General features: G+C 40.7%; 1 protein-coding gene across 4 annotated transcripts; it reads right to left on the bottom strand.

Moving 5' to 3' along the window:
- Positions 1–575: 575 nt before the first annotated feature.
- On the bottom strand, positions 576–70,408 carry DUSP22 (dual specificity phosphatase 22). 4 transcript variants are annotated; one of them, XM_033114284.1, is made up of 8 exons: positions 70,079–70,396; positions 46,507–46,540; positions 38,612–38,694; positions 15,787–15,836; positions 5,956–6,030; positions 3,390–3,561; positions 2,860–2,932; positions 576–1,087 (listed from the first exon to the last, which is right to left on the bottom strand). In XM_033114284.1, exons 1-8 carry the CDS (start codon positions 70,097–70,099, stop codon positions 1,041–1,043), a joined length of 555 nt encoding a protein of 184 aa, XP_032970175.1. In that variant the 5' UTR covers positions 70,100–70,396; the 3' UTR covers positions 576–1,040. The 4 variants fall into 4 exon arrangements, with proteins under 4 accessions (XP_032970175.1, XP_032970174.1, XP_032970177.1 ...); XM_033114283.1 differs by having other exon boundaries at positions 576–2,932; positions 70,079–70,402; XM_033114286.1 differs by lacking the exon at positions 46,507–46,540 and having other exon boundaries at positions 576–2,932; positions 70,079–70,397.
- Positions 70,409–144,179: the final 73,771 nt, after the last annotated feature.

The raw sequence follows: 144,179 nt of genomic DNA on the forward strand, positions 1-144,179 counted from the left end.
CTGGCCAGGGGCTTCCAGACATTAGAAACAGAAACTTGGAAAATATGGCAAGCCTGCCATCTGCAGTCGAAGGGCCCATGTATACCTGCCTTCATTTCAAGCCAAACCCACCCTTGAAGTAAAAAGTTAAATTTCCATCCCCTCTAGCCCCTGGATCTAGACAAGGAAAATTTAGGAAATTGGCTTAAATTGCGCTTTGAGCCAGTCTGTGTTTTTTTCAGATTAAAAGCTGAATATGGAATCAGAGCAATTGCGTTCAACAACGGGCAGCCAATGTTTACCAAGCGCCCGGCTGCATTCCCTGTGAAACGCAGCAATCCCAGGGGTGCCCTGCTGCGGAGGAAACTCCAAAACCCAGTTTCTTCCTGCGCACACTGAGGATCGATTTTCCTCCCATGGACAAATTAACGCACTTTTCCTAGTGTCTACTGCACTACCTTCATGGAAGGAAACAATAGCCTCTAAAATAAAACCAGCATTACTGTTGGAGGAGCAGGCAGCGAATTCACTTCATGACTCTCGTAGACAGCAAGGTGTGACGTCCACCCCTCAGCTAAGGAAGAATGCATCGCACATGAAGTTAAATGGGGCCTTTTATTAACAAAAACATGGAGCTTTGGGAAATTGCTACCATGGAGAACACAAACCATGGATAAAACACACACCAAGAGTTATGTTCCAAGCTGGGGAATTTAAGAACACACGATGCAGCACAATCGTCATGAGAAGCAATCATGATTCCTAACCAGAAACCAAAACAGTGCAGCAGGGCTCTTGAGATTGCTTTAAAGGCATTAAAGATAAGGTGAAAGAAACAACCATAGTAGTGAAATTAAGGTAAAAATATATTCTCTTGCTAAAGAGTATCCTTAGTTCTCAGCATGTAATAACAGGATTATATATGTATGTATTCAGTTTAAAATGAAAACCAAACAAGTTTACAAATCACTTCTGGATACTTAAACTCTAGGTTGCTTTTCTTTTTGGCAGCACCCGACTAAACTCTGTGGCTTTGCAATATTTCAGAAACTTCAGGTACATTACAGTCTTCTGAGAAAGGCCCAATACTTCAGAATTCCCGGTGTGGCTGTGGAGAAAGAACATTACTGGCAACAAATATTAAAACAACATTTCAAGATCTACAGGAATATATTCAGATGTTCATAAATGTATACACATATCAGCATTCAAGCTGATATCCTAAATACTTTTCCAGTTAACATACTTACACTTCTTTTTGGTTTAAGGAAAAAAATGTACTTTATAGGCAAAGTCTTTCAGCTGTACATGGATAATTCTATGACCATGTTTCCTTTTCTTTTAGTATTTGGGGCCTGTACGAGTGTTTAGACTTCGTTCTTCCTGGTCCCCAAAGAGTTCACCTGTGACATACCCTCTAAACGCATGGGAAACGGCTCTTTTTATTCAGGGTCTCTCTTTGTGGTAGAATCAGAGGGATGGACTGCAACATGTCTTTAGGGTGAGGCCAAGTGCACTTTTTGATTCTGTGGCTCTGCGTGCTTAACTCTGAGTTGATAAAAAGGGCTGCACCACAGATAGCTCACAGCACGCCAGGATGTCCACTGGCCCAAGCTGCAAACTGCAGGCACTCCCTGACCTGCGGGCCTAGGCCCGAACATGGAATTTTACCCACCAGAAAGCATTACTGGAGCCCAAGTCAGAAACTTTAAATAGCTCAATGATATTGATGCTTTCCCTTTGGCTTCAAAAACAATCATAACCGAACATTTTCAACTATGAGGCAGAATTCATTGGAATAACGAAAAACACCTTTTCAAAAAACATTTAATGAGGTAGCTGAGATCAAATATCAAATCCACAGCATACACAAAGGTGCTTAATAAGTGCTCAGGCATTTTTAAATGAGTTTTTAAATGCAAACTGCTACAGTGCCTAATGAATGCTCTTTCTTCCCAGTCCCGGAAGGTGCATGCAGACCTGGAGAAGAGGCCCATGCCGAGTAAGGACACCAAAAGGTTGGGAGGAAGTGAGGCTGACAGAAAGAGAAAGGAAGGGTGCTCTGGGTGAAGGGTAATGCTACCCATGGAACTAAAATGCAGTCAGTGCCACAGAGCACAAACACCAAGTAGAACTCCCCCAGGTACCTGACAGGCTGGAATGGGGGCCTTGCCTTGAGGCAGCAGGGAGCCAAGGTGTGGGGCACTCTTGTTGAGAGGGAGGCAGCGCTCAGAGCACCAACTCCCCCCCATACACACACCTTTCAAGGCCCCTGGAACTACCCTCAGGAGGCAGCCGGCCCCCTGCCGCCGCGCCACGCCACCCTGGGTTCTGGGGGCGGCTGCTGCTTTCAGCTGCTGGCCCTGAGTCCTCCTCACTGTCCCCACAGGCATAGGCTGCTTCTGGCTGAGCAGCATCTCAGAGGTCAGCTTTAAAGCCTTCCTCTGGAGTCTTGGAAGAGGGAAAGGTGGAGTACCAAGGCAGGCAGTGTGGATCCTGTGACTGTTCCAGCTCCAGCACTGTTCACACACTAACACGCCCACAGGCATTCACACATGTGTGCACACACACGCACGGGCTGCACAGCAGGGCACCCTCCAGGCCGGGTGGCAAGCTTTGGCTGGGCAGCGGTGGGCTGAGTGCAGGGGCCTGAGGCAGGGCTGGGTGGGGTCCTGGGAAGGAGCCTGGATCACCTTCTTCGCCACCCGCCCTCTGCTGTCCTCTGAGGCAGCAGCCGTCACACCAGGGTGCCCGGCAGCGGCAGCGTGGCTCAGGTCTCTGTGGTGCAGTTGCTGTAGGCCCGAGGAGGCAGGACCTGGCAGCTGCTCCCCCTCCAGGTGCCAGGCTGGGGCTCTGTGTGCCCTTGCTCTTTATATTTACCCAGAATCTTCTTGGCTTCTTCTGTATCCCGCAAAGGGCTCTCTCCATACTCTTCCTTCAGCCACTGCCGGTACTAGAGATGTTAGAAAAAAATAAACCAAAATGTCACACACACACCTGCATCTATGTAGGCTTTTACCTATTACTTAATGATACAAATTGCCTCACATAAACTGGGAAATAAATAGCTCTGTGGTTGGCCAGCCAGTATCAAACCTTGCCTCTTCAATATTTTGGCCCAAGGACATGAAAGCAAGTGAAACGGCCCTTGACCCAAAGGGAAAGAAACAGAAGCCAACACGAGGCTCAAGGAGATGGTAAAGGGTAATGTCCCGTGGCTGTGGCTGGTCAACAAGGGACACGTGATGACCTCAATGGTCATGTGGCAAGGGAGGGGCGGGAGGGGCGTGCTTGGACCAGATGTCCACCATGTCCTTTCCCTCTCCAACCTCCATGCTGCTGGAGTGTACCGAAGGCCTGAGGCATCAGCCCAGGCACTGCGTCCAGGCTCAGGGCCCCAGCATAGTTACCTGGTGGACCTCGTGCTTGTCAAAGTCCTGGAGCTGCCGCTGGAAGCCCAGGTTGGGGTTGGCGCATGGTCGCCCAGCACGCACGGTGTGCAGGGCATCCTCCCAGCCAAAGTCAGTGACAGTCATGACGTACGCAGTCACCAGCGTCACACTCCTGGAGACACCGGCCAGGCTGTGGGGCCAAGAGCACCCAATAGGCAAAGCACGTGCAGGCCCACACCTGCATGTCCTGACCCACCTGCAGCAGGGGGTCCTGCGGACCTCGTTTTAGAAAGTCTCCCTGCGCTGGATTGCGAGTGGACAGCAAGCCAGCATGTTACTTGGAAATTACTCAGAAACACACTAGCTTCTATTACACTAGAATCTGTGGCATTCTTTATCTGTTTTAGCCTCCTTTTTTATGGATTTTCTGCTGGCTAAGGCTCTGGACACTTCACTGTTATGATTCTCTACCATGCCTGATCTCCTCTTCAGAAGTTCCCCATTTCCCTGGACAGATAAAATAACCAAAGCACATCAAAGGAACTTGAGGGGCCTGGGATCTATGCAAGAAATCCACTTACAACCTGCAGCAGTTTAGAAGGCTTTACTTTTTTAAGAAAATCTGGCTTTCTTAGATATGTAAGGGCTAAATCTGTAACTGAAAAAAAAACACCCATTAAGTACAGAAACTCTTACCAAACATTTTGTTCTTTTTCACATAACTAAGCAAAGCACCCCAGTGGGCATGCTCCACGAGTGCTCTGAGAGTCAGGCTCAAGGCAGGCGCTCTGCAGGCAATAACAGTCCATCACCTGCACCAGCCTGAGTGAGGACACATTCTAAATGCTAATGCAAATTACGGCGGTCACAGGCTGTGCCGTGTCAGTTAGTGTTCTAGCAACGGTTCAAGATGGGGAAGTGTAGCAAATTTCTCATTTCTAGAAATGCCTACCTTCAGATTTATACAACTGTATGAAATACTAATTCCTACAATATCAGACCTACACATAGTTAAATAATAATAATAATATAATAATAATAATGACAGTAATAATAATAAACTACTCTCAAGTAGTGACTCTTCCCTAGGGTTTTATGTCAGAAATAATGAGGACATATCTTTAAAAAGAGCTGCAAACTTGGAGATTCTAACTGTCCAGGAGTCCTAGGAGCCCAGGCAGAGGACTTCAAAACTCCCCTTTAAATGGCTCCAGCTGCACCGCATATATAACATGTTCTAAAACAAATGTAAAGGATGTTACAAACCTACAACTTGTATTTATAACATGTCCTACTCTTTTCAAAAGTAAAATTTTAAAAATCACACTATTTCAAGAACTGCATAAAACTGCAAAATGCCATTTTTGAAGAAATCAGAGTATCTAGTGTCCCTGCTCCCGTACTGCACTTCAGGATAGTGGCCCTTAGAACAAATGCCAGTTTTCATGACTGGCTGCTCTGGATACCAGGCAACGGACCCCTCCTCAGTCAGGGAAGGGCAGCCACTGACCTCAGCAGCAACATGCCCCAGGAGACTGGCTTTGCGTTTCCAAAGGGCTTTCACTGCAATAGCAACTTCTCTGGGAGAACTCAAAAAATTGTAAATTAATATCAAGCCTCATTCAAGATCAAGAGGGCCCACGTTCAGCCTGCACTTTAACAGACAGCAGCCTCCAGAATACTGGCTACTGGTTCCCCAGACAAATTAATTATGTTATTAGGAAGAATACTGGAGATAATAAAAATGAGAGCCGAGGGGTGGCCGGTTAGCTCAGTTGGTTAGAGAGTGGTGCTAATAACACCAAGGTTGCCGGTTTGATCTCCATGTGGGCCACTGTGAGCTGTGCCCTTCTTTAAAAAAAAACATGAGCGCCCATACTCACTGAGAAGTTCCTGCGTGCCATCAGTGCTCAGCGCTTTCTGTGTGCTGTCCTTGGGTTATGTGTCATAACAGCTTTCTTTGCACAGTATGTATGTGTGTGTGTGTGTGTATGTGTGTGTGTGTGTGTGTATCTACACATACAAAATATAGCTGCATGCAGGTGGATAGCTGTATATATATTGTTTAATTCTATGTGTCTATTCAGATCTTTCCAAAGCGAAGTAGTAAGCCAAACACTCATAAAAGCCCCAACCTATAAATGGAGAAGAGATGGTCATTTTTCTAAACACCCACATATGTAATCAAAACTGTCCAGAAAGAAACAGTGCTTTGAAAGGCCACTGAAGTTTCCAGAATGAGCTACAAACTATGCACCCTCTCTAGAAGACTGTTCTGACGAACGTTAGAGGTAGCTGGAAAAGGAGTTTCTGCTGTCCAGTAACCGGGACATCCTTACAGAAATCCTAACTGTGAAAAATGAAAATCCTAAGTGAAATGACAACAAAAATGTAGGGTTCTCTTTCAGCAAAAGCAAACAATCACTAACAAACAGGAGGGTTCAGGTGGGATGTGTGTTTGAGGTTTAGGGGGTAGAGAAAACTATTAGGATATGAAGTAATTATTCACACACAGAAAAACACCTGATGAGAAACCAGGCTGAGCAGAACATGCTAAGCTGTTATTAGGAAAAGGCATACATACCAGTGTACAAGACAGCCCTCTCCCCTGAGTCGGCACTCATGAATGAATTTAATACTTTCTTTGAAATGTCTTGTCCTGGGGGGAGAAAAAAGAGAGAAGTGGCATTTCTCTACCCAACACATGATGAAGAGAAAAATCCGCCTGAGGTTTCTCAAAAAGGTCTCAGAGCCCCACAGCTTCCCACAGGTCATACTGTCCTGTGGGACACTGCAGTTGCTTCGTCTATAGAATCCATCACACACACTGAAGCCTGGGGAGGGCTACCCACCTTCTGGGCTTTTCAGAATTTCTCTGCAAGGAATCCCTGAAACACGCAGTTGCCACTGACTGGTGGTGGCGGTGGGGCGGAGGCTCAGTCGGGGACCCTCAGCGGCCCCACACTGAGGACCTGAACAGCAGTGGTGGAAACCTGCAGCCATTCGGGTGAGGAAGGTGCCCGCATCACATAGGCTCTCCAAGCCTGAAAGCTAGTTCACTTGTGACAATCTGAAAACCTAACAGTGCTCGTCCACACTGGCCTCCCTCAACTTTGTAGGTACTGCCTGCGTGTCATGGAAGAGCTTTGGGGAAATGACAACTGTAGCTCCAATACCTGCTCGGTAGCTTAGTGGTTGCATGGCTTTGGGAAAGTCACTTGGCCTCACTTATAAGTGGGAATGATGTTTTACATGGCACTATGTATGCCTTACAAACTCTGAAGTCCTCTCTGACGATGAAAGCAGGATCCTCCCTGCTGACCCTTAGCTTTGTCACCAACCCTTTCTCCAGACACTTATTTGTTCATTCAGCATGTGTGCACCAGCACCACTCAGGTTCTGGGTAGGCCGGTGGGTTAAGTAGAGATACTTCAAGGGGACTTACAGACTAAACGCATTTCAATGTCCTGTCTAGCTTATAAAGCAGCACAATATCTAAAGTTGCCCACGGACTAAATTCATTGCTGTAAGTGCTGACTGAGTACTGCCTGTTTACTAGGGACTCCACTAAGCTGCAACAGATTCAGAGGCAAAGAAGATGTAGTTCCAACCACACCAGCTAGGTCTACTGTCTCAGGCAGGATGACAGGGCAAATGGACTTACTAAGAATGGGAAATTCAGATGTAGCATAACAAACACAGCCAGGTATTGCCTGCAGAAGAAACTCAGCGACCTAAGTGTAGGTGCCCAGAGGGATGAGGGCAGGCAGGCAGCAGAGGAAGTGTAAGTGTGCATGCATACATACTCGGCCTACAGCTAAACACAAGGCCTGCGGCTGCCACATGTGCAAAATCCCAGGGGTCCGACCCAGGGACTCCAGACTCACATGAAATTTATAACTAACAAAGCATTACAAGACACACTTCTGTTAAATTTCCCAGGGACTAGATATAAACTAGTATAAACTATAAATGCTCCTAGATATAAACTTACAAAGTGACTCAGGGCATTGCAACTGTACTTCCAAAGACTGGCTTGGGGGAAAAAAAAAAAAGAAAAAAATGATTCCTGCTGTAATCCTGGAATCTGAAGTGTTCATATGAAAGAGTCCTCAGAGCAGGGCTGTGGAGCAGAAACACACGACAGCCAACAAAGCCACGTGGTGGGGTGTGGGCCCTCGGCTGGTGTGGTAGCAGAAGCGGTGCTACAGACAGGGTGTGGGATCCGCACTCAGCTTCCAGTCCCAGAGCTAAGCCCTCCCTACGGAGCCTGCGGCCACTCCTCTGGTGCTGCAGGACACCCCTGTATTACTGGGGCAGCACATTGCCTGGTCCCTCCACACGCCCCATCGCCCCTCCAGCTCTGGCTTTGGGGAAGGAAAGGGAAAGTTGCATGGTGGGGACTTCTGGAAAAGTTTTCCCTTCCTGATGAAAGGAAAGCTAGCTATCTCTGCCCAGGCGTCCTGCCAGGGAACTGGGAGTGAGCACCATGCGCAGGGCTGTGTCAGGCGACAGGCCCCCGGAGTGCAAGGGCGGAGTGCAGGGTGCAACAGGGACACAGGGAGCTGCTGCCCAGGCCTGGGAGCACCCACCTTCTGGCTTCTCGGTCAGGGTGCTGAGTAAATAAACATCCTTGTAACTTACAATACTGCCAGTCAGATATCCTGTTACTGATAGCCAAGTACCATCTACCTGATATCAGCACCTAATTCAACAGTTTTAAACAGTGAGCTTCTCGCATAGGAGTGGCTACAGGCTGCCTCTCAACCCGCTTCATGGTTTATGCGGTGAGACTGATCCTTCTCTGCAGGCCACTGCCTACGGCCGGGATGGGGGTGTGTGTGGGGGGCTTGACTAGAGACCCCAGAACCCAGGACACAGCCCTGACTGGAGGCCAGCAGCTGAGGGGTACCGCGGGTGGTACACGTCTTGGTCCACTAGCCAGCTACACTAGGACATCCAGGGGGTCTGGAGAGGCCTCTCCATGCCTGCAGCCCATGCTCGTGCCTGTCCCTTGTGGGTCTTTCTGGTCGAGGAGAGCTGCATCTGAGACAAGACAGGCAGGGAAGATCACAGCAACCAGAAAAGGAAAGCAAACATAGAAATCAATGACGGTTGCCGAAGTTAACTGAGTAAACCACAGAAGGCTGCGAAGACCACTCGGTGACATAAAGTCACCAGTGCTCCACCAGGCAGGCAGACCGTGGTGTCGGGGGGACATGGGTGGTGCTGTGGACGTCACCAAGATCTAGCAAACATGACAAATGAACCGCTTTACTGAAACTTCTGAATGGGAACAACTTATATCCAACGTTTATACCCACATGTCCCAAACCATACGCGTGATGAAACCTGGGTCTTAAATCTTATGCGGTGTACCTGGGTTCAAGAGTCAGCCTTGCCCCATCTCAGAATAAGAGAGTGGGGGTGTGGATATGGTCAGCAGGGTAACATCCAAACTTGCCAGAGCCCAGAGAAAGTGGGAAGGGGCTGAGGAGCCAAGGAAGTCGTGGCGAGGCACCCTCCCTAGTCCCCCACCACCAGCACTTGACTCTTTCTCTGCATCAGGCAGCAAGTCCAGGGAAAGCCCACGGGCAACTGCTGTCCACCCCTGTGTTGGGGCTCAGAGCCAGGCAGACATCTGTAAGAGGGCCACTCACAGCCCTCAGGAGCACAGAGATACCAACAAAGGGACCACTCACAGTCCTGCCATGAAACTTGACTCACGAACATATTAGGCATGAGGCCAAGCCAGGCAGACATTCCTAGAAATGCCTTTTCCAAGAAAAGCCAGGAGGCAGGCGTGCTCACGACTGCTTTGGTGTGTTGCAGGGAGTGGGGGTGATTTCCAGGGAAGCTAATGACATAAGCCCTAGGCCTGGTCATTAAACCCCCTCCCCCACAGTGGGAAATACCCGCGCCTCTGGGCCTGGTGTTGCGCAATCCTGCAGTGTGAAGCAGAAGCACAATCTGAAGCAGCATCCCACAAGCTGTTTCAATGAACACAGCTTCCCTATTCTGCTCTTCATTTTGTTTCTTCATTTTGTCCCTTTACTTCCATACAGAGACATGTGGGATCAGTGCTGTCCTAGGAAAGCCAGCTGGACTGATCCAGAAGGAAAGCACAACCTACACGTGAGTTACAAACACTCAGTAACGCCTGCTGCTGACACCCCAGAGGGGCACCCAGGGTCAGGCCGAAGGGCACTTCACATGAGAGATGTCCTACGTAGGGGCTCAGCAAATAGCCCGGCAGCTGCCACTGCCCCCTTCCTCTTCTTCCTCCTTAGTTTGTGCTGGGCCAGGGCATCCCTCTCTCTGTCCAGAGGCCAAAACCAGGACCAGCCAGGTCTTGCTGACCTTCAGAAAGGATGGCAGATGGATCTAGCAAAGCCACACCACACAGTGCTCATTTTTTGAGGCTGAATAATTTCTTCTGACTCCAAGACTTTGTGGCTGGGATCCCCTGTGTGAGAAAGGAGGCAGTCCTATCCTGCCGAGGAGGATTCTGCCTGAGTGAGCAAAAGCCCAGAGGTCTGACCAACAGCCCTGCACGGCCACTGGGCTCAGCCCCAGCCAGCTCTACTGACGGCAAAACCACAAGATCCAGGATGCTTCTCCTTTCCCGCAACAGAGTATGAATACGTGTGTGTCCACATACACATGTGCGCATGACAGCAGAGGAGAAGAAACAGGGAAAGGCAAGCATCCTTACATTTCTTTTTTCCTCAGAAAGGAATGCTTGGGGGGAGAAACAGTCAATGAGTACATCTTCCATCTGGCCCCAGGCTCTGGAAGGTGAGCTCAGATCAGAGAGCTGCTTCCTCCTGGGGCAAAATCAGTCCAGGCCCCCCAGGTCCTGTCCAGGCCTCCTCCACCTGGAACACTGACCACGAGGCTCGGACCCCACCCAGGAGTAAGCCAGAAGGAACATTCTTCACCTAGACAGACATTGGTAGGGGTGTTGTACCAGTGACACCACTGAACACATAATATTAACTCACATTTCTCTCAGCGAGTCCCCAACTTTTATAACTTTTATATTTTCTGCACTGTCAACATTATTACAAAATTGGGGGAATGTGTGTACCACACTTTTCTTCTAAAATTATTTCATTTTTACATAAGTTTCAGGCACACAACATGCTTATTTGACATCTGCATGCACTACAAAGTGATTACCCTCAAAAGCCTAGTTACTATCCATCACCATATAATTGACCCCTTTCGTCCATCTCCAACCCCCTGCCCCTCTGGTCACCACCAATCTGTTCTCTGTATCTATGAGTCTGTTTTGGTTTTGTTTGTTTATTTGTTTTGTTTATGTGTTTGCTTTTTAGATTCCAGATAAGAGTGAAATCATATGGCATTTGTCCTTCTCTATCTGACTTACTCCACTCAGCATAACGTCCTCCAGGTCCATCCATGTTTTCGCAAGTGGCGAGACTTCATTCTTTTTTATAGCAGAGTAATATTGCATTGTATCAATGTACCACCTCTGCTTTATCCATTCATCCACTGATGGGCACTTGTGTTATTTCTACATCTTGGCTATTGTAAATAATGCAACAATAAACACAGCATTTTTGAATTACTGTTTTTGAATTAGTGTTTTCATATTTTTTTTGGATAAAAACCCAGAAGTAGAATAACTGGATCATACAGTTGTTCTATTTTTAAGTTTTTGAAGAATCTCTATGTTGTTTTCCACAGAGACTGCACCAATCTGCATTCCTACCAACAGTGCACGAGGATTCCCTTTTCTCCACATCCTCGCCAACGTTTGTTGTGTATTATCATTTTGACAACAGCCATTCTGACAGGTATGAGGTGATATCTCGTTGTGGTTTTAATTTGCATTTCCCTGATGATTAGTGATGTTGAGCATCTTTTCATGTGTCTATTGGCCATCTGTATGTCCTCTTGGAAGAAATGTCTATTCAGACCTTCTGTCCATTTTTCAATCAGGTTGTTTGTACCTTACTTTTCATTCTGACAGATAGGTTATTTAAAAAACAAGCTACAAAAACAAAAAAACCAAAACTTCTCTGCCATCTACTACAACATCATTTCACAAAGAATAGTTCGACACAGAAAACACTAGGAGGACATAGCCCAAGACTAAAAATAGTTCTTTAAGCTAAATAACGTAAGTGTTATGAGAGATGCAATGCATGTTTTCTGCGTATTTCTCATTTCTATAGACTGCAAAGTCCTTAGGAGTCATGTGTGCACATGCGTGTGCATCTGTGTTCTCACGTGTGTGTGCACATGCGTCTCTGTCTGGAAAGGCCACTCAGGGCTATCTAGCTCTGATCTTGCAAAACTGCTTTTTTAAATAATGAAAACAAAGAAAACTATAAATAAGAGAGTACAGAAGACATCACCTAAAAGAAGAAAAATACACAAAAAGATAGGAAGGTAGAAAAAGGCACGGAAATTTTACCAATATTTTAAATATAAGCTCTCTATGTTGTTAATGTCTCTTCTCTTCACAGTAACCTCAAGAAGTTCAGAGATCTGCTGGATTTGCAGAGCACTGGCTGTCACAAAGGGTCTAACCTAACGGTGCAGTGCCATTCACTCCACAGCAGAGACCCAGCTCCCCTGGACTTGACAGAGAAGATAAAACAAGATAAATATTCCCTTAGTGAGCTCTAAATACAAAACACCAATTTAATGAACATGAAAATAAGAATGAATAAAATAAGCTACTATACATCTAACCATTCACTCTCAAAAGACATTAATACTCCTTACTTGAAAAGACAGAAAATGTAATCTTATTTTTGGAAATGCTTAGTGTCCATAAAAAAACACTTTATTTATCTCACCTAAAACTATACCAATTGTGTGAGACAGGTATTTTACAGTGAGAGAAAGAAGGTTAAAATAACTTGTGTAAGAAAGCACAGAGAGAAAGCAAAAGCAAATATTTTCAAAGCCTTCATTCACTAACCCATCCATCGGCCACTTGGAGAACACACAGTGTGTCCATTTGATACAAACTCCAGGATTCCTCCAGTTGTGACAAATCATGCAAAACGCACCCACCTGGGCCTAGGGTTATTATGACTATGAGAACTTGAACTTTCACATTTCCTGACTTTTCAAGGCAACGGGGTTGGGGGAACTGAGCTAAAATTTTAGTGTGTTCATGTTATCTCAAACCAGGTTTCTGCATATTAAGTTCCTGGAAGAACAGATGGGGACTTTGTGAGCATTAAGGCCAAAACAGAAAATTGACCTTTCTGGGCAGTCTGCAGCCACTGAATGCCAAGTGAAAGCAGTCGGTCTCAAAAGGCCGCATACCTCGAACTAAGCGTAATCAGCAGGAAGATTTCCTGTAGGCATAGACATTTGTGGGTAAAGATTTAGAATGTAAAGTCTTAAATTAGATCCAAAGTTGGAAATAATGTTTAAAATCTGTCTGTTTAAAATGATAAGCAACACAGTCTTTAGAATTCATTTTGTTATTAAATGTAGGAACTCCAGACATCAGGAATTACAGCGGCTATACTAATGGACCACTAGTTCTAACTGGTACATTTTCCAAGTGATGGACATGACTCCTTTCACTTTGTAAACCACAGCAGGAGGACTTGTCTCCTGACCAGCATATTAGTTGATGATATAGAAGTGAAGGTTCATTTTAGCCTTCATAGACTCCTAATGTTTGCAGGCTACCAGAATGGAGGTAGGTCATATAAATGGAGTCAAGTGTTCTGCCTGCTAACAGTAAGTTAATAGTGTGGTGATACCATGAAAGCACACTCACTGTCAGAAGGCATATTATGCTTTCCAGTGAAACGTTTGTCAAGCCATTTCACTTAACACACGAAGTACACTCAAACTTCAAACTTCTCTCTATAATCTCCATAGTACTTCAGTAAAGCAAGAAATTTATAGAACCATAGACATTTATGTGCCCAAAGCCTTACTTATACACACATGTTGCTATTACTAAGGGATTAAAAATAAATTTCTCCAAAGAAGTACGAGTGCCCATGTACATAGCTCCCAACAGCAGAGTCCCAGTTTTTTTGCCTTTCGATGAGTTATAGTCTTGACTTCCTTTTCCAACTGAAACAGAGCAGGACTTTACTCGAAATAGCAGCAGTGGTGCCCTGTTTGCATGGTTCTCTCTATCATTAGCCCCGACTATGGATGCTGCAATAACTACCTCCTGGAAACTGGTGTCCCACGCTACACTTTCATGCAGATACAAGGAAAGGGTTAAAAAGGCAATCCACACATTTTAGCAACATCACTACACATATTTGGGACAGAAGAGAACTAAGTCAAATCTTATGGGTTAGTCCTCAGGCCCCAAGGTGACTGGGTTTGGGCTGATTCTGCCAGAAGGTTTGACCTGAACCATGAGACTGGAACACAGACGAGTGGCTGCTGCATCTTCTGTTACCCTGGTCTTTCCACATAAGCACGTCTTCCAAGTAAATGAAGCATGCCTCCTGAGCACCAAAACTTACTTGCAATTACCTATTTGCAACTCTCAAGATACAGTAACATACTTTTATTTTCCATAGAGTAAAACTATACTCTTATTTTCAAAGTGCTTAGAGTTCACATAGAACACTTTCCCTACATGATCTCATCTCCCAAAACTGAAGTCAGGTCTTGTTCAGATGAAAGAATTGAGGTTTACATGGGTTAAAATGACTTTCCCAAGGTAGATGCTGCCGGTTTTAAATCTGAAAACTCTAATTCTATGTCTCTTGCTTACGTGTCTCTAGAGCACAGGACCACTCAGTGCCCAGTCTCCACCGGGTAAGTCAGGGATAGTATCCTGGCTAGCACAACTGGGCTCCTGGCAAAGCTGAGACGTCCTGGGGGCAGCTCAAGTACAGTGTTCACCTGTCCTGACAACAAATGCCCAGACTGTGTTATGGTTTGATTCTTCCAAAGAGTTCAATTGCCAGTCAGGTATTGACAAATTCCACAGTATGTTGGAATCTCAGTTTGAGATAAGAGCAAGGCAACCATTCTGAAAATAGCCACCAAAACATGGGCAGAAGACTGCTGTGGTGTTCAGAGAAAGGCAGTGCTCACTTCCTTCCGTACACACCATGCCCTTCCAACCACTTCTGTTTCTTGACACGACTAGTAACCAAGGAAGTTCTCTAATGCTTCTTCCCCTCCTTCTAGACCTAAGCTACTACTGTTTTCCTAGTGATCTTAGTAAAATCCTTCCTCCACCATCCTCAATCTTAAAGATTGACTTTTCCTGTGAAATGATGGAGACTCAGTGAGGAAACACAAACCCCAGGCAGGACGTATTTGCCACCACTTCCAACCTGCCCCTGTCTTTTCCTGGTCTAACTCTATACTCTAACTCTATAGCGCCTGGGATCTGCTGGATGCACTGAACGGCTAAGCATTGTACTTCTGCCCCAGCCTCGCAGCCTGCAAGGTTAAGAGCCCTGCTTCAGTAAAACTTTAACCTAGTCCACGTCATGGTCTTTCTGGGTCACTTCTGGAAACTGAAGAGTGTGAATATTAAAGCCATAACTGTTGTGGGTCTCCAGAAGCCTGACCCCGATTCTGCCAAAGCCTAATCCTATGGGTCTCCATACAATTGCTGTGATCTGGAAAAGACAACAATTAGGAATTTCTCTTCATAGGGAGAAACAAGAGTTAAAATGGCATCAAAGATGTATTCAGCTGTGAGGAAACAGAGGATTGGACTTGCCTAAATCAGAAAGATCTATTCACTCAACTCAGACAGGCTTTAGAAGTATAAGTACTTGAAAACTAATCTGAACTGAGATATGCTGTAAGTGTAAAAAAAGCCCACCTAATTTTGAACACTTAGTAGGAAAAAGATGTAAAATGTCTCATTTAAAAAAAAAATTAAGCACACACGTGGTTGAAATGATAGTATTTTGCATATACTGGATGTACATATATTTAGTAATAAAACATATTACTAATTTATTATCATCTGTTTCCTTTTTCTTTTTTTTTAATATAGCTCCTAGAAAATTTAAAATTACATGTATGGGTTGCATTTGTGACTCATACTCTATTTCTACTGGACAGTGCTGTGTTCGACAAAACCCAACAGCTTCTTTAAGGGATGGCTTCTAGAGAAAGGATGAACATGCTAATGATTTGGTTTCAGGTATCATTTAAAAAAAATGACTCTTCTTACAGACATGCCATCAGTTAGTGCTGTACAGCAGGACTGGCAACCAAGGAGCGCGGCTCCATCTACAGTCTGCCCAACTCGACACACCACCTCTGCGGGCCTCACGGTCTCCCCTGGAAGACAGCAGCTGTGTCAAGGGTCCCAGCAGTGCGCAGGATGTCACTGTCCTTTACCTGTTTAACTAGAAAGCCCTTTATTCATTTTCAGTATCTCCAAATAATACAGGAAAACAAACAAAAAACTTACAGGTTTTGAGATGGTGAATCCGCTGCTGGAATGCACAGGTATTTAATCCCCTGTAGAATGATAAAAAATAAGATAAAATAAAAAGATGATACCCAGTATAGGAAAATATTTAAAGGAACTATTTACTTAGGTTAAAAAAATAAAAAATAAAAAGGAGAAGTTTTTCACTCATCTTTTGTTGCCAAGGAACTGGGGAGAAACTCTTTAATTAAGGTTCCTGGTTACTTTCCGTGGCCATGCTCTGGTTTGGAAATAGCTTGTGGACAGGGTATATCAAAAAAGTGAAAGAATGGAGTACTTTCCAGTGAATGGCAACAAGTTTCAAAACTATCATCTCAGATGCATCTTCACATATGCCACATCTTTTTATCTATTTCATTTAGGATCCACTGTTAGTGAAAACCTTAACACAGCGACTAAAAATGATAACATTATGTTACAGTTTTCTGTATCGATTTTAGTATGAGAAGAATTACAATTTCACTGATGCCCTTCATAGGAGCTTTTACATATTGGAAACAATTTGATTTATTTTGCTTCCTTTTTTAGAAGATAAAGTTTTGTGTACTAAACTAATAGAGTTTTTTAAAAAGAATGGACAGCTTGAAAAAATCAAACTTCACATAGTTCTCTATAAAAATGTTGATGTAAATTCATGCTGCACAAAAATCATGCCTAATATGAGTTTTATTAAAAACATGATTGTTTCTTCTTCAGAGAGGCTTAAAGTATAGCTTAAAAAGTCTTCACTGTCAAGTAAAAAATATGAAATCTAGAAATCTCAGCAACCTTTGCAAAAGAATATGGCTTCATGGAGACTTAGAGAAACTATTTATTTATTTATTTATTTCAGTTACAGTTGACTTGCAACATTATTTTATATTCGTTTCAGGCGTACAGCATAGGGGTTAGACATTTATATAATTTATGCAGTGAGCCCCCAGGTTAGTGTAGCACACCACACCCTGGCGCTATACTTAGTTGTCACAACATTATTGACTGGATTCTCTATGCTGTACTTTACATTTCAATGACTACTTGTATTGTATGTAACTACCAATTTGTATTAATACTTAATCCCTTCACCTTTTTCACTTAGTTCGCCAAACCCCTCCCCATCTGGCAACCACTTTTAAACCCTTCCTCTCTTGACAGCCTAATCTCACAGACTCTTGCCATCATGTCATGGTTAATAAATGTGTGTTTGTGTGCGTGTGTGTGTGTGTGTGTGTGTGTGTGTGTGTGTTTGTAGGGGGTGGGGTAGGGTTGGGGGAAACACATCAGAAACTAGAAAAATAACCAACCTAAGAGAGTAAATGAAGGACAGATATGTATTAGGTTAGTGCAAAAGCAACTGCGGTTTTTGCAATTATTTTTAACCCTTTAAACTGCAATTACTTTTGCACCAACCTCATAGAATAATGGTATAGACAACCATAGGTCCCTCAGCAGATAAAATCATAACATAACATGTCTTCTAGAATTATTTGTAATTTTTTGCAGTTGGTCATTAAACTTTTACTGTTAATGCCTGTCATTGGGAATTTCTGTGTTGGACTTGCTAATATAGTTCCGTAAAGAACATCTAAATTTGTGTCTACCCCCAACCCTGACAGAGCTCCACATTCTGACGCTTCCCCACACTGTGAATCTTATTTTCCCAATACAGACTCCACACAAACTACATTTCTCAACCTCCTTTGCTATTAGGGTACAGACTCAGACCTGGTTTCATCATCTGACACACCTACATGAGGCAGATTTGGAAACAGGACATGGTAAGAATCAGCTGGGTAAAGAGCACCTGTTTGGCAGGTGCAGCTGGCTGCAGAGGGGGGCAGAAGATCTCACTGGGCCAGCTGTATGATGTGGTCTGGCTGTTGTTCCTGGAACGTCAGCTGAAAACCTGTTTCTCTAGCTCCTCTGTTGAAGAAGATGAGTTTTACCACTGCTTATCCACATGGAAACACTTCTCATGAGACCCAACTGGCTTTCCTATGCCAAGGGTTAAGACTGAAGGATCAATGGCTAGAAGAATAAAGTGAAGCAGCAGATCCTCCCTCTTTCAAATTTCGCTTCATCACCCCCAACTGCCTGCTCTGCCTTTGTCCTCATTTTTCCTGGACTCTGGGTGCTGTGCTCTGCTGGAAATACTGAGGCAGTTGTCTGAGGTTCTAAAGCACCTTCAAACTCTGTGAGGTATGAGAGTAGTGATTTCAAGGGAAATAAAATGGAAAAGGAAATGATACTGTAAAAAAAAGAAAAGAAGAAAGGTCATTTCACTCCTTCCCTCCATCGTGGCCCAACAAGCTTGCTGGCACAGATCCATGCACTAATCATTTCATACACCCACCATTGAAATGACTCATTTACTTTTTTTGTTTTACTCTTAAATGAGAGTTGGCTATGGATCAGGCCCAGAAGCTTGTGAAATTCTTTCTCCCACACACTTCCTCCAACCTGTTTCAAACTAAGACTTCCAGAGCAATGAGAAGGATTTGAGGTTTCTGCCTTCCCTTTCCTTACCATCACCAGTCTGAGCAACAAACTAATTAAGGATGCTGAGGTGGGTCCCCTCTAAGACAGGACGATACTCCTGCCTGTCACACATGCTGACTGTCAGCCACTTAATTCTGACAGAATCTGAAGTCTGCTCAGCCCATATATTGAGAGGAAAGAAAAGAAAAAAATGAAGAAAAGGAAGAGAGTAGCCAGAAGGGGAGACTAAAACACTCTTAGCTTAGTAAGAGCATTCAAGATCAATGCCAAACAGCGGAGTGGTTAGAAAGCACTGTGCTTCCTTTAGGCCTCCCCCAAATGGGGCACAGAAGGGGAGGAGGTCAGCCACACAAGGCAGGAGCAAACTGCAGAAAGACGGCTCAGGGTACCCCTCCCTTCCTGAGCTAAAGGACGAGGAGGCCACTCTGGTCCTTGCTGGACCCTCACCTTCACTAGCTGGAATGGGCGAGTGGCAGCTACATCTTCCCATCTGTGAAGCTTCTAAGGAGAAACAAAGTAACTCCCAGTCACAAATTTTGGGATCCCCTGGTATTGAGGCAGGGCAGAGAAAATATAAAACATAAGACAAGATCATGTTCTCTCAAAGATACAAGACTAAACTTCGTTGGAGTTATGCCTGGCACACAGTAAGTGAGTACTCAAGAAACGCCTGTTGAATGACAAGGACAAGGTGACAAACAGTGAACGTGAAGACCACACTTTAAGAACAGCGCAAGGGAAGGGAAATGTTGTAAAGTGCCCATGCCTTATCTTGCGACCATGGAAACAAGAAAACCGGACTTTCAGCCATACTGTGTGAAGGGCAGACTGTACACACACTCTAGACAGCAGTCTCCCGCCTGTTTACTCCAATGAGATATGCTAAGAAGCATCTCACTGTGATCTACAATAAGAAGGAAACAAACTATGCAAATGGAGTAAAGGAAGGAGTCAAAACTGGCGAAAATGTTCAGCTGCTTGCCGCCCAAGCACATCTATTTATCTTGGCTTAGTCATTAACAAAGAAGAAAAATACCTCTCTTGGAGGCCACAGACTGCAGAACATAAGTTGCCTGAAAAGGGCTTCAGGTGCCTACACATGTGTACAATCCATGGCAGTTAATTACTAATTCAGAAAGCAGCAAGAGTGTTGGCAGCAGGAAGGACTTCAGTGCTGCAAGAAATCCGGATGAACTTAAAATTATCGTAGTAGTAACAGACTGGGTTGTACTAATGTTTTAATGTGATATGAAATAAATTTTTCATTTAATTGGACCTAAACAAAAGACCATTCTCTAGTGCTAAGGTTCATAGAGACAGAGAGATAAGGGACAGGGTGTCTTTAGCTAAATTATGGAAAGTATAGCAAACTTAAAGTTAAAAGGAAAAATTCTAGAACAATCTGAAAAATTCATACGTTATAAAAATAATAGCAGCAGTGTTTCCATTAGTATAGCATCTGCTATGTGGCATTCACTACATCATATTACCTCAAATATTTAAAAATATAAAATTAAAATTGGTTATCTTCTTTTTGAAATAAAATTCTTACTAAATAAATAAAAATTCAGTATTTTGCATGATGTTTCAAAAAAGTGATTAGTGGAAAGCCAATTAACATTAAACTTTTATGGAGCTAATAAACATCAAGTTACAGATTTGCAATTTAGACTGCTGGCCCAAGACTGCAGTGAAATACGAAAAAAGGGAAAAATATGAAAAAAAGGAAAAAAAACCCCAAAACTGAGAGGGGCTTAGGCCACGCTTTAAAACTATCATCATTTCTTGAGGGACAAAGAAAGAGCAGCCAATTTCTTCTGACTACATGGCATTCTGAATGGCCTAACGTCCAGAGAGTGGCACCAACACTGATAAGGTGGGGATCAGAGAGAGGAAGAAAAAGGCAGAGAACTAAGAAAAAGCCTCTTGTATACACTGACCACACACACACTGAATATTTGTAATACAAAGCAACATATCAATTAACATGACATAATGTGGGAAAAAATTAGGAAAGCGCAGGCAAGAAGTAAGAGTTATGTGGGCTGTGCCAAGGAAAGCTTTTTGGATGAAGTTTTTGTATTGGGTTTGAAAGGAACAAGAGACATCACTTGGCTGAGAAGAGAATTTAGAAAGTATCCCAGAGACTCTTCTTGAACAAAAGGTTAAAACTTTCTAAGTGCACATTCTCAAAAGTTCTAATATTGTTCAGTTTTCTGTTTCAACAAGCATAGTAACCACCAAAAGTAAGGTTTTGCCTTTCTTTGGGCCCGAAACCAACGAGAACACCTAAAACAGTACGTAGGCAAGTACTTACAAGTAGGGTGAAGATTCTGATTTCAGGACTAGCAAAGAGATCGAACTCTCGCTTGTTTCAAGTACAATTTCTAAAATTCACTGTTATTTTCTTTCTGAAACATCCTAAGTAAGTGTCTTCTGAAGAACCTAGTTGACATTCTTCTTTTCAAAAGAAAAGGTCCTTCAGGATCTGTTTTCTCTCTCCCAGGAAAGCTAACGAAAACCCATTATAGAATATAATTATACTCGTATTCTCTACAATCACCTATTCTAAGAGAAAATATAAGTAGAAGGGGAAGGAGTTCACTAAGGGACCAGAATAAGGAAATCTCTGCAGTGAAAGAGTTATTTTAGCCGCTAATAAAATCGTCATGATCAGATACCTTGGTTTTTCATGTTATCCCATCCAGTACCAGCAGCAACATGGGTGTAAATAGAAGGTGTCCTCATAAAGAGATGATATTTTGTATTTGACAGTCACATTTACGAGGTATCAGGGTTGCATGCTGAATTGACTTTGCAGTTCCCAAACACAGAACTCTTTATTAACACTGATCATCTAACACCCATTAACGAGTTGAGCGAAATAAACTGGGGACTCTATTAAGAGCTAATTTCACAATACTCCTACAAAATCTAATTCCAAAAGAGAAACACAAAATTAAAACAATTCAAATTTGGCCGATCCCAAACCTGACCAGAAGCTAGACCACAGCTTACAGTAGTCCTTCCTTATCTGAGAATTTGCTTTCCGCAGTTTCACTTATCTGCGGTCAACTACAGTTTGAAAATAATAAATGGAAAATCCCAGAAATAAACAATGCATAAGCTTTGAATTGCACGCTGTTCTGAGTGGCGTGATACAATCTTGCAGCATCTCGCTTGGTGCCACCCAGGACGTTAATTACCCCTTCGCCCAGCACAGCCCAGCTGTAGATGCACCCCTCGCATTCGTCACTTAGTAGCTGTCGGGGTTATCAGATTGCCTTGTTGGTAGCACAGCGCTTGTGTCCAGGCCGCCCTTATTTTACCTACTAATGGCCCCAAAGTGCAAGAGTAGTGATGCTGGCAATTCGGATATGCCAAAGAGACGCTGTAAAATATACGTATGTATAGGAAAACCATAGTGTGTGTACACACACACACACACACACACACACACACATGGTTTGGTACTGTCCACGGTTTCAGGCATTCATTGGGGTTCTTGGAATGTATTATGCTGGGATAAGTGGGGGGGACTACTGTACACTATTACAAAAAAAAAAAACCCACAAAAGTCTCTCCCACTTGACACACCCGCTCTTTGCACTTTTTATTTTCATTGTGGTAAAGTATCCATAACATACATATAAAATACACATATTTTAGCCATTTTTAAGTCCACAATTCAATGGCATTAAGTACATTCACATCTCTATCGTCCAGGCCAAGTTTTCATCTTCACAAATGAAAACTCTGTACCCTTTAAACACTAACTCCATATTCTCTCTACCCCCCAGCTTCACTGACAGTCTACTTTCTAACACACCTTTTACTGTCTGTCTCTGTGAATTTGACTACTGCTGTACTTTAATATAAACCTAGACGTGAATTGACCCTGAAAAAAAAATTAGTCTGGCCACACTCTTGAAGACTCAAGAGTTGGGAATCACTGATTTGAAATTGCTTTCGGATGAACGTGCTAGATCTGACAACCTTAGTCTCCTTTATCAAGCGCCCTCTTTGCAGACTGTCTCACTCCAGAGAAAGCATATGAGGATTTCCACCTAGTTCACGTATGTGGAAGCCAAATCCAGTACCTGGCACATGCATTTTGATTATTTTTTGTCCTCAATTTAAGAGTTTTTACACAGCCAATAACATTTTAAAGGGAAAAAGTAGAATACAAAAGTATATCCATAGTAAGATTACATCTGCAAACACTTAACATCTGTCTATAGACTAAGAACTGGAAATTAGCACAAAAAACCAGAAACATATAAGGTCCGGGGGTAAGATTCTTGGTCATCTCTCTTTTCAACTGTTTGTACCAGAATAAAAATCTCAAAGAAATAACTATAGAGAATGACCATAGAAGATAAATACAGTCCTTTCCTTGTGCTACAATAATACATGTTTTAAGTTCAGGTTCTAAACTGAAGTTGAATTTTCCTAATGTACCTATTTACCCTTGACCCTTCCTGCACCAGCTAAATTTAGGAAGCACTACTATAAATAAGAACTTCCAAGAACTCTGTAGCACTAGATGGGGTGGGGAGGGTGGTAAGGTCGGAGTGGAGAGACAAGATTTAGCCCTTGGTTTGATTGTGTGAGAAGAATGCAAATGAGAAACCTCTAACACCTGTTGACTTCTTTCAGGTTAGTCAAAAAATGACACACATTTGACTTGTCGGATCAACAGATGAGGACCCAAGTGCTTATTTTTGCTCAAGCTATTTCAATGAAAGGCTAAAGTGGGCCTAGTCAGCACGTCAGATTTCCTTGCGCCAACAGGGTGGGTTATGGGAAGAATGCAGGGAGGTTCACACCAGCTCGGCCCACCCCCGAAAGCCCTCTTCTGTGATTTCAGTTCTGTCTGAGGACTTCTCATGGACTCAGCATGACTCATGAAAACAGGGCCAGTTTCAGCAATGTCTCCAAACTAAGTGATTGCACAGTATTAGTTAATGAATGTTAATGCTAAACGTCCATATCAAAAGATTATCATGAATGAAAACCGATGATTAGAAATCATCAGGAGAAGTCAGCAGGACATACTTCAGGAGTATTCTACAAATACCACTTGTAAAAGATACAGAGGTAAGCTTTTATCTGATCGTGTCTTAGCTGCTAAAAAACAATTCAGTGGCTTCCTCCTGTCTGCAAAGTAAGGAGGACACTCTCCGAAGTCCTCTACTACTTGTCCACAACTTACCTCCCGACCTCACCTTCATGCTCTCCCCCTACTCTTCCCCCCGCTCACCACACTCTGTCGGGGTCCTGGCTTGCTTGGGAGTCTCCCCAGATGTCCCACACCTACCTGCCCATCCCTCCCCTGGCTTGCCGTGGTTTCTTCCTCAGGAAGACCTCCCCTGACGCAGCCCACCAGCCTGTGCACAGAGCCTTCCTGAACTCATGCCCTCCCCTCACACTGACTCCAGCTCCCTGTTCTAAGTGCCTCACAACACACAACACTAAGCCAGCAGGAAGCACCAGGGACCCAGCACAGGGGACAGTAATTGCCCGTGAATGGGCAGTCTCTCCCATTAGACCCCCAGTTCGTCAATGCCTAGGGCCTAGTTGAGTCACCTTTCTTTCAGTATCCTAACACCTCTCTTCAAAGACCATCAATAAATGGTTGCTAAGTGAAGAAGGAATACCTGGGAGGGGAGATCCTCTTTTGGAATTTCAAACATATGGCCACCCACCCAATGTGCACTTAGAGCACTTTCCCCAGGCTGGACAGAGGCACCTAGAGCTGGCCCCAGAGTCATGGTCCAGGGCAGGCAGGCCAGGTGCAAGCAGTCTTAACAGGCCAGGCCTCCATCTTTAGTCAGCTGCACACTCTAAATGGTCTCAGTAGGATGCTGTGACTACTCTCACTAACAGTACAGAATTATAACAAGGTGAAGGCAGGCAAAATACTCAGAAGTTTTTAGGGCTCGCATTCAATGTGGACTAACTGGCCCCAAGCTTTAGACCCAACACAGGCTCCTGGAAGATGCTGGCCCCATGACAGATCCATCCCAGTTATATTCCCAGCCGCCTGGCCATGAAGACCCGAGCTGGTACACTGAGGCCGTGTTTACTGGGATGCAGCTACCCCTGCTCGCTGATGCATCGTCCCTTCGCACTCAGGGGACAGGAGAGTATGGCACAGAAACCCTAGGGCCCACAGACCCCAAATAATTACTACCTGGCCCTTGATAGAGAAAGTGTGCCACGGTCTAGACAGTGACATGTCGCAAAGTCATTCTGGTGATGTGGGGTTCATTTTGTGTATCTGTGTCCCATTTCCCCCTACAGTTAAGTATATGATATAACATGCCGCCTTCTTAGAACTGCAACATTCTTAGTCATTAGCTGTGTTCAGTTCTCTTCCTTACTCTGCGAGAAAGAAGGGCAGGGGAATTTCCCTCTAACATAGGACTTTTTAAACAAGGAAATTCGATGTAGTATGTCAAATGCAGTTGGTAGGTGCTCAGTACATGGCAGACGGCGACTTTGCTGTCGGCAGCCTCCACTGTGATGGCAATCCTCCCTAGGTTACCAGCAAATGTGGCATTGCAGGGACCGAGCTGCAGATCGTCACCAGCAGATGGGTCAGGAGGACCAGCGCAGAGAGCCGTGCTCATCTTCAGTGTGTCTCCTGGACCTAAACAAGACACCTGCCTGAGCCATCCTCACCTGCTCGCAAGAAAGTGACTGACATCTTAAATACGGCTTTCTACTTGGGAGCAATACGGCATGTTTGGAATATTTGGAATCTCTTTTCTAGATCATTGAACAAATGCATTCTCAAACCCCTCACTTGTGACACAATGAAAACCCACTGCACAGTGAGTAATGGACTTTGTACAATGTCACTGTCTTCAGACCTGGACACAATCCATAGCACTTAAGAAGCTTTTTCTAAATAACATTCACAATAACTTGGGCCTAATGTCACATCCCCCACATGTGGTCGGACCCTAGAAATGGTTTCGAGAATGAAGCGGATCCTGGCCCGGCGCAGGACACGGCGCCGGGTAGCGGCCAGGCCTCCTTGCACAGCACTACGCCTAATGACGTGCAAAGGCTGAGTGTGCTAAAGGGTGAGGCACACCCATGAGGCCACAGGGCGCAGAGAACAAGGCAGGGAGCAGAGACTCTTCTGTCGCTCCTGCACACAGGGAAGGGCGTCCCTCCACAGTGCAGGTACAGCTGGGTTATTGGAGAGTGCATGAGTTTCTGTTTCACGGTACAGTCAGGTACAGCAGGTGTGAGGTGTTCTATTTCTTAAACACGACAGGGAAGGGATCATTTTCCTTGCTCTGCTCTAAGGATTGGCTGGTCAGTGTTCCAGGTCCTTCCTTTGAAGGGAACAGCACTTCACCAAATCCTCCCTTCCCCACAGCTGCCACTGAAAGCAACTGGATGGGCTATTTTTATTTTGACAGCTGTATCCTCTTGCACTGGGTACAGAAGGAAGTCTCAGGCCACCTTGGTTAGAGCCTGTGTCAGGGGAACGCACAAGGAGGGAGAGAGCACACCGGCCACCACGGAGACCAGAGGTCTCTCACTGAGGTCAGTGGGACCTCGAGATGACTGACTGAAACCATTCAACCACGAAGCCAGTGCAAATGCAGGAACAGCAGCAAGAGAGGCTTTCATCGGAAAAGGCGGGAAGCCATGGTTTAAAAGGACATTAAAAAATTTAAAAAAAGAGAAAAATAGAAAAGAAATACTTGGAAATGTTATTCTTACTTTGTTAGCTATGAGACTTTTTTTCTTCAGGACATAGATTCAGGGCATCTATACGGCAGTTTAAATTAACAAACAATCATTTAAAGTAGATTAGGAACTGCCTTCCGCTTGGGTGCTGTGGGGCTGGTCTCTGTGGCAACATATTTCATTAAATAGGTAAATTCAAGAGGGTCCTGCCTGCTCTAAAGGCCTGTGCATTTGGAAATGGCCTCTAAACTACTCTGTTGAGGAATAGTTTCTAAGACCAGAAGGCTGATGCCGAGGTCGGGCTCAAGACACCTCACCCTGTAATCACACAATGTCAGGGAGCTGTCCCTTTGCAGCCATTAAAATGACAAAGGGATGACCCAATGGCAGCTTTCCCACATTCCTCTCCTTCCACTGGCAGCTGGCTGTGGTTCTCCCAGAAGGAGATTTTTTTCCCTGTAGTTGGGGAGAAATCTGAGACTCAAACAAGCATGTCCACACATGGCGCTCAGTGCAGGAGCTCTAACTCAGGTTCTGGACTCACGCCCGCCTTGCCCGCTCCCTGTGCTGTAAGCAGCTGTGGTGTGGCTAGCTGGAGCTGCCACCCTGCGTTCCCTTCCTTTTTCCATTAGAAAAGAGCAAGAGTGAACTGGAGATGCTTCACTCAATAAGAATGTTGCAACTTAACATCTGTACTAGTTGTGGTTATAACTGAAAGGAAAGAAATAATTTCTCAACTCTAACCCAGGTTCCACACTTACCTCTGCCCCAGCACACACACACACACACACACACAGGTCTCCAAAACATCCCAAGATTCAGACCAGGGAGAGGGGAAAACACTTCCAACATCACTGCACCAGGTGCCGGCACCAGCTTGGTGCCACTGCTTCACGCTCAGGCTTTGGAAACCAGGTTGGACCCTTGCAGGTGTGGCAGGTACAAGGCCCATCTGCAGTTCCTACCAGCCACAAATTATTAGGAGCACCTGAAAACAACAAATTTGCTTAAACTAGTCTTCAGTAAACCAGGCTACATTTAAATCATTATTTTTCTTATGGCCAAAAACAATGATGGCGGCCACAGAGCTGTTAACCTGCTTTGGGTCTTAGCCAACCAACCACCTGTAACTTCTCATTCAAACGTACAACTGCAGATGGGAAGGCCTGCAGCCCGACCAGCCCTCCTGGGCAGACACCCTCCATCGTGTCACCACCACCAAGGTGCTTGGGGTTCCTGCTCACGTGTAGCCACACGCTGTGCTGTCCTGACCTGGAACCTAAACACTGCCATCCGGGGACAGTCTCCTTGATTGTTTCCTCCACACTAAGCTGCTCTTCCCTTTTAAACTCCTTGACAAAAATGCACCCCGTATTAAAGCTTTCCAGTTTTGCTCCTATGTCACTTATTCTCCCCGTCTAGTGTCCACAGTACTTAACACAGCCACACACAAGAGCTTTCTTGTTAAGGGTTAATGGCCAAGGAACTGCAAAATATCTACCCCTTCTCTCCAAACCCTTTGTGCCCTGGGGTACCCCTGCAGGAAACCCCAAGGTCTGTACCTGACGGAGTTGATACTAACTAGAACCCATCAATGGGTATGGCCTTAGGAATAGTAATCAAGATATATCCGCCGCACAACATGACGTGTGTACGTGCTTCGAATGTGATAACACCGCGTAAAAGCCAGGTGCTCCCACCCCCCTGTCCATCTCCTAGCCCCCTTCCTAGTCATGCTGTCGTAGCATTTTCTTACATGGTTGTAGTCAACCCCAGTGGCTTCTATCTGACACTGCTGACATCTTCATCTACAGCCCAGACATCTCTCCTAAGCCCCGTACGTGTACTTCTATCTAATTGGGAATATCACATGAGCATCTTACCCAGAACTAAGCTTGGTCCTGTATCAACTGTATCTCTGCCTCCCAGAGTGCTCACATCCGTTGGTGGCACAGCTGTCCTTTCAGCCCATCAAGCTCTGACCTCAGGCAATCTTAACTTCTCCCCTGCATGGCCCCCCACATCTCATCTGACAAAATTACTGCTATGCTACCTTTCTTTTGGTTCACGTATGCCAGAGAATGTTTTTCCATCCTTTGATTTTCAACCTTACTTTGTGGAAATGACTCTTCACTTCTAGGAAAACAATCTCACTCCCCGGCATCCCAGTTCAAACACTCATCATTTCTGACCAGGATTACTGGAAGAGCTTCCCAACAGTTTTCTTGATATCCATCTCCCTCACTCCATCCCTTTACCTAGTCAACCCTGGAAAATAAATGTGACTACATCACCTGACTGTGTTAAAAAATCTTTGCTGAGTCTCTGCTTCACTCAGCCTGACAAGTAAAACCTTTCCTCATCTGCTCTGAGCCTGCTTTTCCAACCTGGCCACCATAAAACTTGTCCCCCTGAGCCCTTCATGAGTCCCCGCACATGCCTTGCCTCTGTACACCCTGTGCTTTTGCACGCCTGGTGCCTTTGCACGCCCAGTGCCCTTGCATGTGGTTTCTTACCCAGAATCTAACCCTCCCTCCCCCAGCTCCAATGGTTCCTTCTTACCATTACCATCTAGCAAACCTCTGTTATCCTTTAGGATGACACCAAGTTGTCAAGTCCTTGGCAAAGCCTGGCTGACCTGGCAGGGTTAGCTATTTTCCCCTGGGTGCCCCAGGGACACTTACCTCTGTCATGTATCTGCAACTCTGCACTGTTTTTGTTTGTTTGTTTGTTTGTTTCTTTAAATTAAAGTTTATTGGGGTGACAGTTGTTAGTAAAGTTACATAGATTTCAGGTGTACAAATCTGTAACACATTATCTATATCTCACATTGTATGTTCACCACCCAGAGTCAGTTCTCTTTCCATACTCTGCACTATTGTAAGGATTTCTGTTCCTGTCTTCTCTGAATGCGACCCCATCTTACTTCTCTGTATTTTATCCCCCATCCCTCCTATAAGGTAGCTACTCAATAAACATTTGCTGAATCTGAAGGAATAACTCCCAATTTAGCTAACGGGAACTGAAGACGGCACCAACTTCACCCCACCATGCTGACCACCTTCTTCACTCTGGAATCAGCTGACCTCCACACATCTCCATGGCTCTAGGGCTTATTTTCCCCTTCCTGACCAGCCTGAAAGGGCTGCTCCTCCTGAGACACGACTCCCCACTGAACCAAACCATATTAGTCCTACAAGGTTGCCTCAACATCTCTTTACAAAGTCCTTCCCAGGCCCCCCAGCCCATAGGCATGAGGATCTGGTATAAACAGAGCTTCGACCATCCATCCACGTATGCCATGTGCTTCGGCACTCACGGGCAATCTGGTTACTGTTGTGTCGATGCATTCGATTGCTCCAGCTGTAGCACAGAGGAGAGATGACACGCCACATGCTTCCCCTGAGACCTTGGTTTAGAGACCCTGGCAGATCTTACTGGCATATTCTCTGTTGAGGACTGGGAGGAATGCGAACTAGGCAAGCTCATTCCAGGACACAGCACTTGGCACACAATAGGCTCAGTACTTGACCACACAAGGGAGTCAGGAGAGGAGGGGCAAGAAGGGGCTCAAAGAGCAGGAAATGCTCAAGAAACTAGGCCTTGACTTAGAGAAACCATCTAGAAAGAGTGTTTTGTGGAGATGCTGATCACTAAGCATAAGTACGAAAGAGAAGGTCCACAGCTGAAGTACAGGGTGTTCTAGAAAGCCAGCAAAAGCAAGCTGAACATAGATCTCTTTCATTTAGAGACAAAAAAATTTTCCTCTCTAGAATCAATGAAGTACTAGAAGATTTCAAGCCCCTTCTAGTCTGTTCATGCTACAATTTTGGCCTTAGAACTCCATTTGCAAGTGAGTTTGCCCCAAGAAGGTCAGCAGCCAGATGGAGCTGCCTTCGTATGCACTTGACTGCCCGCACACAAGGAACTCAGATGCAGCTTGATTCGAGAAAGAGCAATTACTAGACAGTTTTCGATACCTACCATAATCATTTCTATTTGAGTCATTTCTATTTAAGTCTGGGGTTGGCTTCAAACAAATTTACCTCAACACATGAAAGCTGCTGCAAGCCTTTGGTAGGTACCACTGATACTTGGGCGGCATCAGAGACTTTCCTAGAGAGGTGAAAACAAATGGGGCTTACTGGAAACAATTGTCAATCTGAAAACCATTCCAGGTCAAACAATGATTTCTTTTCAAAGGCCCTGGACTTCATTAGCAATTGGACGGTGTGGTGTTTTTTGCAATGCCAGTGAAGTAACTGAAATCGGCCATACTGGAAACAATGGCCAATCCAAACAGGAAGTCTTGCCAGCGCTTCTTGCCCAAGCTACATAAGTAGGGGATCTATGAACCCTTACAAAGGGCATAAAGTCATTTAACTGAGACAACTGAGTAGAGCAGAGCATAACTGATATTGAAAATTAAATCCATACAACTGAAATCCACGTCTTGGGCTATCTTCTCCCTTTGAAGATTAAGATGACTCAAATGAATGCTTTGTGTCCACTGACCACAGACGACAAGAATGTAACTTGTCAGATGTCACACATTCACACATGAATCCATGGGAAACACTGTTAACAAACACAGAACCCATTCCAGCCAAGCCTGAACATCCAAATGCAATCTACCTGTCACTACGACAACACCAAGAGTATGGCCACTCACCTGCCTACCTTCCTTCCCTACCTTTCTTCATTCAAAGAGATACTATGAAGATACTCCCAGTGTAAAAATAAATAAATAAAACAGAACAAAAAGTAAAACTCATCCTTCCCATCCTCTTCTCTTTTCCCATTCCTTTTTTACCATTCTTAGGAGTTTGGCATGGTGCTTTCAAATCCTTATCTGTGCATTTACACACTTATACGTGTACATACAGAAATACAAAACTGATAACTAATTTTACTTAAATGGGATCATACTTTAGATATTATTCTACAACTTGCTTAACAATTATTTTTTCACATAAACGTTCTTCATCTTTTTGAATTGCTATAGAACATTTCTTAATATGGATATATCATCATTGACCCTTCTGCTGAACATGTAGGTTGGCTCCAATTTTTTTGTTATCACAAAGAGAGCTGCAGTGAACATCCTGGTATGTGAGACACAGGACATGTGGCTTTTAGCAATGATCCTCCCTGTGCCAGGGGAAATGTGGCCACAGCTCCTGTGACTCGAAGGTCACGCAGGATGGGCCTGCGGGTCCTGAGAACTGAGGACTGATGTGGTCACCAGGTGGGAAGGCGGCACTGGGCTAATGGCCTGCAGGCCTGGCTGTGTGGCTACCAGAGGAGCCCACAGGCAAGGTCCTCCCTCATGAGCCCGGCCACAAGCCCCTGGGCCTCGAACGCTCTCTCAGCTTTCCTGAAATCTGAGACAACATCTCAACCAACTCTGCCCCTACCTCGAGCATGGTACCTTGGCTTAGCAAATCTTTTACTTTATGATTCACTGTGTCTTTGATGTACTGTCTTCCTGTAGGACCAAGCTTCTAAGGCAAAGCAAAGGTAGCTGAAGGACCCTTAAGAGATCAATCAGAAAGTCACAGAAGCGTCACTGGGGATTCCTGGTTGTAATAACTTAGCAAGAACTAATCCTGATCTGGAGGCCACAGCAGCCCTATAGAACAGGACATTTAGTCCTGCCAATGCTGCCTAACAAGTGAGGAACTGCACAAACCATACAAATGAAATCGCATTGTGTTAACCAGACCCTCTGCCTTCACAAATTACTCATGATTAACAAATCATCCTTGGTACAGCTCTTCTTTCAAACCCCTCAATGAGCCACAAATGAACAAAGACATGATGTCTCATTTAGGAATGGAGCTGAAAATCGTGGGGCCCTTACGTCACCAGCCAGCACCTGCAGAGGGACGCCTGCATGCCAGAGCCAGGCTGTGTGCTGGAGGAGCCCACAGAGATCCCAGAGTGCGACCTGCTGGCAGTGGCCTGAGACTAGCTCAGGGGCCTGGACATAGCGGCGAAGAGCCACGTAATCAAACAGGTGAAGTAGCCATTTGACACTACCGAGCTGTCACAGAGCATACACAATTCATGACCCAACAGAGAGTACAGACACAAATATTACAGTAAAAAGGGACAGAAGCCCTGAGGCGGGAGGGCACTGGGAGTGGCCCTCTCAGCAGGAGAGCTAGACTGAAATTTGAGGGGTAGGGGTGGACTCAGGTGAGCAAGAGAAAGGTGGGAGAAAGAAGGGCACATAGAAGCCTAGCTTCTTAAATTGCAAATGCCATTTAGCAGCTTAGTTCTCGTTTGCTTTACATTTGGGAAGACAAAAAAATCTGAGGGGGAGAAAAGGGTGAGTCACCAGACAGACATGTAGCAGGGGAACTGTCCAGGAGCCCCCCAATCTCAGCACCACCATCTAGGCAGACTGAACCTCTAATCTGGGTGTGCTTCCCCATAAGTAAGTGGGTAAATGAAAACAGCAGAGCAGACATGTAGGTAATCAGTACCAGATCAGCAGCACATAACCAGTAGGGATCAGGACCAGAAGCGGCCAACTGCACACAAAACTAACACAGTGAAATTTTGAGCCTGGACACCTCAAGGATTGTCTTTAGTGTTAAAGGAAATAGAAAACAGAATCACCAGGAATAAATGCCTGCCTATGAAAATATCTTATGCTTAAAAAATAATTTAAAAGAAAAACAAACAAAAAAAACCCAACCTAAATGATTCAAAATAGGAAAGTCACAACTTAAAATGGAAAGAATATCCAAGCTGAACTCAAGCTTAAAAAAAACCTATCTGGTATAATACAATGCTCTGGTTCAAATATATGTGTATAAACTATTTCACATACAAATCCATGGGAAACATTGTTACCAAACAATATTTTTCTATTTAATCCTAAAATATATATTTTTAAAATTAGACTTCTTTAGGTTATTAGCCCAGCGAAGGAATGAGAATACTTTTTAAAACATTTTTGTTAATAGTGAAAAATGGTTTTGTTTCCTGCAGGTGCTCTGGTTAAATACACAGAATGAAAAATGAAACAAACTCTGAAATTTTTACAGTAGAAATATAGAGTTCTGTTTCTTTTTTCAGGGGAAGCGAGAAACCTTTCATTACTCAATATTACTTCCTCAGCACCTACAAACAATATGAGGTTTCTGATTTGAAAAAGCACTGTCTTTGTGACAAGAGTTTTTACCATCCCTCAAATCTGAAGCAATCAGTACTGAAGACATACCTCACAAATAAAAAACCGCTTTTGACCAAATGTAAGCAACTTCCCAACCACGTCCTAAACGTGGAAACCGATGAAGGGTTACCCTCCTGCCCCGCCACATGTTATAATTATCGGTCTCAGCTTCATTCCTATTGAAATGATGTATGTGACAATGATTTTTTTTCCTTCCCGGCTCTGCCACTTCCTAGTAGGGGATGTGAGGAAGTTGTCAGGCCTGATTTTGCTATAAAGGAACGGGGACAATGCCATCTGCCTCTTTGGGCTCAGAGTTCCGGGAGGACTGAATGAGACTGGTGTGATCTCCTAGAGACAGGACTCCACCAAAAGTCGTGTCTTGTGTCTCTCTACCAGCCTTTCCTGGCTGGAATGCCACCAACCAGATTTCCCAAATTCCAAGTCAATCCCAGAGGCCCAGTCAAACGCCTGGTCACTGCACATGCCCCCAGAGTCACATGGCAGAGGAGAAGACCTTGTTCTCTGAGCTTCAGCAGCCTCTGTTCCTACTTGTTTCCTAGTAGCAAGGGCCTGTCCTGAGCCAGAGCTTTTTCACTGGACTGTAATTACTATTAATATTTATAAAAATAACCATAATACATACCTTGTTTATACACCAAGGGCTTTGCCATGGCAGATATTGAGATTTACTTCCATTATCTTCAGCACCTGTCCTGGGGCCTGGCACATACCAGGAACTCAAGAAATGAGCAAATCATTAACTCCCTGCCTTCAAAGGGAAGAACTGTCTGGACAAGAGACTAAATAGTGTGAGGAAGGCATCTGAGGCAAACAAAACAAGAACTTTGCTAATTAAGAGTTAAGAAGAATAAAACTCTGTGCTGGTGATGGTAAGCGGAAACATGTACCTTCACACACTGCCAATAAGGGCACAAATGGTGAACCCGTTCCAAAGCTAATGTGGCAATATCTACTAATATCGCTACCAAAGTCAGAAGCAACAGTCAAGCATCAGTCATCAAGCAGTGAGGCACCTGGGGAAAATCTCCGGCCTGAGAAAGAAGATCCAGGTTCCCGCAACGCTACCTGGATCAGCTATGGGATAGTGAGCAAGTCCCATCATGTCTCTGAATTCAGCTCCCTCGTGCACACAGTGATGGAGTCAGGCAGGTGACCTCTAGGGCCCTGTTCAGCTGGGATTTGTATTTCAATCAAAGGTCAGTAGGCATAAAAATGGAGCCAGGCCTCTTGAGAATCTCAGATGTTAGTTTAGGGCTGACTCAAATGAGTATGAATGTCCCCAAGTTTCTAAGAGTCTTCATTCTGGAAGATCAGCTCCTCAGATACTCTTCAGAAGAAACAACAATTGAAGCCTCAAGTCTCTTTCCCTCAGCTGACCACCTCACCTCACGGTTCAGAGGATAAAGAAGTCTGACATCGTCCACCAAAGCAGAAGGCCAGCAGCTCTACTTGACGACAGGCCAGGCCCAGCCACGCTCGCGGCCTGGGCACAGGGCTCTGCATTTCCTTCTTCCCACCAGGTTGTAGGAAGAGTGAGAGACCCTGCTACTGTTACGCTGGGAAATGTCTCCGAAAGTTACCCAAGTAATGGAGAATCACATCTAATCTAATAAAATCAACCAAGTTCCTTAAAGTCCTTCCTAAGTAAAATCAATACATGCATATAACTCCATATTTTTCAGCGTACTTATGAGAACTTTCTTTCATGGCGGGCGCATTTTATAGTATTGTCACTGGCCAGGCCCTGCAACACATCACACCCAAGAGGATGTCCCAAGCACAAGAACCGTGCGACCTCCCATCGCACCTGTTCTGCCTATCCCAGGTTGTCACAACAATCCATCCTGCGCAGCCTCAGTGGGTTGCCAGAGCAGGTCTGGCATCACCTCAATCCCCAGTGTCCTCAGCTCACCAGGTGACTGCGTCCCTGTGCACAGGCCCCCACCCAGCAGACTCACCCTCACTCCAAGGGGCAGCAGGTCCCGTTCCAGAGTCCCCCTTAATCTGGATCCCTCTGACCATTTTCAGCAGAATATGGTTCCATGGATGTTATGAGGTGGTGTGTCACATAAGCATGCACACATGCTAACTGGTTCCCTGATCGTAAAGACAGATGAATGTGTGTCTTTAGTACAGAACCTGAGAACCTTTATTCTGTCAATACATCTGTGAATCATCCAGAGGAGCCAATGGTGTGCTGGGTTCTCCAAACTTATTTATTTTTTGCAAAGCATCACATACTCAGGCCTGCTGTTTGACAGTCTATCCTCTGAGAATCCTCACTAAGCCCGTGACCTCTGACCTCTGTTCTGGAAACCACACTGAACAATATGACTGCCCTCTCTCACTATAGCTGTCATCACAATAAGAGCAGACCTAAAGATTCTAAAATCCCTTGATAACTGACACTAAGCATGCAGTGCTCTCGCACCCATGCAGACGTCTACTGGAAATGACCGAGAGCAGAACCGACATTGTACAGCCCAATGCATAGACAGCTACATGGCAGTGGAACTCACACAACTCCTGCGTGCAAGTGACATGAATGAAACCTCTCACTTTAGATAATAACTACCTCCCCACTTCCAGCCCAGCCCCAGACAGGGCTGCCCAGGGTAAGTTGGGGCCATTCGATAAACATACATGGCTTTGAAGACCTTAGAAAATGAAGGCAGTCCCAGCTCTCTCCTCTCTCGTTCCTATCCCTGCACCTTTTATTAGGGCCCCTTCCCAGGCTGTGGCTCAGCTCACTGCAGGTGCTCGGCCCTGCAGACAATCTGCCCTCTCACCGTCATCCCCATCCTTTTTTACTCCAGGCATCAGGGCCAGTGTAATGTGGAGCTGCTGAGGAATAAAATCCACCTGTTCATTCCCTACCTGCTTCAAATGAATAATTTCCCTGACTTATCTCAGGCTCGGTGAGATCATGGCTTCTGGACCGAATGTGACATTTCAGACAGAAGACTGCCTTTACACGTCAGGCATGGCTGAGCAAGATCGGAAGCTGCTGGGACCTGGAGCATCTCCTGTACACTAATCACGTAATGTGAGCATGCCAGTTCAAATAATTTTTGGTGCCTCAATTGTTCCCCCAATTTGTTTGATCAGAGAGGCTACTGTTTTAATTTTTTTGTAAGAATGTATTCATGAATTACTTGTGAAGTTAAAATAAATAAAACTATGATATGCTATGAAATAGTGGTCTAATCCTTCATTAATATGAAATCATAGGAAAGTACATGTTATCAAGCCGAGGTAATACTAGCATTCAGACTACAACAGGACATCACCAAATAAAAGCCATCCCTGTGAAGAAAAGGCAGCGAGTTTCTCCTTCCTTTTCTCAAGGCATAATGTATCCTTACAGAATGAGATGCACAGGGAATAAAAAGGAATATGTAGTGACTACTGATGGGAACAGTCTGTCCACAGCGCCGAGGGTTTCACACAAACAGTGGTATCTATGCTGGGTTACAATCCCATTTTACTTTCTAGCCCTTCATTTCCCCATGTGTAAAATGGGGAGATCGGATAAATTAGGGTCAGAACTCTTTTGTTTCTAACTCTGGAAGATCTTGCATATAGACAGGAGTTACAATGTGAACAGATTTAAGGGACCCCTTCACACATGACAATGTGTTGCATTAAATGGAATATAAAGTCGGGAGGCAGGCCTGGAGGGTGAGGGTGGGAAGGACAAGTATGTAGTTTATGAAAATAAAGGAAACCTCAAGTCTCATCTTGTGATCTAAGAGGAAGTCAATCAATCATGACCAGTTTGTGTTTAACTTATCATCTTGGCCATAGCTTGGCTATGTTTTCAATACTAATCATCATTCACAGATGAAAAATGGAGTAGCCACTTTCAAAGGAACTGTTATGCTCCAAACATGGTATGCTGTTGTTGTTCCTGTTGTTTTCAATAAAATCTTGCTGCAACACAATTACAGCACCTTAGCAAAAACCATGAGCCAAAACTACAGAAGGAAGTACGAGCTCACAGAACTGGAGAAATAAAGTGAGGTTTGTTTACCACCTATGGTTCTCTGGTACTATAATGTTTAATAGAATCATTTGTTGTTCCATGTCCTCATTTGTTTTACACTAACTGAAATCTGGCAGCTCTTATGGCTAAGGAAAATAGATAAATTTAAAATAAAAAATGTATTGTCTACTCTTGTATACTATGAAATTAAGTTAAAACAGCTTGAATTAGGATAATTTCTTTTTTTTTTTTAATCAAAGTTTATTGGGGTAACAATTGTTAGTAAAGTTAGATAGATTTCAGGTGTACAATTCTTTAATACATCATCTATATATCACATTGTGTGTTCACCACCCAGAGTCACTTCTGTTTCCATCACCATATATTAGACCCAGTTTACCCTCTTCTAAAGCTTCCAGAGCCCCCCTCCCTCCTTACCCTCTGGTAACCCCTAAACTATTGTCTGTTTCTATGAGTTCTTGTTTCTTCATTTGTTTGTCTTATTCTTTTGTTGTTTTTAGTTTTATATACCACATATCAGTGAATTCATATGGTTCTGTACTTTTTCTGTCTGACTTAAAAATCTGAAAACATTTATCCATAAAGACATGTGTGTGCCAATATTCATTGCAGCCTTAGACACGGAAACAACCAAAACGCCCTTCGATAGATGAATGGATAAAGAAGTTGTGGTATATATACACAATGGAATACTATTCGGTGGTAAGAAAAGATGATATAGGACCATTTGTGACAACGTGGATGGATGTTGAGGATAATTTCTTTTAGACAAGTCACCCCACCCTAAAATAGAAAGCACGATACACATCATAACAACACATGCCTTATTTTCTCAAGGGAGGTAACTTGGGCTCTGTCAAGGCTGATAAATAGAAATAGATTTTGCTCCTGGCCAACAACTCAACCACATCATTAGGGTAACACTGAAGATGTTTTTGGAATTAGTGTACAGGCAGATACACCCTGTTTATTCGAAAACTGAAACACACAGTTTCTACACTGATAGTCTCTATACCAGAGAAGCCCAGTGACAATTTATCTTCATGGAAAAAAATGGAAATGGAAAATGGAAAAAAAAAAAATCAGGAAATGAGCACCGTGAATTCTTTCGGATTCTAAATCCAGAGATAATTTTGAAAGGAATAAAATGGGTTTTAAATGTCCTTAAAACTCAGAAACAAATGCAGCATCAGCTTATTTTCTGGCACTTGGGCAAAAAGCCAAGCAGGAGTACAACCAGAAAAAGAACACACCCTTCCACCATGCCACGGACAGGCCTGAGCACCAAGTGAACACGGCCAGCAGTCACAGGAGCACAGTGTTGGAAGAGAGACCCCGGTGCCTTCACGAATGGCCCGTCGCACCCATGGACACAGACAGGACACACGTTCTCTTACCTCTAACATAGGCCTGGCACTATCGTGCACGGACAGAATGTGTGTCACCTTGTTCTTGCTCAATTGCTCTGCATCTCTAGCATCTGTCACAGAAGAAAGAGGATAGACATTTTAATATTCTCTGCAAGTGAATTACTCCTACAGTTTAGCCAGGAAAAAACACAAAATGACTTGCCTTTTCTTTCTTGAAACTCCATGATTGACCATACCCAGAATAATCTAGATTTAGGGAATTTAGGACTTTTCACTTTTATTTATTTTGCAGATAACTAAGTTTATTTCTGATTGGCACATCTCTTGATACAAAGTGGTCATCTAAAACTTAAAAGGTATTTAGATTAATAAACACTGTAATCATGATTATTCCTGTTTAAAGGAAGTGAACCTATGGGATCATTTTGTATTTGACAGTTGTTAAACTGTAGACACAATAAAACATTTAACAATGAAGATGTGTAAAATATTTTTAAAAACTACTTCTTAATGATTAGTAATCTAAGTTAAAATTAAATACAAAAGACCACTTACTGTATAAGAAACAGGAACCTGCCAGAGACAACTTTACCCTGACGTCAAAAGCAGGGATGGGACCAGATGCAGACAAGATTGTGGTTTACAACATCTATATTCACTTTAGGGCAAAAGTAAAAATGGAACTTTTTCTAGAAATTCCAACAGAACTGTCTATAAATTATCAGTTGACTATTAAATTATCTGCATATGAAACTAAGGAGACACCCAAATTACATTCCTTTGCAATGCACATACCTGTAAAAGAAAGACTGAATGAATCTCCCCAAGCTGGAACCCTTGTGCTAATCTGCAAAACAGGGGTCCAGCAAGAAACAAGGTGGTCACGTCCCCCTAAACCCCTGTCCTGGCCTGAGATGAGTTTTTTAAAATGATAATGGGTAAAATGGATCAAAAGCCAAATGTTTAATTATCATGTTTCTGGAGAATATTTAATGACAGAAAAATACTCAGGATATAATATTAAGCAGAGGAGAAACCTGGTATGAAACTATTAATACAAGATAAATACTATTTGTAAAAACACATAAAGACAAACACACGGGGGTGGGGGTGGGGTTAAAAGTGTTGTAAGGAATTAGGCCCCAAAGTGGTAATCTTTAAGAGAGGAAATTACAAGTGTTTTCAATTTCTTTTCTTTTTTATATATTTTTGTGTATATTCAACACGAGTGGTTCTAAAAGTTTCACATGCCGATGAACTATCTGGTGGGGGAAGGGGACATGATAAAAAGGCAGATTCCTAGGCTCCAATTTAGTTCAAGGTCTGTGACAGGGCTGAGGAATCTGCTTTTCTAATAAGCCTTGATGATTGAGCAAAAACTGAGAACACTCTTCTAAATATTCTGCAATAAACACACACCACTTTTATATGAAGAAAAAAATCTTTAAAAGTAATATTAAAATGTTGGTTTTAAGACTCTCTTCATTGCTCCAACCATCTCAAATTCAGATGTGCACGCACACAGGGACTCAGTGCCAACTGCCCACCCCTCTCCCCCCACCCCGCTATCACAAATTGCAGCATCAGTGAGCTTCGAATCAGGCAGGGACTGGGATCATTTAGGATCCCACAGGCAGCCAGCTTCCACATTCTCACCAAAATGAGATTTTCCAATCACCACCAGTATTGGGTGAATTCACAAGAAATGAAACAAGATTGAGCTGGCTTTCGGAGCTCACAGAAGAGCCCCAGACAAGGTGAGGCAGAAGGGGCAGACAGGCAGGCAGTGGTGGCGCTCTCTAAAGCAGGCTTGGACCTTCCAGGTCCTGCTTCTGCCCAGGGTTTGCATTTTAAAGATCAGTACTTGTTTAAACATACTTTTTTCTTTATGTAAGCAGCGTTATTGGGATAATTCTCATACCATAAAATTCACCCTTTTAAAGTATACAATTCAAGGGTTTTTAGCATATTCAGAGTTGTTTAACCATCACCACATCTAACTTGAGAACATTTTCATCACCACATAAATATACTTTTATAATACAGATTAAGGTGAACAAGAAGAAACGAGTTTGGGAATACGATTATACACATGTGAATACAGAAGACTACTTGATGCCACACACAACACAACTGCCTGTTGGACTCCAAAGAAAAAGGCAGTTACGCTTGGGCAACGCTCCTTTCCGTCTGCATTCCTCTCTGTTATCACAGTGCCATCCGTACTGATAGCCACTTTGGGAGTGCCCTTTCCCACGAGCACAGGCTCGGTCCACCTATTTGGGAGTGCATGAATGCTAAGCAAAGCTGCCGGATGCCACATTGGTCTTTTTAGTCTTCTAGATTAAAGTTATTGATGGTTCTGGACGGCTACTTACAGCCGCGGGCTGACGGTAGAGAACTATGAATGCAGCTGCAGGACTCGGTCACGGGGTTCTCAGCTCTCTCATGCACACATGCCTAAGCCTGGAAGTTTTACACCAGCTCTCTCTGAGCTCAGAAACATAGGGCAGAACTTCAATTTTTGCTGCCCAGACCGGGGTCTGCCAAGCAGAAGCATGGCACCACCTGGAAACATGTTGGGAATGTAGACTCCCAAGTCCACTACACACCTACACAATCACAGTTTGCAGCTGAGTAAGACCCCAGAAGACTGCCTGCACGGTACACAGGAGCCCTGGGGGCCACCAGGGAATGACCTTTGACCTGGTACCCACGGTTCCCCTCCCCCACTGCAGCATGTTAGTGCCACTTCAAGCCAGAAAACAACTCACATCCACCTCCACCTGCCATCAGAAATGCAACAAGTCGGTATTAATCAAACCAATGGGAAGATTACAGATTAGAATTCAGACAGAAAAAAATCAGGAACAAATGCTGACTGACCATGGTTACCTCGGGATGTGGGGTTGTGAGCAGTTTTCACTCTAACATATTTCTATCATGTTTGGATTTTCAAATTTTAAATTTTATTTTAACTCATAAGTCCCCATTACTTTTATAATAAGCAAAAACAAAAATTTTAAAATACTGTTCACAAAATTAAATACAAATTGAATTAATAAAACGAACAGACAACCCCTCATTGGTAAAAATACCTAACGATGCTCTTATCCTCTCTCTGAACACCACCCCTGCTCCCTGGACTCGTGCAGCCCGCCTCCCTTTACCCTCCTCATCTTTGCCTCTCCCCGCTCCCCAGGCTTTATGGGGCCTTCTGAGAAACAAATGTCACCTTTGCACAACGGGACACTGAAATAGAAACAGATCCTTCTCCTTTACTATTGCACGTTCCTGTCTAGCTCAGAGGAAGAATCCACCCGGGGTCACTGGGTAGACCACACTGAGGGAGTAGATGGGTTCCTACAAGATGCTGTTCTAAAAGGCAAAGTGACAGGACAGCCACATGCTTCCTTAGAAATGGTAATTAGCACTCTAGATCTTATATTGATACAGAAGATGGACAGGGGTAACCAGTCCTAAGGTGTGGGAAAGGGAAGTGCCAGAGTGGCTGTGGTAAATAAGCCAGTCCAGCAAAGTCAAGCAGAATTGCCTCTGAGTACAATTAACAAAAATATACTGATGAAGCATTAGAAATTAACACTATCAACACAAGTGCTCGAGAAAAATGGACATTTGGCAGGAAGAACTGTGGTAATGCTTTTCCAATACGCGGAGAACCCGCTGCACTGATTGCGGACTCCAAAACATGGCCATGCAGGATGGGAGAGGGAGGGAAGGGGAGAGGAGGGTTCCCTCTGCTCTGACACTGCGCCCCAAGCCACATGCTGGGCCGCTTCCCAAACAGCATTCACCTCCCAGGCTGAAGACGTGCCGAGGGATGGGAGGGATTCCCATGGGTCTTACACTTACATCTGCCACTGCCACACCTAATGGTCCCACAGTTACAAATCACTGCACACTGTAACAGCCTCTGGACTTACTCATTAGCTGGCAGTGGTTTCAACCTGCAACCTGTGCTGGGGGCTCAAATGGGGCAGTTCCTTCCTGCTCCCTTCTTTATCAAATCCTGGCTTTGATATTCATTGGTACTGACCTTGGGCAACTTTTTCTGTGCTTCAGTTTCTCATCTAAAAAATGGGAAAATGATAAGAGTACACCCTTAAAGGACTGCCAGAAGTACTGATATGAAATGCTTAGAACATGCCAGCTGGCATGCGGTAAATGTTACCGCTGCCATCACTATTATCATCATGACCACATTAAGTCCCAAGGCCATGCTACAGGCCTTAATCACCATCACATATGAGCATTTCCCAACACATGCTGCCTTCAAAGACACCTGGTTCCCAGCTCGCTCTGGCGGCACCACCTGCCGCTCCTCACTCACCACCCAGCTCTCCTAGGCTAAGCCAACAGCACAGCACCACACATCAGTGTTCCCGTAGTCAGCAGCTCAGCCTCACCTAAACAACTGAGGAACCATGGCTGTCCTCACTGACGACACAGGACAGAAGCTCTGAGCTCAGACGTGTCTCTATGGACACCACATGCACACACGCTGTGCATGAGCTTGTCTCCCATTTCTCTAGACTGGTGTGGGCATCTTCAAACAATGAGGGTTTCCTCCGCCTGCTGACATCTACCTTTTTTGCACCTGCTAAGTTGTGAGGAAGCAGCTCACTGATATTGATCTTGGACTAGGGAGGAGCTGATCTCTGAGCTCCACGCCCTGCCTTCCCTGGCTGTGTGTGGACAGAGCCAGCTGCCAGCTCCAGGTATCTCCACTGAGAGGCTCTCATCAAAGACCGGGTCAAGAAGGTGGGTTTGTGGATTTTTCTCTACATGGAAAAATCACCAGAAAACTGTGATTCATTGCAAAGCTTAAAAAAAAAAAAAAAAAAGGAAGTTGCAGAGTGACGTGTAAAGGATTCCACTGGAAGGAAGGAAGGAAGGAAGGAAGGAAGGAAGGAAGGAAGGAGGGAGAAAGAGGAAGGGAGGGGAAAAGAACGGAGGGGGAGGAGAGAGGAGGGGGCAGGAGAGGGGAGCGGTGGCACAGAAGAGCGTTAAATGACCGCCCTGAAGAGACCATGGCCACAGAACCAAGGCTCTGCTGACCCACACTCTGTAAACAATGAAGATCTCTCAGAAAGTTACAGGAAAAACCATTCCATTAACTTTATATATTTCTATATTGGTTGTTGTGCTACACTAAGCAACTATTATTTGTAATTTAAAAAGAAAAGAACATGACTCAGTGAGACATAAGGCTAGAGCACAGATTCATTTTCCAGGAGAAGCCATGATCCTCTCACCTTGGGTTTCCACACTTGCTGACTGATATTGATCAGTGCCTGTTGCACACCTGGCATGATGTGGGTGCTTTATGATCATCTAGCTCCTTCCCACAACAGTCCGAAGTAGGTATGTGGTTCCCATTTCACAGTCAGGGAAGCTGAGGAGGGCCTGACCCTGGCTGACCTGCCATGTACCGAACACCATCTGGCTCAGCCCTCACCACAGCCACAGGGCTGATGTTCTCCCACTCTCACATCAGGTTAAGGTGTCAGGGGGCAAGCATCTGGCTCACAGGCTGTGGGGTAGCTGGATTCCAGGGCAGCCCCGCCCCTCCCCCAGCTTGTCCCCACTCTGCAGGACCTGCTGTCCTGTTCCGTGCCTTCCCCCACGCTCTGAGCCACTGAGGACCAGCACATGTATCCACACCGACTCCCAGCACAGTGCCCCACACACCAGCACTTGCAACAAATCTGTGGAACGAATGAGTTACTCCACAGGCAACTATATGGACACAATACTTCCTTCCAGCTTCTTTTGGATTGCTACACTGTCATTCCTTTGTTTTAAATAAGCCTTACACTTGATAAGTGTTTAAGAAATGTTTGGTGAATTAATAAGTGAATAAAACACAACCACATACTAACGTCAGAATAATTGAAAGCAACAACAAAACATGAACTGTCTGAACAAAGACAGATGTGGGTTGCTACAAACCAATGGGTGAGGCCTACAAAGTGAGAATCCTAGAACTGTGAACAGTGCCTATGTCACCGACTATTTAGAAAATAGGTATAGATTTGATTATAAAAAGTTTTAAGTATTTCCTTAAAGTTGTGCATAATGTCCTTCTACAGGAAAGTCACCTTCCACGTGTAAGGAAAAAACTGTCATATAAACTGTTTGTTGGTGGAAATACTTAATTTGGTTGGTATTTATTATAATTTAAAATTTGTAAAGACTTTCACCTGGCGATTCCACTTTTAAGAATGTATCATAAACACTGTTCTCAAACACAAGATGTTCCCTTCTCCCATAAACGCAATTAATGATAACATACTAAATAACCTGTAAGATACTTGCTCTTTTATGTATTCTAGCTCCACTGATCTACCTATCACAAAGCACTTGCTGCTTTTTCAGAATTACAAAGCTTAGTGATTTAAGAGCTCCAGTACTTGTTCTAGTAGCAATTAGCAGCTCTCAGCTCCCGGTGCTTAATTCTCTTTGAGGTGAATTGGCCACACTAGGAGCTTTCCAGGGAAGAAGATAAAATAAACATTATCAGAGAAATCATAAAGATTGTTTCTATAATCAATTTGAACCTGAACTCACAAATTTAAGCAACAACCAGAAAGCAGCGAGGAGTGTGTTCTGGCTTGTTCGTGGAGGGAAGGACTTCAGATGCCTATGACAAAGGCTGGCTCTCCCCCACCCGGCAGGGGCAGACTCGTTTCTGCAAGTTTCCTTGGTCCATTCCGTGCTCTTAAGGACACTCTCTCTCCAGTGCTGAAGAGCCGGTGCTTCCCCTCACATACACTCACACAGCATGGGGACCCAGCCCCTCCCTGGAAACCAACAAAAGCCTGACTGCCACCAGGCACTTTGCTCCAGAGGTTTCCACTCACCTCTGTGACTATATAGCATTTGGAAACAGATAAGGTAAAAATAAAAAGTCAATAGCTGACAGCAAATCAATAAATGCACATTGAATAAGCCACAGAGAAATGTGTAAGAAGAAAACTCAACTCAAAACAAGAATAATCTGCCAAAGATAAAATTGCCTCTTATTTTTCCCAGGTGATTAAAAAAAATAAGTTACGGAAAATCTGTTAATAATAACTAGAAAAAAGTGATAAAAGATGATAACTAAGTTACATGTCTGTTAATTGTGCCTTTTAGCCATCTTGTTTTGATAACGATGTTCCAACACATATGCAGAGTTAAAATGAAGATCAGAGGTCAAGCTGGAACGCCCATGCTTCACACCACTCTGTGCGAGTGGCCAAGAGGATAGGGCATCAGGATAAGAGCCCGACAGGGGCCTGGGGACAAGTGGTGGCTGTGTTCAGACCACACTATATAAACCGAGTCTACAGCTTGACTCAATCATGTGTGAAGAGCCTAAAGCTGATTTTTTAAAAAAGTAAACTTAATTTTGGGTGGAAGCAACCCAAATGTCCATCAACAGATGAGTATAAACCAAATGTGGTATATACATTAAATAGAATAGTATTCAGCCTTCAAAAGGAAATACTGACACATGCCACAACATACATGAATCTTGAGGAAATGATGCCATGAACTAAGCCAGCCACAAAAGGACAAACACTGTAGGATTCCAGTTATGTGAGGTCCCCAGAGGAGTCACATTCATAGAGACAGAAAGTGGAATGGTGGGAGCCAGGCGTTGGGGGGGGGGCCCGGGGAGTCAGTGTTTAATGGGGATTACCATTAGGACCCAACGGGTACTGAGAGCACTAACTTTCTGTTGGGAAGATGAAAACGTTCTGGAGCTGGATGGTGGTGATGGTAGCACAGCAGTGTGAACATGCTTAACGCGTCTGAACTGTTCACTTAACCATGGATAAAATGGCATATTTTATATTATGCATATTTTATCACAATAAAACATACAAAAAAAGAGAGCGCGAGAGAGAACTCACCTTTGAAGTTGCCAATATACAGGCCAGGCAGAATCTAGAGGAGAGACACAGACCAGACGTGAGCGTTACAGACCTGCAGCCAATCGTGCCCAGCACAGGGTGGGGCCCTCAGTGTGGCCGGAACACGGCCCAGGCTGGCCCACTTCCCAGCACCTCCCCCGATGGACAGCAAGCACAAACGGGCACCTTTGTCTTAGGGCTCTGGCCTGCCCATGGCCAGAAGGAAGCCTGCTCAAAGGCCTACAGATGGCAGCGTGTTGGTACCCATAAACTCACAAAACTTTAAAGACCAGGCTTTCCCATAGGCCCTCATGGATCCCATGTGTCCTTCCTCACTTCAGGCCCTTTAACTGATCCTGGGTGTCCTGAGTGCAGTGCCCCTCCACCCTTCCTTCCTGCGACTTCCTCCACGACTCCTCCTCCTCCTCCCACTGCACCCGCCACACCCCTCCACACCTGGTCTTCTCTCACAGCTCCAGCAAGCCCACTCTCTGCCGCCTGAGGCCTTTGCACATGCTGTTCCCACTGCCAGGCAGCTCTGACTCGTGCCCAGAGGAGGACTGTCCTGAGTCTGGGATAGGCCTCTGCTTCAGTGCCCCATCTGCTGTGCTCCCCTTGGAGTGCTGCTGTCCCGGGGCATTGCTAGGCGAAGGTCTGTCCCCTCTGCTAGCCTGGAAAACTCTTTGGGCTGCAAACACATCCTCACTGCTGCATACCAGTTTCTGGCCCAGGGTTTGGCCCATGATTATCCTTCAGTAAACAGTTGCTAAATGAATGAATGAACTGTCTAAATGTGCAAGTTATTAAGAACACACATTTGTTCCCAAATGTCTACTTCTCTTAAGGCAATGGTTCTCAAACCAGACTATCCATCAGAATCACCAAAATCTGTTAAAAATTCAACATTTCTGGACAAACCCCCAGCGCCAGCCCCTATATAGAATGATTCTGAGATGAGAACTCGGGACTATATTTTTCACAAGCTCCCCTCCTTTGCAAAACATGAAACAAGAAACTAATTCGTGTTGCTAATACTTTGTATGGAAACGTTGAAGTCCAAATATGAACACTGCTTTGGAAGCTCCCCCATCCAATAGGGTTTCCGAATGCATTCCGCATACCAGCCTTGGTGACACTTCACTGCAGACCCCCAGTGCCCGGCAACACCCTTACGTCAGTACTACCGCCAGCGCACCCGCCCAGAGCCACTGCTTCCCACTCGCTGTGTTTGTCTATTCTCAGTAAGAAACGTGAAGCAGCATGTAATCATGTTCTCCAAGTGCATGGATTTCTTCAAGCATCTTTTGCTACAAACCGACGGCATGTGTGCCAATCACTGCAGGGGAAATCTACTTTGGCACCACCAGCGCAGCCTGCAGGGTTAGCCACTGTGCTGGCGGGAGGCCACGTGAGGTGTCACAGCTTCTATCAACCAAACCAGGGCCCGCGTGAGAGTGAAAAGAGATGCTGTTAATAACTACTCCACATAAAGGAAAATTTCAGTCTTTTCCTTCCTATGTAAGAAAAAAACCAGATCTTCCCCACTGTGGCTTCCTTCCCTCTGAGTCTCCCTTACTGCCACACAGAACACTTCACTTCTGGTCACCAACTGTGTGGGGGTTTCCCTCACATTAAGCGATTCTCTGATACCAACTGGGTGCCCTACAGTTTAACTCGATTCTGACACTATACCGCGAGATAGTGTCAGGTTCCCCTAGACTGCCCCTCCACTCACACACTTCAAATGGCAGTTGCAAGCTCACCTGTGCTTCTGACCAACCAGCTATAGATGGGAGGTTCCAAGGACCTCCCTTGGTGGGTTCGGTTAATTTGCTAGAAAATCTCGCAGAACTCAGGGAAAGGCTTACTTACATTTACCAGTTTGTTAAAGGATATGACAAAGGATACAGATGAACAGTCAGATGAAGAGATAGATAGGTCTGGGAGGGTCCCGAGTGCAGGAGCTTCTGTCCCTGTGGAGTCGGGGTGTGTCACCCTCCCAGTGTGGATGTGGTCACTGACTTGCAAGCTCTCTGAGCCCCCTATGATGGGGATTTCATGGAGGCTTCCTCATAGAGGTGTGATCAACTCCATTTCCAGCCACCTCCTCTCTCTGGAGCATGGGGAGGTGTGGTTGAAAATGCCAAGGTTCTAATCGTGGCTTGTCTTTCTGCTGACCAGGTCCCATCCAGGAGCCCATTCAGTCACCCATTAGGAGAAACGATGCTACTCGTGTTCTTACCACTTAGGAATTTACAAAGGTTTAGGAGCCCTGTGTCAGGAAGTAGGGACAGGTAATACACATGGGCGGTAAGGGGGTGCCAAAAAAATGTATGCAGTAGACTCTTTGGTCAATGTCACTCAAGCAGTAGTTCACTGTAATGAGACATGTCTGGATGCTGATGGTAACCACTTTGAGCACCTCTTGTAATTGCAGAAGTCAGACGTGACTTGTATTCATCTTTTGTTATCAGTATATAATGAGTATTACAATTAATAGTTTTTCCTTTCTTAAAATGTGTATACAGTTTTTGGTACCCTCTGTGTAAGTGCGTGCATGTGCACGTGCACTCAAGCCTGACAATTAAGTTTGTGAACTCATCCTAGAAAAAGTACTACATACCTCATTGCTGAATATCACTATGGTCACATTTGAAGTACTCTTCTTGGGAAGCTATGCACCAATGTCAGCACCTAGTCCATTCTTCAAAGCAATTTTGGAACTCTTTTTCTGAAATGGCCATCAGAGCTGTCCTTGTATTACCCTTGATGTCCTGAATGTCATCAAAATGTCTTCCTTTCAATATTTCCTTTATCTTCGGGTAAAGAAAGAAGTCATTGGGGGCCTGATCAGGTGAGTAGGGAGGGTGTTCCAATACAGTTATTTGTTTACTGGCTTAAAAACTCCCTCACAGACAGTGCCCTGTGAGCTGGTACATTGCCGTGATGTAAGAGCCATGAATTGTTGGCAAAAAATTCAGTTCATCTTTGTCTAACTTTTTCATAAAGCCTTTTCAGCACTTCCAAATAGTAAACTTGGTTGACTGTTTGTCCAGGTGGTACAATTTCATAATGAATAATCCCTCTGATATCAAAAAAGGTTAGCATCATAGTTTGACTCTTGATTTGGACAAAACATTTTTGGTTGTGGAGAATTGGCTGACTTCCATTGTGCACTTTGATGCTTTGTTTCAGGGTCGTATTGGTACACCCATGTTTCATCACCAGTGATAACATGGCCCAAAACATCGTCTTGCTTCTCCAAAAGGTCTTGGCAAACTTTGATTCTATTTTGCTTTTGTTCATCAGTGAGCTCCTTTGGGACCATTTTTGCACACAACTTTCTCATGCCAAGATTTTCAGTTAAGATTTTCCTAACTGTTTCTCTATCAATGTTTACTTGGTCTGCTATGCTTCTCACAGTCAGTTGATGATTTTGATGCACAATTCAACAAATTTTTGCAATGTTTTTATGAGTTCTGCTCATTATTGGCTGCCCTGACCTCTCTTCATCAGTGACAAATTTTCTCCCCTCAGAAAAACGTTTAATCCATTTGTACACTGCCATTTTCTTCATGGTATTATCCCCATAAACTTGGATTAACATGTCCCTGATTTCACTTCCACTCTTGCCAAGTTTAACAAGAAATTTAATGTTTGTTCGTTGCTCTAATTCAAGCTCAGACATTCTCAGGACAGCACACAAAACCACACAACAATAATGAATGCTACTCAGCAAGACACCGCCACATGTCGACACAAACACAGCTGTGAGACACTGATATACCGAGGTTATGAAACCTTACCGAGCAGTTTGTACAGTGCTGTCAATGTAAGCGCATGGGGGTAAGTTCTCAAACTTAATTGGCAGATCTTGTATATTTATTATTATTTTTTCCCATTATCTCACACTTAGGAAAAGGCAGAAGTGACCTGGACATGGGGGTATGCAGTAACCTGGCTGACTCAGTACCTAGAGGGGCAAAGTTAGCTTGGAGAGTGCTAACTTTGGGACTGTGAGGTCAGCTATGTCTGTGACTAGTCACAGCACCGAAGCAGGCCAGGACAGCTTTGTAACTGGAACACGCGAAACAGCATCTCAAAGGAGAACTCCAACATCCACTGCCAAGGAATTAAAACACTTGACAGGTCTTTCTTGAATTATAATCAATCTTTGGCATTCTCCTGGGAGGACAGATAAAGACATCATCATTCCTGTTTTAATATGTAAGAACAAGGCAAGCTCATCTTGGAGATGGATCACACTGATGGCTGCTTCCCTGCACGGAGCTTCTCCACCTGTAATACCCATTCTCCAGGGTGTCTCCTATCTCTGTTAGGATGTGACATTAGACACTAATGGGCATAACTACCACATGGTTCTTTGGTGACAGTGACAAAAGACTTCCTTCTTGACCACATTTTAGTTGGGCTTCTTGGAGTCCTCTTCTTGACTACGCCTTGTCCTTGGACTACCAGATTTAACAAAGAATCCCACTGCTGACATCTAGTCAAGCTCCTCTTCCTCCACTCTTGGTAGCTAATCAAATTCTTCTTATGAACTTTCCATCTACTCCCTCATCCACTGGTTATAAATCCCACTTGCCCGTTATACTGGGAATTGAGTTCATTCTTTCACTTGCAATAGTCTCTGTCATCCTTGCCATTTTTCGTAAGTGTCAGAATAATTTTTCTGTTATAACACTGACTACAGATGACTCCTGACTCATACAGCTGACAATTACAATGGATTACATACAGGTGGGCATGTTTGTCACGTTGCATGTGTTGTAAGTCACAGAAGGTGTTACAGTGGTTGAATGGCTTACTAAACCCATGTTACCCACGGTCACTCGGGACACAGGTGTGACAGGAGACATGGCTCTGCTAACGTCCTACTTCTCGCCTAGGGAAGGAGGAGGTGACTTGACTCCTCTGGGATCCCCGAGGATTTACAGGAGGCAGCGACACTCAAGGGACTTGAATTCTAAAAGGAGTGGGCCAGAAGAGAGAAGGACAGGCTGGGAGCAGGGCAAACAGCTGTGAGAAAGGAGGCAGGTGTGTACTGGGAGAGCATGAGGGTGGAGGGCGGCAGGGAACTGGTTATGTGAGTACACATGGGCGGCTGCAAAGTCCTCAGGGCTCTAGGCTACATGCCACTAATACCTTTAAGGTGTGTGGGGCTATAGAAAGAAGCAGATATTGTATATATTTTTATTTACTATGTCTTAGAACCGTCATGACAAAATGAAGGAAAGGTGAAGTCGTGTGTGCAGTCCAACATTTTCACGAAAACGTTCACCGCTGTGAAGGGGACACTGGGGCTGGGGAGGGCTGGGGAGGCCCACTATTGTATTTCTGTGTGCACTTTTCTATGTTGTCTGAATGTTCTATTTGTATGCATGCCTTACTTCAGTTAGCTTTTTGTTTCAAGTCAAGTGGAGGGTTATCTGGGGAAAAGATTATGGCACATTATTTTTTGTATTTCTATTACCTTCTCTATTAAACATAAACTAATACATTCCATGTTGTTTTTTAAATAAAATAAAACCAGGGTATGAGGTTAGATCACCTCTGTGCTCTACTGCTCTAGAACTATGACTTTATGGTTCCTAAATCTATCCTTTGGAACCCAGCTCCAGTCTGGCCTCCACTTCCTGCACTCCACTGTCTAAAACAGTCATTATCTTCCCCCTCCCAATTATCAATTCCTCTTGTACCCCGATGGTATCACCTTCTCTTAGTCACCCAGGATGAAAACACTGCATCCCACTCCCACCAGGGACCTCCCTCTCCCTCCCTTGGTGCCGTTCCTCTGCACAGTGAGCTATGAAGTCCCATCACAGCACCAGCTCCTTGGCCCATGGTCACCACCCCAGTCCAGGACCTCAGGTCACATGTGGGCTAGAGAAGCAGCCATTGAACTTATTGTTTTGTCCCATTGAATTAATTTTCTGAAGTCATACTCTCACTGGGTCATTTGCTACATCAAAATATTCAGTGAACTTCAGTGCAGTTCACTGAAGTTACCCAAGAAAATGAAGGCCAAAATGAAGGCTAGAAATTCAACTCAAACTTTCAACATGGCTTCCTACCTCTGAAGGATTTCCCCACTTCAAACTCCAGCCAAGTCAGGTAACTCCCCTCATTGGTCCTACCTTGAAATATTACCTTTCTTTGGTCCTGGTATTCTTTTTCAACAGAAAAGAGGGTCTCACTGTTTGGGGGTCCCTCATCCCTTGTGTATGCTCAAAAATTATAAACTCATTAATGAACAATTATTTTATTGGTTCCCTCGTCTCTGAAGCCCTTTCCTGTGTTTGAAGAATCCCTGCCCCACTTTGGAGTCTTGGTGGGAAGCAGAGCTCAACTCTTAAAATAGAAACTGCGGATGTCAAATATCCTGTCACTTTTCCCTGTGATTCCAGGGCATGGACATGTGCCTGAAGTGTAGCCTGTCCCCACAGCTGCTCCAGGCTAGAATCCAGAGGTAGCCCAGAGCAGCATTGCTCACAGCAGGGCAGTGGGGCTGCTAGCACACCTGGCCCGCTGGTGGCAGGAGCAGCCTCTGGGGGCAGCCCCAGAAATGTTCTCACCAGGCCAGTTCTAGAATCTGCTCCTGGCCATCTGAACAGTTCTACCTAAAGCAGCCACATTTGGGTTCTGTTGCTTACAACCATAGACCTCAGTGCAGGACTTTCAACCCAGAAAAAAAAAGCACAAATGCAAATGAGCTGCACAGACCATCAAGCAAATCACAGACTAGCAAAGCCCTAGTCACTGTGAAAGCAGCAGCCCCACTGGTACTCCAAGAACCAGAGGTCCGTCCAGCAAGAACCTGCTGCCTCCTCTGGACTCCTCTCATGCCTCAGTTAGCACTGCCTTCTTCTCCACAGGAACTCCCCAATTCATTTGCTTTTTTTTGACCTTTAGTGCAGTTCCTGGACTCAGCTTCTTAGGCCCTCCCCTCTGATTCACTGCAACAGCCTCCTAAAGATCTCCCTCCCTCTGGACTTGTCCCTCCAAAGGACTCCTCAACCTGCCTCCAAGGTGCAAAGTTGATCATGTGATATTTCAAGTTGAAGTTTTCTTAGGACTCCAAGTAGCTCTCAGCATGACACCCAAATTCAACATCTAGCATGAGAGACCTTCAAGGAATGAGGTGGCTGTATCTTTAGCCTCTGCCCCTTGCCTACCGCCTTCCCCAATCTTCCCCACATCCAAGGAGGTGAAGACACAGAGATGCAGGCAGGTCCTCCAGTTTCAGCATCCAGCTTTTATGGGAAATAGCCCAATTTTCAAATTCTGTCAACTACATTAAAACAACAACAACAACAACAACCACATTAAGTATTGTGATAGATAAATAAAACACATCTGCAGGCTGACTATCACCACAGACATCTAATATATGACCTCTACTGTTTGCATCATATTTGTGAATATGTTTTCTCCAAACTCCAATGGTTTTCCCTTGTTTGGTAGGTACTCAAGTAAATGATTTTTTTCAATGAATGAATGAATAAATAAACGATGTGAATAGAGAGAGAGTAGGTGAAGCAAGGAAAGGATGTGAAAAACAATGGTGAGTGAAGCCTGCGAGATCAAATTTTGTCCCTTTCTGCCCTAGCCGGGTTTCTGTACGTAGCCAGTGACACCAGGCCAATGGCACTGGGGCTGGTGTTGGAGACCAGCACCCTGAAGGGGATACCGGGGCAGAGTGCTGGCTTGGTGGAGGTATGAACTTACTAAAATCAAGAAGCCCACTTACTAAAAATCATTTAAGATGCACATTTTGTGTGCATTTAAAATATTTTTGAGTAAATAAAGAGAGGACAGAATTGTGTCAGTAAACTTTGAACTCCATTTTCCAGACCAGAAGAGTAAGCTAGAGTTTCAAGAGCTAGAAAGCAAATTGCTCAATCTCAGTTTCTGTAGTTTCTTCCATATGAAATTACAAAACAAGATGAAGGAAGGCTGGAGGATTGGCCACTGGCAGAGAGAGAAACTACATTTTGGTTTTCAAGGAGTATAAAAAGCTCATGAATGTTTAAATCTGTACACCAATCAGCTTCCTAATTCAAACTTAAACTCAAAAAATTTGACCCGACTTTCCCAATATTATTGTTGCTAATAATCCCTAAATACAAAGAAAAATGAAATGAAACAAAATAATTTTCTAGCAGAAAACCGGCTTCTAGAGGAGAGCAGGGAAGAGCTAGGCTTCATCAGGAACAACATGGATGACTGAGCGGTGATTCACAGAGGCCTAACTCAAGCCAGAAGCAAGAACACAGCAGGAGTGAAATCACCACCTGGTAGAAACGAGGGATAGATCAAGGAAAGACGTTTGTAAATACCACATGGGTACGGGCTACGACTCTCAAAGAACAAATTCAGAATTAATCCCGATCATGTCTGGGCCTCAGAAACAACTGTTCTCTCCCTCTGCACAGGACGTCCCCCCCATCGTTCGCCGAGGTGGCTCCCTGTCACTTAGGTCTTCCAGGAGGTGACAGCTCCTGACCACTGAACTCCTTAACGCGTGCTATCACATCACCCTGTTTTATTTTCTTAACACATTATCAGTACCTAAAATAATTTCATTTATTTGCACATTTTTTGACTGAACTTCAAGCAGGGGGTGTGTCTGCGTTATTCCCTGCTGTGTCTCAAAAATCTGCCACTGCGTTATTCCCTGCTGTGTCTCAAAAATCTGCACATGAAGAGACAATCACTGAACAAACAGCGAAGAAACACAGCACAAACCACAAAGGGAGATGCTCTCTGATGCTCCACTGGTCATAAAAGATGCTTACTTTCTGTTAAAAGGCTGTCTGGGGATAGATAATGAGAGGTAGACTCTTGCAGACATACTCTGAGACCACGCTCAGATTCGCCATGGTGGCTGGCTCTTCCTTCACACCCACACTTTACCAACACTGGCCACACAGAAATGCATCAGATCAAATCCTCAGCCACACAAAAAAGCCCTTAAGCACAAAAAGGATACTGCTTCTAAGGCAGAAAATATTTTGAGTTTACTTTTTAAATATTTCTGTTAGTATTTCAGTATGCCATGGAATCTAAGAACCCACAACCCAAACAAATGTTGAGAGAAAATTCCTGATCAAGCAGCAGTAACAAGGTAACAGAGGTCGGGGCTCATAATTCTCCCTAGGTCAGGAACTTTTACAGCCGGGGTGACAGGGAGAACTTTGGTGGGTTCCCTGAAGGGTTAAATGTCACAGACCTTCTTAATGCCAGTTGGCTACAGACTTAGCAGTTTCCATTTATAAAAGGAAGAATCTGAGAATACTCTTGTGTGCACTTAAATACCTTAAGCATCTATTCTTTCAATATGAAATAAAACTGCAATGTTGAGAAAAGAAAATATCCAGAGGGTGGTGTAGAGAAGACAGAGAGACCACCCTCATGGAGACATCTGTCCATCAGCCCCATGGGCACAGCTGTACAGCCGTGCCACTCCCAGCGCTCACCTCCCACGGAGGGATCCCTCTGTAACCTGCCTGGGACCAGTCTGGGTGCCAGGGTCTTCTTGTCTTTCACATTTTATTTCCCATTACAAGATCTAGCCTATGCCTTGACAATAGCAGGTGTTCAACAACGTAATTTGATGAATGGGTGAATGGACAAATGAATGAATTATGAAGGCAGCCAAGCCAGGTGCTGCCACGTGGAAACAACAGCATCTAAGAGCACACGGATGTCGGACCTTCAGGCTCCTCACGGCACTGAAATACTCCTCCATCTGTTTGAAATGATTTTCAAACATCTGTTTTAGGCCCTCTTCCACTGTTTGAAATGATTCAGTTCTAGATCACACAGGCCTCAGGAGATTGAGTAAAGGACCCTAGGCTAGTGCTTCTCAAGGGAGGATGAGTCTGCCCTCCAGGGGACATCTGGCAATACCTGGACACATTTTTGGCAGTCACAGTGCGGCGGGGGTTTCTAGTATTTAGTGGGAGGGGCCTGAGATCCTGCTACCCCTCCCACAATGCACAGGTCAGCCCCCACAACCAAGAATGATGCAGCCCAAACTGTCAGTACTGCAGAGGCCAAGAAAACCTGGTCTATGCTTAGAGGGAATAGTCCCCTTGCTCCTTCCCCGTTGAACTATACTCCTTTCTCAACAATACTCCCTTATCTTCCTAACGAGAAGAGAGCTATTCTAAAACAGGTGTCAACCATGTCCATGCCATAATGATGGCAGATGCCATCATTACAACTACTGATAAGACAAATCAAAGAACACTGTTAGCAGTGCAGATTTGCACTTTACAGTTTGCAAAAGTGTCTTCTAATAAATTTTCATTTGCTTCTCTCAAGAATCTGAGTAGAAACTAGGGGAGGAAATCTCAGTAAAAGAAACAACAACAAAAAATAATGCCTTTTGCAATTGCAACAAAAACAATAAAATACCTAGGAATAAACTTAACCAAGGATGTGAAAGACCTATACACTAAAAACAATAAGATATTTCTAAAAGAAATTGAAGAAGACACAAAGAAATGGAAAGACATTCCGTGTTCATGAAGAATCAACGTAATTAAAATGGCCATATTACCCAAAGGAATATACACATTTTTTTTCCCATAAACATAGTAAGGGTCTTTTTATTTGAACTTAGAACTATTTTGTAAATATTTAATTATATAAAATGTTTGTATAAACATTGCTATCATCTCTCCATTACATGAATTTAACTTTATTTCTGGCCAAATCATATCTTTTATTAGAGGATATTTGGGGTACCTCTTTCTTTTTTTCCACTTTTTTTTATTAGTTTCAGGTGTACAAAACAATGTACAAGTTAGACATTTTACATTTATATCCCTCACACAGTGATAACCTCCCTCCCCCAATCAACTACCCCTCTGATATTGCATACAGCCGTTACATTTCCAGTCTCTATTCCTAATACTGTACTCCACTTCTTGTAACTATATACACATATATATAAAATTATAGTTCACATTCATTATTGTTCAGCTTCAGTTTCATGTGTACAGTACAGTGATCAGGCATCTACATCATCCCTGAGGTGGTCTCCCTAACGAGACAAGTGTCCATCAGATACCCTACAAAATCTTTACAACATTATTGATTACATTCCCCAAATTGACTTTCGTATCTCTCTGGCAATCTTGTGGTTTCCGATTGTACTTTCTAATCCCGTCACCCTGCCCTTTATCCCCACCACCTCTCCCATCTAGCAACCCTCAGTTTTTCCTCTATGTCTCTGAGACTGTTTCTGATTAGTTCGTTCATTTATTCTTTTATTTAGATTCCACATGTAAGTGAGATCATATGGTATTTGTCTTTCTCTGTCTGACTTATTTTACTTAGCATAATGTTCTCTAGGTCCATCCAAGTTGTTGCAAATGGTAAGATTTCAATCTTCTTTATGGCTGTGTAATACTCCATTGTATAAATGTACCAGTTTCTTAATCCAGTCGTCTACTGATGGACATTTCAGTTGTTTCCATGTCTTAGCTATTGTGTATAGTGCTGCAATAAACATAGGGGTGCATAAATTTTTTTGAATTACAGTTTTGGATTTCTCCAGAGAGATACCTATGACTGGAATTGCTGGGTCATAAGGTAGTTCTGTTTTCAGTTTTTTGAGATATCTCCATACTGTTTTCCCTAGGGGCTGAACCAATCTGGAATCCCACCAACAGTGCACCAGGGTTCCCTTTTCTCCACAAATTCTCCAGCACTTGTTGTTTGTTGATTTATTGATGATAGCCATTATCTCATTGTGGTTTTTATTTGCATTTCTCTAATGATTAGTGAGGTTGAGCATTTTTTCATATGTCTGTTTGCCATCTGTATGTCCTCTTTAGAAAACTGTCTCTTTATGTCCTCTGCCCATTTTTTAATTGGGTTGCTTTTTGGAGTTGAGTGAGTTTTTAAATAAATTTTGGATATTAATCCCTTATTGGATATATCATCGGCAAATATCTTCTCCCATTCAGTAGGATCCCTTTTTGTTTTATTGATGGTTTCCTTCGCTGTGAAAAAATTTTTTAGTTTGATGTAATCCCATATGCTTACTTCTACTCTTACGTCCCTTGCCCGAAGGGATATATCAGTAAAAGTCTTACTCTGGGTAATGTCTGTAAACATTCTTCCTATATTTTCTTCTAGGAGTTTTATGGCTTCAGATCTTACATTTAAGTCTTTAATCCATTTTGAATTCATTCTTGTACATAGTGTAAGGAGGTGTTCCAGCTTCATTTTTTTGCATGTGTCACTCCAGGTTTCCCAGCACCATTTATTGAATAGACTGTCTTTACCCACCATAAATTCTAGCCTCCGTTGTCGTAGATTAAATGACCATATAAGCATGGATTTATTTCTGGGCTTTTATTCTGTTCCATTGATCTATGTGTTTGTTTTTATTCCACTACCATACTGTTTTGATTATTGTAGCCTTGTAGTATAATTTGATGTCAGGTATCGTGATACCTCCCACTTTGTTCTTATTTCTTAAAATTGCCGAGGCTATCTGGGGTCTTCTAAGGTTCCATATAAATTTTAGGATTATATGTTCTATTTCTGTGAAAAACGTCCTTGGAAGTTTGATAGAAATTGCGTTGAATTAGGCAGTATGGGCATTTTAATGGTATCAATTCTTCCTATCCATGAGCATGGTATGTGTTTTTATCTATTTGTATCTTCTTTAATTTCTCTCTTCAGTGTCTTATAATTTTCTGAGTACAGGTCTTTTACTTCTTTGGTTAAATTTATTCCTAGGTGTTTTATAGTCTTTGAAGCAATTGTAAATGGGATTTTCTTAGTTTCTCCTTCTGTTATTTTATTATTGGTATATACAAATGCAACTGATATCTGAATATTAATTTTGTATCCTGCTAATTTATTAAATTCATTTATCAGTTCTAATAGTTTTTTGGTGGAATCTTTAGGATTCTCTATATACAGTATCATGTCATCTGCATATAATGACAATTTTACTTCCTCCTTACCAATGGTTTTAGCTTTTCCCCATTGAGTATGATGTTAGCTGTGGGTTTATCATATATGGCCTTTATTATGTTGAGAGATGGTCCTTCTATTCCCATTTTCTTAAGAGTTTTTATCATAAATGGTTGCTGGATTTTGTCAAATGCTTTTTCTGCATCATTGACATGATCATATGATTTTTATTTTCCATTCTGTTAATGTGTATTGCATTAACTGATTTGCAGATGTTGAACCACCCTTGCATACCAGGAATGAATCCCACATGATCATGGTGTATGAACTTTTTAATGTATTGCTGAATTTTGTTCGTTAATATTTTGTTGAGGATTTTTGCATCTATGTTTATTAAGGATATTGGCCTGTAGTTTTCTTTTTTTTGTAATGTCTTTGTCTGATTTTGGGATCAGGGTGATAGTGGCCTCATAAAAAGTGTTTGGGAGCCTTCCCTCCTTCTGGATTTTTTTGGAATAGTTTGAAAACAGGTCATAATTCTTTTTTCAATGTTCTGTAAAATTCACCTGTAAAGCCATTTGGTCCAGGGCTTTTGCTTGTTGGGAGCTTGTTGATTACTGATTCAATTTCCCTGGTGGTAATCAGTCTATTCAGGTTTTCTGTTTCTTCTTCAGTTAGTCTTGGAAGGTTGTATGCTTCTAGAAAATTGTCCATTTTCTCCAGATTGTCTAATTTGTTGGCATATTGCTGTTCATAGTAATTTCTTAATTTTTTTTGTATTCTGTGGTGTCCGTTGTCACTTACCCTCTTTCATTTCTGATTTTATTAATTTGGGTCCGCTCTCTTTTTCTTGATGAGTCTGGCTAAAGGTTTGTCGATTTTGTTTATCTTCTCTAAACACTAGCTCTTGGATTCAGTGATCTTTTGTATTGTTTCTTTTTTTGGTCTCTATTTCATTTATTTCCGTTCTGATCTTTATTCTCTCCTTCCTTGTACTCCCTTTGGGTTTATTTTGCTGTTTTTTTTTCAGATCCCTTAAGTGTAAAGATAAACTGTTGATTAGTGATTTTTCTTGTTTCTTTAAGTAAGCCTGCATTGCTATGAATTTCCCTGTTAGGACTGCTTTCATTGCATCCCATAGATTTGGGTTGTCGTGTTTTCATTTTCGTTTGTCTTGAGATATCTTTTGATTTCTTCCTTGATCTCATTGTTGACCCATTCATTATTTAGTAACTTGTTATACAGCCTCCATGTATTTGTGTGTCTTCCAGTTTTTTTCCTGTAATTGACTTTTAATTTCATAGCACTGTTGTCTGAGTGGACAATGGGTATGATTTCAATTTTCTTAAATTTATCAAGACTTGTTTAATGGCCTATCATGTGGTCTTCTTGGAAAACATTCCATGTGCGCTTGAGAAGAACATGTATTCTGCAGTTTTGGGGTGAAATGCTCTGAAAATATCGATTAAACCCAACTGGTCCAATGTGTCATTTAAGGCCGTTGTTTCCATATTGATTTTCTGTCTGGAAGACCTGTCCCTTGTTGTCAAAGCTGTGTTGCAGTCCCCTACTATGATAGTGTTACTGTTGATCTCTATCTTTATGTCAGTCAATATCTGTTTTTATATATTTAGGTGCTTCTATGTTGGGTGCATAGAAGTTTACTAGGGTTATGTCCTCTTGTCGGATTGATCCCTTTATTATTATGTAGTGCCCATCTCTGTCTTTTAATATATTCTTCATTTTAAAATCTATTTTGTCAGATATAAGTATTGCAACTCCAGTTTTTTTTATCATTTCCATTTACATGAAATATCTTACTCCAACCCTTCACTTTCAGCCTGTGTGTGTCTTTTGATCTGAGGCGAGTCTCTTGTATATAGCAAGGGTCTTGCTTTCTTATCCACTCAGCCACCCTATGTCTTTTGATTGGAGCATTTAATCCATATACATTTAAAGTGATTATTGATAGGTACATAGTTATTGCCATTTTAAAATTTGTAGTTAGATTGTTTTCATCTTTCTTCTGCTTACAGAAGCCCTTTTAATATTTCCTGCAATGCTGGCTTGGTGGTAATAAATTCCTTTAGCTTATTATTTTCTGGGAAGCTCTTTATCTCTCCTTCAATTTTAAATGATAGCCTTGCTGGATAAAGCAATCTAGGTTGTAGGCCTTTGTTTTTCATCATTTTGAGTACCTCCTGCCACTCCCTCCTGGCCTGTAAAGTTTCTGTTAGAAAAGTCATTTGATAGTCTTATAGGAGTTCCCTTGTATGTAACCCGCTGTCTTTCTCTTGCTGCTTTTAGGATTCTCTCTTTGTCTTTCAGCTTTGCCATTTTAACTATAATGTATCTTGGTGTGGACCTGTTTGGGTTTATCCTGGTTGGAGCTCTCTGCACTTCCTGGGCTTGTATGTCGGTTTCCTTCACCAGGTTAGGGAAGTTTTCAGTCATTATTACTTCACATATGTTCTTGATCCCTTGCTCCCTCTCTTCTCCTTCTGGTATTCCTATGATGCGCATGTTGTTGCGCTTGATGTTATCCCAGAGGTCTCTTAAACCATTTTCATTGTTTTTAATTCTTTTTTTCTTTGTTGTTCCCTTTGGGTGATCTCTGCTAACTTGTCTTCTAAGCTGATTCAATCCTCTGCCTCATCTAACCTGCTGGTAATTCCTTCAAGTGTGTTCTTTATTTCAGTTATTGTATTCTTTAATTCTAACTGGTTGTTCGTTATGATTTCTCTATCCTTCTTTATGTCATCACTAAGCTCCTTAAACATTCTTATGATCTGTGTTCTGAATTCTGTCTCTGATAGGTTGGTTACCTCTGTTTCATTTGGTTCCAGTTCTGGAGGTTTCTTCTGTTGTTTTATTTGGGACATGTTTCTTTGTTTCCCCATTCTGGCTGACTCTCTGTGTTTGCTTCGATGTATTAGGTAGATCCCCTGGGTTCTTGGTTTTTGCTGGGTTATCTTATGTAGTGTGTGTCCTGTATATTTGACTTGCACCACTTCCCTATTCTCCTGTCCGTGTGCTCCAAAGGTGACTCTTGTGTTGTATATATTGTCCTGTAAAAGTTGAGCTTTAATTGCTTTTGGCTTGTCAGTAGGTGGGATTGACTCCTAAGCTGACTAGTTGTGAGACTTGGCTCTGCCCACGGTGGATGATGTGCTGCATGAGGGCTCAAATAAGGCTTGGTCTCTATGGGCTCGTGTACCTGTAGAGAATTCTGGGTGTGTCACTTATAGGTCAAATCCAGTAATAATATTCTGCAGTTGGCCTCTGGGTATGCTGAATCTTGTGCCTCTTGGGCTGGTCCCTCGTGTAGGGCAATTTCAGAACAAAGCAAAGCACCAAGCACAACAAGAACAACAACAACAACAAAGAAAAAATCAAATACACTGACATGTAAAAACAATCGATAACCCACACTCAATACAGGCAAAAATATCAAAACTACAAAAACAAAACAAAAAAAGCAGCGCCAGTCTTGGTTTAAGCCCACCAAGTAATCTCCAGGTTTTCTTCTGCTGTACCAAAAAGTCCTCTGCGTCTTGTGCAGGCAGAGTCAGCCACCTGGTGCCCAGAGTGACCCTGGGACTGCAGTTCTAGATGAGTGGGGCTCTGGGGTCTGGATGGTAGTTTTTACAAAGTAAGTGCAGTTTCTGCTCTTGCCTACACATATGCGCACTAAGGGTAACACAGCCAGCCCTGTGCACAGGTCTCCTGAATCTTAGGGCACTTCTTCCGTGCGTGTGTGTGTGTGTGTGTGTGTGTGTGTGTGTGGAGGGCGCAAGATTTCTGAGCTGCTAAAAGCCCCGAGCTGCCTCTGCCACCTGCTGCTGACCCCTGCGAGTGTCTCCGCAGTTGTAATTGCCCTGCCCTAGACAGGCCAGAAAAGGTAGGGGCTGGGGATGGAGGAGTCTTCTCTCTCCGAGTCCAGCAGTGTCACACTCTTCCCAGCCTCTTCCCTGGGTCACAGCAGCTGCAAGCCGTCTTCCCAGATCCTGAGCCCTATTGCTCCTTGTAATCTGACACTACTCCTCAGTTGGGGAGGGGGCCAGTTTGAGTCTCTGGAAGGGTTGGGGTAGGATTGGGAGATTGGGGGGAGGGGACCAGGTATGGTGTTTACTTCCTTTGTCCTACCCAGGTCCCAGGTGGAGGTCTCATCTGAGGTTACTCCCTCAAAGCCTGGATATCCTGCTCTCTAGGCAGGAGAGATCAGCTGTGGGATGCAGGGAAAGAGCCCACCTCTTAGCTCTTGTGGTCTCTGTTCTGTCCTGGGACTCCCTGTGTCTCCACAGCCACAGATGCGGGCCACGTCTCCACTCCGCTCCCTTCCCTTTACCCCCACTTGCCTAGTTTGCCCACCTTAAAGTAATCCTCCTATGAGTCTCTTAGCTGTTCTGTGTGATAAGCAGAGAGTCCTTTGATGGGTTATAGATGTTCAATTTGTAACAATATATACATTTAATGCAATCCCCATCAAAATCCCAATGGTATTTTTTAAAGAAGCAGAACAAAAAAATCATCAGATTTGTATGGAACCACAAAGACCCCAAATAGCCAAATAAATCCTAAGAAAAAAGAACAATGCTGGAGGTATCACACTGCCTGACTTCAGCTTGTACTGCAGAGGAACAATAATCAAAACAGCATGGTATTTGTCAGAAAGACACACAGATCAATGGAATAGAACTGAAAATCCAGATATAAACCCACATAAATATGGACAGATAATTTTCGACAAAGGAGCCAAAAGCATACAATGAAAAAAGACAGCCTCTTCAATAAATGGTGCCGGGAGAATCGGAAAGCCACATAGAAAAGAATGATACTAGAGTGCTATCTGTCACAGTGTACCAAAATTAACTGAAAATGGATCAAAGACCTAAACATAAGGCCTGAAACAATAAACTGCATAGACGAAAACATAGGTACTAAACTTAATGGACCTTGGGTTCAAAGAGGGCTTTATGAGTTTGACCTCAAAGGCAAGGGAAGTAAAAACTAAAATAAATGAACGGGACTATACCAAACTAAAACGCGTCTACACAGCAAAAGAAAACACTGACAAAATAAAGAGGCAACCAACCGAATGGGAGAAGATTTTTGCAAACAATGCCTCTGATAAGAGGCGAATATCCAAAATACATAAGGAACTCATACAAGTCAACAACAACAAAAAATCCAATTAAAAAATGGGTAGAGGACCTGAAGAGACATTTCTCCAAAGAGGACATACAAATGGCCAATAGACATATGAAAAGATGCTCAACATCACTAATCATCAGAGAAATTCAAAAAAAAACCACAATGAGATACCTCCTCATACCAGTTAGAATGGGTATCATAAACAAAACAAATAGTAACAAGTGATGGAGACACTGTGGAGAAAAAGGAACCCTCATACACTGTTGGTGGAATGCAGATTGTGCAGCTGCTATGAAAAGCAGTGTAGAGGTTCCTTAAAAAATTAAGAATAGAATTACCATATGACCCAGCAATCCCTCTCCTGGGTATCTACCCCAAAAATCTGACAACATTTATCTGTAAAGATATATGTGCTCCGATGTTCACTGCAGCTTTATTTACGGTGGCCAGGACATGGAAACAACCAAAGTGTCCTTCGATAGATGAATGGATAAAGAAGATGTGGTATATATACACAATGGAATACTATTCTGCCGTAAGAAAAGATGAAATGGTACCATTTGTGACAACATGGATGGATCTTGAGATTATTATGCTAAGCAAAATAAGCCAGACAGAAAATGTGGAGAACCATATGATTTCACTGATATGTGGACTATAAAACTGAAAGCAACAAAGGAACAAGACAAACAAATAAAGAAACAAAAACTTGTAGACATAGACAATAGTTTAGTGGTTACCAGAGGGAAAGGGGGAGGAGTGCGATAGATGAAGGTAAAGGGGACCAAATATATGGTGATGGAAAGAGAACTGACTCTGGGTGGTGAACACACAATGTGATATATAGATGAAGTATTACAGAATTGTACACCTGAAATCTATGTAACTTTACTAACCATTGTTACCCCAATAAACTTTAATTAAAAAAAGAAAAACAAGAGAAAGAAACTGAAGGGGAGGAGTATCATTATACTCATTTTAGAGCACATAAGGAGACTAGATAAGATAGCCACCATCTCTATGAATCAAGAGAGGTAAAGAAATTGAAGCTCAGAAACATTAAGTGACTTGTTCAAGATCACACCATTAAGTAGCTGAGTGATATAGACACCCCAAATCAGGCTTCCTGGCAGTCCCACCCCACTTTCTTTCACAATAGTTGGCTTCTCATGAAAAAGTGGTGCACCGATTAATGTGTTTGCCTCTCATGACCATGAGAAAGTTTCCATGAAATACTGGGACAGCATCCATTCCCACCAGGAAGGTTGATTTCAGAGAACACAGAGCAGCAAGGAAGGAAGAGGCCACCAGAGTGCTGGGTGAACTGGACTCACCTGGAATCAGTGGGGAAAAGACATCAGTGCCAGAGGGCCTCACATCCCTCTCTAGAATGTTAACACTTTAGCCCACTTTTAGGTCATTAGTTCAGGTTGATCAAGACAAAAACATGCACATGAAGAAGTATTTGACAATGATTTCTCTGACAAAATCCTTGGCTAGAGAAACTGGATTTTTGTTTTTAGTGAGACCAATAAGATGACGATGAGGATAGTTTTCTTTATAGGCCCTCCCCCGAAAGATTTGGGAGTTTAGACACTTGAGAGAACTTTGAGTCAATTAGGAGTTTTCAAAGGCTCCCCCAAAACACGACCCTTGCAGGCAGTAGCCTGTGAATTTAACCCTAATCCTGCTAGAGATGTTGACTACACTGACCTTTGTAGCAGCGTAATGAGGCACTCTACTAATGGTTGTGAACCAGGTCATCTGGATTGGAGGCCAGGCTCTGCTATGCCACTCACCAGATGGGTGACTTTGGGCAAGTCATTTAATCTCTGTGCATCTCACCTATAAAAACAACAGTACCTACTTCACAGGGTTGGGGTGAGGGTCAGATGAGCTCCGTGTGGGGAAGGTTCAGAAGGTGCACTGGCACATTGTAAACTCATTAGTGATGATAACTTGGGCCAGTTCAGAGGCTCTGTTTGGGAACTGCATAAAGTCCAATGAAGTGATAATTTTAGTTGCATGCCTTTCCCTCCTACTATTTATCAATGTCAAACATGAAGGAGGCGAGGAAGTGGCTTTCTTATTTTGCAGTTAACCTGAAACTCGGGAGATTTTTCAGGTTATTTTTCAGCATCTTTAAAACTCACTTGGGATGAACTGGCATCCTAGCTCAAAGGAAAGACTTCTACCATCTTTAAAATCAGTGGGAACTGGGTTCCAAACCCAGTTCTGCAAATTCCTAGCATTAGGACCTTAGTCATGCTACTTAATCTCTCCAAGTCTCCATTTCCTGGGACTACAGTGAGGCTTAGATTTTATAAACTGTAGGTACATGACATGAGGCTCAAAAAATAATAGATCACAACTGCTGTGTTCTTTCTCTGTTTCTTCATCATCTTCAACTGGCCAGAATCCAGAAGCCTCTTTCCCTTATATTCTCTGTGTGACACACTGTGTACACCTAACTGAGGTGAGTATGACGTTTGTCCACAGGAGACTGGACATTGATAAGATCCTTCATAAGGGCATGAAATATAAATAAAAACCGCGACTCTCAAAACAGTCAGAACGGAATCTGCATTGTTTAGTTCCTAAGTTTTCTTTTGCCAAGGATGACCAACTTGAGTGAGATTGAAACGAAATCTTGTCCCAGTAACCTCAGGACACACATATTGTAAATTATGTTTTTAGTTCTAAGGGTATTATACGTTCTTATAAATGTTCTTACAAAAGACTTCCGTGCTTAAGCACCTTATAATAATTCCACTGACTCTGCTAATCAACCATTCCTTTTGTTTGACAGATGGGGAAAATATGAAGCCTAGTTCCAAGTCACACAGTAATACATGAACAAATTCTAGTTGAGGCTTTTAATTTTATCTTCTAGCAATCTACTCTGCCACCAACTAACCTTGTAACTTTGAGCAATTCATTCTGATCTTAGCTTAATCATCTTGTCCTGGGTTGAATTACACTCATTTACCCTACTCTCCTGAAATTGCTGATTTTATCCTCTGGAGTCTCCACTCCTCCCTACCCTGTGCTTGTGTTCTCTCCTCTCTCTCTCTCTCTCTCTCTCTCTCTCTCTCTCTCACACACACACACACACACACACCCATGTAATACAATAGTCATAGCCACATGCCGAGTACTGAAAATGTGGCTAATCCCAAATGAGATGTGATTTATGTATAAAATACACACCAGACTTTGAAGACTTAGTACAAAAAACTGTAAACCATTCTACGAATAATTTTGTATATTGATTATATGTTGAAATAACAATCTTCTGAACATATTTCAGTTAAATAAATACATTACTAGAATTAATTTGACCTGTTTCTTTTTACTTTTTAATGTGGTTACTGGAAAATTTTTAATTAAGTATATGGCTCATATTTTTCTATTTGGCAATTGCTGGTCTACACTGAAGGTGCTGTGAAGGATGTCTGTCTCCATCATTTACCAATGTACACTTACTCCACCCCCCCAGTGGGCATAGCACCTAATGAAGTAGTAAGTAAACAATAAATATTTGTTTTATTAGTGACACCTCTAAATCTGTCTATACGTATGTTTCTCCATTTCTACATTGGAGATAGTGGTTCTCTTTACAATATAAGATGATTAGGATAATAACATCATCAAGAAATTTATTACTTTCTTTGAAAAGTAAAATTATGATATGACTATGACTCCTTTTGCTGAAAAGCCTGAAATTAATTTTGAACCCTTAGGCAATCACTTGTACTTTGAAATATGTTCTTTGAATTTTAACATAAATATAATAAATTAAATGTTGAAAGAGTTGGAGAATGAACAACATTAGTGGAAATAAACTGTAGAAAGAACCAAAGGAAAGCTGAGGTATGACCACAATTAATGGGAAGGCAGACAGAGCCCACAAACTTGTGAAAGCAGCTTTATTGTTCTGTTTTCATTTAAAAAGCAGAAGGCTCACTGTGCTGATGGATTCCAGTACTAATGGGGACATAATGCAAGTATTTATCCAAAAGACAATTAGTCTGTTTCCAAACTTGAACACAGCCCCACAGCCCTTTCCCCCAACAAAAACACCCCACATACAATGAATACAATTCTGGTTACCAAAAAAAACCCTCAGATACGCAGGCCTAAAACACACAATAGTTCTTTCATAAACTGGGTCTGCAGGACACAAGAAAGACACTGTGGGCAGGTGAAAAGAGTTAAGTTGGTCCACAGGACTAGTCCTACTGCACTTTTCCTTCCCCACCCTGACTCCTGACACCCAACCCCATGTCTAACACTCCAGCTGAAAGAACCAAATCACTGCAGACCCCAGGGCTGAGACAAATCAATAGAGAAGGAAAGCCACATTGTTACACCCACCAAATCCGAAAGTTGAATGTATGTGGAGGTGTGGGTGAGTGGCATTCAATGAAGAGAAGCAGAAGACCAGAAGCTAACCTCTGATCCAGGACCATTTCAAAGACCTATGAACTTGCTTTTGCTGAGGGCTTTTTAAGAGTTTGTTAAGTCTTTTCTTTAAACCAGTATTACCAGATCACAAAATCCTTAACCTTCTGGTTGACCTGAATACACACATCCCAGACAACTCTCAACTGCAAGAGTTGGAATCTGGTACCTTCCAGTGACAGGAAAGACACAAGACTATTCCTCAGCCTCGTAGGGGGAGGGGAGGGTGGTTCTGGAGAAAAGACAGCAGAGGGTGGGGGCCAGAACAGAGACAAAGAAGAGAACGACAGGGATTTTCTAGAAGTTATAATCAGCAAAAGCAGCCAGCCAACAGGTTGCCCTTATTGCAGAAGCCACATAAACCAGTTTGCATCAGCTCTGAATCTGTTCTCTCACCAGCCACTGAACCCCAGGTACTTGAAAACACCTCAGGATTTAGGCCTCTGTCAAGTTCTCTGTCCACAAGAAAAACTTATCTGTGCGCGCGCGCGCGCACACACACACACACACACACACACACACAATTTGGGGAGAAAGAGGAAACTACAGAATAGACACCTATCTAGCAGTTTACTGATGATGTGGGTGGTGACCCTTTAAGAGCCCAGATTGGAAGTGAAGGGGAGGGGAGAAAAAGAAACCACAGCGCTCAGAGCTCTGCCGACGTTTCCGCAGAACAACTGTCAACGCTTTTAAAGGGCACGGCTGGTTCTCAGCCGCAAAACACCGAGGGTGGCAGGGCCGCCAGGGGACCTGGAGCGGGGCGCCCCAAAATACAGACTTCACGACCGCCGCTCCAGATACGGCGCCCCTCCCCCCCTACTCCCCCCTCCCCACGTCCAAGTCTCGGAGGAATGGGACACCAGTGAGGCAGGTGGGGGAGCGACGGCGGCGCGAGCGCCGGGGGCTTTCCTAGCCCAGCAAACACCAGCCGGAGGGAAGGCTGGAAAGTGGAGGCAAAACCAGCACAAAAGAAAAAAAGACATGTTACCTTGTTCATCCCATTCCCCATGGTGGCTGAATGCGAACTCTAGAACCCCTGGCAATGAGGTCGCAGGCTCCCTAATGGCGTGTTACAACCGGAGGAGGAGCAGCGGGTGGGGCCGCAGGGGAGGAGGCGCAGGGAATTTCGTGCTCGAAGTACAAACAACAACAACAACGGTAATCAGGGACGTCCGGGCGACTCGGCGTGTTCCAGCGACCCGGCGCCGACGGGCTTTTCCGCCCGTCCGCCCGGACTGGCCGGCTCGAGCCCGCACAGGCGGCGACGTCCTGGCCAGGAAAGGCTCTCGCTTCGCGCCGCGCGGCCCGCGTGAGTCCCGCGCGCCCCTCCCCGGCCGGCTCCCTGGGACTTGTAGTCGGGCTCCCGGGGCCGCGCCCGCGCCCGCGCCGCACGAACCCCGCTGCTCGCCGGGAGGCGGGTGCAGAGGGGACTCGGACCGAGGGTCCCCAGCAGTCGGGCGGGGGGCTAGGTGGAGGACCAGGGCTCCGAGGTGGCCGCGCCCGGGGGAGGGGCAGGGGCCGCCGCTCCCCCGCTGCCGGGCCAGTGGCGGAGAGCGCACGCGCCGCGCTAGCCGCCCGCGCGTTCCCGGAGCCGGGCGGGGCCCGGGGTCGCGCAGGCGTCGCCCCTGCTCCACGGCGGCGCGTCACTGGCCCGCTCCCGGGAGCTCAGAGTCACCAAAACTCCCGCAGGCGTTTTCCCTTGGGGCGACTCGGGCGGTGGGGGGGCGGAGGCTGTTACGAGCAGTCGCCGCCCTGCCCCGACTGCCTCGGTGAATCAGGTGCTAATCACCAAGGCTCCCCTGCCCGGGTTTTCTGAAGGGGACGGTTTTAGGCCGGGGTGGGGGATTCCTATGGCCCTCCCCCACCCACGAAGAGCGAGAAGGCTCGCCCGGTGAGGAAAGGTGGGCACGGTTACTCATCTCTGGAATGACCCTACCTCTCTACCCTGGGGGAGCAGATGGCCAGATCTCAGACCTTATTCCGTGGCTTTGGACGGCTACTGTGTCCCGTACTTTAGATTATAAACTGACTCTCGTGGTGCATGGACGTGATGTGTTGATACAGTTGCTCCTGGAAACCTCTATCCTTGCTAAACAACATAGTACTGTCTGCATTGCGATTCTGTCTGGAATGGAACACTTTCTAACCTGTAGCAGAGGTGTTTTGAGTATTCTGTCACCCTGACAAAACTCTTAACTTCTTCCCTGGAGACAGAATCCTTGAGATAGAGTGTCTCAATTTCATTTTTATATCTTCAACTATGCCCTGCGCATAGTAGGTTCTTAATAAATATTTGCCAAATGAACATGTGTATCAGTTTGACATGGCTGAGCTCAGCCCCACGATGACCTCTCTTCATCTCCCCATCCTTACTCACCAAGTTACAGCCACGTTGGCTTTTTGGGTGTTCCTTGAACCTACCAGGCTTGGTCATGCATTTGGGCCTTTGTGTGGGCTGTGCTCTTTACGTAGACATCTCAACCCCTAGCCCTTTGCATGTCACCAGATGTCATCTCCTCAAAGAGACTTTTCCTGGCCACACAATCTAAAGTAGATTCTCCAGTCACTGTCATATTTATCCTGTATTATTTTCTTCATAGCACTTTACATAATCAGACATATTTGCTTCCGTCCTTTTAATCTGTCTCACTAGAAAGCAAATTCCAGAGGTAACCAGACCTTGCCTGTCATATCTGGCTTGGGACAGTACCTGGCACAAGATAGGGGTTCAGTAAATATATGTAGAATAAATTAATGCATTTCAAGGGGCTGAGAAAACACCAAGGAAGTTCTGAGGAATGCTAACAGTTTGAAAAGAACTTGCATACTCCATCTTGGTCATTTCTTTCCTTGTATACTGTATCTTCTGGGCAACAACATGTACCAAATCCCTGCATGTAGGAAGCCCCCCTCAGAGTGCACCCAAATTTACTACTGTAGGTAGGATGGGTCCCAGACGAGGCATCACCCTTCCTGCCCCTTACTTCTGAAATATTACTTCCCTACCACCTTCACTTCCTCTTCTCCCTCCCGCCTCCCAGTCACCTGGGCAGCCCACCTCTTACCCCATTGCTCATCAGCACTTTTTTTACTGCCTTCCTGTGTGTAGATTAGTGGACTGCCTGGGGAATCCCAAGACCGACCTTTATTTCCAAATCTTAGAGTGATCTCGGGCAAGATGATCAACTTTTCTGAACCATTTTATTCCTCCTTAAAATAAGCATTGGACTATGAATTTTTGAAAATCCTATCCAGCAGCCAATGAACTAGTTCTATTTTCTTCCATTCTACTTGTGCTATTGTTACTTCCAGTAGTGAGGTAAACTTTCGAAAACACAACCAGTTTATAAGTTGGCACTTGCCCGTAAATGAGAAATCCATACCAAATTTTTCTTCTGTCATTTGTTTGGAACATGTTCTTTCTCTTATTTATTTCTTGTAAACTTATTTCTCTAGCTCAGATCATCCACTTAACAATCTCTCCTGGGCTCCAGACCTGCCATGGCTGTCCCCTAACAGTCAAAACTGGCACTCGACTAGCTTTCAGTATGGCCCTGCAAGACCCACGAGCCCAGATTCTCAATTTCAGATTCTCACTTTTTTTGTTTGTTTTTGGTTAAGTGAGAAAAGGGGACACTGTTAACATAACAAATCAGAAGAGTCAGATTTTTAAAATTTATCCATGTGTGTATGGGGGGGAGGGGTGGTTGGGGACTTTTCCGTGAAAGACTCTATCTCCCTTCACTCTCCTTTATCTTATCCTTGAACCTGACCCCACCTCTCTTCATCATAACGGTAATTATCAGTTTGTCATGTCTTGCGTTTCTATGACTAAAAAGGAAAAGGGGAAGTCTGATCCACTTTGGCAGCATGTCCTGGTTTTCTCTCTTTTCACAGCACTGCCTCAGAGCTGGAGCCCTTATGGTGAACAGATAGGCTGCCCATTTCCAAACTCCTTCCTTTCTTCCTTCTTTTATTCTCTATAACTCCTGACTATGGAAAGAAGGAAAGGAAGGAAACTCCAGAGAAAGATGGCATGCTTCACATCTAAAGTAGAATCTATTATTTTCATTCTCTCACTCATAACATTTTTAAGGCATCATAAGCCTAGTGGAATTTCACTCCATGTAAGATTTTTACTTCCACTTTTATACGTGCCATTTTTCTGTCTCTCAGCACACCCAACACCACAGATTTTGGCAACAACTCCCAAACAATTAAGCCTTCATGTATGCTCAATGAGGAAGGGCCTATTGGTCATGTGGACCAGCTGGTCCATACCCGTGTGATTAAGGATAACTGGTTAGTGGTGTATTTAGTCAGCAGTTCTTTGAACTTTAAGGTGAAAGTATATAAAAGCCCATAAGCAGAAGCTTAACCATTAGAGTCAGCCAAATCATCAGGGATGTTATTGATAATTTCAGAGAGTGGAGATAAACTTCTGCTCAAGTGAAAAGTAGTTACGTAATCTTCCTTGGTCATTTGAACATATTGTAATCCAGAGATTCTCAGCCTTGGCACTGCTGACATTTGGGGATGGATCATTTTGTTGTTGTCGTGGGGCTGTCTTGTGCATTGTAAGATATTTAGCAATATTCCTGGCCTCTACTATATGCCAGGAGCACCCCCTCTGAATCATGACAACCAGAAATGTCCCCAGCCCTTGGAGAGCCACATGCACATGCTGCCACTCTTATATGTACAGTGGGGCCATAGGGATGAGGTCTTTTAGGGATGAAATGTCTCTTTAGCTTTGTCATCGTTTCCTTCTCTCTTTTTCTCGCTTGATAACCACTCAAATCTATATACTAATAGATAGTGTTAGTCCTCTGCAGAATTCTTAGGCCACTGTTCAATAAGAACAAATTAAGAACAAGAAGGTAAAAGGAAGAGTTGATCTAGCCAAAGCATGACTGAAAGTAAAAGAAAGCTAAAATCTAATGAGTTGTGGAAAAAAGAAAAAGTGGAATCTAGAACTTCCAAAGCAAAAGCACAAAACATCTTCTATTTCTCCAGAAGTGTCCAGAAAGAGGATACCAGCTGACTGCTTCAGGCCGTGCAGAGCAGCCTGACCTTGCAGATGGGTCCCTCAATGACCTCAACCTTTAAAAGGCCACCTGTTTCCAGCCCTCCAGGCAGTCTTCTGATTATGAATTGGTTTCCTCCTTCCACTTACGAGGTTTGGGGAGCTGAAATCTCAAAGCAGAGACATCTGGAGAGTGTGGGGTTACAGAAGAACAGCAAGAAGAATAGATATCTAGGTAGGTGAGCAGAGCAGAGAGATGGGGTTGGAGAATCTGGAAGGAGGGAAATGGAGAGATGGTAGCAGGCATGTGGTTGGCGGTCAGTAAAGCCTGTCAGCGTGCAGGCTTCTGGGAGGGCTGGCAGACACAAGACCAGTGTACGAGGAATGGAGTTATTAGGCAGGTTACAGAGCAGACTGTTGGGCAAAGGGGAGGTAAGGCAGCCCTGGTTCCTAAACATTGGGTGGGAGGTGACGCTATTGTCAGCCTACAGGTCATAACACATGCCTGTGTATTGTCACCATACCTAGTTTCCAAAGTTGTAAGCTTCATTAGGGCAGGGCCAGTTGTCATCAGTCTGAGAATCCAGCACCTCAAATAGTTCATACTATATGAGGAAACATTCAGATGTTTGTTGATTAAGGAGAGAAAACACAATGGGAGATTGTTGCACTTGTCCAGGTGTAAGGTTCACAAATAGTTCATTTTATTTGCCATGTACTTGATCAGCACTGCATCTAGCTGTCTTCACTTTTCTAAAGCAATGCAGTTTCCATGTGGGATGGCTCAGTTATCTAGGAGTGACCAAAGTGTCCTTTGTTTTCTAAACTGGTGCTGTGCACCCTGGTGAGAGAGAGAGAGAGAGAGAGAGAGAGAGAGAGAGAGAGAGACGGTACTTTCCCATATTGCTGACTCTGCCCCTTGATTTGCAGCCAGGGCTATGGTTGGCAGAGCCCTATACCCTGTAGCTCTGCCCTTGACATCATGTTGTTCTTTGAACTGTGGTTAAGAAACCATTCCTGATTTATAAACAGCCATCTTGCAGGTGGGCTATGCTTATTTTTTTTGTCTGGAATGGTTTGACTTGACCAATGGTCTTTCCTATCTCTGTCAAGGAAAGTCTACCTGAGATAACAAACAGGTCCTTCAAAACTTTTCATGGTTTAAAAAAACACAAAACTTCCTGTGGTTGATGATCCCAGCTCAAAACAGCTGACAAAATCTGAACCACTAACATCTTTTTAGACTCAATAGAATATTATTTATTTTATCTGGGTCTGACAGGACTGGTATAAGATACAATTTGTGCCTTGCTTTCTTACCCTAATTCACCTAGGAACAGAGACATACCCAGGAGCCTTTACCAGTTGCCTTCTCTATATCATGTTCATGGTCTCCAAATCTTTATAATGACCGCATGGCCTATAATCTCGTGAACAGTGGATAGCCCCTAAGTATCCCTGATTGGAGGATCCCATCTGTCTGCATTTACCACACCTGCATGGCCAGCTGCTCTTTTAAGGCGCACTTCTGCTTCTTCAAATGCCTGCAAGGGCCAAGGGGCAGCCCAGAAGTGAAGACATAAGGGGAAAAGGCAAGGGAAGCCCCAGCTCTGAGAAATGATTGGACAAGGGCAGCCCTCAGAGAGCCTAACACCCATCTGCTAAATGTTCCCTTAGAGTTCTTCCCTGTGAAGAACTTTGTATTGGTTAGTTCTGTTTGTTTTTCACCCTTTCATGTAAAACAGAAATTAAACTAGGTCTGAAGACATTTAAAAATGTTTGAGTAGGGGTCTGCAGGGAGAAGGGGGTTTCCTCAGAGCATGGAATGTCCCAAGAGAAATTTCACTTGTGAGAGGGGAAGTCCATTTCATATGACATAATGGTGTCATTATTTAACACTCTGTTGGGTTTTACATTTAATATTTATCATTATTTTGATTAATCATTCATCATTAAAACCCTGTGAATTATGAGAGAACCATCATAAATAAGTGCTTCTCAGGCTAGACAACAGGCCAGGATCATTTTCTTTCTTAAGTTTATAAAAAAGTAATTGTGGTTTTTGCGATTATTGTTAATCATTTAAACCACAATTACTTTTGCACCAATCATCTTCTTCCTCGTTTTCAATCCACTCGCTATCGACTGTCCCTCAGCCCAGTTACTGCTCTGCAATAACATGGTCTTGGACATCCTTGCACATTCCCCATCTCCAATCCCGGAGGTGGCATTTTTATTCATTCAACCAACATGTATTGAAAGCCTGTTATGTTCTAGGCATTGTGCCAGAAGCTGAGGATACGGAAATAAAAACAAAACTACCCCCATACTTAACTCACATTTATTAATATTTGTAAGTCAGTGAGAAAGAGGGACTTCCATAAATAATTTCCATATAATGTGGCTTACTCTGAGTTTGTCAAACTTGCTTTTAGCAGGTTAGAGGAGGGCACTCTTAGAACTGCCTCAGCTGGCTCTTCTTTTCTGTAAAACAGGCATCCTTATGTTTCCGTATTTCTGGTATAAAAGCTCTTCTCAAACATACACAGTCGTGTATCTCAAGTACATTTTTGGTTATTTAGAGTCAGGAATATAAGATTGGCCTGTCTTTGTGCCACATCCTGGAACTCTTGGTTTATAAAGTATCATTTCCAAAAGTGTTGTAGGGAGTGATGCATGTACCTTAAGCCCAGATGTGATAAGGGCAGCACCAGAATGTGCTCTTGCTTATAAGCCAAAACTGACTTCAGTGGCTTCTTACCTCTCACCGTCCCTCCGCCACACCCACCCCTTGCCCTTTACGGGACTCTCACAGGTACCATTTTCAAGGGAACCTTTGAACTTTAGAGAAGCTGCAAATAAATAAAAGCTGTGTCTGTGTGTGTGTGTGTGTGTGTGTGTGTGTGTGTGTGTGTGTGTCTGTATGCATACATATGCATACATGCAGGTTTGGGAAATAGTCAGCTTTGGGAAACCTTTTCTCCTGCATTTCTTGAAGAAAACCTGGCCTCAGGAGATAGATTGTTGGTAATGAGATAATTCAGCAAATCAAATTTGGCATATATTGAAGAAAATTGAATTGTACAACTTGAAGCGCCTTTGATTCTTAGATTCATAAGATTTTAGTCTAAGCCACATGGCAACTAAGGCACCAAAACATTAAATGATTTTCTTGGGGCCACACAGATGAACAGTATCAGAAATTATTTGCTGTCTTAGTCCCCCCTCATTACCCAGGCACCTCCCCTGGGATGGCCCTACCTTCCCACCACTTGGCAGCTCAGAGGTTAATCCTCAGCACAGCTCAAAGCCTTCAGGCCTGTAAATTCTGCTCCTACCCCAAGCTGCTTTTGTTTGGTCAGTAACAGTGATATGGTAATACTGTGAACATCCACCCTGAGAAGGATGGATGAGATTCTAACCGAAGGCAAGGGGGGCAACAACTGCATCAGCTGAAGGGAGGTGTGTGAGCAGTGGCACAAAGGCTGGCAGTAGACGTATGTTCCAGGCTGGAAAGTGCCTGGTGATGACGGGCATTGTGGGACAATGAGAAATCGAAGGGAGCTTAAGGCTGAGTGTGGATGCCTTGAGTGCCTCATCTCTCTGATTAATCTTCTATTAGGAAGATTAATCTGTCATTAGTACTGAAGGTGGAAGAGATAGGGAACAGTGAGATCCACTAGGAAGCTATTTCTAGAGGTGATATACTAGATATCTAAAGTAAGACTGGAAAGAGGGTGATGGGGGAACTTGGGTAAGAGGAACATTAGTCAATGATTATATTGTACCACAAACATTGAATACCTATTGCACACCAGATACCAGGTCAAGCCTTAAAGATACAAAAAATAAAAAGGCATGGTTTTTACCCCCAAGGAATGTGAAGCTCCATAGGGAACATGGGCATGGAGTCAGATGGTTGCCATACTGTATGCTAACTGTTGGGGAGAGGAGAGGGAAGTAGCTAAAGGAACTCACAGAGAAGGCACTATATCAGTGTCTCAGTAGGAAACGAAATTCAATCAGATAGTTCAGGTAACTGCAATGAGGAATTTCCTCATGAAAGGTGTGGCAGGACTCAGACAACCCAAAGAAGCTGCTGAGGCAGCAGGAGACTATGAGAGTGGGTAGCTGTTGCCATCCCTAAGCCTGACGTGGGTAGAAGAAGAACAGATTGGAGCCCAGAAGAAGCTGAAGCCATGGCAGTGGGCCGCCTGACTGGCACTATAGTTGGGGAGTGGTATGTGCTGAAGTGTCCCTCCAAATTTATATGTTGCAGTCCTAATCCCTAGTACCTCAGAATGTGACTGTATTTGGAGATAGGGTCTTGGCAGAGATAATTAAGGTAAAATGAGATCATCAGCATGGAAGACACCCATCTACAAGTCAAGGAGAGAGGCCTCAGAAAGAACCAACCTTGCCGGCACCTTGGTCTTGGTCTTGGAATCTCAGCCTCCAAAACTGTAAGACAGTAATTTTCTGTTGTTTAAAGAAATAACAGATGTCGTTGGCCCAGTCTGTGGTACTTTGTTATGGCAGCAGTCCTAGCAAACTAATACAGAGAAAAAAGCCCCCACTGCCAGAAATGTGACTTGATCAGGGAGGAAATGGAGAAGAGATGCTCTGGCCTTTCTCTCCAACTGCTCTCTGATCTCACTCAAAAGCCAAACCACCAGGAAGCCAGTAAAGGAGCCCAAGTGATGTGTTCCATATGCGTAGTCTCCCAGGGAACTGGGAGGACAGAGAAGGATAAGAATGGATCCGGGGATAAGGGGAGAAAAAATAGAAAATAATCAGCAAAGACATTTCATGAAGTCTTGAGAAATAAGAAGGCTACATGGAGAAGGTGACTCTTGAACTGAGTCTGGAGTAACAAGTGAGTTAATATGAATAAAGCACTCAGAATCCTACTTAGGCCATAAATATAGTGTTGTTGTTATTGTCTTTACCACCAGACCCTTTTTATTTATTATTTCTATGTCCTCCTGGCAATCTTAGAAGGTTGGTATTATTTGCCCCTTTTTACAGATAAGAAAATTAGGCTCAAAGAGATTGAGCAAATGGCCGAGTCGGCTTTCACACTCAGGCCTGTCTGGCTCAAAAGCCACCCCTCCAGTTTACATCCCGGAGGGTACAGCCATCAGCTAGATGATGAAGTTTGGATAAAGGGCAGTTTCAAAGGAGGATATTATAGACACAAAAGTATTTTTGCCAGAGAGACTGTCATTCCTTTGAGGACATGAAGTGGTTTACCAAGGTGGGAGTATACAGTGCAAAGTTGGGAGAGCCAAGATTTGAGCAGAAAGGAGGAAGGGGCAGATGAAAAACATCCTCGCATGCTATGCCAGGAAGTTTGGACTCCTCAGAGAACTTGGGGAGCTTTTGAAGGATTTTGATTTTAGAATGAGCATCTTGAGAGCCTTGTGGGTGATGTCATATTCTAGTAGGTGAGACTGAAGACAGGGAAATCAGTTAAAAGGCCTTGCGGAAAGCCAGGTGAAAAATAACAAGGGCCTTAAATGTGGATTGGCAGTGAGGATGGAGAGAAGAGGGCTGTTTGGGGAAGAAGGGGAATTCATAGAACTTGAGCACAACTTGGATGTAGGAAGTGGAAAGGAGAGAAGAGCGAAGGATTACTCCCAGGTTCCTAGCTTGGGAAACTGCATGGATGATAGTGTCATTCACAGAGGCTGGGAACACAGGATGAGGAACAGGATTGGTGGGAAAATGATTACTATCTGGACACGCTGAGTTTCAGATGCCTCTGGGTTATCCAAATAGAAAATATGGAGCCAAGTTACATAAGAAAATATAGGAAACCCATGATGACTTAAATTAAGTATGTTACTGCATAAATCACAATATGTTGATTTCTCTAAAATGAATGTTTTTCCTACATTTGTTATGAGAAAGCAAATACCACAACAATTAGGTCATAGTTATAAGCATGTTACTTTAATAATTCTTTAAACAACCAGTTATTTTTCATAAAGTGCTGAAATAAGTGTTGGAAAATGGGAAGGTAACAGCAAAAGATGAATAAACAGAGTCTTCCAGGCAGAGCTGATGGAGTACCAAAAATTAAAAAAAAATAAAAATAAAAATGGAGTGACCCAAAGAGAATGGACTAAATGTGGAATAAATGTGGTCATTAGTATATCTCAAGATTCCCAACTGGTATGATGATGTGTGAGCTACTTACAAATCCCATTCCAGTCATGTTGTCAGCAGTAGAAAGTAATACTAGGCAGAAAGGCTATGTAAAGACAGCAACTCTTAAGTCCAAGTGGTAGAGCAAATTATACACATTATGCAGCAAGTCTCTTTCTTGAGTATCATTTCAGATTAGCTCAAATAGGCAGCAAATAATTAGGAAGTGGACTGTGCAATGCTAAAATTTATAAAAATAATTTTAAAATGCCTATGTATGCTAAACAGGTGACTGCAAAGGTGGTTAATTTGAAATAATTCATTTTCTCATACACCTCAACTTTAGTGGTTTGGTAGTTCTGACAACCCTAATTAGGATCAGCAGATAGCCCTTAGGAATCCAGTAGTATAAAAAAGAGACAACCTCATTGAAAGATGGCTCTCAATCCTCCTAAAAATCCCTTGCAAAAACATCTGTGTGATTATACTGTTGGTTAAATAATGTCCCTAATATATATTTGGATAATAAAGGTAAGGCACTATGCATTTTCTTTATTACAATAAAAAAATATCTATGCACTTTGTACAGCCAAGTAAAGAAGATTCCAATGCACATATTTAAAGTTCTATTTTATTATGTCTTAATTGAAATCTCAATAATAAAATAGAAAGAAAGATAAGGAGTTCTAAATACACACAAAAAAAGGAATATCGCTCTCTAACAAGTCAAATCTAGAAATACTATACTTTTCTTGAATCCATCAGAGACCTAAGGTCATAGGTTAAATAAATAGCTCCAAATCCAAGGAAAGGCAGGCCCTTTCAAGGATAAACAGGATATGAGCACTTGCCCACCAGTGGTAGAACATGGCAGGAAAAGAAGGTAGGTACAACACAAGTAGATAAGAGCTAAAAATGAACACATTGCTAGTGTGAGAGGTGTCCAACTGACATGAGGAGAATTTGTACACACCTACAGGCTCTTCCCTACAGACTGTCGCCAGATTCCCATTGGTATGACTGAGAGGTGGGTAGCTCAGGAGATTGGAGAGAGCCTCTTGTGGTGGTGAATGGAGGAGGGGAGTGCTGCCATTTCAGGAAAATTATGAATCCCGCTCAGACCCTTTTCTCCTGTGGAACTAATGCTTTAACTCACTGGGACAGGGGCAAGAAATACTGTCAGTCCTAGGGCACAGGTGAACGTGCATTGTGGGGAGGTAGGATTAAAAGTGAAAGTGCTCTATCTTTGCGGGAGGGACAGAAAACAGTCCTGGCCCAAGGTCCTATACCAATACCTTAGAAGTCTCATACCATTGGGAGAGGGCAGGAAAGTCCAACATGTAGGGTTGCCAGATTTAGCAGTTAAATTTGAATTTCACACAAACAATAAGTAATTTTACTTATTCAATATTTGGGACATACTAATGCTAAAATAATATTTGTTGTTTATGTGAAATTAAAATTGGGTTTTATCTGACAACCCTTCCTACACAAGACCTGCCAAAGATACACAGAAGAATTTTATTCTATGGGAAGAAAGGGAAAGCCCAGCCCTGAAGTCCCAGGCACATAGGGTCTGTGTGAGACTAAGCTAGATCAGGACAACAAGGAATTATCTTATTTTCCACCACAAAAATAGCAAGCACTAAGTAACAAACAACAATAGTCTATCACTGGGAGGTGGCAAGAACATGGAGAAAAAAATCTGTCTGTAATGGGAGAGTACAGGGAACGTCCAAAGCTAAGGATGGAGCAGAAACATTGAGGAAAACTTTCCAGGACCTGAGCTCCCACCCTAAGCACAATGTCAAAAGGTAGAAACAATCCAAATGTCATCAACAGATAAATGCATAAACGAAATGTGATATATGTATACAATAGAATATTATTCAGTCTTTAAAAGGAAGGAAACTGACACATGGATGAACCTTAAAAATATTATGCTAAGTGAAACAAGCAAGAACAAAAGGATAAATATTGTGTGATTCCACTTATATGAGGTACCTAGAATAGGCAAATTCATAGGGACAGAAAGTAGAATAAAGATTACCAGGGACTAGAAGAAGTAAGGAATTAGGAGTTATTGGGGATGACAAAAAGTTATGGAAATAGTGCTGATTATTGCACAATATTGTGAATGTACTTAATTTTTTATTATATATATTATATATTGCATATACAATTTTATTAATTAAATTGTACATTTAAATGTAGTTAAAATGGTAAATTCTATGTATATTTTACCACAGAAATAAAACATTAAAAAAAAATCTTCAAACAACCTCTCAGACACAGATGGCTTCACAGTCATATATCCCAAACATTTAACAAAGAAGTAGTACCAAGTTCACACAGTCTTCCAGAAAATAGAGAGAGAACACTTCTCAGCACATTCTGTGAAGTCAGAATTGCCTTGATACCAAAACCAGACAAAAAATATACAAGAAAAGAAAACTACAAGCCAGTTTTGTCATGAATGTAAATGTGAAAATCCTGAACAAAATATTAACAAATCAAATCCACTGATATTTGAAAAGTATAAATCATTACCTAGTGAGATTTATATAGTTAATGCAATATTGGTTCAATATTAGAAAATCAAACAGTATAATTCACCACATCGATAGACTAAAGAAAAAAAATGACCACCTAGAGAGAGCCAGATTTTTATTTTATTTTATTTGTTTACAAAATCCAACAATCATTCTTGATAAACCTCTCAGAAAACTAGGAATACAAGGGAACTTCCACAACCTGAAAAAGGGAATCTATTAAAAACCTGCTACTAACATCATACTTTTTTTAAATTAAAATTTATTGGAATGACAATGGTCAACAAAACTACGTAGGTTTCAAGTGTACAATTCTATAATACATCATCTATATATCACATTGTGTGTTCATCACCCAGAGTCAGTTCTCCTTCCATCACCATATATCTGACCCCCTTTCCCCTCTTCTACCATCCCCTCCCCCCTACACTCTGGTATCACTAAATTGTTGTATATGTCTGTGAGTTTTTGTTTCTTTATTTGTCTTGTTCCTTTTTGCTATGGCTTCACTAGTGAATTCTACCAAACACTCAAAGAGGATCTAACACCTGTCCTCAAACTCTTCCAAAAATTGAAGAAGAGGCAATACTTCCTAACTCGTTTTATGAGGCCAACATTGATACAGAAACCTGGTAAGGATAACACAAAAAAAGAAAACTACAGACCAATATCTCTGATGAATACAGATGCAAAAATCCTAAACAAAATTCCAGCAAATCAAATACAACAATGCATTAAAAAGATTATATATCATGATCAAGTGGGGTTCATCCCAGGGCCACAAGGATGGTTCAACACACTTGAATCGATCAATGTGATACACCATATAAACAAAATAAAGGATAAAAATCATATGATTATATCAATAGATGCAGAAAGAGCATTTGACAAGACACAACATCCATTTATGATTAAAACATTTATAAACTGGATATAGAAGGAAAATAATGTAATAAAGGCCATATATGACAAACCCTCAGCTAATATAGTAATTAATGGTGAAACACTGAAGCTTGTCACTCTTGTTCAGGAAGAAGACAGGGTTTTCCCCATCACAACTTTATTCAACATAGTACTGTAAGTCCTAGCCAGAGCAATCAGGCAAGAGAAAGAAATAAAAGGCATCCAAATTGGGAATGAGGAAGTAAAACTCACTTTTTGCAGATGACATAATTCTTTATATAGAAAACCCTAAAGACTCCACCAAAAAAATATTAGAAATAAACAAATACAGTGAAGTTGCTGGCTACAAAATCAACGTACAAAAATCCACTGCATTCCTATATACTAATAATGCAATTTCAGAAATAAAAATGAAACAAGAAATCCTTTTGCAATTGCAGCAAAAAGAATGAAATACCTAGGAATAAAGTTAACCAAGGATGTGAGAGACCTGTATGCTAAAAACTATAAGACATTTTTAAAAGAAATTGAAGAAGACACAAAGAAATGGAAAGACATTCCATGATTAAGGATTGGAAGAATCAAATAGTTAAAATGGCCATATTACCCAAAGCAATATACAGATTTCATGCAATCCCCATCAAAATCCCAATGGCATATTTTTAAAGAAATAAAACAAAAAATCATCAGATTTGTGTGGAACCACAAAAGACCCCGAATAGCCAAAGCAATCCTAAGAAAAAAGAACAATGCTGGAGGTATCACACTCCCTGACTTCAGCTTGTACTACAGGGCAACAATAATCAAAACAGCATGCTATTGGCGGAAAAACACACACAGACCAATGGAATAGAATTAAAAATCTAGAAATAAACCCACCAAAATATATACAGATAATTTTCAACAAAGGAGTCAAAAGCATACAATGGAGAAAAGACAGCCTCTTCAATAAATGGTGCTGGGAGGATTGGAAAGCCACGTGCAAAAGAATGAAACTAGACTGCTATCTCTCACCATGTACCAAAATTAACTCAAAGTGGACCAATGACCTAAAACAATAAGCTGCATAGAAGAAAACATAGGCACTAAACTTATGGACCTTGTGTTCAAAGAGGGCTTTATGAGTTTGACCTCAAAAGCAAGGGAAGTAAAAGCTAAAATAAATGAACGGGACTATATCAAACTAAAAAGCTTCAGCACAGCAAAAGAAACCATTCACAAAACAAAGAGGCAACCAACCGAATGAGTGAAGATATTTGCAAACAACGCCTCCAGTAAGGGGCTAATATCCAAAATATATAAGGAATTCATACAACTTAACAACAAAAAGACAAATAATCCAATTAAAAAATGGGGACATGAACAGAAACTTCTCCCAAGAAGACATACAAACGCCCCCAGATACATGAAAAAAGGCTCAACTTCGCTAGCTATTAGAGAAACTCAAATTAAAACCACAATGAGATACCACCTCACCCCAGTTAGAATGGCTATCATCAACAAGACAAATAGTAACAAGTGTTAGAGAGGCTGTGGAGAAAAAGGAACCCTCATACACTGTTGGTGGGAATGCAGACTGGTGCAGACGCTATGGAAGTCAGTGTGGAGGTTCCTTAAAAAATTATGAACAGAATTACCATATGACCCAGCAATCCCTCTCCTGGGTATCTACCCCAAAATTCTGAAAACACTTATCCATAAAGACAAGTGTGTTCCAATGTTCCTTGCAGTTTTATTTACAGTGGCCAAGACATGGAAACAACCAAAGTGTCCCTAAATAGATGAATGGATAAAGAAGTTGTGGTATATATGCACAATGGAATACTATTCGGCGGTAAGAAAAGATGAAATAGGACCATTTGTGACAACATGGATGGATCTTGAGATTATTATGCTGAGAGAAATAAGTCAGACAGAAAAAGTTGAGAACCATATGATTTCACTGATATGTGGTATATAAAACTGAGAACAACAAAGGAACAAGACAAACAAATGAAATAACCAAAACTCATAGACACAGACAATAGTTCATTGGTTACCATAGAGTAATGGGGGAGGGGGCATGGTAGATGAGGGTAAAGGGGATCCAGTATATGGTGATGGAAGGAGAACTGACTCTGGGTGGTGAACACACAATGGGATTTATAGATGATTTAATACAGAATTGTACACCTGAAATCTATGTAACTTTACTAACAATTTCACTCCAATAAACTTTAATTAAAAAAAAAAGAATCACAGAAAAAGAGCCCACATGGAATTATAACAACTATTTTTAAATAATAAAATTTTTCTAATTTTTAATAATATTAACATTGTTTCCATATGTTGAACTGATTAATAGAATCACAGATTAGAACTTTTTGTCATGTACTTACATTTCTAGACATCTACTGTGGGAATTCTGCTAAAAGAAGAACATCTGCTAAATATCTGTCTTCACTTGGACGAGTTCATTGAAGTTGGTGGAGGAAGCAATAAAAGGGAACCACAACTCCAGATCTAATTCTGAAGAACAACAAATAGCAATATAGAAATGTCCTTGTTTTCTTAGAGTATGGACTTACAAAGGAAAGATAATACTGGATACAGCCAGTCACATGTTTAAAAATTGGGGGAAAGTATATATTTTTTTAATCTAGAGAATATACAGGTGAATTTTATGAATCTAAATACTTGAATTACTGAAGATTCATTTAGTTCCAGAGGGAAAAAATTGAATTTACTGAAATGATATTATGTGTATGTGTTATATTTGTATTGCTGCTTTAACAAATTACCTTAAATTCGGTGGCTTAAAACAACACAAATTTATTAGCTTACAATTCTGTAGGTTAGAAGTCTAACATGGGTTTCACTGGTTTAAAACTAAGGTGTTGGAGAGCTGCATTTATTTCTGGACATTGAAGGGAAGAATTAGTTCCTCCTCATTGGTTTGTTGGCAGAATTTAGTTTCTGCAGTTGTAAGACTTTTGTTCATATTTTCTTTCTGGCTGAAAGCTAAGGGTCATTTCCAGCTTCTAGATGTTGCCGGATTCCTTCCTCCATCTTCAAAGTTTGAGTCTTTTGTACATTGCATCTCTCAGACCCATTCTTCTTTCATTGTCTTCCACTTTAAAGGATTCAGTTGTTTAGACTGCACCAGAATAATCTCTCTATTCAAAGATCCTTAACCATAATCACATCTGCACAGTCTTTTTTGCCATGTAAGGCAACATATTCACAGGTACTAGGGTTTATGTGGGCATCTTCGAGGGACTATTATTCTGCATGCCATAGACCATTAGTTAAGAATGTTTGCAGCTGCAAATAGGAAACCTGACTAATAACAAAAAAGAAATAGGGATTTATTTTTCTGTGATAAAATAAAAAATGGAGGCAGTGAAATCAGATTTCGGTGGTCCATCAAGGATCTTCCTTCTTTCTACCTCAGTATCATTAATGAGTTGTCTTGCTGCTGCTTCAGTTCCAGGCACCGTGTCCGTATTCAAGACCAGTAAAAATAGGGAGAACTATTCTAAAATTCCTTCTCCAAATTTCTCTTATGTATCTTTGGTGAGAACTGGGTCATATGGCCACTCTTGTTGCAACAAAAGATGAAAAATAGAGTAACTGGCAAAGATAAACTATATTGTCTAGAAAGTCTTAGAGCAATTATAGGTCATCTAATGAGACCACCATGGAAAATACCTAGGTTTTTAAAGCAAAGGACAGGTAGGGTTCTTGAGTAGATCATACAGAACCAAAGGAAAAATACAGTGATCAAGAATCATAGTAGAAATACCCAGGATGTTTCCAAGGATCTGAACAGCAGGAGTTTGTGAAGACTCTCCCTAGATACTGCAAAAACCTGACTCTCCAACAACTCCTCATCTCTGGGTTTTTCCTTCCAGATTTTAAGTCCCTGGGAGAAACAATTTGATTGACTGAGGTTAGATCAGATGTTCACTCCTTGATCAACTATGGCTCAGGGACATTTTGTGCATACGAGGTCTACCCCTGGAGGTCTAACCTTGTGTATTGGGAACTATTCTCATAGAAATGGTAATTATGAGGTGGACCTTTAACCAAGAGATGTCTGTTACGTTAAAGAAGTAAATATGGATGAAGGATGCTTAAAAATTAAAACTGTGATTATATGGCTGTGTCATGATTTTTTTATGTGATAATAGTGGTCAACACAATGTCGTGGCAGAGGTTTTTGAAATGACATTGAAATATATTCATTAAATTCAATTAATGTTCCCATCTTATATAACTCATTTGATGAAGACTAAAGTTAATATGCCAATGCAAGGAATGTCTGGTGATGACTCTACCAAAAAATATGAAGTGTATAAACAAGGTTTTATACTAGTACTTGAGAAGTGATAAACTTTATTGTTGCCAGTTTATCACTCTGTAAAGTACTTATTTGCGTAGGGGATTCTGAATAGTGGGTCTGTATCAGAGACTCAGTTGGTAGGTTCACTGTGGGGCATCAACACAGTGCATTTATTGACATGTGAACTTTAACATCAAATCACAGCCTACTTTCATTGGAATATTTTGTCAAAGGAAAATTGAATTAATTTTGAGATTTTAGTGCGTTCATATTTTATGTTAATTTTATGAAACCAAAAATATATACAAAATACATGGTAAAGTTTTTTTAATTAGGCATATACATTTTTTATATCTATAAGTGCTCTGGATGATGAGCTCTTCTAAAATTCAGTACAGGGAAGATGGTGGAGCAGGAAGCTCCAGGAATCCATCTTAACAACAATTTTACTGGCAGATCCTGTCTGATTAAATCATGTTATTTCCACTCAGCTGCCATGTATCCCTGGGTAAATTGCTAAAGTGAGTCAGTCTTCACAGGTGTACCATGGGGAAAACTACCACCTAGCACAGTGATTAGAATAAAGCAATATGTATGAAAGTGGCTAGTGAGGTAGCTATGAGACCAAACCCCACCAGTGACCAGCCTTTGATTCAGCAGGTCTGAGTTTAGATCTGGGTATCTGTGTTTCAAAAACCTCCTTAAGGTGATTATACTGCATAGGTAGAGTAAAGAAACATATAAAAAAAACTCAGTGTCTGGCACATGGTAGGTACATGAGTGTTGTTTTTATGGAGAGCATATAGGACTTCTATCATTCAGGCTGTCATGACTTTTTTCATTGAACACTATGGCAAGATCTGTCCCAAATGAATAGCTCAGGTTTCTTTGCTATGAGAGAGAGAAAGAGGAAGAGAGAGGTAGGTAGGTAAGTAGGGGAAGAGAGAGAGAGAGAGAGAGAGAGAGAGAGAGAGAGAGAGAGAGAGAGAACTAAAATGAACAAATAATGCTATATACGGTATAAAGTAGTACTAAAGCATTCAAAGATTCAACATGAGAGACCCCAAATGTCTTTGACATGTGGTCATGTATAATACTGCATAGGCAAATTTGAATTGTTTTTGCTTCATGATGTGTAGGACCAGTCACTTAGTTGATCTGTGTGCTTACTCATTGATCAGTGTACAAATTTTATTTAGGTTTTGTAGTACTGTATTTGTCACCAGAAATAGATAAAAGCTTTGTTCTTTGTGACACATCCTCAACTACTGTAATACTTTTATTATATTTGCAAATTTGGGGAAATGGAAAAGTTCTCAGAAAACATTCTAGCAAATCTAGTCAAAGATCTATCATACCATTACATTTTTTAACATAAGAGAAAGGTCTTATTTCATAGTTTCCAATAATAAAATGGTCAGAATACATGGCACATAATGCAGCCAGTATTTCAAAATTTGTCTCTTTATTTTTCTTCCTAGAAAAAAAGAAAATAGCAAATGCTGGGGAAAGGAGAGAATCTGATTTCCAGAGTTACCACACTATAAGACTTAAATGTCCAATTTTTAACAACAACCAAAAAAATCATAAGGCATACAAAGAAACAGGAAATTATGACCCATTCAGAGGAACAAAATGAATTGACAGAAACAATTCAGAGGAAAAATAAATGACAGACTTGCTAGACAAAGACTTTAAAACAAGTTTCTTAAAGTTGCTCAAAGAGCTAAAAGAAGACATAGACAGTCAGGAAAATGATATATGGACAAAATAGAAATATCAATAAGGACACAGAAAACATAACAGGAACAAAAGAAATCCTGGAGTTGAAAAGTACAATTGAAATGAAAAAAATCACTGAAGGGATTCAAGAGGAGATCTGTGCAAACAAAAGAAGAATCAGTGGACTTAAGAAAAGACAATTGAAATTATTAAGTGAGGACCAAAGAGAAAAAAAAGGTTGAAGAAAACTAAAAATAGGGGACATGTGGGACATCAACAAGAAGATCAACATACATGCTTTGGGAGTCCCAGAAGGAGAAGAGAGATAGAAAAGGGCTGAGAAATATTTGAAGAAATAATGAAACTTCCCAAATTTGAAGCAATATATGTATCTACAAATCCAAGAAGTTTAACAAACTCCAAGCAGGATAAATTCAGAGACCCACATTGACACAAGTTATAACCAAACTGTTGAAAGCTAAAGTTAAAGGGAGTAGTAAGAAGTTATTTATACATACAAAGGACCCTTAATAAAATAACATATTTCACCAGAAACCTTGGAGTTGAGAAGGCAGTGGGTTGAGAGATTTGAAGAGCCGAAAGAAGAAAACTGTCAACTAAGAATTCTATATTAGAGATCAAAATGAGGTGAGGTGAGCCTCTGTAAAGCTCCCCTGGAATTTACAACTAATCGAACAACAATAACTCCACAGAGGACTCCCTGCACAGCAGACAGGCAAGACGAAGAGGCCCACTACTGAATTCACCGAAACGTGGGCTAATTGCGCGAGTGGGGGAGGGTGGAAGGGAGAAGTGCGGTGACTGAGCTGCGCGGGCGCAGGATGCAGGACGCAGACCTAGCTCAGTGCTCCGAGCTCGTTGCATCCTGGAACTACGGCAGCTGCGGAAGAGGGAAGAACTCGGACTGCTAGGGCTCCACTTATGGCCCACAGGGCTGAGGGGGCAGCATATAACACGGCTGAACCCAACGCTCACAGCAGAGAACTCGGAGAAAAGACTGAGGGAAGAAAGCTGAAAACGGTGGTTTGGGCCCTCACTGCTGAGCAGAGAATGGAAGCCTTAGGCACTGAGACTAGCCGCCCCCTCCCTACCCTCCCAGAACTCGCCCCACCCCCACCTGCCCAGTGCTAGAAGCGGAACAGTAGCAGTGTCAGATCAAAAGAACAGAATATTTGCTGTTCTGAGAACTGTGGACCGCAGACACAGATTCTCAGCCCAACTAGTTCCAGCAAAGGGGAGGGAGCTGTGGAAGCAGGACCGGCTGTGGTGGTGGTTGCCGCCATTGCTCTGGGCCACCTCTCACAACTCACCCGGCCCCTGGCCCCACCTATCTGGGCGGATCCCTGTAGGAGTAAACAGAACTGCTGAAACATACAGGCTCTGAATTTGCAGGAAGAGCTTTGGAACTTCAAAAGCTCTCTGCATACCCACACAGACACCGCGCCCTGTGACCCAGGCAAAATATTAATAGAGAAGAAGCCCATCTCCCAGGGAATGCCCCCATTGTGTGAGAAGCTGGAATAGTGCAGAGAAAACATAGCACTACCGTGTGAGAGAGAAAAAAAGGCTGCAGTCGGAGAGAAAATACAACACTCTACCAACAGGTACTGGAAAACAAAAGAATGACCTCTTCCAATCAACCTGTTACAGAAGCCACTCCTATAGATGTCTAGGAAGAGAAATAACAAATCAGTAATTGCCATGAATAACCAAGGCAACAAGACAGCTCAGAAAGAAAGTGAAAAGTCTCCAGAAGAGGAACTTAAAGATATGGAAATATGTGATTTACATGACAGAGAATTCAAGATTGCAGTTCAGAAAATACTCACGAGATGCAAGAAAACACAGAAAGGCAATTTAATGAACTCAGAAACACAATCAAAGAACAACATGAGCATTTTACAAAAGAGATTGAAATTTTAAAAAAGAACCAAATAGAATTTCTGGAGATTAAGAACTCAATAGAAGAAATTAAGAATGAAATAACCAGCTTAGGTAGTAGAATTGATGAGATGGAGGAAAGATTCAGTGACATTGAAGATAGAAACCTGGAAACTACACAGATGGAAGAAGAAAGAGACTTGAGACTTAAAAGAAATGAAAGAACTCTACAAGAACTTTCTGACTCCATCAGAAAGAGCATTATAAGAATAATGGGCAACCAGAAGGAGAAGAAACAGAGAAGGGAACAGAGAATATATTCAAACAAATTGTCGATGAGAACTTCCCAAACTTGTGGACAGAACTGGATCCTCAAATCCAAGAAGCAAATAGAACACCTAATTACCTCAATCCCAACAGGCCTTCTCCAAGGCACATTGTATTGAAGCTGTCTAAAATCAACGACAAAGAAAGAATCCTCAAGGCAGCCAGGGAAAAGAAGACGGTAACCTACCAAGTAAAGCCCATTAGATTATCCTCAGATTTTTCAGCAGAAACTCTACAAGCCAGGAGGGAGTGGAACCAAATATTCAAACTATTGAAAGAGAGAAATTATGAGCCAAGAATAATATATCCAGCAAAGATATCCCTTAGATATGAAGGAGGAATAAAGACCTTTCCAGACATACAGAAGCCGAGGAAATTTTCTAATACACGACCTGCACTACAAGAAATACTAAAGGAGGCTATTCGACCACCAACAACAGGGACAATTTGTGGCAACCATAACATAAAAAGGGGGAGAATAAAGGCCTGAACCGGAATATGGTTCCGGAATGGAGAAAGTAAGCGTGCTGAAGAAAATGGAATACTCTAAATATCAAACTTTCTTTTACATAAACTTAAAAATCATAAAAAAATAAAAAAATCCAGAACTGAAATATATACTGTAATAAAAGAAGAAACAGAGGGAAACATCATAGAATACCACCACACAGAAATAATAGACAACAACATAAAGGCAAAGAAACAATGGAGACACAGCCTTAACCGAAAACTAAAGATAGAATGACAGGAAATCTTCACATATCAATAATCACCCTAAATGTAAAAGGACTGAACTCACTAATAAAAAGAAAGAATAGCAGATTGGATAAAAAAACTAAACCCAACCATATGCTGCCTCCAAGAGACACATCTCAGCTACAAGGACAAGCATAGACTCAAAGTGAGGGGGTGGAAATTGACACTCCAAGCAAATGGTACCCAGAGAAAATCAGGTGTAGCCATAATGATATCAGATGAAACAGACTTCAGGGTGAAAAAGGTAACAAGAGACAAAGATGGACATTTCATAATGGTAAAGGGGACTATACAACAAGAAGACATAACAGTCATCAATATTTATGCCCCCAATCAGGGAGCACTGAAATATGCCAAGCAACTACTAACAGAACTAAAGGGAGAAATTGACCAAATCACAACTATACTAGGGGACTTAAATACATCATTGAAAGCTATGGATAGATCATCCAAACAGAAAATAAACAACGAAATAGCAGTCCTAAATGACACATTAGATGAAATGGACATAATTGACATATATAGAGCACTTCCTCCTAAAACATCAGACTATACATTCTTTTCTAGTGTACATGGAACATTCTCAAGGATAGACCATATATTGGGACCTAAAATCAGCCTCTGCAAATTTAAGAAGATTGAAATCATACCAAGCATATTCTCTGATCACAAGGCTTTGAAATTGGATATCAACTGCAAAAAGAAAGCAGGAAAAAACACAAATACATGGAGATTAAACAACATACTTTTAAAGAACGACTGGATTAAAGAAGAAATTAGAGGAGAGATCAAAAGATACATAGAAACAAAGGACAATGAAAATACATCCTACCAAAATTTTTGGGATGCAGCGAAAGCAGTTTTAAGAGGGAAGTTTATATAATTACAGGCCTATCTCAAGAAACAAGAAAAATCCCAAATAAATAACCTCATGTTACACCTTAAAGAACTAGAAAAAGAAGAACAAGTGAAACCCAAGGTCAGCAGAAGAAAGGAAATAACAAAAATCAGAGCAGAACTAAATGAGATAGAGAACAAAAAGACAACAGAAAAAATTAATGTGACAAAGAGCTGGTTCTTTGAAAAGATTAACAAAATTGACAAACCCTTGGCTAGACTCACTGAGATAAAAAGAGAGAAGACACTAATTAACAAAATCAGAAATGAAAAAGGGGAAGTTATCATGGACGCCACAGAAATACAAAGGATTGTCCCAAGAATACTCTGAAGGACTATATGCCACCAAATTCAATAACCTAGAAGAAATGGAAAAGTTCTTAGAAACACATAGCCTTCCAAGGCTGAACCATGAAGAACTGAAAAATCTAAACAGACCGATCACCAGTAATGAAGTTGAATCAGTCATCCAAAACCTTCCCAAAAGCAAAAGTCCGGGACCAGATGTCTTCACTAGTGAATTCTACCAAACCTTCAAAGAGGATCTAATACCAATCCTGCTCAAAATCTTCCAAAAAACTGAAGAAGAGACAGTACTCCCTAACTCATTTTATGAGGCCAACATTACCCTGGTACCAAAACCTGGCAAGGACAACACAAAAAAAGAGAACTACCGACCAATATCTCTGATGAATACAGATGCAAAAATCCTAAACAAAATTCTAGCAAATAGAATACAACAATGCATTAAAAAGATTATTTATAGCGACCAAGTGGGGTTCATCCCCAGGGCACAAGGATGGTTCAACATCCGCAAATCCATCAATGTGATTCATCACATAAATAAAATAAAGGACAAAAATCATATGATTATATCAATTGATGCAGAAAAAGCATTTGACAAGATACAACATTCATTTATGGTTAAAACACTTAATAAAATAGGTGTAGAAGGAAAATACCTTAACATAATAAAAGCCATATATGTCAAGCCCTCAGCTAATCTCATAATTAATGGTGACAAACTGAAGCCCTTTGCTCTATGTTCAGGAACACGACAGGGCTGTCCCCTATCACCTCTGCTTTTCAACGTCGTGTTGGAAGTCCTTGCCAGAGCAATCAGGCAAGAGAAAGAAATAAAAGGCATCTAAATTGGGAATGAAGAAGTTAAATTATCACTCTTTGCAGATGACATATAGAAACCCTAAAGACTCCACCAAAAAGGTATTAGAAACAATCAACGAATACAGTAAAATTGCTGGCTACAAAATCAATGTACAAAAGTCCGTTGCATTCCTATATACTAACAATGAAATCTCAGAAAAAGAAATACAAAAAACAATTCCTTTTGCAATTGCAGCAAAAAGAATAAAATACCTAGGAATAAACTTAACCAAGTATGTGAAGGACGTATATGCTGAAAAGTATAAGACATTTTTGAAAGAAATTGAACAAGATACAAAGAAATGGAAAGACATTACGTGCTCATGGATTGGAAGAATCAACATAGTTAAAATGGCCATATTACCCAAGCAATATACAGATTTAATGCAATCCCCATCAAAATCCCAATGGCATTTTTTAAAGAAATAGAACAAAAAATCATCAGATTTGTTTGGAACCACAAAAGACCCCGAATAGCAAAAGCAATCTTAAGAAAAAAGAACAATACTGGAGGTATCATACTCCCTGACTTTAGCTTGTACTACAGGGCTACAATAATCAAAACAGCATGGTATTGGCAGAAAAATAGACACATAGACCAATGGAATAGAATTGAGAACCCAGAAATAAAACAACATAAATATGGACAGACAATTTTTGACAAAGAAGCTAAAAACATACAATGGAGGAAAGACAGCCTCTTCAATAAATGGTGCTGGGAGAATTGCCACGTGCAAAAGAATGAAACTGGACTGCTATCTGTCACCATGTACCAAAATTAATTCAAAATGGATCAAAGACTTAAGCATAAGACCTGACACAATAAACCGCATAGAAGAAAACATAGGTACTAAACTTATGGACCTTGGGTTCAAAGAGCATTTTATGAATTTGACTCCAGAGGTGATGGAAGTAAAAGCTAAAATAAATGAATGGGACTATATGAAACTTAAAAGCTTCTCCACAGCAAAAGAAACCATCGACAAAATAAAGAAGCAACCAATTGAATGGGAGAAGATTTTTGCAAACTATTCCTCTGATAAGGGGCTAATATCCAAAATATACAAGGATCTCATGAAACTCAACAACAAAAAAACAAAACAACCCAATTGAAAAATGGGCAGAGGACCTGAAGAGACATTTCTCCAAAGAGGACATACAAATGGCAAATAGACATATGAAAAAATGCTCAACATCACTAATCATCAGAGAAATACAAATAAAAACCACAATGAGATATCACCTCACCCCAGTCAGAATGGCTGTCATCAACAAGACAAATAGTAACAAGTGTTGGGGAGGTGGTGGAGAAAAAGGAACCCTCATACACTGTTGGTGGGAATGCAGACTGGTGCTATGGAAGGCAGTGTGGAGGTTCCTCAAAAAATTACGCATAGAATTACCATATGACCCAGCAACCCTCTCCTGGGTATCTCCCCAAAAAATCTGAAAACATTTATAGATAAAGACACGTGTGCTCCAATGTTCATTGCAGCTTTATTTATGGTGGGCAAGACATGGAAACAACCAAAATGTCCTTCAATAGATGAATGGATAAAGAAGTTGTGGTATATATACACAATAGAATACTATTCGACGGTAAGAAAAGATGATATAGGACCATTTGTGACACCATGGATGGATCTTGAGAGTATAATGCTAAGCGAAATAAGTCAGACAGTAAAAGCAGTGAACCATGTGATTTCACTGATATGTGGTATATAAATCAAAAACAACAAAAGAACAAGACAAACAAATGAGAAACAAAAACTCATAGACACAGACAATAGTTTAGTGGTTACCAGAGGGTAAGGGTGTGGGGGGTGGAAGATGAGGGTAAAGGGGATCAAATATATGGTGATGGAAGGAGAACTGACTCTGGGTGGTGAACACACAATGGGATTTATAGATGATGTGATACACAATTGTACACCTGAAATCTATGTAATTTTACTAACAATTGTCACCCCAATAAATTAAAAAAAAAATTCTATATTAGGCAAAACTCTTTTTCAAAAATGAATGAGAGATTAGGACATTCACAGATAAACAAAAGCTGAGGGAGTTTCTTGTCACTAGAATTCCCTGCAAGAAGTGCTGAAGAGAATTCCTTAGGTAGAAATGAAAGGATGCTAGATAGGAACTCAAAACCATGTGAAAAAAGAAAGAAGCTCCAATAAGAGTAAACACAGGAGCAATTATAAAACAAAAACAAAAAAACTCACATTATTGTAATTTTGGTGTGTATCTCCACTTTTTAGTTTCTACAAGTTTTAAAAGACAAATAAATATACATATATTTATATATAAATAAAATACATTTACATTTATATATAAATAAAAAAAATATATATTATATACATTTATATTTATATATACTTATATATATAAATATATTTATATATATTTATTTATAAATAAAATATATTTATATTTACATGTATATAAATATAAATAATTACTAATTGTTTTCGGGCACAAAATGTATAAATGTGTAATTTGTGACATCAATAATTGAAGCAGCGTGAGGATGAAGCTGTGTAGGGGCAGAGATTTTGTATGCTATTGAACTCAAGCTGATGTACATTCAAATTATAGTGTTAATAACTTTAGGATGTTAAATTTAATCCCCAGGGTAATACCAAAGAAAATAGCTATAGTGTATACACAAAAGAAAATGAGATAGGAATGAATATGTTTCAATTAAACACAAAATACTACAGTAATTCAGGAAATATACGACAAAGAAAACTATAAACCCTACAGAAAATAAATAGCAAAATAGCAGGAGCAAGTCCCTCCTGATTAGTAAATAGTTAAATGTAAGTGGATTAAACTTTCAAATGAAAAGAAAGAGATCGACAGAATGGATTTTGAAAAATGCCCCTATTATATGCTGTCTACAAGAGATTCACTTTAGATTCAAAGACAAAAAGTGTTCAAAGTGAAAGCGTGGAAAAAGATATTCTGTGTAAATAGTAAAGAAGAGAGCTGGGATGGGTATACGAATACCATACAAAATAGGCTCAAATCAAAAAAGTCTATTAGAGACAAAAAGGATAATATATATTAATAAAAGTTTCAATACAGCAAGATGATATAACAATTATAAACACACACATAACAATCAACTCTCAAAATATATATGAAGCAAAAACTGTAAGAAATTGAAAGGAGATATAGGCAGTTCTACAATAATAATTGGAGATATCAAAACTGCACTCTCAATAATGAATAGAACAACCAGAGAGAAGATAAGTAAGGAAACAGAGGACTTGAACAATACAATAAACCAACTAAATCTAACAAATATGTATAGGACACTCTACTCAATTACAACAGAATACACATTCTTCTCATGTGAACATGGGACATTCTCCAGAATAGACCATGTTAAGCCACAAAACTAGTCTCTAGAGATTTTAAAAGATTGATATCACACAAAGTATCTCTTATAAACACAACAACTTGAAGTTAGAAATCAATAACAGAAGGAAAATGAAAAAAATTGCAAGTATGTAGGAATCAAATAGTATCTTCTTAAACACCCACAGGATCAATGAGGAAATCACAAAGGAAAATAGAAAATACTTAGAGATAAATTAAAATATTAACATACTAAAATTTATAGGATGCAGTGAAAGCACTGCAAAAAGGAAAATTTATAACTGTAAATGCTTACATTACAAAAGAAGAAGGATTTCAAATCAACAATCTAAATTTACCTTTAAGGAACTAGAAAAAGAAGAACAAACTAGCCCCAAAGCTAGCAAAAGGAAGGAAATAATAAAGATTAAAACAGAGATAAATAAAATAGAGACTAGAAAAATAATAGAGAAAAATCAATAAAGCCATAAGTTGGTTTCTTCAAAGAGAACCAACAAATTTGACAAATCTTTAGCTAGATGGACTAGATAAAAAGAGGAGAATACTCAAATTACTGCAATCAGAAATGAAAGTGGGGACATCACTACCAATTCTACAGAAATAAACTCGTAAGAGGGCAGTATGAACAACTGTATACCAACAATTGTATAACTACGTGAAATGGACAAAATCCTGGAGACACAAAACCTACCAAGACTGAATCATGAAGAAATAGAAAATCTAACTAATGAAGAGATTGATTCAGTAACCAAAAATTTCCTAATAAAGAAAATTCAAGGACTGGATGGCTTTACTGGTACATTCTACCAAACATTGAAAGAAGAAATAACACCAATAGGTCTCAAAATCAAAAATTGAAGAGGAGGGAAGACTTCCTAACCTATTCTAAGAAGCCAGCATTGCCCTGATACCAATGCCAGACAACAACACTACAAGAAAAAAAAAAAAAAAAAACTATGGGTGAATATTCCTGATAATACTGATGCAAAAAATCTTCAAGAAAATACTATCAAACTGAATTCAGCACCACATTAAAAAGACTATACACCACAACTAAGTAAGATTTATGCCTGCAATGCAGAGATGTTCAACATGTGAAAAAGCCATCATGTAATACACCACATTAACAGGTTGTAGGGGTGGAATCACATAATCATCTCAATTGATGCAAAAAAAAAAAAAAAGCATTTGACAAAATTCAATCCTCTTTCATGGCTAAAAACACTCAACAAACTAGGAATGGAAGGAAACAACTCAACAAGAAAGAGCATATGTGAAAATCTCACAGCTATTATCACACTGGGTGGTAAAGACTGAAAGCTTTTCCTCTAAAATCAGTAACCACACCAGAATATTCACTTTTTCCATTTTTATTCCATACAGCATTGAAAGTTCTGGCCTGCCCTAGTCAATTTGGGATGCTAACAGAATACCACAAACTGGGTGACTTAAATAATAGACTTTTATTTCTCACTGTTCTGGAGGATCTGGCACCTTAATCTAAGATCAAGGTGCCACACAATTCAGTTCCTGGTTTGAGCTCTCTTTATGGTTTGCAGATGGCCTCCTCCTTGCTACACCTGAAAGAGAAAGAGAGAGAGAGAGAGAGAGAGAGAATCTCTTGTAACTTTTTCTTTTAAGGGCACTAATCCCATTCGTGAGGGCCTCCACTCTCACAACCAAATTACCTCAGAAAGTCCCCACCTCCAATACCATCACATTGAGGATTAGGGCTTCAACATATGAATCGGGGCAGCGGGGGAGGGGGGGGCATCAGTCCATAACGTAGCCAGAGCAATTAGGCAAGAAAAAGAAAAAAAGGTATTCAAATAGGAAAAGAAGTAGTAAAATTATCTCTATTCACAAATGACTTGATATTATATGTAGAACCCCTAAGGAATTTAGAGAGAGAGAGAGAGAGAGAGAGAGAGAGAGAGAGAGAGAGAAAGAGAGAGATAGAGAGAAGAAAAAGCAGATCTAATATGCAATTTCAGCAGTTTTAGAATACTGTCATGCGGGAGACCCTGCTCGCTGCGCCATTTGTCCAGCGGGACGGCCTGTGGGGGTCTCTGGTCCCACTCCCCACACAAGAACGCAGGATATGGTGAGGCCAAAAAGGAACACCCACGGAGCCATAAGTAGGGGAGTCATAGCTCTATACTCTCGCTGGCGGCTGGGTTGGAGACACAGGAACAGGAGCCACACATTCTCAACCCTCACTGTGCCGCTTGCAGGCTCAGCCACCATCTTCTTGCTAGCTCCCCCTTTTTTCTGCTAGCCTAGCCACGGCAGTTATATTAGTGCCCAATGGCTCACTGGTTACAGCTGACGGCCAACTAGCCACAGCTGATGGCATTTGATCACAGTCGATGGCCATTTACTAACCTGAGCCAGCACCTTTCTATGTGAGGCTGAGAGCCTGGAAACTGCTTTTTGGGGCTCTGACCCCACAAATACAAACTCAGTACACAGAATCACTTGCTTTTTTATACACTTACAATGAACACACCAAAAATGAAATAACAAAAACAATTCCATTAAAGATAACAATGAAAATAACATTTAGAAATTAACCAAGGAGGTAAAAGACGTGTACTGAAAACTATAAAACATTGTGAAAAGAAATGAAAGAAGAGATAAATAAATAGAAACTACATCTCATGTTCATAAATTGTGATATTTTGAATATGTCTATACTGTCCAAAGGGACTATAGAGTCAATGCAATCCCTATCAAAATCTCAACAATGTTTGTTTTTGTTTTGTTTTGTTTTTGCAGCAATAGAATAATCTATTTAAGAATTTATATTGAATCTTAAGGGACTTTGAATAGCAAAACAGCACACAGCCTGAATAAGAAGAACAAATTTGGAGCACTCATACTTCCTTATTTAGAAACTTACTACAAAGCTACAGAAATCACAGCAAGTGCGGTGTTGGCATAAAGACAGATATGTAGACCAATAGATAGGAACATAGGGCCCAGAAATAAACTCACCAAGTGCAAAGTCTGACAAGTAAATTCGCCAAGTTGTTGCAACAATGTTTTTTTGATATCAGAGGGATTATTCATTATGAATTTGTACCAACTGGACAAACAGTTAACCAAGTTTACTATTTGGAAGTGTTGAAAAGCCTTCATAAAAAAGTTAGGCAAAAATGGCCTGAATTTTCACCACAATTCATGGCTCTTGCATCACAACAATGCACCAGCTCACACAGCACTGTCTGTGAGGAGGTTTTAGTCAGTAAACAAATAACTGTATTGGAACACCTTCCCTACTCACCTGATCTGGCCCTCAATTATTTCTTTCTTTACCCAAAGATAAAAGAAATATTGAAAGGAAGACATTTGATGACATTCAGGACATCAAGGGTAATACGACAACAGCTTTGATGGCCATTCCAGAAAAAGACTTTCAAAATTGCTTTGAAGGTGTGGACTAGACACTGGCATCGGTGCGTAGCTTTCTCCAGGGGAGTACTTTGAAGGTGACCATAGTGATATTCAGCAATGAAGTATGTGGCACTTTTTCTAGGATGAGTTCGCGAACTTAATTGTCTCCTGTTAGGTCAAATAATTTTTAAGAAAGATACCCTAGCTATTCAAGGGGGAAAGAATAGTCTTTTCAAAAAATGGTGCTGGGAGATGCATATGATCACATACAAAGAATAAATTTAGACCCTTATCTACAACCATATACAAAATTAACTCATACTGGACACTAAGACATAAAGTAAGAACTAAAGCTATAAAACACTTAGAAGAAACATTGGGGGAAAGTTCATGAGATTGGATTTGATAAAGATTTCTTGGCTATGACACTAAGATCACAGGCAACAAAAAAAAAGTAGACAAATTGGACTGCATCAAAATTAAAAAACCGTTTGCAATCAAAAATACCATCAACACACTAAAATAGTAACCCACAGAATGGGAGAAAATATTTGCAAATCACATATCTGATAAGGGATTAATATCCAGAAAATATAAAGAACTCCTAAAACTCAATAACAACAAAAAAAACAAACAGCACAATTTAAAAATGGACAAAAGTCTTGAATAGACATTTCTCTAAAAAAGATAAAAAAATGGACAATAAATACATGAAGTTTGACATCAGTAATTATTAGGGAAATTCACATCAAAATCACAATGAGATACTGTGTCAGCACTAGGATGACTATTATTAAACAAACAAACAAACAAATGAAACCCAGAAACAGCAAGTGTTGGTGGGAATGTGGAGAAAACTGGAAGTCTTGTGCACTGCTGGTGGGAATGTAAAATGGTGCAGACACTGTGGAAAACAATATGATGGTTCTTCAAAAAATTAAACAGAATTACCATGTGATTCAGCAATTCCACTTCTTAGTATATACACAAAAGGGTTGAAATCAGGGACATGAACACATTTTTTATATACCCATGTTCATAGCAGCATTATTCAAAATAGCCCAAAGTTGGAAACAACCCAAATGCCCACAAACAGATGACTGGATAACAAATGTAGTATATTATACAATAGAATGTTATTTAAATGAAATGAAATCTTGATACATGCTATAACATCAATGAAACTTGATGACATTATGCTATGTGAAATATGCTAGACACATAACAGTACATATTGTATAACTCAATTCACATGAAATGTCCAGAATAGTCAAACCTATACAGACTAAAAGTAAATCAGTGGTTGCCTCAGGCTGAGGAGGAGAAGATGGGAATGGGGAATGATTGCTGATGGGTACTGGATTTCTTTTTAGGTAATGAAAATGTTCTACAATTAGGTTGTTACAATGGTTGCACAATTCTGTGAATACACTAAAAAACCATTGAATTATACACTATTTTTTAAAACTAAATTTTATTGGGGGTGACAATGTTAGTAAATTACATAGGTTTCAAGTGTGTACTTCTATAATACATCTATATATCACATTGTGCACAGTATTTTTTAAATTAAATTTATTAGGATAAGATTGGTTAATAATATATAAATTTCATGTGTACAACTTTGCAATATGATATCTGTATACTCTATTGCATGCTCACTACATCATCATATATTTGACTCCCTTTACCTTTTTCATCCTATACCCATTCCCCTTCCCCTCTGGTAACCACCATTCTGTTGTTAGTATCTGTGAGTTCATTTTGTTTCTTTCTTTGTGTTGGTTTAATTTGTTGCTTTTTGTTTTATATCCCACTTATGAGTGAAATCATATGGTTCTTGACCTTTTACATTTGACATTTCCCTTAGCATGATACTCTCAAGATCCATCCATGTTGTCATAAACGGCAATATTTCATTTTTTTAACGGCTGAATAGTATTCCATTATGTAGTGCACCATTTCTTTCTTTAATTAACTGTCAAAGGACACTTAGCTAATGTGAATATTGGCTAATGTGAATTGGCTAATGTGAATAATGCTGCAATGAACATGGGGTTACATATATCTTTATAAATACGTGTTTTCAATTTTTTTTTTTTTGGCTGGGTCATTTGGTAGCTCTATTCTTAATTTTTTGAGGAACATCCATATTGTTTTCCAAACTGGCTGTACCAATTTTCATTCCCACAAGCAGTGTATGTGGTTTCCCTTTAATCCACAATCCTCTCCAACACTTGTTATTTCTCGTTTTATTGATAATAGCCGTTCTAATATGTGGTAAGTGGTCCGTCATTGTGGTTTTGATTTGCATTTCCCTTTTAACCCAGTGATGTTGAGCATGTTTTCATATATCTCTTGCCATCCTCCATGTATTTCTTGGAAAAGTGTTTATTCATGTCCTCTGCCCATTTTTAATCAGATTGCTTGTTTTTTGTTATTGAGTTGTATGAGTTTTTATATATTTTAGATATTGATCCTCTATAAGAAGTATTGTGTGCAAATATCATCACTTCTCCTATTCATTTGTTTGCCTTTTTTTGTTGTTGATGGTTTTGTGCAGAAGCTTTTTAGTTTGATGTAGTCCCACTTGACCCTTGCCTTTGGGGTCAAGTTCAAAAAACCACTCTGAGACCAACATCCATAAATTTAGTGCCTATGTGTTCTTCTATGCATTGTAATTGTTTCAGGTCTTATATTCAAGTAAATACATTTTTGTGTTAATTTTTGTGTGTGGTTTCAGATAGAAATCTAGGTTCAATCTTTTGCACGTGGCTTTCCAGTGTTCCCAACATCATTTATTGAAGAGACTCCTTTCTTCATTGTGTTTTTGGCTCTTTTATTGAAAATTAGTTGCCCATATATGTGTGGGTTTATGTCTGTGCTCTCAGTTCAGTTCCACTGATCTGTGTGTTTTTCTGCCAATACTACATATGCTGTTTTTGATTACTCTAGCTTTGTAGTGTAAAGTCAGGGAGTGTAAGACCTCTGGCTTTGTTCTTTTTTCTCAGGATTGCTTGGCTATTCAGGGTATTTTGTGGTTCCATACAAATTTGAAAACTTTTTGTTCTTGTTTCTGTGAAAAATGCCACGGGGATTTTGATAGGATTGCATTAAATCTGTATATTGCTTCAGGTAATATGGCCATTTTACCAATGTTAATTCTTCCAATTCATGAATATAGAATATCTTTCCATTTCTTTATGTCTTCTTCAATTTCACAATGTCTTGTAGACTTCACCTGTTTTGTTAAGTTTATTCCTAGGTGTTTTTTCTTTTGTTGCAATTTAAATGGGATGTTTAAAATTTACTTCTCTTTCTGATGTTTTCATTGTTTACTATATAAGCATACAACAGATTTTGTATATTGATTTTGTATCCTTCATCTTTATTGTGTTTGTTTATTGTTTTCTAATAGTTTTTGTGTTTTTAGTTTTCTTTGGTGAAGTCATTAGGATTTTTCTATATATAGCATTATATCCTTTGCAAATAGTGACAGTTTTAACCTTTTTAATTCTCATTTAAATGCCTTTTTTTTTTCCTTGCCTACTTGCTCTGGCTAGGACTTCTAGTATTATGTTGAATAACAATAGCAAGAATGAGCGTTCTTGTCTTGTCCTGATCATAGAGAAAAAGCTTTCAGTTTTCACCATGATGTTACCTGAGGGTTTGTCATATAAGGCCTTTATATTTATTGAAGTACTTTCCACCTATATTTATTTTATTGAGTGTGTTATCATAAATGAATGTTGTATCTTATCAAATGATTTTTCTTCATCTATTGATCTGATCATATAATTTTTATTTTATTAATGTAGTGTAGACATGGATTTGTGGTGTTGAACTGTCCTTCCATCCTGGAGTAAACCCCACTGGATTGTGCTGTATGATCCTTTTAGCGTATTCTTGTATTTGATTTTGCCAGTATTTTTGTTTAGGAGTTTTGTATCAAGGTTCATCGATATATTTAGCCTGTAATGTCCTTTCTTTCTTCTTCCTCTGTCTTCTTCCTTCCTTCTTTCCTTCCTTCTCTTCCTTCCTCTCCCTCCCTCCCTCCCTCCCTCCCTCCCCTCCCTCCCTCTCTCTCTCTCTCTCTCCTCTCTCTCTCTCTCTCTCTGTTTCTTCTTTCCTTTTCTTTTGTGTTGTCCTTGTCATTCTTTTTGGATCGAATAAATGATGTCTCACAAATGAGGTTGGCCGTATTCCCTCTTTTTTCAATTGTGAGAAGTTGAGAATGACTGGTATTAAATCGTCTTTGAATGTTTGGTAGAATTAGTAGTGAAAATGATATGGTCCTGGATTTTTGTTTTTGAGAGTTTTTGAATACTGTGTCAAATTATACTTCATCATTCATTATAGGAAAGCTGTATATCTTACTTCTAAGAATTTGTCCATTTGCTTCTTTCAGGTTATTGAATTTGGTTTCATAGTATTCTTGTATAATCTTTTGTATTTCTGTGTGTCTATTGTAACTTCTCTTTCATTTCTGATTTTATGTATTGGAATCTTTTCTCTTTCCACCTTAGTGAGTCTAGTCAAAAGTTTGTCAATTTTGTGTATCTTTCCAAAGAACCAGGTCTTTGTTTCATTAGTTTTTTCTAATGTCTTTTTGTTCTCTATTTCTCTTATTTCTACGCTCATTTCTATTATTTCCTTTTTTCTTCTGACTTTGAGCTTTGTTTGTTCTTCTTTTTCTTTAAGATGTAATGTTAGATTATTTATTTGGGATTTTTCTTGTTTCTTGAGGTATGTCTGTAATGCTATAAACTTCCCTCTTAGTACCACTTTTGCTGCATCCCCAAAAGTTTGGTATCTGATATTTTCATTTTCATTTGTCTTTATGTATCTTTTGATGTCTCTTTTATTTCTTCTTTGACCCAACAGTTGTTCAATAGCATTTTGTTTAATCTTCAAAAATGTGTGTTTTTTTGCATCTTTCCTCTTGTAGTTAATTTCCAGCTTCATACTATTGTTGTTGGAGAATATGCTTGGTATGATTTCAATCTTGCTAAATTTGTTGAAACTAGTTTTGTTCCTCAAATATTGTCTATCCTTGAGAATGTTCTGTGTGCACTTGAGAAGAATGTGTATCCTTTCATTTTGAGATGGAAAGTTTCTTAAATATCAATTAAGGGGTGGCTGGATGGCTCAGTTGGTTAGAGCGCGAGCTCTCAACAACAAGGTTGCCAGTTCAATTCCTTCATGGGATGGTGGGCTGCGTCTCCTGCAACTAAAGATTGAAAATGGCGACTGGACTTGGAGCTGAGCTGTACCCTTCACAACTAGACTGAAGGACAACGACATGGAGCTGATGGGCCCTGGAGAAACACACTGTTCCCCAATATTCCCCAATCAAATTTAAAAAATATATATCAATTAAGTCTTTGAGCTAATGTGTCATATAAGGTTGATATTTCCTTGTTCATTTTCTGTCTGGATGATGTGTCCATTGCTGTTACTGAGGTATTCAGTTCCCCTCCTATAAGTGTATTTTTGTCAGTTTCTCCCTTTAATCACGTTGGTAATTGCTTTATATATTTTGGTGCTCCAAGGTTGGGTGCATATACAGAGGGTGCCAAAAAATATTTTAAGAAAGGAAAAAACAGTATTAAATTGTAATAATATATACTGATAACAAAAGATGAATACAAATCACGTATATACGTTTTTTGGCACCCCGGCATTTTAATAAGTATTATGTTTTTTTTGGTGAATTGTCCCCTTTATCATTATAAAATATCCATATTTGTATCTTATTACATTTTTTCTTAAAATCTATTTTGTCTGATATAATTACCACTACAGCCATTTTTCTCTATATGTTGTTTGCTTGAGTATCATCTTCCACCCTTTCGCTTTGAGCCTGTGCTTTTCTTTGGAGCTAAGATGAGTCTTCTGCAGGCAACAAATAGTTGGGTCTTGATTTTTAATCCAACTGCTATTCTGTGTCTTTTGATTGGTGAGTTCAGTCCACTTACATTGGGGTGATTATTAATATATGAGGATGATTATTAATATATGAGGACTTACTACAATCATTTTATCTTTGTTTTCTGGTTGCTCTATGTCTTCATTGTTTCTTTTCCCTTGTGATTTTGCCAGCTATTTATTTTGGCAGTTTTCTGTGATTTCCCCCCTCCATTTCCTCTTTTCTTATATTTCATGTCTTAGCTCTTGATTGTGGTTTTTTTGTTTTGTTTTGTTTTTGGTGTGTGTGGTTGTGTGGTTGTTGTGTGTGTGTGTGTGTGGTGTGTGTGTTGTGTTTACCATTAGGTTTGTGTTAAATGCTTCATTAATACACAGAGTAGTCCTTTTTCTTCTGATTTCCTCTGATCTTCATTCGCCTCTACATGTTCACTTTTTTCTTCCTCCCTTTTATGATTTTGTTGTCACAAATCATCTCTTTTTATGTTGTACATTACCAAATTGCAGTAGTTATAGTTATTTTAAATGTCTTTTCCCTTTTTAATTTTATGCTATCATTAAGTGTTTAATATCCTATTCTGAAGTAGAGTTGCAATTTCCTTCTCTAACTGTTTTGTACACTTTTGTCTTCCTGTTTCCAATAGAAGAGCCCCTTTCAACATTTCTTGCAATGCAAGTGTTGTGGTGTTAAATTCCCTCAGCTTTTGTTTGTCTGGGAAAGCCTTTATTTGTCCTTTGTATCTAAGGCATAATTTTGCTGGATATATTATCCTTGTTAATGGCTCCTCTCTTTCAATATTTTGAATATTTCTTTTGACTCTTTTCTGGCTTGTAATGTTTCTACTGAAAAATTTGATGCTAATCTAATGAGGTTTCTTTTGTAAGTTATGGTGTTTTTCCCTGACTGCCTTGATAATTTTTCTTTGATAGTTGAATAAAATGTGTCTTGGAGAGGTCTTTCTGTGTTGATGTATTTAGGTGTTCTGTTAGCTTTCTCTATTCTAAAGTCCAGTTCTTTCCATAGGCTTGTGAAGTTCTCATCAATTATTTCTTTGAGTAGGTTCTCTCTTCCTTTCTCCCCCTTTTGTCCTTCTGGTATATCCATTATCTGTATGTTGCTCTTTCTAATAGAATCAGATCATTCTTACAGAGTTTTTATTTTTATTTTTCCCCTCTTAGTTCTCCCTCTTCTTCCTGTGCCATTTCTAGGTTTCTGTCTTTGAGCTCACTAATCCTGTCTTCCATTTGGTCTGCTCACTTTCCAGTTCTCTCTAATGCATTCCTCAGTTCATTCATTGTGTTCTTCAGCTCCAGTTCTCTTTGGTTCTTTTTTATAGTTCCATCTTTTTGGTAAGTACTTCTTTTGTTAATTTATTTTATTCCTGAGCTCATTGAACTGACTTTCTGAATTCTCTTGTATCTCATTAACCTTCTTCTTAACTGAAAATTTAAATTTTTTTGTCATTTACGTCTTCCATGACTGAATTTAGTTATTGGAGACTTTTTATTGTTCGTTCTTTTTTGTTGTTTGTTTGTTTGTTTATTTTTTCCTGTGCTCCCATGTTACCTTGGTTGTTCATGGTACCTGATGGATTATTTCTCTGCCTGCATATTTGAGGTAATAAACTCTTTTTGTTTAGGTACTGTTTAGCTCTCAACAACTCAGCAGGTTATTAGGTGCAGTACTTTCTTTTGTTTTCCAGTAAATGGTGTTAACGGTTTTATACTGCACATTTTTGTTTTCTTGTACCTGCACTATTTGTGATCATAGTGGATTGGCATCACTTCAGTTAAAGAAAATGCTGCATACCTACTGGAATACAGGAATGGTGGGTGTCCCCTCTGTGACAAGCTTGTCTTGGCTACGGGGCATCACCACTGTGATGGAGGAATGTGGTGTGTGATGGAGAACTGGTTTTGTGGTGATCTACGTCCTTTTTACTAATGGTTGCTGTCCCTGCTGTGTTTATGAAGTCATTGCCACTGTTTCTACTGGGCTCTGCTGGGTTAGGTGGGTCAGGAGGAGCAAGTTCACAATTTTGCAGCTCTGTTTTCCTGCTAGCAATAGTTGTTGGCACTGCTGTACTGTTTAAAGGCATCTCAGCTTTCTTAACTAGGCTCTGTTGGAATGGGTGGGACAATGGAGACAAATTCACAATCTAGCAGCTCCACCCCACCCTGCCAACAATGGGTATTGCATTGCTGTACTGTTGAAGGCTTTCCAGCCAATTCTACCAGTGTCTGCCATGATGATGAGGGAAAACGGAGAAGGTTTTCTTCAGGGAAAAAATGCTTCTGCCCTCTTACAATCCAGGCTGTAGTGTGAGGACTGCAGCCTAGCTTCTCTACCACTATCACACTTGCTGGAGCTGCAGTGGGTGTTGAACCACATCTGCGGCCACTGTCCCTGTCCTTCCCCCATCCCACCTCTCCTATTCATTCCAATATGCCCACTCGCAGGTGTTCTGATGCATGGATCTTTCTGATGTGTTTGTGTGTTGATCTGGGAATCCTTTGTTGAGTTATAATTGTCTTACTTGTTGTAAATTTAATGGGAGAAACAAAAGTGTCTTCTCACTCTGCCTTGATGCTGATGTCCCCTGTATTTATTGTACACTTAAAAAGAATGAATACTGTGGTATGTAAATTATATCTCAATAATGCTGTTGAAAACAAATACTGAGAATATTTAAAGATGACAAAAATGAATTTAACATATATAAATATAATATATAAACATAGCAAATAAAATAAATTATATTGTGTATATATAATTTCAATAGAGGGTCAGAGGTGAGTTCCCGGATCTTTCCCATGCTCAGATCAACTCCTCTCATCTACCCCCAGTTTCAAGTTTGCCTCATTTGTTCCATTTTTTTCCCCCTTTGCTCAGGCCACAGAGGATTCTTTTTTCTCTGTTGGTATTTAGACACCATCCATGTCATCTCTTGAGATTATTAGCTCTGAAACTCAGCCAAGGGCTAATGCTGGGGTTTCCTAAATAAGCTCTTCCTTGCCATGCAGGATTGCTCTTTGGGTAGATGCTTCTGCTCTGGACTCTGTCAGAAACTGTTTTGAATACTAGCTCTTCAACTACTGACGAGCTTTATGAACTTGGGAGATTTATTAAATCTTTAAAACCTGACTTCCTTATCTGCAGAATGAGGACATAATACCTGTACTCATTTCTTAGGGTTTGTGAGAAGTAAATGAAATTGCACAACTGAAGCACCGAGCCAAGGACATCGTAGTGCTGAATAAGTGCTTTTATCATTTGATTTTCTAAAGTGGAACACTTTCTTTTGTTTTTAAGGCTGTCACCACCAATTATAACAAGACTAATCATTATAGAAAACAGAAATGTAACAACAAATTTAAAAAGTAGTTGCAAAACTTTATAAAGTTCTCACAGTGTATTAAAAAAGAACTCACTCTATAGTTTCTGACTTTTTCACTCAACATTCATTCAACAAATATATAGTAGGCAGAATAATAACCCTCCTCCCCTGTAAAGATGTCCATATCCCAATCCCTGTTATTTGTGAATACGTGTGGCAAAAGGGACTTTGCAGGTGTGATTAAGGTTTAGGACCTAGAGATGGGGAAATTATCTTGACCCAATCCTTAAAAGTGGAAGATAACAAAAGAAAAGTGGGTTGGAAAGATTCAATGTAAAGAAGACTTGACTGGCCATTTCTTTAAAGATGGAGGAAGGGCACCCTGATCCAAGGAATCCTGTGGCCTCTGGAACCTGGGAATTGCCCCGTTTATAGCCAGCAAAAAAACACAAGCTTGGGTCCTACAACTGCATGGAACTGAATCCTTCCAACAAATCAAATGAAGAAGAAACAAATTTTCCCCTACATCCTTCAGAAAGGAACGTAGCCCGCTGATACGTTGATGTTAGCTCAGTGAAATCCAAGCCAGACTTCAGTCCTACAGAATTGTAATCTAATAAATTTGTGCTGTTTTAAGTCACTATGCTTGTGGTTATATTAGGAAGAAACTAATACAAAATACTTTGAGTGTAAGGCGCCAGGCGAGAGTAAGTTGAAGGGAGTGGAGGAGAGTATAGGCAGGGATGTTGCCCTCATGCATTTATAGTCTAGTTGGGGAAAGCAATATTAACCAGATAATCACAACTGCAATAATGGGATATTTAGAGCACTTTGAAAGCAGAGTAGGGGATCTGACCTAGCTGGAGGGTATGGAATGTTTATGATAGTTCAGATTTACAAGATGACAAGTGGGAACTTCAAAAACTTGTGTTCTCAGCTATTATTTCTGATCGTGGAGCTCATTCACTTAACCTCTGTTCTTGAATAAGTCTTTTAGTATGTTTCTTCTAAGGCTTCTCTCCTCAACTAGAAGAATCTACCAATATAATTTGTATCTCTGGGGCCCACAACTAGTTCACTAGGCCCCTGCTAACCCCCTAATGATTTCCTTTATGGAATTTTATTTATCGAGTTGGAAACACTAAGATGTCAGATTTAAACTATGAAAGTTTGATAATTTAGGCTGGTAATACCCAGAAACAAGTGATGTATTAGAGAAGGAAGATTCTCTTCTTTTCTTATGAGAAATCACTTTGAGATGAACAAAAGTTGATCTTGGTCACAGTTACTTTCCCCCCCCCCCCCCCCGATTTGTACTAGTCTTCCTGAATACCAGAAAAGGTAAATAGTACTTTTGTAAACAACATTTTATTTCAGAATTGGTTTAGATTTATTAAAAAGTTCAGTGAGATGGCAGGGATTGGCCTATCTTTTCACCATTGTTAACATTATACATAAAAATGGTACATTTGCCAAAACTAGGAAACCAACAGTGGTACATTACTATTAACTGAACTCTATATGTGGATTTAGCTAATTTTCCACTAATTTTTCCCCCCTATTCTAGGATCCCATCAAAGACACCATCATTACATTTAGTCACCTCTGGTCTATAACAGTTTTTAAGACTTTGTTTTTGATAACCTTGACAGTTTTGAGGAGTATTTGTCAGATATTTTGTAGAAATCTTCCTCAATTTGGGTTTATCTGATATTTGCTTATGGTTAGACTTAGACTGCGGTTATGGGTTTTTGGGAAGAAGACCACAGAGGTAAAATGCCATTCTCATCATATCATATTAGGGGTATATACTATCAACATGACTGATTAGTGATGATAACCTGATCACCTGACTAAACTAGTGTTTTCCAGGTGTTCCTACTGTAAGAACCCCTCCCCTGTCCATACTCATCTCTTTGGAAACCAATCATCAAGCAAAGCCCATACTTGATAGGAAGATGGGGCCGCGAGGAAGTGTTAAGCTATACCTCTTAGAGAACAAAGTATCCATATAAATTATTTGGAATTCTCTTATATGTAAGATTTGTTTACTTTTTACTTATTTACTTATTTATTCATTCAATCACTTATTCATATCAATATGGACTCATGGATATTTATTTTACACTTTGGGTTATAGTCCAGTACTATGTTATTTATTATTTTGCTCAAATTGATCAAAATTTGGCTTCTGTGTCACTTTGTCATGTTCTAATCATTTTTTAAATGTATTTTTTTGATTACAGTTGACATATCATGCTAGACTAGTTTCAGGTGTACAACATAGTGACTAGACACTTATGTACCACATGAAGTGATCAACCTGGTTGTTTCTTAAGAACTTCATTCCCTGCTGCCACTACTACATGCTCAAGAATCACATTGTATTTTCCCTACTACAGTCCTAGAATCAGTCCTTTTTCCATGGATACCCGGGTCCTTTTATCGGTGAATGATATTATTAGAAACTAAGATCTGGGCACTAGGTATGATCATTGCTAGTGGAGTCCCACTTCTTAAAGGTCTATTTAGTAGATAGAGCTAGGACGAGTATCTGAATATACTAACCCATGAATACACACATACCGTATTTTTGACATGTATAATGTGCACCCACATTTTTGCCCCAAACTTTCAGGGAAAAAAGTCTTTCATTTTAATTTTTTAATTCAAATTTTTATTTGTTTACATTTAAGTACTTGTTTTTTTTGTATTATAAAGGAATTTTAGCATTTATTTTTTAACATATTATGTACAAGAAATTTTAGTAACAATTACAAAACACAAGAACAGATACAAGGTACAAGAAATTTTATGTACCAGTAAACAAATTTACGATCTTTACGCATCATAGAAGACCAAGAACATTCTTCATTGCAACGTTCATATAAGTTCAACAAAACTGATTACGTATTCCAGGGTATATTTGCATAGGATATTGTTATTGATTTAGAATTACACCTTTTAACCCATAAGCATCATAAAAATTAAAACCATTTATATAGATACAGAACTAGTATACCAGTATAATGAGTATCCTTATTTCCTTCACAATTTGGGCAAAAAAAGGGACATTATACATGACAAAAATACGGTATCTATAATTATTTCTTTATCTAGCTGTGTTTGAATTAATCTGAACGTGAGTTCATTTTGATGTTTCTTACTCTAAACTAGTATCACATACTTCATTCTAGGAAGTAATACTTTGAAAACTTTGTAAATTAATTAGTTTCATGAATTCAGTGATAATTTTACATATAACACCATGGGAATCACCTTTCTCTGAAACCTTTCAGTGGCTCCCCTATTGCATACAAACTCAAATACCATTTCTTAACTTAATACTTACTTTTACAACTTTATTGACATAAGTATAATTGACATGCAATATATTGCATATGTTTGAAGTGTACACTGTTGTTTTGATATCTGTATGTATATGCCTATGAAGCCATCACCACAATTGACAGAGTGAATAAATATATACATCAGTCCCCAAAATTTCTTCATGCCCCTTTTGTAATTCCTCTCTCTTATCTCTCTCTGCCAACCCTGTACCGCTAGGAAACCACCGGCCTGCTCTGTGTCACTAAAGATTAGTTGTATTTTCTAGAATTGTATATAAATGGAATCCTGTAATTTGTACACTCTTTTGTCTATCTGCTTTTACATCATAGTTCTTTTGAGATCCATTCATATTGTTGCATGTATTAATATTGATTCCTTTTTTTATTTAGTATTCAGTTGTACAGATACACCACAATTTGTTATTTATTCACTGATTGATGGATATGTAGGTTGCTTTTACTTTATGGCTATTACACATAAAACTGTCATGAATATTTATGTACAATTCTTTGTATGGCTGGATCATATAGTACGTATATGTTTTTAACATGTTTAACTTATGTCCTACCAGAAGTGTATGAGAGTTTATATTAGTTCCACATCCTCACCAACACCTACTTTGGTCATTCTCTTCAATTTTAGATATTCTAATAGGTGTGAAGTGGTATTTCATTCCTTAATGACACATGATGTTGAATATCATTTCCTGTCTTATTTGCCACCTGTGTAATCTTCTTTGCTGAAATGTCTATGCAAGTTGACCATTTTAATGGGATTGTTTGTTGTCTTATTATTGGGGCTTTGAGAAATCTTTATATATTCCAGATACAAATCCTTTATCAGAATGTGATTTGCAAATGCTATATTTGTGGAGCTTTCTGATAGGAAGTCTGAGAAAGCAACAGCTCAGCAGATCTCACTGCAGATTATATGGGGCTCTATTTCTCAGGCATGAAGGGACTGAGGGTACCAAACAGGTTTTCAAGTTAGTGAACCACTTAAATCTGTACAAAAATAAAGATATGGTCCTGATGTGAGGTATAGGTAAAGTATTAATTACAGAAACCCATCTACTAACTGGAACAGAAGGTCAGAGTGGAACAATACTGACTTGGTGAAAAATTATTGACCTTAGGGCTCCCTAGATGCCTTTCCACTTGTGGACAAGTTTGCTACAAAATATGGGACAAAGCTACATTCTCAGGCTTTCATTATGTAATGCTGTGATGAGTGAAAAATCTGTCCGATCAGGAAGGACATAAAATTATTAAATATAGATCACATCAAAGCTAGTTGAATAGATAGAGTTGTAAATACATAGTTTGGGATAACTGGGAAGACATCTGGAAAAGTAAATAAGTATGGATCTTTACCTCACTCTTTGCACCAGGATACATTCCCAATGGAATTTATTAAAAATAAGTGAAAAAATAAAACAAGAAAGTACTAAAACAACTAAAGAAAAAAAACGTTTTCAAAACAACCTTTGAGTGAAGAATCTCTGGGTGACTATTATACAAAACTCAGAAAATGTTGATAAGTTTGGATACATGAAAAACATTTCTCATAGCAAAACCCACCACAAATACAGTCAAAAAACAAATGACACAATGGTAACTAAATATTACAAATAACATTGAAACAAAAGACAAATTACCCCAATGTAACATATATATATATTATATATATATAATTTTGGGGTGGATTCTTTGAAGATAAGTCCTGAATAATGAATCATGTACTTTTTTTATTATTAATTTCAGGTGTACAAAACAATGTAATAGTTAGACATTTATCCCCCTCACAAAGTGATAACCCCCCCCTTATCCAATCTACTACCCCTCTGACATCGTATATGGCTGTGACAGTTCCACCGATTCTATTCCTTAGGCGGTACTCCACACCCTGTGACCATTATATATATATAAAATTATAGTTGACATTCATTATTATTCAGCTTCAGCTTCAGGTGCACACTACAGTGGTCAGGCACCCACACCATCCATGAAGTGGTCTCCCTAATAAGACTAGTGTCCATCGGATACCCTACAAATCTTTACAACATTATTGATTATATTCCCCAAACTGTCTTTTGTATCCCCACAGCAATTGTGTGGTTACCGATTGTGCTTTCTAAACCCCTCACCTTCTCCCTCATCCCCACCTTCCTCCCATCTAGCAATTCAGTTTTTTTCTCTATATCTCTGAGACTGTTTCTCATTAGTTTGTTCATTTTTTCTACTTTTTAGATTCCACATATAAGTGATATCATATGGTATTTGTCATTCTCCGTCTGACCTATTTCACTTAGCATAATGTTCTCTAGGTCCATCCATATCGTTGCAATGGTAAGATTCATTTTTCTTTATGGCCGAGTAATACTCCATTGTATAAATGTACCACAGTTTCTTAATCCAGTCATCTTACCGATGGACATTTTGGTTGTTTCCATGTCTTGGATATTGTGAAATAGTGCTGTAATAAACATAGGGGTACATACATTTTTTTCAAATTAGTGTTTTGGATTTCTCTGGCTGGATACCTAGGAGTGAAATTGCTAGGTCATAGGCAATTTCATTTTCAGTTTTTTGAGATATTTCCATATTGATTTCCACTTGTTGTTTGTTGATTTATGATGATAGCCATTCTGACTGCCGGTAAGGTGGTATCTCATTGTGGTTTTTATTTTGCATTTCTTTAATTATTGGTGAGGTTGAGCATTTTTTTCATATGTCTGTTGGCCATCTGTATGTCCTCTTTAGAAAAATGCCTCTTCATGTCCTCTGCCCATTTTTTAATGGGTTGGTTTTTTTGGTTGTTTGTTGAGTTGAATGAGTTTTTTTAAAAACAAATTTTGTATATTAACCCCTTACCAGATGTATGATTGACAAATATCTTCTCCCATTCGGTGGGATGCCTTTTTGTTTTATTGATGTTTTCCGTTACTGTGAGGAAAAAAAAATTTAGTTTGATGTAATACCATATGTTTATTTTTTCTCTTACTTCCCATCACTGAGGGTATATATCAGTAAAAATATTACTAAGGGTAATGTCTACAATTTTCTTCCTATATTTTCTTCTAAGAGTTTCATGGTTTCAGATCTTACATTTAGGTCTTTAATCCATTTTGAATTTATTCTTGTACATGGTGTAAGGAGGTGGTCCAGCTTCATTTTTTTGCATGTGTCTGTCCAGGTTTCCCAGCACCATTTATTGAATAGACTGTTTTTCCCTAATGTAAATTTTTGCTCCCATTTTCGTAGATTAAATGACCATATAGACATGGATTTATTTCTGGGCTCTCTATTCTGTTCTATTAATCTATGTATCTGTTTTTATGCCAGTACCATGCTGTTTTGATTACCATACCCTTGTAGTATGATTTGATGTCAGGTATTGTGATACCTCCCACTTTGTTCTTATTTCTCAAGATGGCCGTGGCTATTTGGGGTCTTTTATGATTCCACATAAATTTTAGGATTATATGTTCTATTTCTGAGAAAAATGTCCTTGGTAGGTTGATAGGAATTGCATTGAATCTGTATATTGACTTAGGCAGTATGGACATTTTAACTATATTAATTCTTCCTATCCGTGAGCATGGTATGTATTTTCATTTTTTGCATCTTTTTTCATTTCTCTCTTCAGTGTCTTATAATTTTCTGAGTACAGGTCTTTTACTTCTTTGGTTAAATTTATTCCTAGGCATTTTATAGTCTTTGAAGCAATTGTAAATGGGATTGTTTTCTTAATTTCTCCTTCTGATAATTTATTATTTATGTATACAAATGTAACTGATTTCTGAATATTAATTTTGTATCCTGCTACTTCACTAAATTCATTTATCAGTTCTAATAGTTTTTTGGTGGAACTTTGGGGTTCTCTCTCTATACTGTATCATGTCATCTGCACATAATGACAATTTGCTTCCTCCTTACCAATTTGGATATCTTTTATTTCTTTTTCTTGTCTGATTGCTGTGGTTAGTACTTCCAGAACTATGTTGAATAAAAGTGGAGAAAGTGGGCAGCCTTGTCTTGGTCCTGATCTTAAGGGGAATAGTTTTAGCTTTTCCCCACTGAGTATGATGTTAGCTGTGGGTTTATCATATATATCCTTTGTTATGTTGAGATATGTTCCCTCTATTCCCACTTCTTAAGAGTTTTTATCATAAATGGCTGCTGGATTTTGTCAAATGCTTTTTCTGCATCTATTGATATGACCATATGATTTTTATTTTTCATTTTGTTAATGTGGTGTATCACATTAATTGATTTGCGGATGTTGAATCACCCTTGCCCGAATCCCTCTTTGTCATGGTGTATGATCTTTTTCATGTGTTGCTGAATTCTGCAACACATGTGTTTGCTAGTATTTTGTTGAGGATTTTTGCATCTATGTTTATTAGGGATATCAGCCTGTGGTTTTTTTTTTGTTTGTTTTTGTGTGTTTTTTTTTTTTTTTTTGGTAATGTCTTTGTCTGATTATGGGATCAGGGTGATAGTGGCTTTGTAAAAAATTTTGGGAGCCTTCCCTCCTTCTGGATATTTTGGAAAAGTTTGAGGAGATAGATGATAATTCTTTTTTGAATGTTTTGTAAAAATTCACCTGTAAAACCATCTGGTCCAGGACTTTTGTTTGTTGGGAGCCTGTTGATTACTGATTCAATTTCACTGGTAGTAATCAGTCTATTCAGATTTTCTGTTTCTTCTTGAGTTACCTTGGAAGGGTGTATACTTCTAGAAATTTACCCATTTCTTCCAGATTGTCTAATTTGTTGGCATATAGTTGATCATAGTATTTTCTTTAAAAATTTTTGTATTTCTGTGGTGTCTGTTGTCATTTCTCCTCTTTCACTTCTGATTTTACTAATTAGGGTCCTCTTTCTCTTTTTTTGATGAGACAAAAAAAGATGAGACAAAAACCTGGCTACAGGTTTGTTGATTTTCTTTATCTTCTCAAAAATCAGCTCTTGGTTTCATTGATTGTTTTCCTGTTCTCTATATCATTTATTTCTGCTCTGATCTTTATTATCTCCTTCCTTGTATTCTTTGGGCTTATTTTTTGATCTTTTTTTCCAGCCCCTTTAGGTGTAAGGATAAAACTGTTGATTTGAGATTTTTCTTGTTTCTTTAGATAGACCTGCATTGCTATGAATTTCCCTGTTAGGACTGCTTTCACTGGGAAAATGAAAGGATGGAGTAAGGTATTTCATGCAAATGGAAATGAGGACAAAATCTGGAGTAGCAATACCTATATCTGACAAAATAGACTTTAAAATGAAGAGTATATTAAAAGACAAAGAGGGGTACTACATAATAATAAAGATATTGATCCAACAAGAGGACATAACACCAGTAAACATCTATGCACCCAACATAGGAGCACCTAAATATATCAAACAGATATTGACTGACATAAAGACAGAGATCAACAGTAAAACTATCATAGTAGGGGACTTCAACACACCTCTGACAACGAGGGAAAGGTCTTCCAGGCAGAAAATCAATATGGAAACAATGGCCTTAAATGACACATTGGACCACTTGGATTTAATTGATGTTTTTAGAGTATTTCACCCCAAAGCTGCAGAATACACATTTTTCTCAAGCGCACACGGAACATTTTCCAAGATAGACCACATGTTAGGCCACAAGACAAGTCTCAATAAATTTAAGAAAATTGAAATCATATCAAGTGTCTACTCTGACCACAGTGCTATGAAATTATAAATCGATTACAAGAAAAAAAATGGAAGACACACAAATACATGGAGGCTGAATAACATGTTACTAAATAATGAATGGGTCAACCAGGAGATCAAGGAAGAAATCAAAATATACCTTGAGACAAATGAAAATGAAAACATCATGACCCAAAATCTTTGGATGATCTCTGCTATCTTGTCTCCTAAATCACTGATTTGATCCTCTGCTTCATCTATCCTGATGAAGGTTAGTGTTCTTTTGAGTGTGTTCTTCATTTCAGTTATTGTATTCTTTCATTCTAACTGGTTGGTTTTTTTTATTATTTCTCTATCCTTCTTTATGTTCTCACTAAGTTCCTTAAACATTCTTATCATCACTGTTCTAAACTCTGTCTCTGATAGGTTGGTCACCACTATTTCACTTAGTTCCAATTCTGGAGGTTTCTTCTGTTCTTTTGTTAGGGACATGTTTATTTGTTTCCTCATTCTGGCTGACTCTCTGTGTTTGCTTCAGTGTATTAGGTAGATCCCCTAGGTCTTTCAGTCTTTGCAGGGTGGACTTATGTAGTATGTGTCCTTTATATTTGAACTGCACAGTCTCCCTGTGCGTGCTGTGAGTGCATTCCAGAGGATTCCCTTGTGTTGTGTGCATTCTCAATTGAGGTTGAGCTTTAACTGCTTTTGGCTTGTCAGTAGGTGGGATTGACTCCCAGGCTGACTATCTGTGATAATTGGCTATGCCAACATTGTATGAGCTGCTGTGTGAGGGTTGGCCCCTCAGATAATGCTTGGTCCCTATGGGCTCTTGTGCATGTAGGGAATTCCCTTTGGGTGTATCACTTGTAGGTCAAACCCAGCAATGCTCTCATTTGGTTTGGAGTTGGCCTCTGGGTGTGTTGATTCTTGTGACTCTTGGGCTGGGCCCTGGTGCAGGGCAATTTCAGAACAAAACAAATCAACAAGCACAACAACAACAACAAAATCCAAATACACTCACATGTAAAAACAACCAACAACCAACACTCAACACAAACAAAAATATCAAAAATACAAAGAAACAAAACAAAAAATAGCAAGCAACCCATTCCCCCTCAGAAATCAATACAGAAAAATGGAAAGGAGGAGGAAACGTAAAGCAAGGAAAAGAAAAAAGAAGAAAGGGGAAATTGTGTGTGTGTGTATATATATATATATATATATATATATATATATATAATGATAATAATGCTAAAACAAACAAACAAACAAACAAAAACACAGTGCAAGTCTTGGCTGAAGCTGACCTAGCTATCTCCATGTTGTCATCTGTTGTACAAAACTCCTCTGCATCTTGTGGAGGTAGAGCCAGCCACCTGGAGCCCAGAGTAACCCTGGCAATGCAATTCTAGGTGAGTGGGGCTGTGGGGTGTGGTGGGTAGTTTTTACAAAGTCAGTGCCATTTCTGCTCTCACCTGCACACATAGGCGCGCTGAGAGCACCACAGCCGGCCACTGGGAGGTGGACTTTTTCCTTGTGCACAGGTGTCCTGGGTCTTAGGGCACTTTTTCTGACAGGAGGTGTGGAGTGCATCAAATTTCTGAGCTTCTGAAAGCCCAGAGCTGCCTCTGCACCTCCGCTAATAGACCCTCTTCCCTAGCTTACCCGGTTTGCCCACCTTCAGGTATTCCTCTTGTGAGTCTCTTAGATGTTCTACGTGATGAGCAGAGAATCCTTTGATGAGTTATAAATATTTAATTTATGGTAACTTTCAGGGGGGAACTCAAGAAGGCCACCTCACTGCCGCCGTTTCTATGACATCACTCTCTATATAATTTGTATATAGCAAAAGATTGAGCTAAGGCTATTTGCAGCGAGTTTATTTAAAAGAAAAAGCATATGACTTTTAAACATGTAAAGAGGATGCTCAACTGCACTCATGAAAAATTTAAGTGAACAAAGCATATTGACAGAAATGAAAATTTAATAGCACTGTGTTGTCAAGGACAGAGAGTTCAATTCATGAAAAAGACCTAACAATTATAAACGTACATGCATAAAACCACAGGGCCAAAATGTATGACATAAACATTAGTAAAATTGAAGGGAGACAGAGTTCTATAACAGTAGTTTGAAGACTTCAATTCAATTCAATATCAATAAAAAATAAGGACGCAAACAACACTATAAAACAACTAAATCTAACAGACATATATAGAACACCCCAACCAACATTAGAATATACATTCTTTTCAAGTACACATGGAGCATTCCCCAGTATAGACCATATAGTAGGTCACAAAATAAATCTGGGTAGTGAACACACAATGTGATTTATAGATGATGTAATACAGATTTGTACCCCTGAAATCTATGTAAATCTCAACAAATTTAAAAGAATTGATTACAAATTATCTTTTCCAATCTTAATGGAATATTTGAAAATTAAACCACATGCTCTTAACTACCAATGGGTCAAAGAAGAAATCACAAAGGAAATTAGAAAATACTTAGGAGTGAATAAAATTTAAAATACCATATACAAAAACACATGAGATGCAGCAAAACAATGCTCAAAGAGAAATTTATAGTTGTAAATATCAACATTAAAAAAGAAAGATTTCAAATCAATATTTTTACATTGGGGGAGCTATAAAAAGAAGAGAAACTAAACGTCCTTCTGCAAATGTGAAAGAAAGAAGACAATAACAAATATTAGAGTTTAGATAAATGAAATCAAGAACAGAATACTAGAGAATCAATAAAACCAAAAGTTGTGTGTTGTTTTTTTAAGATCAACAAAATTGGCAAAGCTTTAGCTATACTGACAAAGAAAAAAAAGAGAGAAGATGCAAATAACTAAAACTAGAAATGAAAGTGGGGACATTAATACTGATTTTACAGAAATGAAAAGATTATAAGAGAACACTATGAATATTTGTCACTAAAAAAATTAGATAACCTAGATGAAATGGACAAATTCCTAGAACCACACAAATTACCAAAACTGACTCAAGAAGAAATAGAAAACATCAACAGATCTATAACAAGAGATTAAATCAATAAAAAACAAACAAACAAACAAAAAACCTCCGACAAAGAAATATTTGGGCTAGATGGCTTCATTGATGAATTCTACCAAATATTTAAAGAGGAATTAACAACAAATTCTTCATAAACTCTTCCCAAAAAATAGAAGAAGAGAAAATGCTTTCTAACTCATTCTATAATGTCAGCAGTACCCTGATACCCAAGTATCACAATAAAGGAAAATTACAAACCAATATTCTTTATGAACACAGATGCAAAAATAATCAACAAAATATTGGCATACAATGGTAAAAAATTGGTAAAAAAAAATGGTAAAAAAAATTGGAAGACATAATTTGTTAAAATATCAATACTACCCATAATAACCTACAGGTTCAATGAAATCTCTTTCAAAATTCCAACTCTTTTTTAGCAGAAATGGAAAAGTTAATCTTCAAATTCACAGGGAATTGCAAGGGGATCCAAATAGCCAAAATAGTCTTGAAAAAGTAAAACTCAGCTGGAGAATTCATCCTTCCTGATTTCAAAACTTACTGCAAATCTACAGTAATCAAAACAATGTGGTACTGACATAGGGATACACATATAGAAAAATGGACTAGAATTGAAGATCCAGAAATAAACCTACACATCTATGACCAATTGATTTTGTACATGAGTGCTAAGTCCATTCAATGGGAAAGGAATAATCTTTTCAACAAATGGTGCAAGGACAACTGGATTTCCATAATGCAGAAGAATGAAGTTAGACCTACCTTATACCATATACAAAAATTAACTAAAAATGGATCAATGACCTAAATATAAGAGCTAAGGTAAATAAAACTCTTAAAACATAGGAGTAAATCTTCATGATTTTGAATTTGTTAATGGATCTTCAGATATGACACCAAAGCATAAGCAACAAAAGAAAAAGTAGATACATTGAACATCAAAATTAAAAACTTTTATACATCAAAGAACATTCTCAAGAAGTGAAAGACAACCCACAGAATGGGAGAAAAATATGCAAATCATATATTTGATAAGAGATTAGTATCTAGAATATATAAAGAACTCCTAAAACTCAACAACAAAAAGACAAATAACCCAATAAATGAAATGGCCAAAGGACTTGAATAGACATTTCTCCAAAGAAGAGATACAAATAGCCAATAAGCATGTGAAAATATTTTCAACACCATTAAGGAAATGCAACTCAAAATCACAATGAGATACTACTTTACACCTACCAAGACGACTATACTAGAAGAAAGAGGAAGAGGAGGAGGAGGAGGAGGAGGAGGAGGAGGAGGAGGAGGAGGAGGAGGAGAAAGTAACAAGTACTGGCAAGGACATAGAGAAACTGGAAACTTTGTGCATTGCTGATGAGAATTTTAAATGGTTCAGCCATTGTGGGAAACAGTTTGGTGGTTCCTCCAAAGGTTAAACATAGATTTACCACATTACCCAGGAATTTCACTCCTTGGTATATCCCCAAAAGAATTGAAAACAGGAACTCAAACAAAGACTTTCATGCCAATGTTTATGTGGAGTATTTACAATAGCCAAAAGATGGAAAACATTCAAATAACCACCAACTGATGAATGGATACATAAATGTGTTACCTCCCCCTACCTTGCGTTTTAAATAATGATGTTTCAAATAATAATGAAACATTATTTGAAATAGTAAAACATTATTTCAAATAATGTTTCAAATAATAATGAAATATTATTTGGCCATAAAAAGGAATGACGTTCTCATATATGGTACAACACTGATGAACATTGAAAACAATATGCTCAATGCATAAGTCTGACACAAATGACATAAATCATATAATTTCTCTTATTTGATAAATCTAAAATAGGCAAATACACAGAGAGAGAAAGTAAATTAAAGGTTATCAAGGGTTGGGTGGGGGTTAAGGGGGGGCAACAGGGAATTATTGCTTACTCAGTACAAAGCTTCTCTTTGGGGTGATGAAAAAATTTCAGAAATAGTGATGATTTTATGTATATCTATATCTATATCTATATCTATATCTATATCTATATCTATATCTATATATATCTATATATATATCTATATATATATCTATATCTATCTATCTATCTATCTATCTATCTATCTATCTATCTATCTATCTATATATATATATGAAAGGAGAAGAAACAGTGGCCTCAAAAGAAAAGAAAATAGTGAGCAATCTGTTATTTTTTCCACTCATAACTCTCAGCTGCCATTTGCTCTAGAAGTTTCAAACATGTGATTCTTGTCTTCTGTGTCATTGACAGATCACACTAACTTTACCAGAAGTTCTGGGACTGAGTGGTCGCCATTTACATAGAGGTATGAAGCTTTCTTTGTCTTCCTTTCCACATCCATCTGCCTCACAGTTGGTGATGAGACATGATACTTTAACACTCCCTGTATTACTCCTGGGTACACTGGGTGAATGGGAAGCCTCAGAACACTTTTTCTTCCTCCTTAAAACACTCAAACTATCTCCCAATCCCAGCTAACACAAGTAGAGAGATAAGCGTCACTTACAGCTTCCCCAAACACTGGCCTATATGACCAATATTTGTGATCATAAATAATATTCAAGGAAGATATATTTCAATTCTGCTGGGATGCACTGGGTTAGAGAGGTTTTTCTTGAGAGAGAGTTTGCAAACATCTTGCAAACTAATCAGGGAAAGTCAGAATTCCTGGAGCTAACTACAAAGATATATAATCACAAGGAGAGTTTACCCTAACCCCTGAGAAAGAAAACCTTTGAAACTCTGGCTGTGCTGCATTCTTTGGGTACACCATAAACAAACAGAATACATAATAAACTTAAATATTAACTGGCACTTAGCAGATTTTCATGCAAAGCAAGGGTGCTTAAAATGTACAAGAATGGCAGAGATGATGATATAGAAATTATTTATCTTTTTAACAGAGAGCAAAACTTAGATCAGAGCATTTAGCAGACACAATGATGATAAGAAGGGAAAACGCAAAGTTGGAAAAGAGAAAGAACACAAAGGTTGTAAGTGAGTAAGTGTCACCTCAGAATTTATGGCCAAGACACAGTGTTCAATTAAGTTCTAATGCTGCATTTGTGCTTAAGGAATAAAATTGAGGAAAAGGTCAAAATAGGAGAAAAAAATTATCTGGAAATTGAGAAGGTTGAGAAACAAAGTTCTATTTTGACATTTGAGCTAATTCAACCCTTATCAAGATTTTATAAAACTTCACTAAAAGTTATTGTCTATAGACAAAATCATCAAGTCTTTTTTTAAAAAAAATAGTGTTTAGAGAAGGAAGTGATTTTCTATATTGCTGATAGGAGTGTAAATTGGCAAAACAACTATGAAAGAAAATATTGTAATAGTTTTCAAACTCCAAATGCACATACTCTCTGACCCAGGAATTCCATTTCTAGGAATTTATCCTAAAGACAGACTTCCACAAATGTAAAACAACATGTGTGTAAAGTTATCTATTGAAGCAATATTTGTTCTAGAAAAGGATCTGGAAACAACCTAAATGCCCATTAGTTAGGGTTTACTTAAATAACTATGATATGTATGTGTGCACACACATTCATAGTGAAACAATATTTAGCCATAACAAAGAATAAGAAAGTTGACAGAGAAAGATTACCAATATTGTTAAGTGAAAAAAGAAAAGTGAAGAAATGTGTACAGTATGCTGAGAAAGAGAGAGAGAGAGAGAAAGAGAGAGAAAGAGAAGGAAAAGCACACACAATACACATTTGCTTATATATGCATAAACATCTAAAGTATCTGAAATTACATAGAAGAATTTGAGAACATACGTTGCTTTTGGGAGGGGAATTGAGTAGCTGGGGATAGAGGTGAGAGGAATATATTATACTGTATACCATTTTATGTCTTTGAATTTTGAATCTATTATTTATTTTTTAAATAAAAATGAATCAAATTGAAATTGTTTAAACAGAGTACTTCTTCTGTGCAATAAGGGATTAACTCAGTAGGACTAAGTCATCCAGACCTGTACTTTCCAAAGAAAGATTAGGTTCCTGCAAGACTCCTAGGAGATAGCCTCCAAACGCTTGGAATATGCTGTCAGTTAAGAGAGTTTTTGTTTACCTGAGGCCACACAAAATAGTTTATGCTGATACTTTGATTTATGGTGTGGGCCTTGGGCCATGTAATATCAGCTAACCTCTGGAGGAATTAGAAGCCAAAATCAACCACGTGACAGTCAGACATGTCTGAATGACTGACCCCCAATAAAAACCCTGGACATCAAGGCTTGGGTGAGTTTCCCTGGCTTGCAATACTTTCTGTGTGCTGTCAAATGTCATTGAAGGAATAATTAAAAGCTATCGACCTCTGGTCAAGGTGGCAGAGTAGGTAAATGCTGTGCTTACTTCCTCCCATGACTACATCAAGATTACAACTAAATTATAGAAAAATCACCCCTGATAATCATCTGAAGACTAACTGAATAGAACTCCTATGACTAAGGATATAAAGAAGAAGCTACATACAGACTAGTAGGAGGGATGAAGATGCAAAATGGGCTGGTCCCATACCCACTGATGGTAGTTAAGAATCAGAAGGGCTATCAACTGTGGATATTCCCCCTGAGGAAAGAGGGGTCCCAGACCCACACCAGGCTACCCTGTCCAGAGTAGCAGAACTGGAAAGAAGAGTTCCTACGACACCTTGCTGTAAAAATCAGTGGGGTCTCTGTCTGGGTGAGATGGAGGGCTGCTGTAGACTGAGGGGTCCTTTTAAAGGAACCAAGCACAGACCCACTTTCTGATAAACACTCCAAGCTCCAGCAAATGGACAGTAGCCCCCCAAAACCCCAGGAACATATAGTGAGGACCTGAATTGTCTGGCCTCAGAGTGAGGGCTAAAGTAGAAGCTCTCTCTCGGACAGAAGTGCTGGAAGCCTCCCCCCCACAAGGTGGCAGAGGCAGGCAGAAGTGCTGAGAGGTGCCAATGTCACTTTGTTGAGCTTTCCTCCCACCCAGCCTGCAGATGCAGGCCTGCACCCAATCTGAGTCTCCATCAAACTGCCTAACACTGCTTACCCCAGCCTGGTGATTTCCTGAGAGGCTTACTGACCAAACTCATGCACAGGCCAGAACCTCTTTCAGCTGTGGTTCCTCATAAGTGGCTGGCCTGGGCACATGCTACAGACTTTCCTAAAATCTAACAGAGGTCCACAAACCCTAAACAAGCAGTCACTGGCCTAAGCAGTCCCAAGACTGGCACTAGTAGCAGCCTGTCTCAGTTCACAGCATAGCCTCAGGTACCTTTAAGGCCAGCACAAGCACCTACCAACTGCAGATCACTTTCTAGCTCCTACCAGGGCTCTGGGCTGGAGACATGCACTAGCTGACCTTGGCCTGCACTGGAGCCCCTACCAAAAGGCCCCAGAACAAACACACACTATGGCCAGCTTTAGACTACAACAGAGCACCACCAAATTAGCTCCACAAATGACACACCCTAAAGGTGAACTTGGCAGGCACCAGAACCCCACAAAGCAAATTCTGCTCCATGGGGTCATCCCCTGCACAACAAATATCTACTGTAGTCACAGCCAGTCCTCACAGTCAGTTGACTTGAGGATAAATCCTATCCAATGATGTGCCAACAGCAATTAAGGCTCAAAAACAACAAGAGGGCACACACAACCCACACAAGAGATACTCCTGGTACACCCAGCTCAGGTGACAAGGGAGACTGAGGCACTGGAACCCACAGGATATCTACTACATAAGGCCACCTTGCCAAGACAGGGAGATGTAGCAGATCTACCTAATACATAGAAACAAACACAGAGAAACAGCCAAAATGAGGAGACATAAAAACATGGCCCAAATGAAAGAACAGGACAAAACTCCAGATAAAAGAACTAAATGATAACTAAAAGATAAATGAAATGGAGGCAAGCAATCTACCAGATAGAGTTAAAAAACAAACAACAAAACCAAAAAAACCTGGTTAAAAGGGTGTTCAATGAATTTAAGGGAAGAATAGATGCTCTCAGTGCGAATTTACACAAAGAAATAGAAACCACAAAAAAAGAACCATATAGAAATGAAGAATACAATAACTGAAATGAAGAATACACTAGAAGGAATCAGCAGCAGATTAGATGAAACATAGGACTGAATTACTGACTTGGAAGACAAGATAGTTGAAAATGCCCTATCAGAACAGCAAAAAGATGGGCGGCCAGTTGGCTCAGTAGTTGGAGTGCAGTGCTCATAACACCAAGGTTACCGGTTCAAGTCCCACATGGGTCAGTAAGCTGTGCCCTCCACAACTAGATTGAAAACGACTTTACATGGAGCTGATGAGTCACGGAAAAATATACTGTTCCCCAATATTCCCCAATAAAATTTTTTTATAAAAGAACAGCAAAAACAAACAAAAAAAAGAATAAAAAATGTTGAGGATAGTTTAAGGGGCCTTTGGGGACAACATCAAGTGTAACAACATTTGTATCATTGGGGTACCAGAAGAAGAGAGAGAGCAAGGGATTGAATACCTATTTGAAGAAATAATGATAGAAAACTTCCATAACTAGACAAAGGAAATAAACATACAAGTCCAAGGAGCACAGAGAGTACCAAACCAGATAAACCCAAAGAAGCCCACAAGACACATCATAATTAAAATGCCAAAGATTAAAGATAAAGAGAATCTTAAAAGTAGCAAGAGAAAAGAAGTTAGTTATGTACAAGGGAGCTCAAATAAGACTGTCAGCAGATTTTTTCAAAGAAACTTTGCAGGCTAGGAAAGATTGCCATGAAATAAAGTAATGAAAAGCAGGGACCTACAGCCAAGACTACTCTACCCAGCAAGGCTATCATTTAGAATTGAAGGAGAGATAAAAAGCTTTCCAGACAAAAATCACTAAAAAAACTTATCACCACCAAACAGATATTACAAGAAATGTTAAAGGGACTTCTAGAAGAAGAAGGAGGAGAAAGAAGAGGAGGAAGAGGAGGAGAAAGAGAAGAAGAAGTAGAAGAAGAAGAAGAAGAAGAAGAAGAAGAAGAAGAAGAAGAAGAAGAAGAAGAAGAAGAAGAAGAAGAAGAAGAAGAAGAAGGAGGAGGAAAAATATGAATAATAAAATTGCAGTAACTACATATCTATCCATAATTACTTTAAATGTAAATGGATTAAATACTCCAATCAAAAGACATAGGATGGCTGAATGGATAAGAAAACAAGATCCATACACATGGGGTCGGACAACTAAGTTCGCGAATTCATCCTAGAAAAATGCTACATACTTCATTGCTGAATATCACTATGGTCACCTTCAAAGTACTCCCCTTGGGAAGCTATGCACCAATGTCAGCACCTAGTCCACCCTTCAAAGCAATTTTGGAACTCTTTTTCTGGAATGGCCATCAGAGCTGTCGTCGTATTACCTTTGATGTCCTGAATGTCATCAAAACGTACTCCTTTCAATATTTCCTTTATGTTTGGGTAAAGAAAAAAGTCATTGGGGACCAGACCAGGTGAGTAGGGAGGGTGTTCCAATACAGTTATTTGTTTACTGGCTAAAAACTCCCTCACAGCCGTGTGACCTGGTGCATTGTCATGATGCAAGAGCCATGAATTGTTGGCGAAAAGTTCAGGTTGTCTAACTCTTTCCTGCAGCCTTTTCAGCAAATAGTAAACTTGGTTGACTATTTGTCCATTTGGTACAAATTTATAATGAATAATCCCTCTGATATATAAAAAAAAGGTTAACAACATCATTGCAACAAGTTCATGAAATTAATTCTCAGTTCTCATATGCTACTTACAATAGACCCACTTCAGAATGAAAGATACACACAGACTGAAAGTAAAGTGTTGGAAAAATATGTTTTATGCAAATAGAAATGAAAAAAAGCGGGGACAGCAATATTTATGTCAAACAAAATGGACTTTGAAACAAAGGCTATAACAAGAGATAAAGAATGACATTCCATAATGATAAGAGGGGTCAATCCAACAAAAGGATATGATTCTTGTAAACATTTAAGCACCCAATGTAGGAGCACCTACATATATAAAGCAAATATTAATGGACATAAAGGGAGAGATAGACAGTAATCGTAGCGGACTTTGACCTCAAATAACACATTAGACCAGATGAATTTAATTCATATTTTTAGAACATTGCACCTGAAACCAGTATAATATAAATTCTTTTCAAGCACACATGGAAAATTTTCCAAGATAAACTACATGTTGTGCCACAAATAAGTCTCAATAAATTTAAGAAGATTTAAATCATAGCAAGCTTCTTCTCCAGTCACAATGGTATAACTAGAATTAAATTACAAGAAAAAGAAAAAGAAAGAAAAACACACAAACACAAGGAGGCTAAATAACATGCTACTAAACAATGCACAGGTTAAAGATGAGATCAATAAAGAAATGACAAGTGAACATGAAAACACAACAACCCGAAATCCATGGGACATTCAAAGCAGTTCTAAGAGGGAAATTTATAGCAATACAGGTCTACCTTAAAATACAAGAAAAATCTCAAGTAAGCAATCTAACCTTACACCTAAAGGAACTATAATAGAAAAAGAAGAACAAGCAAAGCACAAAGTGAGTAGAAACAAGGAAATAATAAAAATTAGAGAGGAAATAAATGAAATAGAGTCTAAAATAAATGAAAATATGAACAAAACCAAGAACTTATTCTTTGAAAACATTTTTAAAAATTGATAAACCTTCAACTAGAATCATCAAGAAAAATGTGCGAAGGGGCGACCGGATGGCTCAGTTGGTTAGAGTGTGAGCTCTGAACAACAGGGTTGCCGGTTCGATTCCCACGTGGGCCAGTGGGAATCTGCACCCTCCACAACTGGATTGAAGACAAGGAGCTGCCGCTGAGCTTCCAGAGGGGTGGCTGGATGGTTCAGTTGGTTACAGCATGGACTCTCAACAACCAGGTTGCCAGTTCAATTCCCACATGGGAGGTGGGCTGCGTCCCCTGCAACAAAAGATGCAACAAAATGGCAACTGGACTTGGAGCTGAGCTGCACCCTCCACAATTAGATTGAAGGACAATGACTTAGAACTGATGGGCCCTGGAGAAACACACTGTTCCCCAATAATAATAATAAAAAAAATGTGTGAAGACCCAAATAAATAAAGTCAGAAATAAAAGAGGAGACACCAAAGAAATGCATGGGATTATGAGAAAATACTACTAACAATTATGTGCCAACAAATTGGACAACCTGGAAAAGATGAATAAATTCCTAGAAACATGCAACTTTCTAATATTGAATCAAGAAGAAAAAGAAAATGTGAACAGATTAATAATTACTAACAAAATAAAATCAGTAATCAAAAAAATTCCAAACATGCAAAAGTCCTGGACCAGGTAGCTTCACAGGTGAATTTTACCAAACATTCAAAGAAGTAACACCTATTTTTCTCAAACTATTCCAAAAAAAAACTGGAGAGGAAGGAAGGCTCTCTTTTATTAGGCCAACATTACCCTGAGTTCAAAACCAGACAAAGACATTACAAAAATAAATAAATAAATAATAAATAAATAAAACTTTAGGCTAATATCCCTGATGAATATAGATGCAAAAATCCTTAACAAAATATTAACAAACCAAATTCAGAAATATATTTTTTGAAACTGCATGCTATGACAAACTGGGATTTATTCTTCGGATACAAGGTTCCATATCTGCAAATCAATTAAGATGATACACTATATAAACAAAATGAAGGCTAGAAATCATGTGATCATATCAATAGATGAAAAAAAAGCATTTGAGAAAATTCAACACCCATTTGCGATAAAAATTCACAGCAAAGTGGGAATAGAGGGATCATACCTCAATATAATATAATAAAGGCCATATATGACAAACCCATAGGTGACATCATACTTAGTGGTGAAAAGCTAAAAACGTATTCCTTAAAATCAGGTAAAAGACAAAAGTATTCCACTGTCATACTTTTATTCAACATAGTATTGGAAGTCTTAGCCACAGCAATCAGAAAAGAAAAAGAAATAAAAGGCATCCAAATTGGAAAGGAAGAAGTAATACTGTCATTATTTGCAGACAAGATGATACTATATAGAGGGAAAAGTTCAGCTTTCATCAAAAAACTATTAGAACTGATAAATGAAGTCAGTAAAGTAGTATGATACAAAATTAATATCCAAAAATCAGTTTCATATTTATATACCAATAAAGAACTATCAGAAACAGAAATTAAGAAAACAACACCAATTACAACTGCATAAAAACAATAAAGCACCTAAGAGTATTTTTAACCAAGGAGGCAAAAGTCTTGAATATAGAAAATTATGACATTGAAGCAAGTATTTGAAGAGGTTGCAAATAAATGGAAGCATATTTCTTGCTCTTGAATAGGAAAAATTAACATCGTTAAAATGTCCTTCAATAGATGAATGTATAAAGAAGTTGTGGTATATATACCCAATAGAATACTATTCGCCGGTAAGAAAAGATGAAATAGGACCATTTGTGACAACATGGATGGATCTTGAGAGTATAATGCTAAGCGAAATAAGTCAGACAGAAAAAGCAGAGAACCATACGATTTCACTGATATGTGGTATATGAACCAAAAACAACAAAAGAACAAGACAAACAAATGAGAAAAAAAACCTCATAGACACAGCCAATAGTTCAGTGGTTACCAGAAGGTAAGGGGGGTGGGGGGTGGGAGATGAGGGTAAAGGGGATCAAATGTATGGTGATGGAAGGAGAACTGTCTCCGGGTGGTGAACACAATGGGATTTACAGATGATGTAATACAGAATTGTACACCTGAAATCTATGTAACTTTACTAACAATTGTCACCCCAATAAACTTTAATTAAAAAAAAAAATGTCCATACTACCCAAATCCCTCTATAGATTCAATGCAATCCCTATCAACATACCAATGGCATTTTTTACAGAACTAAAAGAAATAATACTGAAATTTATACAGAACCACAAAAGACTCCAAACAACAAAAGTAATCTTCAGATAGAAGAACAAAGCTGGAGGTATCACACTATCTGATATCAAACTATACTACAAGGCTATAGTAATCAAAAATCATGGTAATGGCATAAAACAGACACATAGATCAATGGAACAGAAAAGAGAGCCCACGTTTATATGGCAAATTAATCTATGACTAAAAGGTAAAAGTGTACAGTGGGGTAAAGACAGTCTCTTCAATAAGTGGTGGTGGGAAAACTGGACAGTTACGTTAAAAAAAACTGAAACTAATCCATTTTCTTACACCATGTAAGTCTTTAATCTTAAAGACTTAATTAAAGACTTGAATGTAAGACCTGAAACCATAAAACTCCTAGAAGAAAACATAGGCAGTAAACTCCTTGACATTGCTGTTTGTAAATTTTTTTTTTTTTGGAAAAAAAGAAAAAATAAACAAATGGGAGTACAGCAAACTAAAAAGTTTTTGCACAGTAAAGGAAAGCATCAACAAAATGAAAAGGCAACCTACTAAATGGGAGAAGGTATTTGCCAATGATACACCTGATAAGGGGTTAATATCCAAAATATATAAAGAACTCAACATGCAGTTCAACACCAAAACAACAAACAATCTGATTAAAAAATGGACAGAAGACTTGAATAGACATTTCTCCAAAGAAGACATACGAGTATGTGGAATCTAAAGAACAAAATAAACAACAGCAGCAGCAACAACAACAAAAACCAGAAATGCACCCATAGATACAGAGAACAAACTGATGGTTACCATATGGTAAGGGGGGTTAGGGTTAGGCGAGAAAGGTGAAGGGATTAAAGTATAAATTGGTAGTTATAAGATAGTCATAGGAATGTAGTATACAGTATAGGGAATATAATCAATAATATTGTAATAAATATGTATTGCGTCAGACTTATCAAGGGGATCACTTCATATATTATATAAATATCTAACAGCTACACCATACACCTGAAACTAATATAAAATAATATTCAAAGAAAACTGTAATTGAGAAACATAATTTAAAAAATTTCTTTTGGAACAAGACAGGGTCCATATTAATTACAGCAACAGTAAAGAGTTGTATGTGCTTTCAATATAAAAGAATAAAAATAAATTAAAAATAGAACTACCTTATAACACAGCAATTCCACTTGTGGGTATTTATCTGAAGAAATCCAAAACACTAATTTGAAAAGATGTACACACCCCTATGTTCATTGCAGTGGTACTTACAATAGCCAAGATATGGAAGCAATCTAAGTGCCCATCAATAGACAATTAGATAAAGAAGAAGTGGTACATATACTGGGGGTGCCAAAAAAAATGTATACATGTGGACAATTTGGTCAACTTTGTTCAAATAGTAGTGCACCCTAATCAGAAGTGTGTGGACGCTGATGGTCACCACTTTGAGCACCTCTTGTAACTGCAGAAGTCACACGTGACTTGTATTCATCTTTTGTCATGGTTATATATTGAGTATTACAATTGTAATAGTTTTTTCCTTTCTTAAAATGTGTATACATTTTTTTGTACATGCCTCTGTATACAATGGAATATTATACTCTGCCATAAAAAAGAATGAAATCTTACTATTTCATTCACGGTTGGACCTAGAGGCTATGATGCTAAGTGAAAGACGAGAGGCGGTTTGAGGGGCTGGGTGAAAAGGTGAAAGGATTAACTGCAAGTTGGCAGTTACAAGACAGCCGTGGGAACGGCAAGTACAGCACCGGGGATGTAGCCAATACTGCAATAAACATTTATGGTGCCATTGGGATGGCAGACTTATCAGGGGATCACTTTGTAAGTTATATAAATATCGAACCAGTATGCTGTACTGCTTGAAACTAATACAATATTGACTGTCAACTGTAATTAAAAATAAAAATAATTAAAAATTAAATAAAATTACTAAAATGAAGGCCTTTTTGATAAGAAAAAGAAAAAGGTATCAGTAAGACACCCCTGAGAAGGGACACCTGGAAACTTATGCCTGGTGTCCTCCATTCTACCCTACATGCATTTTTCTGTTGCTGATTTTATTATGTATTGTTTTGCTATAACAAATTATAATCATAATAGGTTTGCCAAATATAAATTGTGTGATTCCTTCTAATTGAACCTGAGGGTGGTCTTGGGGACTCCCCAATAACATTTAATTCTTCATTTTTCATTTGTTGGATCTTTAATACAAGAACGCAGTGGTGTAATTTAAACCCACAGTTTCCTTGCTTCTTACCCAATTACAATGCACTGTTTACATGGGCCCTCGCACCAGACCAGGCTAATTAAAAGTTTGCAGTCTCTCTCTCTCTCTCTCTTTCTCTCTCTCTCTCAACTCTCTCTCTCTCTCACACATACACACACACACACTCACTATATACAAGGAAAACACACCCCAAAATATTAGTTAAACATCCATTTCCAAAGGAGTCTTGATTAATGAATTGTTGAAAACCAGGAGAATGGTCTTAAGTAGCATTTAACTGATAACTGGCACACAGCGATCATCTGTTGTATTAAATTTGTAGAAGACAGAATCAGAATACATTAGCTGACAGCTTGAGGAATTATAAAGGTTTTCTGATAGGTTGCAATTAGAGCCTTAAACCAACAAAATGAAAAAAAGTATAAAAAATTCTGCATTTAAATGAAGAAACAGATATGAATAATGGAGAACTCAAGTAACAGCGCTGATATAGACAAGAACTGGAGGATTTTAATTGACCCAAGCTCTCAGCAAGTCAATATTGCAAACAACAAAAAAGTGACCTGACCTGCAGTTGAACTAATAGAAGAGCAATATACACATGGAAAGGAGTAATGCCATGTAGCCCATTGTGCCCTGACCACTCGGAAGGCCTATGTTTAGTTCTTGACATGACTAACAAATGTCCACAGGAGGGCACCTGTACTCATGAGGGGCCTGGAAGCCATGACACTTGGGAAATGTCTGAGGGCAGTTGAGAAAACAGATGTAAGAGAGACAGTGTAGGTGTAGGTACTGTTCATGAAGCAGGCCAAAGTGAAGCAGAAAAACTAAGACCCAGGGTTACCACATCCCAATTTATAAAGAGTAGCTAGAAATCTGGATTACATGAAATCTTCCAACTTTCACATGATGGCAACTATCCTAAAATTTAAAACCTTGTGAAGAAGAAATGAAATCCCCAACAATGAGTCAATTTGTAACCTCGGCTGTGCTTAAATATCTGGAGTGCTCATGTGCTCAAAAGAACATAGACAGGTTCTGGGTGAATCCAGGGGTTAAAGCTACATGGAGATCCAATTCTCATCACAGTGCAGGGAGGAACTTTCTGACAACTTCTGGACAACAATGGAAGATTACTCCTTCTCAGACTGTGGTGCACATGCTCACTGGGGATCTGCAGCCACATGTCCGTGCGCATCTCTCAGCTGTGTTGCAGGCAAAAGTGGATGTGATGGTTTGCTGGCTCCTCCTCTGCTGAGGCTGTAAGTCTGCACAAATACAACTGGCTGCAATCTGACAAAAGTCTTTTCTGTGGATTACAAAATGAATAAATGGCTGTTTATGAAGAGCCAGCAAAGGCAAAAGGGTCCCCTAAGTAGCCAGAGAATGTGGGCACCGAGAAGCAGTTGTCATTGGACACAGACCAGTCAAGTGACTTGAAAAATGAATAAGTTGAAACATTCCCTCTCAAACTTTTCTTTGTTTTTTTCAAAAGGTCCCAAACTATCATTATCACTTTTTGGCTACCTGATTAAAACAAAGCAGAGATGTAACTTCGAGGTTATTGTTCACCATTAAAAAGGAATCAGCTTGTGGTTAAGATATATTTTCTGTAATATAGAAGCTTTAAAATGAAAGTGTTCCTTGCACAGCCTGAATGGTCAGTAAATCAATTGTGTGTATCTATGATTTGTCACTCACGCCTTCTTGCAATAATCATTCCTTAAAGAATTGTCTCAGTGTACCCTCAAAGTAGCCACAACAGGCCTTACTTATGGACTGGTTTATGTGAAAGCATGCAAAAGGCAAACATACATAAGCAAAATTATCTTCAAACACTTATTACTTGTTCACAGTGGTCTTCCACTAGATTTTAAACTTTTTTGTTCAGTACCGCATACTTAGCACCTAGAATAGCATACAGGAAGTGCTCAATAAATTACTGTTGAAAGAATTCTAACACTCATGGTCTGATAATTAAGTTCACGAACTTGTTGCAATGATGTTGTTAACCTTTTTGATATCAGAGGGATTATTCATTATGAATTTGTACGAAATTCAAACAGTTAACCAAGCTTACAATTTGGAAGTGCTGAAAAAGCTGCGGGAAAAATCTAGACGGAAAGGACCTGAATTTTTCACCAGCAATTCATCCGTCTTGCATCATGACAATGCACCAGCTCACACGACACTGTCTGTGAGGGCGTTTTTTTAGCCAGCAAAGAAATAGTTATTGGAATTATAATAGCTATTGGAACACCCTCCCTACTCACCTGGTATGGCCCCCAATAACTTTTTTCTTTACCTGAAGATAAATATTGAAAGGAAGACATTTTTATGACAATCAGGACATCAAGGGTAATACAATGACAGCTCTGATGGCCATTCCAGAAAAAGAGTTCCAAAATTGCTTTGAAGGGTGGACTAGGGGCTGGTGTCAATGCATAGCTTCCCAAGGCGAGTACTTCGAGATGACTGTAGTGATATTCAGCAAAGAGGTATGCAGCACTTTTTCTAGGATGAGTTTGTGAACTTAATTGTCAGACCTCGTATTTAATGAAACTTTTCTGCCTCCACCTTCTTAACTACCAATTTTGGTGCTACAGACAAGCAACTTGAAAAATCCTCAAACCAAAAGAGGCCCCAGGGTATGTGACAAAGAAAAAGGGAAGGGGGGAGGAAGACAGTGGTACTCCACATGCCCAAAGAGGGACACTGGGTCTCCAGCCCTGTTATCTTTGCTGGTACTCAGGCTGGCCTGAGGCTGGAACTGGACTCATGGCCTCTTTTGCTGAGGCCATAGTGCTGGTAGCATAGCATTTGTTGAGGAGGAGGAATTCAAATGCGTTCACAGGTTTTTTTCAAATTATTATTTAAAACATGCTGGTCTCTCAAACTTTGGAGACTTATGGGCAGAAACCCACTAAGCAAAGCCTAGTTTCAGTTTTAGCCCACAATAACATTTTCAGCGACCTGCTGGAATGATCAATTAACGGGAGACATCGCACAGTCCCCACCTGCTCCTGCCTCAGTCCAGGGAAAGAGAACTTCTGACTTTTCAGAAGTATTGGAAATAACTTTTTCCCTCTCTCCTCTTTATTCCGCCTCTAACTCCTCAGCAAGGATGCATACCTGTGCTGCACATTACCAGTCAGGCTCAATCGATAAAGGTCACTGCTCCCTCTCCCCCATCTCTCCTTGGTGTTTCTCTCCCTCCCTCATCATTTTTTTAAAGCAGGCTGGCCACAGGATGCACCTGTCCCCCTCCCCTTGTGGGGTAAGCCCAAGGAGCCAGGTGCTGCCCTTGTGGGGTGAGGGAGGCATGGGGGAGGCTACAGCTGTCCTGCCTGTGGGTGGGCAGTAAGTTAAGTTGAAGACCATTTGGAATTTAGGTCTAAGACAAGATTTTAAATTTAACCTTACCAGTAATAAAGCCAATACATTGATCTCATATCTGGCTTCTGTGTCTGTTTGTCAACTAATTCACAAAGCCATACCAGGAGAGGAGTGTCATGCAGGATGACAGGCAGGGTCCCGCTCCCCACATAAGAACGCAGGACATGGTGAGGCCAAAAAGGAACACCCACGGAGCCATAAGTAGGGGAGTCATACCACTATATTCTTGCTGGCGGCTGGGTTGGAGACACAGGAAGCAGGAACCACACTGTCCACACCTGTCGTCCTAACTGCAATCCGCGTTCACCAGCTACCATCTTCTTGCGAGCCCCCATTTTCTGCTAGCGTAGCCATAGCAGTTATATTAGTGGCCAGTGGCTCACTGGTTACAGCTGACGGCCAACTAGCCACAGCTGACGGCCATCCAGTCACAGTTGATGGCCATTTACTACCTGAGCCAGCACCTTTCCATGTGAGGCCGAGAGCCTGGAAACTGCACTCCTGGCTCTGTCCCCGCACTCCACCCTTACGTGATCTCACTTCACAATCTACGCAACAAACGTCTTCTGCGAGGGGCCATGTGCAAGGAACCTGGAGGTGAATGCAATATCTTGGAAACAACCAGGATCTCTGGGCACAGTCAGGGTTTCTCAGGGCACCACCAGTCCTTCTGGGCACAGCCAGACTTCCTGGGCTTCTTAGGGTACCACCAGTCTCCCCAAGCACAGCCAAGGCCTCTCAGGGCACTGCCACTCTCTCTGGGCTCAGCCAGACTTCCTGGACACAGCCAGGGCCACTCAGGGCACCGCCACTCTCTCTGGGCTCAGCCAGACTTCCTGGACTCAGCCAGAGCTCTCAGGGCACCGCCACTCTCTCTGGGCACAGCCAGACTTCCTGGACTCAGCCAGCATTCTCAGGGCACTGCCAATCTCTGGGCACAGCCAGACTTCCTGGACTCAGCCAGGGTTTCTCAGGGTACCACCAGTCTTTCTGGGCACAGCCAGGGCCTCTCAGATCACTGCCATTCTCTCTGGGCACAGCCAGACTTCCTGGGCACAGCCAGGGTTTTTCACATATTGTCCACAGCAGCCACTCGAGACACAAAAGCAAACATCCGCCAGTTCCACTACATGGTGGTATGTTCCCAAGCAAACAGTCAAGCGATCTATTAAATTAGGGATGGAAGGCAATTCCCCATAGTCCACAGTCATTCGCCAGGGCTGTGCGTTAGCCTCACGATGTGTGCCCTCTCTGCAGGGCGAGGGCTCCAAGTCCTCCCCAACCTGTGGGTGAGGGCCTCAGCAAGCACTTCCCAAACCACAGGGCCACAATGAGCTTTACTTTCTCTGGTTTATGCTGGTTGGAGAACCGTCCATGTCTTTTCACCCCTACACGGGGGTCCAGCTCTCTGGCAGCTGCTCCTCCTGGTCTTCCTGAGACTGAATGTTCATAGGCACAAACTGCTCCACCGCCCTTCAGGGAGCTTTGACCGGCACCGTACCCTGCTCGCTGCACCATGTGTCATGCAGGGTGTCATGCGGGGTCTCCTGTCCTGCTCCCCAAATAAGAATGCAGGACATGGTGAGGCCAAAAAGGAACACTCACGGAGCCATAGACAGCGGAGTCATACCACTATATTCTTGCTAGCGGCTGGGTTGGAGACACAGGAAGCAGGAGCCACACTGTCCGCAACCTGTCGTCCTAACTGCAATCTGCGCTCGCCAGCCACCATCTTCTTGCTAGCCCCCATTATTGCTGCTAGCGAAGCCACGGCAGTTATATTAGTGGCCAATGGCTCAGGGGTTACAGCTGACGGCCAACTAGCCGCAGCTGATGGCCATCCAATCACAGTTGATGGCCATTTACTACCTGAGCCAGCACCTTCCCATGTGAGGCCGAGAGCCTGGAAACTGCACTCCTGGCTCTGTCCTCACAAGGGGTGTAACCAAGAAGCATTCTCAAACTCCAAAAACAATAATGGATTTGATTTTCCTCAAAAATGAAAGATATTTAAAAGGTAAATCAAATTCAGCCAATACTTTTGCATAATGATTCTTTAAGGCTTTAGTGAGGCTTAAATCAGGGCACACCAGATTTAGCTTCAGAGAAGCAAGGAGCTTTTACCTATTCTTTTCTGGAAGGCAAGTATTGGGGTCTTTGTGGGAGCCTAATTATTGGTGCCTTTCATTCCCACCTGAGGCTTAAACCAATTAAGAAAGAAGATAGTTGAATTGGTTAATATTAATAAAGTAATAGCTTATATTTGCAGACAAGTATGGGCTTTCCCACCCAGTCATGGGAATGTTAGAGGTGTCCCCTCATGGGAGGGCATGTGGGCTTCCCATGACCATCTTGTTCTGAGAAAGGAGGCAGAAGGGGCACAGCTGCATATCCTCAGTTTCTCTTTCCAAACTCGGTCAGGTGAGGAGGAGGAATCAAGTGGATAGAAAGCGACCAAGACCATTACACTAATAGATGTTCCTCCACGTGGAAAGAAGTGGCATCAGGAGTGGGTAATAAGCCTTCTGCCTTCAACAACAGAAATGGAAGTCAGGGGCTGCCAGACCACTTGCCAGTCCTCTCCAGGCAACTTGTCAAAGCTGAGTAACTGGCTGAGCTGAGTACTTGGCTGGCTCACAGCCAGTAAGAAGGGCTGGGCACAGCTGAGACCAATGGGAAATGTGGAGAGAAGTTGTCGGCACTGCTCACTAGCTGGCTCGCTAGTTCACTCTGCTAAAGAGGTATAACTTACCAACAGTGGCGTGCACTATATTGTAGGCTTTCTGTATGTAACCACTCAGATGCGCTCCGACAAATTGAGATATAGAACATTTTCTGGACTCTTCTTGTTCTACACCTTCTGCTGTCCTGGGGAATATCCTAGAGGCCCTTCCCAGCACCAAATTTCAAAGTCCACAGAAGAATTTTTAAATGTAAAAACTCAATTTTACACCATCAACTGTCATGCAGGGCAGCCTGCAGGGTCTCAGCTCCCGCTCCCCACATAAGAACACAGGATATGGTGAGGCCAAAAAGGAACACCCACGGAGCCATAGGTAGGGGAGTCATACCACTATAGTCTCACTGGAGGCTGGATTCACACAACGTGCGACCTGCTGTCCGCTTTTCTGCCAACCGACCGACTCTCCTCAACTTGACTCACCAACCAGTGCAGCCGCAGCAGTTATATCAGTGGCCAATTGGCTAACTGGTCACAGCCAACGGCCAACCAGCCACAGCTGATGGCCATCTACTACCCGAGCCAGCACCCCCCACAATGTGAGGCCAAGAGCCTGGAAACTGCTCTCTGGGGCTCGGTACCCACATTCCACCCCTACAGGGTCTTGCCTCACAATCTGCACAAAAAGCGTCTTTCACGAGGGGCCCTGTGCAAGGAGCTTGGAGGTAAATGCAATATCCTGGACACAGCCAGGGCCTCTCAGGGCATTGCCACTCTCTCTGGGCCTCTCAGGGTACCGTGCTGTAATAACAGTGACTCACAGTCAAGGTGCTTATACATTGTCGATGGCGGCCGGTTAAGACACAAAAGCAAACATCCGCCAGTTCCACTACATGGTGGCATGTTCCCAAGCAAACAGTCAAGCAGTCCATTAAATTAGGGATGGAAGGCACTGCAGTGTGCAAAGGTGGCGTCACCTTATTTAATTCCCTATAGTCCACAGTCATTCGCCAGGTCCCACCTGGCTTCTCGACAGGCCACACTGGGGAGTTAAAGGGCCTGTGCATTGGCCTCACAATATGTGCCTTCTCCAATCCCAATATTATACGACCAATCTCCTGGCAGGTGGTATTGCTGCACAGTAACCACACGCCAGGGCTGTGGCAACACTTGAGGAGGGTGGTAAGCATGCCCGCGTGTCACCGCTTTCACCACCTGGATCCGGAGATGGAACTCTCCCCCCTCGTCTGTAAGCTGAGGCCATGTAGCACGTCCACCCCTAGAATATACTCCAGAACAGGGGAGACATAAAGCTTGTAGGTACAAGGGGGAAGCCTTCCTGTACCCAGTGGTAAGGAAACAGCTTTTACAGTCACAGTCTTTCCCCCGTAACCATCAATGCAGATTGCTGGTCCCTGGAACAATTCTGGGTTCCCATGAACAAGACTGCAGTCTGTGCCAGTGTCAACTAGGGCCAAAACCCTCTGCACATTAGAATGGGACCAATGTATGGACAGTTCCATGTGGAGCCTCTGGTCCCTGCTCGTCCCCTCTGACTGGGTACTTTGGTCCCACCCCTAATCAAGCTGAAAGGAGTTGGCCTCCAGCGGCTGCATGAAGTCCTGGAGGGACACGGGTTGCACTTTTCCAGACTTCTCCTTTAGGCTTCTCTGGAATTGCTGTTCCGGACGCAACTGTTTCCAAAATTCCAACAAGAGTGCATTGGGTTGTCGGTCTATCTTCTCCCGATCAACCCTTGCTGCCATGAGATCACGCCACAGCTGTGCGCGTGTTACTCTCTGAGGCCCGTAACCTTGCCCCTTTACTTTTGATTTGGTCTTCCAGGTCTCAACTGAACAGACCTCCTGTCTTCCTTCGCCTCTGGCTTTCAACATTCCCTAGGGTGGCCATGGCAGTTGTAACTTCATGGATCC

Source organism: Rhinolophus ferrumequinum, chromosome 9, assembly GCF_004115265.2.
Source record: "Rhinolophus ferrumequinum isolate MPI-CBG mRhiFer1 chromosome 9, mRhiFer1_v1.p, whole genome shotgun sequence".
NCBI classification, from domain to species: domain Eukaryota; kingdom Metazoa; phylum Chordata; class Mammalia; order Chiroptera; family Rhinolophidae; genus Rhinolophus; species Rhinolophus ferrumequinum.

Bases quoted from the DNA above. Each gene is read 5' to 3' on its own strand.
- DUSP22 (XM_033114283.1), bottom strand. From the start codon at position 70,099: ATGGGGAATGGGATGAACAAG. The intron at 15,837-38,611 runs GTAAGAGAACGT...ATCATTCTACAG, and splicing joins GTGCCAGGCCTATGTTAGAG to GGGATTAAATACCTGTGCAT. The intron at 6,031-15,786 runs GTAAGTTTTTTG...TTCTCCCCCCAG, and splicing joins GATTCACCATCTCAAAACCT to GACAAGACATTTCAAAGAAA.